The sequence below is a fragment of the Leptodactylus fuscus genome, chromosome 9, assembly GCF_031893055.1.
Source record: "Leptodactylus fuscus isolate aLepFus1 chromosome 9, aLepFus1.hap2, whole genome shotgun sequence".
Classification (NCBI taxonomy): domain Eukaryota; kingdom Metazoa; phylum Chordata; class Amphibia; order Anura; family Leptodactylidae; genus Leptodactylus; species Leptodactylus fuscus.
In genome coordinates, this window is record NC_134273.1 from 4,541,524 (window position 1) to 4,685,702 (window position 144,179).

The 144,179-nt window shown below is 45.0% G+C and overlaps 6 protein-coding genes across 9 annotated transcripts; 2 read left to right on the forward strand and 4 right to left on the reverse strand.

Moving 5' to 3' along the window:
• Window positions 1-6,590: 6,590 nt before the first annotated feature.
• MPL (MPL proto-oncogene, thrombopoietin receptor) lies at window positions 6,591-20,122 on the reverse strand. Its single transcript, XM_075286445.1, has 12 exons — window positions 20,038-20,122; window positions 17,657-17,814; window positions 16,703-16,889; window positions 14,245-14,390; window positions 14,008-14,164; window positions 12,271-12,370; window positions 11,753-11,907; window positions 10,915-11,057; window positions 10,277-10,433; window positions 9,626-9,713; window positions 7,749-7,836; window positions 6,591-7,043 (listed from the first exon to the last, which is right to left on the reverse strand). Exons 1-12 carry the CDS (start codon window positions 20,120-20,122, stop codon window positions 6,780-6,782), a joined length of 1,728 nt encoding a protein of 575 aa, XP_075142546.1. The 3' UTR covers window positions 6,591-6,779.
• C9H1orf210 (chromosome 9 C1orf210 homolog) lies at window positions 17,747-74,865 on the forward strand. 2 transcript variants are annotated; one of them, XM_075286449.1, is made up of 6 exons: window positions 61,221-61,315; window positions 69,855-69,980; window positions 70,472-70,554; window positions 71,222-71,690; window positions 72,665-72,811; window positions 74,216-74,865. In XM_075286449.1, the coding sequence occupies exons 3-6, from the start codon at window positions 70,483-70,485 to the stop codon at window positions 74,536-74,538; spliced, it is 1,011 nt and encodes a 336-aa protein (XP_075142550.1). In that variant the 5' UTR covers window positions 61,221-61,315; window positions 69,855-69,980; window positions 70,472-70,482; the 3' UTR covers window positions 74,539-74,865. The 2 variants fall into 2 exon arrangements, with proteins under 2 accessions (XP_075142549.1, XP_075142550.1); XM_075286448.1 differs by lacking the exons at window positions 61,221-61,315; window positions 69,855-69,980 and adding an exon at window positions 17,747-17,871.
• On the reverse strand, window positions 21,255-49,129 carry TIE1 (tyrosine kinase with immunoglobulin like and EGF like domains 1). Its single transcript, XM_075287617.1, has 24 exons — window positions 48,925-49,129; window positions 48,685-48,830; window positions 46,609-46,896; window positions 41,683-41,793; window positions 40,581-40,736; window positions 40,363-40,494; window positions 39,868-40,008; window positions 39,282-39,410; window positions 35,651-35,796; window positions 35,378-35,522; window positions 34,893-35,051; window positions 33,993-34,130; window positions 33,594-33,884; window positions 32,976-33,266; window positions 31,409-31,602; window positions 30,821-31,031; window positions 29,976-30,086; window positions 27,276-27,466; window positions 27,020-27,133; window positions 23,932-24,002; window positions 23,754-23,794; window positions 23,262-23,358; window positions 23,076-23,175; window positions 21,255-21,904 (listed from the first exon to the last, which is right to left on the reverse strand). The coding sequence occupies exons 2-24, from the start codon at window positions 48,743-48,745 to the stop codon at window positions 21,833-21,835; spliced, it is 3,390 nt and encodes a 1,129-aa protein (XP_075143718.1). The 5' UTR covers window positions 48,746-48,830; window positions 48,925-49,129; the 3' UTR covers window positions 21,255-21,832.
• A 1,115-nt stretch (window positions 74,866-75,980) lies between the features above and the next one.
• TMEM125 (transmembrane protein 125) lies at window positions 75,981-89,265 on the reverse strand. Of its 2 annotated transcripts, none has more exons than XM_075286596.1 (2): window positions 89,154-89,265; window positions 75,981-79,947 (listed from the first exon to the last, which is right to left on the reverse strand). In XM_075286596.1, the coding sequence occupies exon 2, from the start codon at window positions 79,581-79,583 to the stop codon at window positions 78,927-78,929; it is 657 nt and encodes a 218-aa protein (XP_075142697.1). In that variant the 5' UTR covers window positions 79,584-79,947; window positions 89,154-89,265; the 3' UTR covers window positions 75,981-78,926. The 2 variants fall into 2 exon arrangements, with proteins under 2 accessions (XP_075142697.1, XP_075142699.1); XM_075286598.1 differs by lacking the exon at window positions 89,154-89,265 and adding an exon at window positions 88,840-88,866.
• Window positions 89,266-95,533: 6,268 nt separating this feature from the next.
• Window positions 95,534-118,627, reverse strand: CFAP57 (cilia and flagella associated protein 57). Its single transcript, XM_075287756.1, has 22 exons — window positions 118,471-118,627; window positions 117,773-118,089; window positions 116,795-117,081; window positions 116,276-116,432; window positions 116,045-116,197; window positions 115,587-115,726; window positions 115,166-115,331; window positions 114,279-114,392; window positions 113,737-113,949; window positions 113,419-113,592; window positions 112,625-112,786; window positions 112,350-112,505; window positions 112,178-112,271; window positions 110,199-110,389; window positions 109,618-109,791; window positions 109,077-109,235; window positions 108,711-108,854; window positions 106,741-106,857; window positions 105,960-106,094; window positions 101,495-101,638; window positions 96,112-96,247; window positions 95,534-95,744 (listed from the first exon to the last, which is right to left on the reverse strand). The coding sequence occupies exons 1-22, from the start codon at window positions 118,625-118,627 to the stop codon at window positions 95,560-95,562; spliced, it is 3,675 nt and encodes a 1,224-aa protein (XP_075143857.1). The 3' UTR covers window positions 95,534-95,559.
• Window positions 118,628-138,421: 19,794 nt separating this feature from the next.
• EBNA1BP2 (EBNA1 binding protein 2) lies at window positions 138,422-144,021 on the forward strand. 2 transcript variants are annotated; one of them, XM_075287367.1, is made up of 10 exons: window positions 138,422-138,491; window positions 139,253-139,332; window positions 139,932-140,015; window positions 140,192-140,355; window positions 140,796-140,919; window positions 141,346-141,435; window positions 141,538-141,613; window positions 142,964-143,042; window positions 143,262-143,433; window positions 143,640-144,021. In XM_075287367.1, exons 2-10 carry the CDS (start codon window positions 139,258-139,260, stop codon window positions 143,688-143,690), a joined length of 915 nt encoding a protein of 304 aa, XP_075143468.1. In that variant the 5' UTR covers window positions 138,422-138,491; window positions 139,253-139,257; the 3' UTR covers window positions 143,691-144,021. The 2 variants fall into 2 exon arrangements, with proteins under 2 accessions (XP_075143468.1, XP_075143467.1); XM_075287366.1 differs by having other exon boundaries at window positions 138,473-138,549; window positions 139,245-139,332.
• Window positions 144,022-144,179: the final 158 nt, after the last annotated feature.

Sequence of the window (144,179 nt, forward strand, 5' to 3'; positions counted from 1 at the left end):
TAATCCTTGCGCTAGTTGTAGAGGTGTGCACTATAGTCCTTGTGATGGTTCTAGAGGTGTACACTACAGTCCTTGCACTAGTTCTAGAGGTGTGCACTATAGTCCTTGTGATGGTTCTAGAGGTGTACACTACAGTCCTTGCACTAGTTGTAGAGGTGTGCACTATAGTCCTTGCACTAGTTGTAGAAGTGTGTACTGTAATCCTTGCGCTAGTTGTAGAGGTGTGCACTATAGTCCTTGCACTAGTTCTAGAGGTGTGCACTATAGTCCTTGCACTAGTTGTAGAGGTGTGTACTGTAATCCTTGCGCTAGTTCTAGAGGTGTGCACTATAGTCCTTGCACTAGTTGTAGAGGTGTGTACTGTAATCCTTGCGCTAGTTCTAGAGGTGTGCACTATAGTCCTTGCACTAGTTGTAGAGGTGTGTACTGTAATCCTTGCGCTAGTTGTAGAGGTGTGCACTATAGTCCTTGTGATGGTTCTAGAGGTGTACACTACAGTCCTTGCACTAGTTCTAGAGGTGTGCACTATAGTCCTTGTGATGGTTCTAGAGGTGTACACTACAGTCCTTGCACTAGTTGTAGAGGTGTGCACTATAGTCCTTGCACTAGTTGTAGAGGTGTGTACTGTAATCCTTGCGCTAGTTCTAGAGGTGTGCACTATAGTCCTTGCACTAGTTGTAGAGGTGTGTACTGTAATCCTTGCGCTAGTTGTAGAGGTGTGCACTATAGTCCTTGTGATGGTTCTAGAGGTGTACACTACAGTCCTTGCACTAGTTCTAGAGGTGTGCACTATAGTCCTTGTGATGGTTCTAGAGGTGTACACTACAGTCCTTGCACTAGTTGTAGAGGTGTGCACTGTAGTCCTTGCACTAGTTGTAGAAGTGTGTACTGTAATCCTTGCGCTAGTTGTAGAGGTGTGCACTATAGTCCTTGCACTAGTTCTAGAGGTGTGTACTGTAATCCTTGCGCTAGTTCTAGAGGTGTGCACTATAGTCCTTGCACTAGTTGTAGAGGTGTGTACTGTAATCCTTGCGCTAGTTCTAGAGGTGTGCACTATAGTCCTTGCACTAGTTGTAGAGGTGTGTACTGTAATCCTTGCGCTAGTTCTAGAGGTGTGCACTATAGTCCTTGCACTAGTTGTAGAGGTGTGTACTGTAATCCTTGCACTAGTTCTAGAGGTGTTCACTATAGTCCTTGCACTAGTTCTAGAGGTGTGCACTATAGTCCTTGAAAAAAGTGAAAAAATGTGAGCAGCTACAATACCGTCAGATATAAAGTACTGGTATAAAGGAAATAAAAAATAAAACTTAGGGAATCAGAATCAGCCAGCGTATCCTCCATGTGAAGGGGCCCTTACAATTCTGAGGTCCCGTGTTTTTGTGAAGAAATCTTGTAGTGGAAATACCTGATGTGTGAATCAGATCCAAGTCATAGGGTGCACGGATAATCCCTTCCGGCTTGGGAGGAACAATGAGTAGAAAAAATATGAACAAATCCAGCGCCCAGGCATCCAATATGGTTTAAAAATAAAACGTAGGTTTTATTACATGAGAGACATGCTCCAAGTAAAAATAAGCAGTAAGTCCAGCATGCAGGATGGTACTATCACATTGCCTATGCGTTTCGGAGCGTAAAAAGCCCCTTAGTCATGGCATAAGAACGGAACATACATATCATGCTTATATATATAAAAACAAGTTGAACAGATAAAGACCCCTCCCGTATGTACTTAGGATGGAAGGCCTACCTAACTGCAAATTATACACCACCTGTCTAGGAACTTTCACATGCACTGTGTATGGCAAAGGATTCTTTCATTTGAGAGAACGAATATATATATACATGCACATGCAAAAAAAGAGAAGCGATACATTGTAACTAAGTGTGAAGCATGTGTCAGATGTTATAACAATACAAACATGTATCAGGACTCTTTTATATTGAAACACCATTATCTGTATGATCCGGGAAGAAAAAGAACCTTGTAATGGAAACAGTCAAGTTTATGAGGATCTATACGTGTCATGATTATAGTTGTGAGGTTGTACCGATGAATGAGACAACATAATTAAAAAGGTAAATCAGGGAAACCCTGCGGTGCTGCCCTTATGGTTAATGCGGATTCCTGAGCAGGAATACAGAGCAGTTAGAACCGGATATATACGTGCAAACCAGGCAGGAATACAGAGCAGCTAGTTCTTGCTATATATGTGCAAACCAGCTTTTCAGGCTGTGTAACCCCAAAACAGGGATACAGAGCAATTAGGTCCAGCTATGTACGCTCAATCCAGATATCCAGTGTGTGTACCCCCAAAACCTGAAGCTAATGCCTATCTAGCCCTCAGCAGATATGTTTCTCTCCCTATCTCTGACCGCAAATCTGGCGAATATGGCGGCGGCCGTTCTTATAAATGAGAGGTCACATGTTTTCGGCAGCCAATTTTTTCCACTGCCTCCGTTGTCGTAGTTCCCGTCCCACCTGCCCTGCACAGTTATTGGTGCGAAAAACGCGCCAGAGAAGGTGGGAGGGAATATGATTTTTTACTGCGTATGCGGCCTTGTATTCGATTGGGAACGAATACACCAAACGGCCTGATGTTCGATCGAATACCTATTCGATCGAACGGTGTTTGCTCATCTCTAGTCCCTACCTATTAATTGTCATTTCTAACAGTTCTGGGCCCGGGTATGATGACCATTCACTAAATACCTTCATTCCCCTTAGCAAGACCTATTCTGGAGATCCCGGTTAGGTAACAGAGAGGCCAGAAAGCTCTTTATTACCTGAACATGTTCAGAAGTGTTATACTGATGGCTGCACTCACCTAAAGCTATGAGCATTCACTGTTAGGGTGCATGCACACTACGTAACGCCGGGCGTGTATGAGAGCCGTACACGCCGGCATTACAGCAGACTGCCGAACACTTCCCATTCACTTCAATGGGAGCGCTCGTAAACGCCGCTGTTACGAGCGCTCCCATTGAAGTGAATGGGAAGTGTTCGGCAGCCCTGCTGTAACGCCGGCGTGTACGGCTCTCATACACGCCCGGCGTTACGTAGTGTGCATGCACCCTTATATTGTCAAAATCTTTTGATTGGATTTCATATATCTGTGTGAAGAGAAGATGTAAAATCACATAAATATACAAAGTTGCAGCTCTTACGTCCAGTGCATAGACCTTACTCTTATAAGGAAATGTCTCTGTTTCATTGGTCACCATCATCATCCAGAAATGTTTATCAAATCTTGGGCTGGACAAATGGCATGGGTTCAGTAGATAATTCATCTATACTGTTCTACCCAGGGGGCAGTTACTTCGTTAAAACTGCTCTTCTGCCCCCAGGGTCGGACTGGCCCAGTGGGGGATTCACCCGAGCCCCGACTATAAGTACAAGTACTACTACTACTACTACTATTCCTATTACTACTGCTATTCCTATTACTACTACTACAACTACTATTACTACTACTACTATTCCTATTACTACTACTACTCCTACTACTATTCCTATTCCTACTACTGCTATTACTACTACTATTACTACTACTACTATTATTACTACTACTATTCCTACTACTATTCCTACTACTACTATTCCTATTACTACTACTGCTATTACTACTATTCCTACTACTACTATTATTACTACTACTACTACTACTACTATTCCTATTACTACTACTACTATTACTACTACTACTATTCCTATTACTACTACTATTACTACTACTATTACTACTACTACTATTATTACTACTACTATTCCTACTACTATTACTACTACTACTATTCCTACTACTACTATTCCTATTACTACTACTGCTATTACTACTATTCCTACTACTACTACTATTACTACTATTACTACTACTACTATTCCTATTACTACTACTACAACTACTATTACTACTACTACTATTCCTATTACTACTACTATTCCTACTACTACTACTACTACTATTCCTATTACTACTATTCCTATTACTACTATTCCTATTACTACTACTATACTACTACTACTATTCCTATTACTACTACTACTATTACTACTACTACTATTCCTACTACTATTACTACTACTACTACTCCTATTACTACTACTACTATTCCTATTACTACTACTACTATTACTAATACTACTACTATTCCTATTACTACTACTTCTACTATTACTACTACTACTATTCCTATTATTACTACTATTACTACTACTACTATTACTACTACTACTACTATTCCTATTACTACTACTACTATTACTAATACTACTACTATTCCTACTACTGCTATTACTACTACTACTATTCCTATTACTACTACTTCTACTACTACTACTATTCCTATTATTACTACTATTACTATTACTACTACTACTACTATTCCTATTACTACTACTATTACTACTACTACTATTCCTATTATTATTATTACTACTTCTACTACTACTACTACTATTCCTATTACTACTTCTACTATTACTACTACTACTATTCCTATTACTACTACTACTATTCCTATTACTACTACTACTACTAATGATAGTAATAATATACTACTAATCATAGTAATAATAATATGCTGCTGCTACTAATAGTAATAAATGTTACTAATAATAATAATTATGAATTATAAGAATATATAATATTACAGGACAGAGATCTTTCATTCTGATATGTTTTTCAGCTCACAGAGCATTGTCTTTGCTGATACATTGTAACAAGTTGTAGAACTTTTATTTACATAAAACTAGAAAACCCCCTGATAATAAACCGGCTCTGCTACATCTCCATAGATTTATTTCTATGCTCAGGACATTCAGGACATGTCACTCCTATAAATATGTCACCTTAATAAGATATTAATTCAGAAGATGATGTTGAAGACAAGTCACTTCCTTAATATCATCTTAATACTTGGAGGGGGGAGGGGTCAGTGCAGAATTGGTTCCTCCGTCCTAATTACCCAGAGATCTATCTGATCCTGGGTCAGACATGTTGCCACCTCTTTCTGTTTAGGATTCTTAGATTTTTTTTTTTTTTTTTTTGCTATTTGTTGGCCAGTAAAGTTTATATTCTATTTTATTATTGCTTGTCAGTAGGTAACAGATCTGGATTTCCATAGTATCCAGATGGGGGGGGGGGGGGGGCTGTAATTGTCCAATAGAAGGAAGTCACACCCTTGGGACCCGCTGCAAGCCAAGTATTTCAGGAATGTCCCAGATGGGAATATTCTGTCACATGGGTGACGCTGTTTTGTGAAAAAAGGAACCATCCTAATCCTGGACAAAATCTCCAACGGCTGAGGAACAAACTCATCTCTCCTCTGCGAGTATCTGTCTATTGTCTTATAACAGGTCACAATTCTATGAGAATAAGATGTGAGATGTCAGTGCCCTGAATGTAAGAGATGACAAGTAAGAATGGGATGTAATAAAAGGATAGAACTAAGTCCTCGCTGCCGCCTGCTGGACACTCACAGGTATGACAGGCAGCTGGCTGAGCCCTCATTACACCCCAACTGACCTCACTACTTGTAGTATGGGGACACTCGTCCACATTAGGGAGAGCGTGTGCCTACATAGGCAGTACGGAGACTTACAAGTCATTCCTGCTCCACTAGGGATTATGGGTAAAAAATATGCAAATCTATTCTCCTGGATGGAATTAGGACTGAGTAGTTCATGATGTTAAGGATGCTGCCCTCTATAGGGTGGTGTACAGAGTGCACTCTGTTCTCCTAATTCCATCCAGGAGAATAGTTTTGCATATTTTTTACTCACTACTTGTAGTAATGATTAATGGCTTCCATTTCCTCCTCCTCACCGGACTCGATTTTCTTCCACTTCACTGCCCCATATACCTTCTGACTCCCCGGCCGCAGCCTCATAAACTTGTCAGTCGTGTTTAGATTTTGGCATCAGTTTGGATATTCACATGAGTGTAAGTATCAACCTCAGCTCTGGATGCGGAGATCTGCCAGAAATCGTGATAGGGAGGGGGATGACACAGGACTGTCAGTCGCCCTTAGTAGTGACACACCACAGGGATTGAGCATTTATAGACCTATCCGTGTGCAGGATCTACAAGCTTGGCTGTAACATCTATGAGCGAATGAGCTGCAGGACCCCTACAGGACCTGTATACCTCCACACCCAGCTAGATCTCATCTTATGTCCAGGCTAGTGGAGCCGGTGCCCTATTGTACAGTTGTGGCCAATAATTCTCCTTTGGCTGTAGTCATCACTTGCATAGATCTTCATTACAGTCACATCCAGAAAGCTGGACTCGGGGACCCTTAAAGTCTCTGTCCAGGGTGGACAACCCTCAGCGGAGATAGAAATACAGATAGAAAAGAGGAAGGCACAAAATAATTAGAATAGAAAAAATATTTAATGTATTCATATTTGTTACATTCACGCCCTTTGTCTTGGGTATTGCTGGGTTCACATACTTTTTTTGCCCTGTGTTATAGACTCCTAGTGAGTAATACTTTATAACAATTACATCCTCAATATATATATATATATATATATTATATTACAACGTTACATCCCTGCTTGCTGTAGTGACCTCTGACACGGAGAACCACATATTTATCTGCTATAGAGTAAAATAGCAGTGATGGAAACATACAGACTGTCAGGACGTTTCCCATCTCCTGCCGGAACTTGATGGACATTTCTCTTTATTCATCCATACTATGTAACTAAGTAACGTGTTACATTTCTATACAATGTTTCCAGGTGGGCCCTTTCTTCTCATCATGCCAGTGTATTTTCAGCCCTGGTTCCAGACACTGGGCACGTAGGTCTGATTAGTCAGGACACGGGGCAGCTGATTATTGGCACTGCAGTTGGAGTTCAGCTCCAGAGGCTCCAGATCCGGCCAGTATTCCTCATTCTGGTAGCTTGGTGGGGCGAGCTGAACATAATCCCGCAATACTTGTTGACTTTCATTGGTTGGGGTCAGTTCATAGACGATTTCTAAGCAGGAGGGCTGCACGGCTTCCTCCAGGGGCTTCTCATACACGGTAGAGTCGGGCTGCAAGAAGAGACAACGCAACAGTCACTCAAGGAACTGGACAGAGGATTTCCTAAAGTGAACCCACAGCCTCCTCTTTGTAAGCTCAGAGGTTTGTCCTCCAACCTTCAGTCACTATTGTCAGCCATTTTAGCTCTCATGGTGATCATTTCTTAGTGACCGGGTCACCTGGTGCTACCATTCACTTTGCTAACATTGCAGGACCTTTGGAGACAAAACTTGGTGCAGGACCTCACCCCGAGGCAATAATAATCAGCTAAAGACCCCTCCATCCCCCTCCCCACCACACACAAGCTGTTTGGGCTGCTATTAGGAATATGAGCGCTTATCCTCCCCTAACACTTCCTGGCAATCAACATCATTACAAGGTTACTTTTATAACTAGCTGGCCTACAAGGAATGCTGGGATGTGTAGTGCAATAGTAACCTAAGGGAGGGATGATGGCAGAAGTACTTATAGTAAAAAAAACAATATGGCTGCGGCCTGGACAAAACTGTAGAATAGAGACAATACATATTCCGTATTGGCAGTAATGGCGGCCAAATCACTCAGTAGTAGAAACTGCTAGATGGGATTTAACCCAACTTTTCAGAAGGTAATGACTATTTACTATTGTTCGGGGTGCGGGACGTGGGAAAATACAGACCTTGACTCTAGATTTTGTTTTGTATTCATTGTAATGGGATCTTGTTATTTGGAGTTACCTGATAATGTTTCTGGATCTCAGTCAGAAATGTGTCCAGGACTCTATGTAGGTTCGGTAATGGAGGCCACAACTTGTCTTTTAGTTTCCTAAATCCAAAATATCATACAGGTGTGAGACATGTGTAAGGACACGTATACAAATAATCATATAACTATATATATTTATGTATTGTTTTGCCTGCAGTTTGGATAGGCTTCATTTCACCCCTGGTAAAGGTTTCACTAGCTCATAGGGAACACTCACTAAGCTGTTAGGCTGCAGCCCCAGAGGAAAACCCATCAAACTCTGGAATAGCAGCTCCAGAGGAAACAACCACTGAACTAGGAACCTGCAACTCCAGAAGGAACACCCACTGAGCTCTGAACTAGCAGCTGCAGAAGGAACAACCTCTGATCTCTGAACTAGCAGCTGCAGAGGAAACAACCACTGAACTAGGAACCTGCAACTCAAGAAGAAACACCCTCTGAGCTCTGAACTAGCAGCTACAGAAAGAGCAACCTCTGAGCTTTGAACTAGCAGCTGCAGAGGAAACAACCACTGAACTAGGAACCTGCAACTCCAGAAGGAACACCCACTGAGCTCTGAACTAGCAGCTGCAGAGGAAACAACCACTGAACTAGGAACCTGCAACTCCAGAAGGAACACCCACTGAGCTCTGAACTAGCAGCTGCAGAAGGAGCAACCTCTGAGCTCTGAACTAGCAGCTGCAGAAGGAACAACCTCTGAGCTCTGAACTAGCAGCTGCAGAGGAAACAACCTCTGAGCTCTGAACTAGCAGCTGCAGAGGAAACAACCACTGAACTAGGAACCTGCAACTCCAGAAGGAACACCCACTGAGCTCTGAACTAGCAGCTGCAGAAGGAGCAACCTCTGAGCTCTGAACTAGCAGCTGCAAAGGAAACAACCACTGAACTAGGAACCTGCAACTCAAGAAGAAACACCCACTGAGCTCTGAACTAGCAGCTGCAGAAGGAGCAACCTCTGAGCTCTGAACTAGCAGCTGCAGAAGGAACAACCTCTGAGCTCTGAATTAGCAGCTGCAGAGGAAACAACCACTGAACTAGATACCTGCAACTCCAGAGGGAACACCCACTGAGCTCTGAATTAGCAGCTGCAGAGGAAACAACCACTGAACTCGGAACCTGCAACTCCAGAAGGAACACCCACTGAGCTCTGAACTAGCAGCTGCAGAAGGAGCAACCTCTGAGCTCTGAACTAGCAGCTGCAGAAGGAACAACCTCTGAGCTCTGAACTAGCAGCTGCAGAGGAAACAACCTCTGAGCTCTGAACTAGCAGCTGCAGAGGAAACAACCACTGAACTAGGAACCTGCAACTCCAGAAGGAACACCCACTGAGCTCTGAACTAGCAGCTGCAGAAGGAGCAACCTCTGAGCTCTGAACTAGCAGCTGCAAAGGAAACAACCACTGAACTAGGAACCTGCAACTCAAGAAGAAACACCCACTGAGCTCTGAACTAGCAGCTGCAGAGGAAACAACCTCTGAGCTCTGAACTGGCAGCTGCAGAAGGAACAACCTCTGAGCTCTGAACTAGCAGCTACAGAAAGAGCAACCTCTGAGCTCTGAACTAGCAGCTGCAGAAGGAACACCCACTGACCTAGATACCTGCAACTCCAGAGGGAACACCCACTGAGCTCTGAATTAGCAGCTGCAGAGGAAACAACCACTGAACTAGGAACCTGCAACTCCAGAAGGAACACCCACTGAGCTCTGAACTAGCAGCTGCAGAAGGAACAACCTCTGAGCTCTGTATGTGCAGACCCACAGATAGCACCTGGTACAGGTACACAGACACAGGATATCTTGAGGACTGACAAGGATATAACCTGAATTTTAGTTGTGTGACATTTCACTTGCCTGTAAAATGAGGGGAAGATACAAGGCAGCGATAGTCCAGCCGCCAAGACAAGCAGAACTGACATGATGATCACCGGGGTCACCCAGGCTGCAAAACAATAACACAGAGCATCCATTACTACTTTCATAGGGGGGGATGCCAAGTTTGCCTCAAGTCCAGAGCACCATTTGCTTAGTTATGGAATCCTTAATGCTGTGCAAAACTACTTCTGTTTAACCTTCAGAAGTATTGGAAAGCGGAGTATTATACCCTTGGAAACCTGTAATGGTGGCCTTATTGATCAATACCCAACTTTTCTAAGTACAGATAAAAAATAAGAATAACATATCTTAGAGGTGCTATTGAGCGATCTCCCGGGGTCAGTGCAGGTCACGCCACCTTTACGTGGCCTCAGCACAGATCTGTCACCATCACGGAACATAACGGGACAGGCTTTTCATTTTTTAATAATCTGAGTCTGTCTGTTTCCCATCATGGCCGATACACAGACGGCTTAGTTTGGATGAAATCTTTGATCTTAGTGGTTGTCCTTGTTCCTATATCTACCATTCACTTCAATGCCACCATCTAAGCAGTCCTGAACCCACTTAGTATTACACAAGTTGTGTGTTCTTGTACAGAAGCGATAACTATATTGTAGTATTCCTCACCAACGCTGGCGGATTTGGCAGTGACTCTTGCAGACCATTCGCTCCAGGACCCCAGAATTTCCTCTTGGCTAGGACTTGCTCTGATTTGCAGGCTATAGCTTTTATCATAGACCGTGGAGATCACCTTGCTGTGTACACCAGGCGGGACCTGCAGAGTCTGATATAATACACAATATGAGGACATGGTCACACTGCATCTCAACAGCCAGACGTATAACCTGAAGTTCTTGGGCCGCAGTGCAAAGTCTGTAACTGGGCCCCATCTATTATGTGTTATATAGAACTATGATGTAAGCGGGAGAAGGGAGCACTGCTTCCCCTGCACCCCTCTAGTGATACTCCTTCCCTACAACTCCCTACAGTCTCATCGATGGGAAATGATGAGCAGAATACTAGTGAACATCATGCCAGGCATTTTCATCCTTATTGATGTCAATGGTGATAATATAGTACCCCTCCCCATTCCTATATGACTTATGTAATAGTAATGTATACATCCCATGTCTATGAGAGCTCCTGGACTGTTTGCCACCATAAAATAAGTGTTATGTGACCTTACGGATCCCCCTGAGTCTTGCCTTCCCTATGGATCCCTTACACTGCCCACCTCACTCTCGGCCCCATTGTTTATACGTTACCGTCCAGGATTTCTCGTTGTCTATTGAGAAGCGGATTTGATACATCAGATGTTTTCCCAGATCTGGGATTGGACTTGACCATTCGAGGGCCAGCTTGTTTGCAGACTGCTGCCGGATGTGTAGATTTGGGGTTGGTGGGAGCACTGTATCCAGGGAGAGAGGCGTTAGGGCTCACACTGAAATATGTAGAGTTTACAAACATTAAAGAAACACTACACCTACAAGGATCCCAACACGGGTGCGCCCTGTTCTATTTGTGCCCCTCCCATTAGTTGCTTCATGGGCAGGACAAGCTCTAATGTGATGTTCCCTCATGGAGAGGGTCTGCTCTCTCAGGGACATTCCTGGGGATCCCCTCATGGATGGGACATGTTCCTGCTAGGGATCTCCTCATAGGCAGGCCATGTTCTCTTACTGCTCCTCCTGTTGGAACGTGTCCTCTTGGTGTTCCTACCAGAGAATATTCTATCTGTACCCCTCCTATGGATTGTCTCATCTCTTTGTGCCCCTCCCAGGTGCAGCCAGGACACGCTCACTTGGTGCTCCTCATGGACATCCCTTTGTGGACAGGGACTGCTCCCTTGTACTCCTCCTGGGAGGGCCCTTATAGGATACCATCTCTTGGTGCTCCTCCTGGGAGGGCCCTTATAGGACACAATCTCTTGGTGTTCCTCCTGGGAGGGCCCTTATAGGACCGATCTCTTGGTGCTCCTCCTGGGTAGGCCTTCTGAGCTGGTACAAGTTCTCAGGATACTCCAGACAGGCGCCCCTCAGTCCCTGATCCACATTTAGGAGTAAGTGGTGAATTTTTGGATTGAAATGTGTCATTGTCCCTTACCTACATGGTTGATCCAGAAGGGTTTATTATAATACAGACTTATCTTCCCATCCTCAGATGTCGCATTCAGTTTTACAGTCATGGTGCTGTTGTTTCTTGCTGGGAACATACACTGACAATCACTGGGATGTGTGCAGGGCCGCCATATGGATTTGCTGCGTACAGGAAGAGATAAGACCAGGTATAGATAATACTGGGCATCTGTGCTACGTATAGACCAGGCCTGGTGGAGGATTGTGGGTAAACATGGTGATATAAAACAATACCACTGCCGTTATGTATAAGACATCCAAAGCCCCAAAGGCGTCCCATTGCCAAGCAGAACATTAGAATCCTGTCCCAAGATATCCCAAGGTGCTCCTGCCCCAAACCGGACTACAACCCCCAACAGCTTCATAGATTTTTCATCCTGACTTCCAGGGAAAGCCATTGGGTATCTTTAGTTTTCTGTCTTTGGTTTTGTTGGTCTTACTGTCATTGTTGTGTTGTGGGGTCTCTCAGGCCCACCTTGTACTTACCCATATCTATAGTGCACGGAGGCGTCCAGGATCACTTTGTTATCCCATGCACAGCAGACCTGGAGCAGGTCAGAGGTGGAGCACTGCATACTGATGGTTTCTAGGAAAAGTAAGATTGGTTTTACTGACCGAGGCACAGCATAGCATTCCTAAAACACATCATCTACTTTTTAAATGCTTTATAACAATTCACTATGACAAGCGAAGCTGCAGTGTAAAGCAACAACCTGTCCAACATGGATTCAGCTGATATAGAATCTCCAGATGGGAGAGTCTCCAGGAATTTCCACATGTCCAACCCTGGATACTTGGACACTGTTTTGCACCAGTCCCTTGCACATGACTGATGGTTATCTCTAGCGACTGTACTTGTGCAAGACATGATGAATAAAAGCCTAACTGCCCCCAAACCCTGGACATGTAGGTGTGACTGTATTAAATACTAATAAACCTCCTAGGGAGCCTGGGGACGGAGATATGGGGAGCTGTTTGTAGAGCGTGAAATGACTTGGGAGTGAGACCCTGGAAATAGATGTAACCCCTGCTAGGGGTAAAGTAACAGGAGTAGACAACACTGTACAGACACCCTGAATTACCTATCCCAGCCCCACCTGCTTCTCTGTGCCCCTGCCAACTAGAGGAGGAGCTGCAGAAGATTGGGGGAGAAGGGGATTGTGGGTCAAGGAAGAGCAGGAAAGAGATGAGGGGACCGCATGGTTGGGAGAGCGAAGAGTCCAGCACCTGCAGACACAGGGCAGAGCTCCAGGGACCGTCCTGCCCGCACAGCAGCTAAGACCAGGAGAGGAGGTCACCCTGCAGCTAGACAGCTCTGGAGAGACCCCTTGTCTCATCACACAGGCGGACCCTGCCCCCACTCCACCAGGACCTGAGTGCTGCAAAGCCAAGCAAAATGCTGGAAGTGGATGCACCTATGTGTCTGGGAGTTGGGAGTAGCCACTGCTGAACTGTGTTATAGAGTAGTTATGGGAACTATTTCTGAGGACTGTAATCCTAAGTGCACCAACGGTTCCAGCAAGCGCGCCAACACCTGCGGCAACAGGGCCCCAACTGACGGACTGAGTTATTTATGTTGTTGCCGTTTTATTAGGTGAGATTTGGTACAAGCAACTAGCTATGTGGAGTGTGTGAGAGAATTAGGTACTATGTGGGGTCATTGTACATGAACCCTGTGTATTAGGGGATCCATATATACCAGGGGTAGGGAACCTTCGGCTCTCCAGCTGCTGCAAAACTACAACTCCCAGCATGCTCCATTCAATTCCATGGGATTTCCAAGAACAGCAAAGCAAGTATGCATGATGGGAGTTGTAGTTTTGCAACAGCTGGAAAGCCGTACGTTCCCTACCCATGATATATACCATTATATCTGCCAGGCCTGGCATGCATTTATAGCTCGTGGTTACAAAGTAGCAATGTTATATGATATCTTACCTTTCTACTTTTGCAATTTGCTCTCCTGAGCACATTCCTATTTACTTCTATCCCAATAAATATTCCCCGGGTGTTTTACCCCTATTTCCGTGCGAGTGTACTGAGCTTAGGCAGGGGTTTCCCGAGTCAACCCCTGGCAGAAGAGGACAACCCTTCTGCCTTCCCACAGAGCTCCCAGAAAGATTCGGGTGGAGGCACTGTGCCATAGTGAATTTAAAGATACACACACCCTTCCTATAGAGTGGGGTCTGAAGGGGTGTTACATATAGACACCTGCCTACCTACCTGCGGACTTTATAGTATAGAATGGGATGGTTTTGGACCAGGGTCCCCATAGAGATGACTTTTCCATGTTCCATGATGTGCGGATACGCATGTGGTAGTGAAAGCCGGGCCTAAGCTTTGGGAGCAGAGCCTTGTTCAGATGATCGATTGTCAAAGACTGTCCAGAAACACAAAATACTGAAGTTAGTTATAGAGAATAGGGAGAGGGGTCGCTGCAGGAGGAGGAGGGTCACCCACCTGGCACTCTTCCTCCACAAACCAAAACTGGACCTCATATTTGAAGCTGAAATTTATATCCATTTTTGGAGGAGACCATGTGACCAAGAATCGTTCTAAATCTTCTTCCCACTCCACATGTATGTTATATGGAGGGTCTATGATCACTGCAAGAGAAAAGCCAGAATCCTAATTACTCTCCCGGGTCCACCCTGGCTGCCAGGAAGAGCAGAAAGAGGGTTGGGGTGCTTGTATGTGACCGAGGAACCAGTGCGTTGCAACTTTTCATACAACGTGCACCTTCAATAGTCACAAGTGGTATTTTTACTCTGCTCTTGACACTTTTCTAAAAGAGGGCGACGTTTGGGCGACTGCATTGGTTGCATTAGATTCGCTATTACTTATACCACGTTAATGAGACAAATGATGGCAGAAATCTCCACCAGCAAGGAGCCGATGTAGAGGTTAGCTAATGCTCCCAGAAGGCATAGCTCCTATGAAGTGGGGACCATGAGAAGGGAGTAATATAGTGCGGAGGCCATAAGACTGAGCAATATAATGCAATGGTGACAAGAAGGGAGAAATATAATGAGGAGGCCACAAGTAGGGGCAATACAGTGTAGGGGCATTACAGTGTAGGGGCATTATAGTGTAGGGGCATTATAGTGTAGGGGCATTATAGTGTAGGGGCTGTATAGTGTAGGGACATTATAGTGTAGGGGCAGTATAGTGTAGGGGCATTATAGTGTAGGGACATTATAGTGTAGGGACAGTATAGTGTAGGGACATTATAGTGTAGGGGCATTATAGTGTAGGGGCAATACAGTGTAGGGGCATTACAGTGTAGGGGCATTACAGTGTAGGGGCATTATAGTGTAGGGGCATTATAGTGTAGGGGCTGTATAGTGTAGGGACATTATAGTGTAGGGGCAGTATAGTGTAGGGGCATTATAGTGTAGGGACATTATAGTGTAGGGACAGTATAGTGTAGGGACAGTATAGTGTAGGGGCATTATAGTGTAGGGGCAGTATAGTGTAGGGGCAGTATAGTGTAGGGACATTATAGTGTAGGGGCAGTATAGTGTAGGGGCAGTATAGTGTAGGGGCATTATAGTGTAGGGGGCAGTATAGTGTAGGGGCATTATAGTGTAGGGGCAGTATAGTGTAGGGGCAGTATAGTGTAGGGACATTATAGTGTAGGGGCAGTATAGTGTAGGGGCAGTATAGTGTAGGGGCATTATAGTGTAGGGACATTATAGTGTAGGGACATTATAGTGTAGGGACAGTATAGTGTAGGGGCATTATAGTGTAGGGGCAGTATAGTGTAGGGGCATTATAGTGTAGGGACATTATAGTGTAGGGGCAGTATAGTGTAGGGGCAGTATAGTGTAGGGGCATTATAGTGTAGGGGCATTATAGTGTAGGGGGCAGTATAGTGTAGGGGCAGTATAGTGTAGGGGCATTATAGTGTAGGGGCAGTATAGTGTAGGGGCATTATAGTGTAGGGGGCAGTATAGTGTAGGGGCAGTATAGTGTAGGGGCATTATAGTGTAGGGGCAGTATAGTGTAGGGGCATTATAGTGTAGGGGCATTATAGTGTAGGGGCAGTATAGTGTAGGGGCATTATAGTGTAGGGACATTATAGTGTAGGGGCAGTATAGTGTAGGGACATTATAGTGTAGGGGCAGTATAGTGTAGGGACATTATAGTGTAGGGGCAGTATAGTGTAGGGGCATTATAGTGTAGGGGCATTATAGTGTAGGGACATTACAGTGTAGGGGCAGTATAGTGTAGGGGCATTACAGTGTAGGGACAGTATAGTGTAGGGGCATTATAGTGTATGGGGCAGTATAGTGTAGGGACATTATAGTGTAGGGGCAGTATAGTGTAGGGACATTATAGTGTAGGGGCAGTATAGTGTAGGGACATTATAGTGTAGGGGCAGTATAGTGTAGGGACATTATAGTGTAGGGACATTATAGTGTAGGGGCATTATAGTGTAGGGACATTATAGTGTAGGGACATTATAGTGTAGGGACATTATAGTGTAGGGGCAGTATAGTGTAGGGACATTATAGTGTAGGGGCAGTATAGTGTAGGGACATTATAGTGTAGGGGCAGTATAGTGTAGGGACATTATAGTGTAGGGACATTATAGTGTAGGGGCATTATAGTGTAGGGACATTATAGTGTAGGGACATTATAGTGTAGGGACATTATAGTGTAGGGGCAGTATAGTGTAGGGACATTATAGTGTAGGGGCAGTATAGTGTAGGGGCATTATAGTGTAGGGGCATTATAGTGTAGGGGCATTATAGTGTAGGGGCATTATAGTGTAGGGGCATTATAGTGTAGGGGCAGTATAGTGTAGGGACATTATAGTGTAGGGGCATAGGAATTACTCTAATACAAAATTAGCAGTTTTAACGTCCCCCTCCCCCCCCCCCCCATACCTGCAGGAATATTCTCGCCCACTTACCGATCAGCTCTAGCTCAAACGTGCGGCTGCTCAGGGTCCGGTTCGTCTTTTTGTCTCTGACAAATACAGTAAGGTCGTTGAAGAGGATGACCTCATCGTGCTCACAGACATAGAGGGTGCGGCGGCCGGTCTGTACGGAGAGCTCACACTCCACCTCCTCGTCCCTGTTGGGGATCAGAGGACAATCCTATTGTAGTCATGTTATGGGGGCAGAGCCCTGCCGGACTCTTTCTGGGCTTCTAATGTCAATAAATGTATAAACTATATGATAAAGTCTATACGTGTGTGACCATCCCACGCGGCTAGCCGCTGTGCATCTCATTATGGCATCCCACTTCTAATTAGGCCTGAACTAATGGACCTAATAGGGAGGGAGTCTTGAGCCGCGGTTGACTCGATTGACTCCGCCATGGAACAGACAGGAGTATAGGACATGTCGCTTCTTTTTCTCGCTAGCTGATAAAATTGCTAGTGGGAAAAAAAAGCGAAGGGACTCCCATTGAAATGAATAGGAGGCCTTTCTAAAGGCGGATTTTGAGGCGGATTCCACGTCCAAATCCGCCTGCAAAAATCTCCGTGTGAACATACCCTTATAAAATGAATCCCATCTACAAAGGCCAAAGACCTAATACTTCTCATTGCTGAGAATTTGTTACAATTGTATCTAGTCTAAGTAACCGTCTGCGAGATAAATACGTCAGCAGTCCTCATCACATTGTTGCTCTGATAGTTTGTTACAAGTTGATAGTTGTGTCTGGGCTGCGTTTGGTGTTCAATCCCCGAACGGCATACCGTGGTGAGCAATGAAAGCACATGGACCCCATAAACTGCACTAGGGTCTGTGTGTTTTCCGTGAGGTGTCCACACAAGTTATGCAGAGAGAAAAGTGCTGCTTGCCAGAAAAGGACAAAGTAATCTACCGGTGTCTCATAGTGATCTTTCCTTCTCAGGTACATACTGGTCATAGACGTAATAAAAGCCATAAGACACGTCCTCGCCTCCTTCAATGTCCTCTGTCCGCAGCTCCTCAGCCTCCCAGTAACAGATGACCGTCTCCAGTCTTCTACAAAAACAATGAGGAACCTCGCTGTCTCTAGATAAGAGGATGAGGTCTGCAAGACAAGAAATGTGTCCCCAGGATAAGCCAGGATGTCCTGCACCCAGGATGGGTATGTACAATGTGAGGACATAGACAGCAGAATAATGAGCGCAGCTCTGAAGTATAATACAGGATGTAACTCAGGATCAGTACAGGATAAGTAATGTATGTACACAGTGACTGTACCAGCAGTTTTATTCTGTATCAATGTACTTGATGTATGAAATTTGATCTAATCAGGTGAGGACAATTTATGGATATTTCTGATTTGACGTGATTCTTTATATACAGTGTTGGCCTAAAGTCTTGTCCCCCCTGCAGTTCTGTCAGATAATCCTCGCTGTCCCCCAGATAATGATTACACAGCACAAACTCTTTGGTAATATCTTCATTTATTTTGCTTGCAATGAAAAAACACAAAAGAGAATGAAAAAAAAAGTCACATCATTGATCATTTTACACAAAACTCCAGAACTGGTGCGGACAGAAGTATTGGCGCCCTCAGCCTAATACTTGGTAGCACGACCTTTAGACACAATAACTGCGCACAACCGCTTCCGCTAACCAGCAATGAGTTTCTTACAAGGCTCTGCTGGAATCTTAGACCCTTCTTCTTTGGCAAACTGCTCGCGGTCCCCCCTGAGATGTGAAGCGGGCCTTCTCCAAACTGCCACCAAGAGATCTCTCCCCCTCCCCCACAGGTGTTCTATGGGATTCAGGGCTGGACTCATTGCTACCACTTTACAAGTCTCCAGGGCTTTCTCTCACCACCATGTTCTAGTGCTGACCTGAAGTGTGTTTTGGGTCCTTGTCCTGCTGGAAGAGCCCTGACCTCTGAGGGAGACCCGGCTTTCTCACACTGGGCCCTACATGATGCTGCACAATGTGTTGGTCGTCTTCAGACTTCATAATGCCATGCACACGGTCAAGCAGTCCAGTGCCAGAGGCAGCAAAGCAACCCCAAACCATCAGGGACCTCCGCCATGTCTGACTGTAGGGGGCGTCTTCTTCTCTTTTTCCCTGTAATCTCTATGTTGAGGCCTTCTCCTACTTTTGTCTCCTCTGACCAGAGAACATTCCTCCAGAACGGTTTTGGCTTTCTCAGGTAAACTCCAGCCTGGCTTCTGTCTGTGGGTAAGAAGTGGGGTCTTCCTGGGTCTCCTACCATACAGTCCCTTCTCATTCAGACGCTGACGCTGGATAGTACGGGGTGACACTGTTGTACCCTCGGACTGCAGGACAGCTTGGACTTGTTTGGATGTTAGTCGAGGTTCTTTATCCGCCATCCGCACAATCTTGCGGTGAAATCTCTGGTCAATGTTTCTTTTGCGTCCACATCTAGGGAGGTTAGCCACAGGGCCATGGGCTTTACACTTCTTACTGACACTGCGCACGGTAGACACAGGAACATTCAGGTCTTTGGAGATGGACTTGTAGCCTTGAGATTGCTCATGCTTCATCACAATTTTGCTTCTCAAGTCCTCAGACAGTTCTTTGGTCTTCTTTCTTTTCTCCATGCTCAATGTGGTCACACAAGGACACAGGACAGAGGTGGAGTCAACTTTAATCCATTTCACCTGGCTGCAAGTGTGATTTAGTTATTGCCACCACCTGTTAGGTGCCTCAGGTAAGTAACAGGTGCTGTTAATTACACAAACTAGAGACGCATCACATGATTTTTCAAACAGTGCCAATACTTTTGTCCACCCCCTTTTTTATGTTTGCTGTGGAATTATATCCAATTTGGCTTTTTGACAATTCTTTTTGTGGGTTTCCATTGAAGACAAATTAAATGAAGAAAATACCAAAGAATTTGTGATTGCAATCATTATCTGGAAGAAGCAGAGTATTATCTGACAGAATTGCACGGGTGCCAATACTTTTGGCCAACACTGTAGATAGTATGTACCTAGAAGAGGATGGCGATAAGATAGGGCAGGAATATAATCACAGTGATACAGTTATATTGTAGGGGCAATGAAATGAATGAGCTTCTCTCACCTCTACCTGACCTTCTCTAGTCCTGCTCACACAGCTGATTGGCCTGTCACAGTGTATTTGTGCTGCGGCTGTGTGTAGCTCACTGAGGATTGCTTGGTCTTGTTGCGACACTTCCGCTTATTCAGCCCAGACTTTACATTTAAGCAAGGACTATTTCATTTAATAGAAAACAAGCTGAGATATGGAGAGTGAGACCAGTATTGAGAACCAGAAGAAATTCAGCTCTGAAACTCACCTTCTTCTGTCACTTTGGGTTCCACAGCAGAGCAGAGGATGTTGAGGATCATGCAGAAGGTGACAGGTAGACGTCTTCTCCTCATGTCTCCAGACTTGTTTAGGTCTCAGAAGCTGCTGCTTATACTACTCTGTATACACTTATCTTATGTGATATCCTGCAGCTTCAGGAAAACCCCAGTGTTGAGGGGTAAGGCGGGGGCCCTGTGTGGTGAGCAGTGTGACAGTGACATGGCCGGGGCCCTCCATGCATCCTGTTGGCGGCCACTACAGGAGGGTAAAGACTGGCAGCAGGAACCAGAGAAGGAAACAGGGCAGAAGATAAGAGATATTCCAAAAAGAACTCAAGGCGCTTTACACTGGGGACAAGTGTGGAGGACTGAAATCTACTAGTAGTTGTCGTGCTGGGAGTTATAGTTCTCCACAGGTTGGAGACCACTACATCAGGCGGTGTTCACACTGTTGTAATGGTTTGCAGGACAGATATGACAGGGTGTAGTAAAGTTATCTAGTGAAGACAACCCTGCGCCGGACTCCAGACTGATACATTTCACCTGCACTGATACATTGTAACAAACAATGAGACAGACATGAGATCTGCACTACTGCTGTATTTCATGCACAGAGGGATTATCTGGACCGGATACAATTGTAACAGATCATCACCTGTGTATAGTGATTGTCTCCATTCACTGGCATATAGAGGTGTATATGTATATGTACTATATATATATATATATATATATATATAGTGTAGTATGTTATGTAATATTCTGGTGAATGGGGATCTGTTTATAAAATGTAGACTTTGAGGATTTTCTTCACCAGCCCTAGATATGCCATAAAGTGAGTAGTGGGGCCCCCATTGACCCTCAGTATGTGGTGCCCGGTCCTAGTGTCCTCACACTCCAGTTCATGGTCACCCTCCATTAATAAGGACCTGTCTGCTTTCCTGATATGTCTGCCATGGTGACTTCCAGCATCTTTACTTACAACTCGACATGGTGTTGTTCCTTGGTTATTCCTCCAGGAAAGATTGAAACTATAGACAACTGAGAGTTACCATTCTCCATACCTACAGAGTATAACCCTGCACATGGTGACTCCGTCCAATCAGAAACATCCTAATGACAAGGGGAACGGTTAATTATTCAATTTATAGATTTCCAGGAGGGATAATAGAGGAATGCAAAGTTCTGAAAAACACACAAAGTGATGACATTATGTATAGTATATACAGTATATGCTACAACCGAGAGAAGAACCTAACATAAGCAAACAATCTATTTTGGGTCCCAGAGGTTGCAGACGTGTCCAGTCTATAAGCCATGAAAGTCGTCCATTGTAAGGCCCTGTTGTGTAGACATTCGGATAACTCCGTAGTCATATGACAAAGTTACAATGAAGGAGAAGTAAGAAAAGTTACAAACAGTAATGAGGTTTATTGTGACTGTATACAGCGGGCGACTGTACAGGGGGCTCCGGGGCCCGTCACATACAGGTTGTGGCAGTGTAGAGCTGTAGGGGGAGGGGAACCTCTTATCACGCTCCTCCAGCCGCCCTCATTGACATCTCCATGTTACCCACTCCTGTGGTTTGTGGACACGGCCGAAGATGATTGACACAACTGAAGCCTGGGATCTGGCCATGGGCTTTGCTGCTCTCTGCAGTCCACCTCTCCGAGGGGATGACAAGAACCGGGTCCTTATATACTGATCCCTATACATTGAGGCCTTATACATTGAGTCCGTATCTCCATGAAGAGAGAGTCCATGAAATTCCCTTCCGTCTTCTTCTTATGCCTCTTCAGCGGTCGCATCGATTCCAGCGTAAGTAAAGTTCTCAAACAACGCCATGTTGACATAGGCCTGGAAGACACAAGTACGAGATGTGAGATTGTGCCCAGGCTCCTCCTCTATTCACCACCCATAACATATAGGGCGCCATATACACTGAGACCAAGAGGGTATTGGGCCATGTCCAGCAATCCTTCACATTACTCAGCCTATGAGAGACTCTTCCGTTTAATGTTATACCTTTGCACAAGTCTTTGCACCTCCTGTTCTTTATTGAGCTAATTTCTCTACCGCCTGCAGATCAGGATACATGAGAACATTGGATACAAAATATCCAGAGATGAAGCAGCCATAGTCGCCACGCTTATTTATTTAGAAGGCCCATAATGTTGCCGTCTTTCACCCATATGACAAAAAAGTGGGGATGTGTCACACGAAACAAGTGCACAAACCCCAACCCTCCGAGCCAAAAGGAAGGGTCAGGGCACCAGTGGTCTCTCTGCCGAAACAAGGGAGACCTCTTACTCTTGGGCTCCATATGGGCTCCCGCCCCAGTACTACAACTTACCCACCTCCATAGAAGCAGAGGCGGGCCGGGTATCGGGAGGAGGGAACCTAAAGGCCCCACAACTCCTTCTCCTATACTTAGGGAGGGTCCCAAAAGGGTTCTGCAACACTACAGTCCAGTGACATAGGGGCCCCTCTTATGATGCACAGCAGAATAGAGCTCCATCACTAAGCCTCAATATCCCAGGCCCAAGTCTACCTCAGGGAGAGGGGTGCCATATATATTTGATATAATGAGAGTTACAATGGTCGGCCCTGCCCTGTCTGACACTTGTACACATTGTACAGCATATGGCAGACTGTTGCTAGTCTTTGCACCCTTATTCTATAAACTAATTTCTATCCCTGCTCTAAATCATGAGGTGCTGTATACTGAGTATATCCACCAGCCGTAGCGTCATGGTGCACATTAGTAGGGAGGTCCCAAACGAAACCTCAGCTCTCTGGTCCAAAGCCTGTATGAGAGATGGGAGTGTTATAGTTCCCCCTAGATCTGCAGTAAAGTGGAGCTTTTATCTATCTGCTGCCCCTCGATCCCGTCCAGAGTCATAGGGGCCGCCGACCATTCTTCTCCACCCCATTATAGGAAGCCTTGGTCTGATTTCTATGTCGGGGATTGATGTTACTGCTCCCAGCCCTTCCTCTATAATCACCCCATATAATGCAGAATCCATACCTTCCTGGCCTCCAGCATACGAATGAGCTGCAAGGAGATCTGCGTGAAAGGAGGCCGCTCATAGGGACGATCCCTCCAGCACTGCCGCATCAGCTCATACCTACAACAAACAGAGACCATCAGATAGTACCCTGAGCCAGGACAAGAGCCGCGCGTCTGCGGGGGGTCTGCGGGGTCCGCACTTACACCTCATCATCACAGTTCCGGGGTTTTTCCATCCTGTAACCCTGCGGTAATTTTTCATAAAGCTCCGCACAGGTCATTCCACAATATGGCGTCCCACCTGACAACAGACATGATGGAGCTGGTTAGGACAGCAATGGTTCCTATAGTAGTAGGCATAGTGAGGGGTCCATTACAGAAGCTAGAACCCCCCCCCCCCCCCCCTATGATCACTCATATTAGACAGAATCCACCATCACTTTATTAACTAGACAAAGTGCTTTATGAGATGACTCTGCTCATTCTGTCCCAGTCTACAAACCAAAGCTGACAAGTGCAGAAAGTACAAAATGTCAGTCTATTGTGCCCTCTAGTGGTCAGTGCGACAAGTGCAACATTTCTGAAATCAGAACAATTGGAATATGATAAGATACCATCGCATTTCTGATGATACTTTCCCTTAAGATACAAGTCAGTCCAAAATAAAAAAAAAACTAAAAACATTTCTTCACTTACCTAAACTGACAATCTCCCAGAGGAGGACCCCGAAGGACCAGCTGCAAACGGAAAGCCACAAAGAGTTAAATATATTATAACCCTGGTCTCCAGCTGCCCCTCCACCCCCAAGGACTGCCCTCTATGACCCTGCCACCCCTTCTACCTGGATAGTAATGTTACTATTGGAGGGACTTACACATCACTCTTTGTAGTGTAGACGCTGTAATTGAGGGACTCGATGGCCATCCAGCGCACCGGGAGACGACCCTGAGAGACGGAAACCATCAGCAATACAGGCGACAGATTCAAGAACCAAAATTAGGAGCCTAGTTGTCACATTAATGTGTATAGTGACCAAGAGGGCGGAGTCTGACTCCTATTTACTATAATAGATGCTATAATGTAGAAAACACATCGTAACAATGGAGATAAACATGTCTGTAAGAGAAGAAAACCACAGAGGAGCCTGTAGTAATGTCATGTATGTACACAGTGACTACCAGCAGAATAGTGAGCGCAGCTCTGGAGTATAATACAGGAGAAGTAATGTCATGTGTGTACACAGTGATTGTACCAGCAGAATAGTGAGCGCAGCTCTGGAGTATAATACAGGATAAGTAATGTATGTACACAGTGACTGCACCAGCAGAATAGTGAGCGCAGCTCTGGAGTATAATACAGGATAAGTAATGTAATGTATGTACACAGTGACTGTACCAGCAGAATAGTGAGCGCAGCTCTGGAGTATAATACAGGATAAGTAATGTATGTACACAGTGACTGCACCAGCAGAATAGTGAGCGCAGCTCTGGAGTATAATACAGGATAAGTAATGTAATGTATGTACACAGTGACTGCACCAGCAGAATAGTGAGCGCAGCTCTGGAGTATAATACAGGATAAGTAATGTAATGTATGTACACAGTGACTGTACCAGCAGAATAGTGAGCGCAGCTCTGGAGTATAATACAGGATAAGTAATGTAATGTATGTACACAGTGACTGTACCAGCAGAATAGTGAGCGCAGCTCTGGAGTATAATACAGGATAAGTAATGTAATGTATGTACACAGTGACTGCACCAGCAGAATAGTGAGCGCAGCTCTGGAGTATAATACAGGATAAGTAATGTAATGTATGTACACAGTGACTGCACTAGCAGAATAGTGAGCGCAGCTCTGGAGTATAATACAGGATAAGTAATGTAATGTATGTACACAGTGACTGTACCAGCAGAATAGTGAGCGCAGCTCTGGAGTATAATACAGGATATGTAATGTAATGTATGTACACACACAGTGACTGTACCAGCAGAATAGTGAGCGCAGCTCTGGAGTATAATACAGGATAAGTAATGTAATGTATGTACACAGTGACTGTACCAGCAGAATAGTGAGCGCAGCTCTGGAGTATAATACAGGATAAGTAATGTAATGTATGTACACAGTGACTGTACCAGCAGAATAGTGAGCGCAGCTCTGGAGTATAATACAGGATAAGTAATGTAATGTATGTACACAGTGACTGCACCAGCAGAATAGTGAGCGCAGCTCTGGAGTATAATACAGGATAAGTAATGTAATGTATGTACACAGTGACTGCACCAGCAGAATAGTGAGCGCAGCTCTGGAGTATAATACAGGATAAGTAATGTAATGTATGTACACAGTGACTGCACCAGCAGAATAGTGAGCGCAGCTCTGGAGTATAATACAGGATAAGTAATGTAATGTATGTACACAGTGACTGCACCAGCAGAATAGTGAGCGCAGCTCTGGAGTATAATACAGGATAAGTAATGTAATGTATGTACACAGTGACTGCACCAGCAGAATAGTGAGCGCAGCTCTGGAGTATAATACAGGATAAGTAATGTAATGTATGTACACAGTGACTGCACCAGCAGAATAGTGAGCGCAGCTCTGGAGTATAATACAGGATAAGTAATGTAATGTATGTACACAGTGACTGTACCAGCAGAATAGTGAGCGCAGCTCTGGAGTATAATACAGGATAAGTAATGTAATGTATGTACACAGTGACTGCACCAGCAGAATAGTGAGCGCAGCTCTGGAGTATAATACAGGATAAGTAATGTAATGTATGTACACAGTGACTGCACCAGCAGAATAGTGAGCGCAGCTCTGGAGTATAATACAGGATAAGTAATGTAATGTATGTACACAGTGACTGCACCAGCAGAATAGTGAGCGCAGCTCTGGAGTATAATACAGGATAAGTAATGTAATGTACGTACACAGTGACTGTACCAGCAGAATAGTGAGCGCAGCTCTGGAGTATAATACAGGATAAGTAATGTAATGTACGTACACAGTGACTGTACCAGCAGAATAGTGAGCGCAGCTCTGGAGTATAATACAGGATAAGTAATGTAATGTATGTACACAGTGACTGCACCAGCAGAATAGTGAGCGCAGCTCTGGAGTATAATACAGGATAAGTAATGTAATGTATGTACACAGTGACTGTACCAGCAGAATAGTGAGCGCAGCTCTGGAGTATAATACAGGATAAGTAATGTAATGTATGTACACAGTGACTGTACCAGCAGAATAGTGAGCGCAGCTCTGGAGTATAATACAGGATAAGTAATGTAATGTATGTACACAGTGACTGTACCAGCAGAATAGTGAGCGCAGCTCTGGAGTATAATATAGGATAAGTAATGTAATGTATGTACACAGTGACTGTACCAGCAGAATAGTGAGCGCAGCTCTGGTGTATAATACAGGATAAGTAATGTAATGTATGTACACAGTGACTGCACCAGCAGAATAGTGAGCGCAGCTCTGGAGTATAATACAGGATAAGTAATGTAATGTATGTACACAATGACTGCACCAGCAGAATAGTGAGTGCAGCTCTGGGGTATAATACAGGATAAGTAATGTATGAACACAGTGACTGCACCAGCAGAATAGTGAGCGCAGCTCTGGAGTATAATACAGGATAAGTAATGTAATGTATGTACACAGTGACTGTACCAGCAGAATAGTGAGTGCAGCTCTGGAGTATAATACAGGATAAGTAATGTAATGTATGTACACAGTGACTGCACCAGCAGAATAGTGAGCGCAGCTCTGGAGTATAATACAGGATAAGTAATGTAATGTATGTACACAGTGACTGCACCAGCAGAATAGTGAGCGCAGCTCTGGAGTATCATATGGAATAATGTAATGTATTCACTATATTTATCATGTTGCAGTAGCTCACAGTCTTTCCATACACTTGTATATCGGTACATCATACTCATCACTTACCATCGTCTTTTTCACATAAACTTCTTCTCCTCTTGAAAGACCAAAATCTGCAATTTTAGCTGCCAAATTTTCCCCAACAAGAACGTTTCGGGCAGCGAGATCTCTGTGAATAAACTAAGAAAACATCAAGGATGAAATGCCATAGAGAAGGAGGAGGGGATGTTACTGAAGAGCACAGCATAGTTGTTTATTGCTCAAGGTCTGTAGAAAGCTGGGTGACGTGCCCTATGGAGGACAGTAATCCGCACCATCTCACCTGCTTCTCGCTGAGGTACTGCATGCCTTTTGCTACATCTGAGGCAAACTGTAGGAGCTGCTGTGAGGTCAGGGTGGACGCCGTCCCGTGCTCCTTGGCGAAGGCCGGATCTGTCTCCAGGACTCGGCTTTTTCGTAGGAAGTCCAGTAGGTTCCCATAAGGGGCGTATTCAATGGCGATATAGAGATATCCTGCAAGAAGGATGAAGCTTTAGATGTAACATAAAGGCCGTTTAGAAAGTCTCTTCTTGTTCTTCTTTTTGTAAGGGAAAGCGGATAATGGTGGTAAAATCCCGAGCTGAATAGCAAACCTGTATTATCACAGACACTCCCGGGTATAGGTGACCTCTATTATCACAGGCACTCCCGGGTATAGGTGACCTCTATTATCACAGGCACTCCTGGGTATAGGTGACCTCTATTATCACAGGCACTCCCGGGTATAGGTGACCTCTATTATCACAGGCACTCCCGGGTATAGGTGACCTCTATTATCTCAGGCACTCCTGGATATAGGTGACCTCTATTATCACAGGCACTCCTGGGTATAGGTGACCTCTATTATCTCAGGCACTCCCGGGTATAGGTGACCTCTATTATCTCAGGCACTCCCGGGTATAGGTGACCTCTATTATCTCAGGCACTCCCGGGTATAGGTGACCTCTATTATCTCAGGCACTCCCGGGTATAGGTGACCTCTATTATCACAGGCACTCCCGGGTATAGGTGACCTCTATTATCTCAGGCACTCCCGGGTATAGGTGACCTCTATTATCACAGACACTCCCGGGTATAGGTGACCTCTATTATCTCAGGCACTCCTGGGTATAGGTGACCTCTATTATCACAGACACTCCCGGGTATAGGTGACCTCTATTATCACAGACACTCCCGGGTATAGGTGACCTCTATTATCTCAGGCACTCCCGGGTATAGGTGACCTCTATTATCACAGGCACTCCTGGGTATAGGTGACCTCTATTATCTCAGGCACTCCCGGGTATAGGTGACCTCTATTATCTCAGGCACTCCCGGGTATAGGTGACCTCTATTATCACAGGCACTCCCGGGTATAGGTGACCTCTATTATCACAGGCACTCCTGGGTATAGGTGACCTCTATTATCTCAGGCACTCCCGGGTATAGGTGACCTCTATTATCACAGACACTCCCGGGTATAGGTGACCTCTATTATCTCAGGCACTCCCGGGTATAGGTGACCTCTATTATCACAGACACTCCCGGGTATAGGTGACCTCTATTATCTCAGGCACTCCCGGGTATAGGTGACCTCTATTATCTCAGGCACTCCCGGGTATAGGTGACCTCTATTATCACAGGCACTCCTGGGTATAGGTGACCTCTATTATCACAGGCACTCCCGGGTATAGGTGACCTCTATTATCTCAGGCACTCCCGGGTATAGGTGACCTCTATTATCACAGACACTCCCGGGTATAGGTGACCTCTATTATCACAGGCACTCCCGGGTATAGGTGACCTCTATTATCTCAGGCACTCCTGGGTATAGGTGACCTCTATTATCACAGACACTCCCGGGTATAGGTGACCTCTATTATCTCAGGCACTCCCGGGTATAGGTGACCTCTATTATCTCAGGCACTCCTGGATATAGGTGACCTCTATTATCACAGGCACTCCCGGGTATAGGTGACCTCTATTATCACAGGCACTCCCGGGTATAGGTGACCTCTATTATCACAGACACTCCCGGGTATAGGTGACCTCTATTATCACAGGCACTCCCAGGTATAGGTGACCTCTATTATCACAGGCACTCCTGGGTATAGGTGACCTCTATTATCTCAGGCACTCCCGGGTATAGGTGACCTCTATTATCACAGGCACTCCTGGGTATAGGTGACCTCTATTATCACAGGCACTCCCGGGTATAGGTGACCTCTATTATCACAGGCACTCCTGGGTATAGGTGACCTCTATTATCACAGGCACTCCTGGGTATAGGTGACCTCTATTATCACAGACACTCCTGGGTATAGGTGACCTCTATTATCTCAGGCACTCCCGGGTATAGGTGACCTCTATTATCACAGGCACTCCCGGGTATAGGTGACCTCTATTATCTCAGGCACTCCCGGGTATAGGTGACCTCTATTATCACAGACACTCCCGGGTATAGGTGACCTCTATTATCTCAGGCACTCCCGGGTATAGGTGACCTCTATTATCACAGGCACTCCCGGGTATAGGTGACCTCTATTATCTCAGGCACTCCTGGGTATAGGTGACCTCTATTATCACAGGCACTCCCGGGTATAGGTGACCTCTATTATCTCAGGCACTCCTGGGTATAGGTGACCTCTATTATCTCAGGCACTCCTGGGTATAGGTGACCTCTATTATCACAGGCACTCCTGGATATAGGTGACCTCTATTATCTCAGGCACTCCTGGGTATAGGTGACCTCTATTATCTCAGGCACTCCTGGGTATAGGTGACCTCTATTATCTCAGGCACTCCTGGGTATAGGTGACCTCTATTATCTCAGGCACTCCCGGGTATAGGTGACCTCTATTATCTCAGGCACTCCCGGGTATAGGTGACCTCTATTATCTCAGGCACTCCCGGGTATAGGTGACCTCTATTATCACATGCGCCCAGATACATTGTATATGACACATGCCCTGGACTGAATGCTGCGCCCCAGATTATAGGTTACCTCTGTTCTCACAGGCGCCCAGCAGATTGATGATATTGGGGTGATGCCCCAGTTTACACAGGACCTCCAGCTCTCCAGCGAAGTCTCGGTGATCGTTCTCTGAAGCAAATTCTGGAAACAGATCATAGTAGGATTTAATTCAAGAAGTATTAAAGGGCCAGTCTAGACTTTTGCATTTTCTTTCCCCTGTGACTTATAAGAGGAAAAACAAGGAAAAATGCAGAGAAGGAAGAGGAAAGAAGTAAGGCAGTGGAAAGAAACAAAATGTCACCTTTATTCTATGTGTTTAAAACGGCACTATCATTGGGCGGCGCTATCATTGGGCGGCGCTATCAGTGGGCGGCGCTATAATTGGGCGGCGCTATCAGTGGGCGGCGCTATCAGTGGGCGGCGCTATCAGTGGGCGGCGCTATCAGTGGGCGGCGCTATCATTGTGATTAATGCATAAAACATAATGTAACAGCAGAATACTAAATACAGCTCTGGATGTGACTAGAGTAAGACTTTTACTTAGAAGACATGTAGTTCCTGAACATTACATGTTAGTGAATTGTTGTTAGAGTGAAATATACAAAGGTTTTCTTGCATACATGGGGGGTCAGGAACCTTCGGCTCTCCAGCTGCTGTGACACTACAACTCCCAGCATGCTCCATTCACTTCTATGGGAGTTCCAAGAACAGCAGATGAGCTATGCATGCTGGGAGTTGTAGTTTTACAACAGCTGGCGTGCTGAAGGTTGCCTACCCTACCTCTGGCATACACCATGTGAGTATAGCGCCCCCTCCTGTCATACAGACACACTGCAGGGCTATGGGGCTGCCATTTTGAATAATCACATACTCACCTTTTAGCATCTTGATGGCGGCGTTCATCCGCACCCCGTCTTTTTTGATCATGGCCTTAATAACCTGACCAAAGTTTCCTTCTCCTATCACATCCTCAAACTTGATGTCTGCCCATTCCAGGATCGGGTACGAGAAGGGCTCAGTCTGGGGTCTCGGCCGCCGGGTGAGGGTCAGTGTCCCCGAACTAAACTGCAGGATGGTTTCTTCTCCCTTAAAAGTTAATGAATGAATTAATATCATCAAAAATATCAAAATGTCCATCCCCCTCCTCTATACTGTGATCCAGCCAGGTAAGCCCACTAGACTGCAGCAACCTTCTGTGTCATATACTGCCCCCTGCTGGAAAGGACAGAGTTTAGGAATCAGGGTTGAGATTCTCCCCTTACTAGAAGGAAAACTTGAAGCTCTTGGGGCCTCAGTGTGAAATCTGTACCAGACCCCCCCTTTGTCACTGATAACACTGGGATCTACTTATGTGGCACCGCAACCTTCAGGGCCCAGGTATGTTCTCTCCCTGCCACCTATAGATACCCCCTACCCCCTTAGTGATACAGTGTATGATATGATCTCACCCTGGGGTCACTTACTGATCCGGATTGATAGGTAAACATTCTTCGGCGATGGAATAAATTCTTTTTAATACAAAAAAGAGCAAGAAGTGCGACAATGATGGTGAAACAGGTGACGGAGACCGAGCCGATGATCGCCAGGATGAGCTGCTGCTGCCCCGAACTGGACGGCTTAATGCTTTGAGCCTGATCACTGAGGGGCCTGGATGGCTCTATGGAGAGAAGCGGCAATTACTACAATGTATAGAACAATAGGGAAGAAAGAGAGCGGTGATAGACGGCTCTATGGAGAGAAGCGGCAATTACTACAATGTATAGAACAATAGGGAAGAAAGAGAGCGGTGATAGACGGCTCTATGGAGAGAAGCGGCAATTATTACAATCTACAGACCAACCAGAAAGAAACATTGTGTCAGAGAGGACAGGGCGGTGTGATACATAGTAGCGTATTACTGGGCAGATAATAGGAGATGGTCATTATAGGGTTATGTTATATTATATTATTCACAGAAAAAGAATAATAAAACACAGCTTTTAATAAATACTATTACAATCCACTGGTCTGCCCCCTGTGACGTCGCCAGGTTCTGTTTCATTGCTATGTATATGGTTGGGCAGACCTCGGTATTTTCTGTGAATAATATACTTTATACTACAATACTAATACCGTTATAGGTTAGCAGTGAGTTCTTATGCTAGATTATTATGTTATAATATCTGTAACTTCTATGAGATTTTGGTTACAATAACCCATAATACAATATAAGTATTACTAGCAGTATCATCCAGGTACAAGGATTATTACCGTCAGTTATTATTAATAAATATTATTATGTGGTAGAAATAATATCAGGATTAGAAATAGTCGTATTCATATAGGGATTAGTATTGTCGTTTTGTAAAATAAGCAGAAACATTAATATTAGTAACTTTATATAATAAAAATATAATTCATGGGAGTGTTAATATTAATACCACAAAATAATGATAATAATAATAATAATAATAATAATAATAATAATTCATTGCAGTATTAACATCAGTAGTATATACTATTAGTAATAGCTGTAGGATCAGTAGTATATACTATTAGCTGTAGGATCAGTAGTATATACTATTAGCTGTAGGATCAGTAGTATATACTATTAGCTGTAGGATCAGTAGTATATACTATTAGCTGTAGGATCAGTAGTATATACCATTAGCTGTAGGATCAGTAGTATATACCATTAGCTGTAGGATCAGTAGTATATACCATTAGCTGTAGGATCAGTAGTATATACTATTAGCTGTAGGATCAGTAGTATATACTATTAGCTGTAGGATCAGTAGTATATACCATTAGCTGTAGGATCAGTAGTATATACTATTAGCTGTAGGATCAGTAGTATATACTATTAGCTGTAGGATCAGTAGTATATACTATTAGCTGTAGGATCAGTAGTATATACTATTAGCTGTAGGATCAGTAGTATATACTATTAGCTGTAGGATCAGTAGTATATACTATTAGCTGTAGGATCAGTAGTATATACTATTAGCTGTAGGATCAGTAGTATATACTATTCCCAGGGTTGACACTTACCGTCACTGTAGGTCACTGCGGTCACACTGTGGCTCCATTCCCCGGGGACTTTGGAGTTTGCCCGGACTCTGAACTGGTACTCTGTGCTGGTGTTTAGGCCGCTGATGATGTACCAGGTCTGATTGTGTCCCTCTGTGTCTGCCCATTGCTGTTCCCCCGGGGCCCCCAGCCTCCAGCTCTCCACCGTATATTTAATGATTCCTCCATTGGGATCCTCAGGCGGAGACCAGATCAGCTTCACACTCTCTCTGGACACGCGGTCAGCGCGCACATCCTTGGGAGGTGATGGACCTGTAGGCACAGAGGATATGACAAAGTATATGAGGCTGGAGGAGGTGAACGTGGTGTGAAGACAGTGACCTTCAGTGTCTATAAAATGTAACATCACACTGGTGAAGATTTGTTACAGTGTACCAGCAAAGATAAGAGCCAGCTCCCTGGAGTCCAGGACAGGTTCTTATACTGCCAATGTGTTTAGCTCATAGAAGATTGTCTAAGATTGTAACAAATCCTCAGCATTGTGAGCAGGACCAGGTCAAGGAAGACCTGCATATAATACATGTTTCCATTCACTGTCTGATACATTCTAAATCCTATGAGGGATAGGGCTGATCTCACCTTTGGAATTGAGTACAATGGTATATGGGTCAGATGGGGGCCCCAGACTTGTGCAGTGATAGATCAGGACCCTGAAGGTATACTTTGTCTTGGAGCTGAGGCCATAAATGCGGGCAGACAGGACTTTGATGGAGGTTATGTTCTCCTGCCGGTAAAGATGGTTAGAGGGGTGATAAATCCTGACCAGGAAGCCATTCCCTGGGGTTTTATAGGAGGGGAGTTGCCAGTTTATGGATATCGAGTTGCGGTCCACTATGAAGTGGTCCTTGATCTCTGGCCTCACTGTGGGTTCTGTAGGGGAGACAATTATATCACAGCCATTACTATGTCCTGAAGACGAGTGAACTGTATCGGAACAATATTCTCAGTCCTGAACAAGAAATGTGTGAGTATATATACCTGTACAGTCTGTATACAGCACAGCCTCCGGGCCCAGAGGTCCTACTCCCCCATCTCCAGGACGTTTCAGCTGAAACTGCACCCGGTAAGCAGTGACAGGTTTCAGGTTTGGAAGAGTTATGTTGTCTTTTCGATCCACTGAAAAGAATCCAATATTAATTTATGATTAATCCAATCTACAGTATCTGTTGATCATATGTATAAGCATGTTCACATGGGCCAGATCCCAGCAGATTCCTATGTATCTTCAGGCATTACATTACTTATCCTGTATTATACTCCAGAGCTGCGCTCACTATTCTGCTGGTGCAGTCACTGTGTACATACATTACATTACTTATCCTGTATTATACTCCAGAGCTGCGCTCACTATTCTGCTGGTACAGTCACTGTGTACATACATTACATTACTTATCCTGTATTATACTCCAGAGCTGTGCTCACTATTCTGCTGGTACAGTCACTGTGTACATACATTACATTACTTATTCTGTATTATACTCCAGAGCTGCGCTCACTATTCTGCTGGTACAGTCACTGTGTACATACATTACATTACTTATCCTGTATTATACTCCAGAGCTGCGCTCACTATTCTGCTTGTTACATTGTGAACAGTTGGTATACTTATGGACAGCTATACAGTTTAGCTGAGCGACTATCGTCCGGGGGTCTTTGTACATTAGGTGACTATATAGACATGTTGATATGTGATCAGTAAATATTTTCTGCACACGCTGAGCAGTCAGAGAGTGTTGGGAGATTTCAGCTCAGAATCCTGCAGAATTGTGAGATAAGCTCCGCAGGGTTAACCAGGAGGACACTGGTAGGAGAGAACCCTCTGCAGGTATTGCTATCTGTCAGGTCTTATGACTGTAGATTATTGGATTGGTTCCTCACCTACAATGTTGGACCACTGGTTTTTATCTTCCTCGGGTTGGTACAGCAGCTTAATGGATGAGATCGGTCCATCTCCAGTAAAATTACGTAGTGGAGCGAGGATCAGATATTTGCTCCCCCGAGCAAGCAAACGCGGAGGCTCCAGAGGTTTAGGGGGCACTGCAGACAGGACAGAAAGACAATCACAGTGTCAGTGAGGCTCAAAGGTCTGATTTGGGATGGAGGGGGGATGTATACTGGGGGACAAACCCTGGAGGATTGTCCAAAGCACTGTTTTGTTCTAATCATGCAATACCAGCTATGACCACTGGGTGTCCAGTGAGCCAGACTATTGCACTTTACTGCATGTTGTAATTTGTGCTCCGTTACTGTCAAGTAACTTGATCCACATTTAATCAATTCACATTCACTGACAGCAAGCAGAGATATTTCATCAGATCAGATGAGCAGAGAGATTGCTATATATTCCAGATCAGATACTTTACCTCTGACCAGCACTTCAAATTTCCGACTGTCCTGCCCCCCACTGGTGGAGACACGACATTCCCAGAATCCGTGGTCAGACAGAGTCAGCTTAGTTACGTTGAACGTACATGTGCTCCGTTCTGGATCCATCACAGCCTGATTGGCCTGAGGGGAGAAGACAAAGGTACAACATGGACCGACAATGGCGGCACCTGCCCCTGCATCTAATGATATGGAACTACAAGTCTCAGCAAAACCTGATGGATAGGGCAGTGACCCATCCTGGGACTTACACTGAGGACAGAGCCGTCCGGGCGACGCAGCACAATACTCTCCAGCACCGGCTGAGGCTTCCCAGATGCGGCGCAGCTCAGGGTCGCTGACGAATTCAGATTAAACTCAATCGGGGTCACAAGATCAATAATCTGAGGAAGATGATCTGAGGGAGGAAAAATGGAGCAGTCCTGTAACTCACCAGCAGGTAACCTCCAGATGTAGTTCTGATTACTCTGTGCTGCTGTGGCATTCTGCTCTATCCATTACTGTATGTAATTGTCAGTCTACAGCCATCCACAAGATCAGCAAACACTTCTGTCCTGAAATACTCTGTACTGCTGGGGATCCTGCTGCTTCTACTATGTATCTCTCATTCTATAATCTCCTATAAGGTAAGCATACTTATCATCTGAAATACTCTGTGCTGCTGGGGACCCTGATCCTCCCACTATGTAACTCTCACCCTGTGACCTCCTCTATAAGATCAGCACACTACTCTCCTGAAATACTCTGTGCTGCTGTGGACACTGCGCCTTCCACTATGTAACTCTCACCCTATAACTTCAGCACTCTCCTCTCCTGAAATACTTTGTGCTGCTGGGGACCCTGCTCCTTCCACTATGTAACTCTCACCCTATAACTTATTATTATTATTATTATTATTATTATTTATTTATATAGCACCATTAATTCCAGGGTGCTTTACATTTGGGGGTTACATACAATACACAGAATATACAGGTAGATATAATACTAACAGTGACTGACTGGCACAGTGGGGTAGAGGGCCCTGCCCGCGAGGGCTTACAATCTATGAGGGAAGGGGGGTAGAGACAGAAGGAGAGGGGGAGACTGTACAGATGGGGGTGTGGTGATAGTGTTATTGGGGGGTGTAGGCCTTCCTGAATAGGGGAGTCTTCAGGGCCTTCTTGAAGCCTGTGATTGTGGGGGTCAGTCTTATGTGTCGTGGTAGGGAGTTCCAGAGTATGGGGGATGCACGGGAGAAGTCTTGGAGACGGTTGTGTGAGGAGCGGATGAGGGCAGAGCGGAGTAGGAGGTCATTGGAGGATCTGAGGTTACGTGTGGGCAGGTAGCGGGAGATGAGGTCAGAGATATATGGAGGGGACAGGTGAGGATGAGGTCAGAGATATATGGAGGGGACAGGTGAGGTCAGAGATATATGGAGGGGACAGGTTGTGGATGAGGTCAGAGATATATGGAGGGGACAGGTGAGGATGAGGTCAGAGATATATGGAGGGGACAGGTGAGGTCAGAGATATATGGAGGGGACAGGTTGTGGATGAGGTCAGAGATATATGGAGGGGACAGGTGAGGATGAGGTCAGAGATATATGGAGGGGACAGTTGAGGTCAGAGATATATGGAGGGGACAGGTGAGGATGAGGTCAGAGATATATGGAGGGGACAGTTGAGGTCAGAGATATATGGAGGGGACAGGTTGTGGATGAGGTCAGAGATATATGGAGGGGACAGGTGAGGATGAGGTCAGAGATATATCGAGGGGACAGGTGAGGATGAGGTCAGAGATATATGGAGGGGACAGGTGAGGATGAGGTCAGAGATATATGGAGGGGACAGGTTGTGGATGAGGTCAGATATATATGGAGAGGACAGGTGAGGATGAGGTCAGAGATATATGGAGGGGACAGGTTGTGGATGAGGTCAGAGATATATGGAGGGGACAGGTGAGGATGAGGTCAGAGATATATGGAGAGGACAGGTGAGGATGAGGTCAGAGATATATGGAGGGGACAGGTGAGGATGAGGTCAGAGATATATGGAGGGGACAGGTGAGGATGAGGTCAGATATATGGAGGGGACAGGTGAGGATGAGGTCAGAGATATATGGAGGGGACAGGTGTGGATGAGGTCAGAGATATATGGAGGGGACAGGTGAGGATGAGGTCAGAGATATATGGAGGGGACAGGTGAGGATGAGGTCAGAGATATATGGAGGGGACAGGTTGTGGATGAGGTCAGAGATATATGGAGGGGACAGGTGAGGATGAGGTCAGAGATATATGGAGGGGACAGGTGAGGATGAGGTCAGAGATATATGGAGGGGACAGGTGAGGATGAGGTCAGAGATATATGGAGGGGACAGGTGAGGATGAGGTCAGAGATATATGAAGGGGACAGGTGAGGATGAGGTCAGAGATATATGGAGGGGACAGGTGAGGTCAGAGATATATGGAGGGGACAGGTTGTGGATGAGGTCAGAGATATATGGTGGGGACAGGTGAGGATGAGGTCAGAGATATATGGAGGGGACAGGTGAGGATGAGGTCAGAGATATATGAAGGGGACAGGTGAGGTCAGAGAGATATGTAGGGGACAGGTGAGGATGAGGTCAGAGATATATGGAGGGGACAGGGTGTGGATGGCTTTGTATGTTAGCGTTAGTAGCTTGACCTCTATTCGCTGGGCTATGGGTAACCAGTGGAGGGACTGGCAGAGGGGAGCAGCCGATGAAGATCGGGGGGTGAGGTGGATTAAGCGAGCAGCACAGTTTAAGGTGGACTGGAAGGGGGTGAGGGTGTTTGCCGGGAGTCCATGCAGAAGGGTGTTGCAGTAGTCTAAGCGGGAGATTATGAGGGCATGGACGAGCATCTTGGTAGTTTCTGGGGTGAGGAAGGAGCGGATTCGGTGGATGTTCTTGAGCTGGAGGCGACAAGAGGTGTTGAGGGTTTGAATATGTGGTTTGAAGGATAAGTCGGAGTCCAGGGTTACCCCAAGTCATCGGGCCTGTGGGACAGGGGTAAGTGGGGTTCCATTAACTTTGATAGATGGGTCAGGTGGAGGGTCCATACGGGGTTGGGTGAAGATGATAAACTCTGTTTTTTCCATGTTGAGTTTGAGAAAGCGGGAGGAGAGGAAGGAGGCTACAGCCGCTAAACAATCTGGAACTCTGGCCAACAGGGAGGTAATGTCTGGTCCAGAGATGTAGATTTGGGTGTCGTCAGCATAGCAATGGTACTGAAAGCCATGAGATTCTATGAGTTGGCCCAGGCCAAGGGTGTAGATGGAGAACAGGAGGGGTCCTAGGACGGAGCCTTGGGGGACACCTACAGAGAGAGGGCGAGGTGAGGAGGTGGTGTGCGAGTGGGAGACGCTGAATGTGCGGTCGGTGAGGTATGAGGAGATCCAGGAATGGGCCAGGTCTGAGATACCAAGGGATAAGCACTTGGTATCACTTGATAAAAACTTGATAAAAACTTCAGCCCTCTCCTCTCCTGAAATACTCTGTGCTGCTGGGGACCCTGCTCCTTCCACTATGTAACTCTCACCCTGTGACCTCCCACAAGGTCAGCACACTCATCTCCTGAAATACTCTGTACTGCTTTGACCCTGATCCTCCACTATGTAACTCTCATCCTGTGACCTCCTCTATAAGATCAGCACACTGCTCTCCTGAAATACTCTGTGCTGCTGGGGACTCTATTCCTTCCACTATGTAACTCTCACCCTATAACAACAGCACACTCCTCTCCTGAAATACTCTGTGCTGCTGTGGACCCTGCTCCTTCCACTATGTAACTCTCACCCTGTGACCTCCTCTATAACATCAGCCCACTCCTCTCCTGAAATACTCTGTGCTGTTCGGATGGATTCCCCTGAGCATCCTTACCTGACTTCTCGCAGTGCTGCCCGTGCCAGCCGTTGCGGCATTCGCAGCCGCTGAACCTGTTGCAGGAGCCGCCATTATTGCACTGGCACTTCAGGGCACAGTTTGCTCCGTACGTTCCTGGAGGACACTCTATAAAGGGTAGAAATACAAAGCAAGAGGTTGGTTGTAAATAAGACGGGTGTGAAGTGCCAGAGCGATGCCAGCGCAACCCCAGGGCAGGGAAATAACTCACTCCATAGTCACCGGAGCCTGGTCACACTGTCAGGAGCACACACCTATCATAGCAGATCTTTGGGTAACGCTCATTACTCCTATCATACCCCTCCAATGTCATGTGAAACACAAAGGCAGTGGGAGGGGCTGCGACAACCTCTTCATTTTTCTTATGGTGTGGATGGATTGTCAAGGTGAACAGAATGCCAGGATTGTAGTGAAGACTGACACACGGCTACCAACAATGTCATTGCTGGGCCTCACTAGTCATCTTGGTGCCCATAGACCCAGGAGATCTTCACCCTCTGGCCAATCCCACCCTAGGCCCAGATGACACAACATACAGACGAGATAAGATAAGGCGATTTGCTACCTGTTTGGCAATCGGGCCCAGTCCAGCCACTTCCACAGGAACATCCATAGGGATCGGGGAGACAGAAGGTGAGGCCCTTGCAGCCATGTTCTTTCTTATACGTCCCCTGACAGTTTCTGCCAAAGTTTCCTTCTCTACAAGCTGCAGGACCCAATGGAGAAGAATGCTGGAGTTAGTCTATGGGAGGTTTACACTTACTGTAGCTGATGCTGAAAGGTTCTCCACCATGTTGGACCATCGGCCCTATCACCCAGTTATTCCATTGTTTTGGGGTATTCTGGTGAAATGATCCTTAAAAGGACAAGGTTTCTGCAAATGTGACCCAGAGGGGAGATTCCTGGACCTTGTGTTGGCTTTTTATGGCAGATCTGGGGGGGGAGGGATTAGCAATTGTTTGAACCCAAACACAAGAGGAAACATTCTGGAGGAAGATTGTCCTGGATGGTCAACAAATCACAAGAATGTCATCACAACGAGCACAAGGACTTCACTTACCCTTTTCACATTGGGTCCCCATGAAGCCCGGGGCGCAGATACATTCCCCACTACTGTCATGGCACACGCCACCATTTAGACAGTCCAGACAATCCTTCTGACATGATGGACCCCACTTGTTGGCTGGACACCCTGTAGAAGACGACACATGGGACCATTACAATAGCAGTCCTACAGTTCTGGGACTGATTGTATCTGAGACTGGACGTAAGTCTGACCTCGTACGATGAGCCTGAAGAAGGCATTGACCAGAGGACTCGCCCCCATGAAGCCGGCGCTGTAAATGCCTGCGTGACTGAGCTGCACCGAAGTGAAATTGTACTGGGCAATCCCATTACTGACATCATTCTTATATGTTGTCTTCAAGAAGGTTCCTGAAATATAAGAGTTAATGTGTAAGAAATTAAAACCAATAAATAGGCAAGAGAACAACAACTCCCACAGAATGAGCCAGTATGTAAATGAAAGGCAATGAATGACAGAAGAATAGCAAAAATATTAATGATTGCAGTGAAGGGGTTAATGCAGGCATCTGTGAAAGAATAGGGTCGTAATGACATTGACAATAACATCCCTGGTGGTCTAGGGTAGTAATGGTATTAGTAACAGCCCTGGTGGTCTAGGGTAGTAATGGTATTAGTAACAGCCTTGGTGGTCTAGGGTAGTAATGAGATTACTGATAGCATCTCTGGTGGTCTAGGGTAGTAATGGTATTAGTAACAGCCCTGGTGGTCTAGGGTAGTAATGGTATTAGTAACAGCCCTGGTGGTCTAGGGTAGCAATGACACTAACAATAACATTCCTGGTGGTCTAGGGTAGCAATGACATTACTGATAGTATCTCTGGTGGTCTAGGGTAGTAATGGTATTAGTAACATCCCTGGTGGTCTAGGGTAGTAATGGTATTAGTAACATCCCTGGTGGTCTAGGGTAGTAATGGTATTAGTAACATCCCTGGTGCTCTAGGGTAGTAATGGTATTAGTAACAGCCCTGGTGGTCTAGGGTAGTAATGGTATTAGTAACATCCCTGGTGCTCTAGGGTAGTAATGGTATTAGTAAGAGCCCTGGTGGTCTAGGGTAGTAATGGTATTAGTAACATCCCTGGTGCTCTAGGGTAGTAATGGTATTAGTAACAGCCCTGGTGGTCTAGGGTAGTAATGGTATTAGTAACATCCCTGGTGCTCTAGGGTAGTAATGGTATTAGTAAGAGCCCTGGTGGTCTAGGGTAGTAATGGCATTAACAATAACATCCCTTGGAGGGGATCCCACCATAACTGGATCATTTGAAACCTTTGAAGTAATAGCAGACCCCATACCCACCATTGTACTTCCACAAGATGTCGGGGTGTCCAGACCTTATGACTTTGGCTTGTAGCTCAGCATGATCGTTCACACTGACGGTCACTGTCACTTTAACTGGAATCAGATCGGCTGAAAGTAAAAAAACAGAAGTTATCAGCTGGAGCCGTATTAAAGGGGAGCTCCATGTGTCCTTACTTATCATCTGAGCCAATGCAGAGGAGCTCCACCGTAACATATCATCAGACCCAGAGGAACGCCAACCTCCTGGGTATTTAGGCTAAGGCCCTACGTAGCAATAAAACGCAATGGAAAAAAAACACAGGTAACCCATTGCGTTCTTTTCCATATTGGTTTTCATCGTGATTTTGTAGAGTTTTCCTCTGCGGACTTTCTGCCTCTATTATACCAATATGGAGCACGCCGTCCACTCTGCGGGTTCTGTATAATGCAGCACCTTCACAACCTGAGACTTCAGCTTTAAGGAGATTCCATCTTTAGGCTAAACCCCCATGTAGTGGGCCGCAGCAAAAAAGCGCTATGGGAAAAACCGCAGTTGCAATATATCGCAGTTCTTACCGCAACGCTTTTCACAGAAAGTCCACAGAGGTTTCCTCTACAGCCTTTCTGTTTCAGTTAGACCTATAGAGAAACCGCCAGCGTTTCCGCCCTGGTCACGTAGAATTGACATGCTGTGATTTCTAAAACCACGACAGTTTTGGAAATTGTATTTTTTCGCAAGGATTTCATCCTTCTTACATGGGAAGAATATGCAAATCTGTCTCCCAAGATGTTAATATAGGGAGAAGGTCGGGCATGATGTTAAAGGGAGCTCCCCCTAGTGGGCTGCATGACTGAGGCACTGTCTCCCTATATTAACATCATGGGAGACAGATTTGCATATTCTTCCCATGATCCCTCACAGGGGAGCGCAAATGGCTTAATAAGTCTCCACACACCTACATGGTGGTCTCTCCCTAAGAAGTGATGATATCCCCTTATCCTCCTTAGGGTGAATTCACACTGAGTAAACGCTAGCTTATTCTGAACGTAAAACATGTTCAGAATAAGCGGCGTCTAAAGCAGCTCCATTCATTTCTATGGGAGCGGGGATACGAGCGCTCCCCATAGAAATGAATGGGCTGCTTCTTTCACTCCGTGCAGTCCCATTGAAGTGAATGGGGAGTGCCGGCGTATACGGCAAGCTCTGCTCATGCCGGAGCGTACACGCCGGCACTCCCCATTCACTTCAATGGGACTGCACGGAGTGAAAGAAGCAGCCCATTCATTTCTATGGGGAGCGCTCGTATCCCCGCTCCCATAGAAATGAATGGAGCTGCTTTAGACGCCGCTTATTCTGAACGTGTTTTACGTTCAGAATAAGCTAGCGTTTACTCAGTGTGAATGCACCCTTACAGTCACATTTATTTCCACTGCGTTTCCGCCTCATCGGGCCTAAGGCCTCACATTGTGGAAGTACAACCTTCTTGGCTGCTGCAGAAACATGTTTTACGATGGAATGAGATTTTCTTTAATCCCATTCACACATTGCAGAAAAAAAAAATTGCGGAAACGCTGCATTTCCAAAAACTAACACAAACCAGCAACTTTCCTAATAGATTTAAGAGGGGAAGAAAAAAATACAGAATGTTTCTGCAGCGCGTTTCTGCTGTGTTTCACTACATGAGGCCTCAGATTGTGAGACACTGAGGGGCTTCCTGGGACTACAGACTCCATGGCCTAATCTTCAGATTGGTGGTAGAAATAAGTGAACTAGTTGGTAATACATTTTGCCAAAAATTGTGACAGCTGAGCCTCAATCAAATGTGGAGACAAAATGTTTCCCTTTAAACGTCTCCATTACGTTTATATCCAAGCAGATCTGAGATCGCAGATGTCCCGGACACTTCCCAAGATCTTATCCTTCTGTCTCTTTCCTGCTTTTAAGAACTATCACAGAATTTCTCGTGCGAAGTGAAAGTTTCTTCCTTGTAAATTTGTCACCCTCAAATCAATGTTTCACTTATTTTTTTCCTCCTTGTGAACTCTGAGAGTTCAGTTATTTACTGACTTTATCAGAGCGATGATAAGATCAGCGCCAAGGTACAGAGAGCGGGAGGAAGGAAACACAATCAGGGAGAGCAGGATTACAGCTCTGGAGGACTAGAAGAGGCCCTCAACGAAGGAAACACAGCACAAGACACAAGAGCTCGAAGCAAGATACAACAAAGACAGAGCAAGACGCAACAAGATACAACAAAGACATAGCAAGACGCAACAAGATACAACAAAGACAGAGCAAGACGCAACAAGATACAACAAAGACATAGCAAGACGCAACAAGATACAACAAAGACAGAGCAAGACGCAACAAGATACAACAAAGACATAGCAAGACGCAACAAGATACAACAAAGACTATAAAAGATACAAAATGATACAACAATTGTAACAAACTATCTGGAGAAGAAAGCCATTTGTGCCTCTGATTTGTTTTGCTCACACATTGATGCCAGCTCTCTTGAATTTGTCACAAATTTCTGGACACAGTCCCTTCCAATTTAGTTATAACTAGTTTTATTGTAAATCCACACCCCAAAGTGCCCGGCCCACCCACTATAGAGGCATTTTTTGGGCATCCCTGGGGCAGGAATAAAATAGCCTCATTTTACCAACATATATCTTAATGACTGTCCAGACTGGATACAATTGTAACAAACTCTCTCCTACCAGAGTTTGTATCAAATTCATGAGGAGGTGCCGATCTTGTATAAAGTTAGGTATATTCTCCAGGGTCTGTGCACATTAACCGAATTCTGCAGCAGTTCCTCGCTGGGTTTCTGGTCTAATTTACACCAGAAAACTGGAAAAACTGGTAAATCTGATGGCTCTGACCCTTCCCATGACTACTGTGAGGTGTGTGGGGTGCAAAACTTAGAAAGTCACAATTTACAACATTCTGACTTGTAAAAGAGAATTGTGACTTTCTTCATGGCGTTTACGCCAGTTTTCTGTTAGAAGATAAGATAAGATAATCCTTTAATATTCCCACCATGATGATACTCTGTGTGTTACAGATAATACAGTAATATATTGCAGGACAGACACAGACAAGCTCAGAGCAGATAGAAGATCCCGGGAGTCAGAGCAACTAAGAAGAGAAGACTCCGGACCATTTAGTTCTGTGTGCGGAGTGTCTGCGCTCGGCCTGATGTAGATTATACAGCCTGACCGCGGGTGGGGGAAGGATCTCCGATACACTTGGGGTGAAGCAGTCGGTCACTGACAGTACTGCCCAGTGCTATCACGTCTCATACTTAGGGTGGGAGTTGTTCTTCAGCATGGAGCTCACCACGGACAGTCTCTTTCTGTCACCCCCCCCCCCCCACCTGTACTGGGTCCAGGGGGCTCCCCAGGACAGAGCTGGTACTTCTAACCTGCCTGTCAAGTCTATTCCTATCCCTGGCTGGTATACAGCGCCCCCAGCAGGCCTTTCTGAAGAAGATGGAAAAGGCCCTCAGAAGTGGCCCCTGGACCCCAAAGGCCCTAAGAAGTGGCCCCTGGACCCTAAAGGCCCTCAGCCTCCTGAGCAGGTAGAGTCTGCTGTGACCCATTCTGTGCAGCGCATCCAGGTGATAGGCCCAGTCCAGCATATTATTGGGGAGCGCACCCCGGTACTTATAGGTCCTGACTATCTCACTGCCCGTCCCCTGGATCTCCACCAGATTCGGGGCCCTCCTCCTCTTACTAAAGTCCTCCACCATCTCCTTGGTCTTCTCAGCATTAATCCTGAGCTGGTTTCCGCTGACGCCAGTATATACTGAATAAATATCATTGAGGAGAGTTCGGCCATTTTCCAGATATTTATACTGTTTAGTATCAGATTTGGAGGCTGGCGTTTCTGTAAGTCCCCGATTGTTACTAGATGTTATGAAGATGCTCCGGTCGTCCGACAGAAATAAAATCTGCAGCATTCAGGAGCTGACGCAGAATTCAGGTGTAATTCACACCCGCTTATCCAATCTCTTTCAAGTCACTTCTGACTTTGGCTAAAAGAAATTGCAGCAAAACCTGCAACAAAATACTCTGCAATTCTGCAACATAAGGTCTTAGGCTAAACCCCATGTAGTGGCTGCAGCAAGAAAAAGATCTTCACAGAAAGTCCTATGGCGTTTACGGAATGGTTTTGGAAATCACTGCGTGTCCGTATTTTTGCTCAGCGTGTGGATGGGATTCGCTTGTCCACTTTGCTTTTGCAAGGACTGTGTTTTCTCTGCAACGTTTCCGTGCAGTCAAACTGCGGCATTTGCAGCACGTGGGGCCCCGGCCTTACAAGGGTTAGTCAGCTTTCCCCAATGTGTCTCTCTTCATAGTTACAATTCTGCCACTTGCCCTTAGACAACAGTTTATGTTATTCCACTCGCACTCCAGATGTTCTCTAACTAGATAGCGGCCATCTTGTTCCGTCAATGCTCTTCTCACATCAATGCTAAACATTCTACAGAGGTTTATAGGAATTGGCTAGAATCAAATAAACATGGCTGCCTTTTCTCCGCAAACAGCGCCACTCCTGTCTACAGGTTGTACGTGGTATTCCAGCTCAGCATTTTTGTTTTAATGGTACTGAGCTGCAATGCCAAACAGATGACCAGGTGTGGCGCTATTTCTGGAAGACAGAAGTAATGTCTTTGCTAGTACTATCTAGCACTGAGCAGTTCCTACCAATGATATTAATGAGCACATGGCGATGGAGGATGGAGCTCCCCCCATGGTGAAGAGGTCATGATATATGTGCTCAGTCCGGAGCCATGATGGGAGTGATGGTCCGGGTAAATAAAATAGCTAAGAGTAATACTCCCTGTATACAAGGACGTCACCCTGTAAATGAGGACTGATTCCTGCACCGTTACAGTTATGGCCGAAGATGCCCTTTCGTTCCTTTCTTACCGTATGGGCTGTTATATGGGAAAAGTATTTTGGTCTCCTCAGACGGCCCCTTGGCAGTGCAGAAGAAGACCCCAACTAGTTCCTGACCGGAGATTCCACTGGCTTTCACCTCCTTGTCCAGAGATTTGGTCTTGATTGGTCGCTTACTAGGGATGAGCACAATCTTATTATCACGTTCAATGTGCAGATCCGAGCTCACCATATCCCGCTCCCCGGTGACACATGATAGCGTTAAATCTTTACGATGCTCAGGGATGAATGACACCAATGTGACGTCTAATACAGCTCCTGCAAGGTACAAGACACAGGGTCACACCAGGCCAATATCAGCTATAAACCCCAATATAAAAAGTGGAGAAGTACAATTACATCCTGTATTATACTCCAGAGCTGCGCTCACTATTCTGCTGGTGTAGTCACTGTGTACATACATTACATTACTTATCCTGTATTATACTCCAGAGCTGCGCTCACTATTCTGCTGGTGCAGTCACTGTGTACATACATTACATTACTTATCCTGTATTATACTCCAGAGCTGCGCTCACTATTCTGCTGGTGCAGTCACTGTGTACATACATTACATTACTTATCCTGTATTATACTCCAGAGCTGTGCTCACTATTCTGCTGGTACAGTCACTGTGTACATACATTACATTACTTATCCTGTATTATACTCCAGAGCTGCGCTCACTATTCTGCTGGTGCAGTCACTGTGTACATACATTACATTACTTATCCTGTATTATACTCCAGAGCTGCGCTCACTATTCTGCTGGTGCAGTCACTGTGTACATACATTACATTACTTATCCTGTATTATACTCCAGAGCTGCACTCACTATTCTGCTGCTACAGTCACTGTGTACATACATTACATTACTTACCCTGTATTATACTCCAGAGCTGCGCTCACTGTTCTGCTGGTGCAGTCACTGTGTACATACATTACATTACTTATCCTGTATTATACTCCAGAGCTGCGCTCACTATTCTGCTGGTGCAGTCACTGTGTACATACATTACATTACTTATCCTGTATTATACTCCAGAGCTGCGCTCACTATTCTGCTGGTACAGTCACTGTGTACATACATTACATTACTTATCCTGTATTATACTCCAGAGCTGCGCTCACTATTCTGCTGGTACAGTCACTGTGTACATACATTACATTACTTATCCTGTATTATACTCCAGAGCTGCGCTCACTATTCTGCTGGTGCAGTCACTGTGTACATACATTACATTACTTATCCTGTATTATACTCCAGAGCTGCGCTCACTATTCTGCTGGTACAGTCACTGTGTACATACATTACATTACTTATCCTATATTATACTCCAGAGCTGCGCTCACTATTCTGCTGGTGCAGTCACTGTGTACATACATTACATTACTTATCCTATATTATACTCCAGAGCTGCGCTCACTATTCTGCTGGTACAGTCACTGTGTACATACATTACTTATCCTGTATTATACTCCAGAGCTGCGCTCACTATTCTGCTGGTACAGTCACTGTGTACATACATTACATTACTTATCCTGTATTATACTCCAGAGCTGCGCTCACTATTCTGCTGGTACAGTCACTGTGTACATACATTACATTACTTATCCTGTATTATACTCCAGAGCTGCGCTCACTATTCTGCTGGTGCAGTCACTGTGTACATGCATTACATTACTTATCCTGTATTATACTCCAGAGCTGCGCTCACTATTCTGCTGGTGCAGTCACTGTGTACATACATTACATTACTTATCCTGTATTATACTCCAGAGCTGCGCTCACTATTCTGCTGGTGCAGTCACTGTGTACATACATTACATTACTTATCCTGTATTATACTCCAGAGCTGCGCTCACTATTCTGCTGGTGCAGTCACTGTGTACATACATTACATTACTTATCCTGTATTATACTCCAGAGCTGCGCTCACTATTCTGCATCTCCACCATGCCTTTTGTACTGTGTTACTACCCTGGTGATGTCCTAGTCATCAAGTCTAACAAGAGCCCCCTGAGGTCACATGACAGCTGACGGTCCTAAATGGATTTTCTTCTCACCTGTTTTTGTAGAAAGTAAAAATCCGATCACAAGAATCAGGGGATGGAGCAACCTCAGCATTGTCCTTAATCCGATCCAGAGGTGAGAATGTTCTGTTGCGCTCCACGTGTCCAGGAATCACTGCCACAACCACGTCATGTCCTCTCTCCAGATAAGAAAGATGACAACAGATCCACAAAAATATTCCAAAGAATTAATGTAGAAATTCCATCCAAAGTAAGAAAATCGGTAACAATGACCTTTGTACGACCCCGATGAGACCACGCCAATACTGAGTTAGCGGTTACAATGTGTCCGGCTAATGGTCGCCCTTCTCACATGATTGCCCCCCATGCCATCGATGGACCCAAATGTCGAAGCAGGAATGTCGTCCAGTCGAGCCGTCCACTTTGCTCCCTGTGACTTTCTCACGTCGCCCACCTCTGACTTCCACAGATTTCTGGGATTTGGACATGGAAAGAGGAAAAGGCGGTGCAGAGGAGCGAAGCACAGGAAACGCTGGAGCTCAACACTCAGCAAAGGCCTCGCAGTTTAGGAAATCACAATGTATGTGAGTAAGTCTGGGAAAAGAAGATGACAATGGACCCCCCACCCCCACCTCCCTAAGAATGAAGCATATTGTTATATTTTACATCACAGGCCAGGATAGCCCTCGTGTATCTCATACGGCACCAGCCGCAGATGGATAGCCCCCCCCTCTAATAGAGGAGTATCAGATATTGATCATATAGTATGTATATGACAGTAGGCGGCGGCGGCGGCCATGACGGTCACTCCTTATCACACATCGGCTTCCTGCACATTCCTGCCCTCGGCCTCCCGTATTGTTCAGCAAACCACAGTCTTGTGTTCACTGGAGGGAATTAGTCAGATCTTATAGAGAGACGTATAGAAGCCGTTATACATTACATTGTAACCACCGGGGTCAGAGGTGCAGAAGCTTCTATGGGGCCCCACAACCTAGTGGTGACTTTACATTGAGGCCTCATTCACACGTCCCCATCTGCACACCTGTGACGTCCACGGGAGCTGCTGTCCATCTTCAGATCAGCTTGTTTTATCTCCCGTATTTTGTATAGCTACTTTGACTGTGAATAACGGAGGACGCGTGGAAGGGACCCGTTTATTTTGCACAGACGTTCACTGGTGTGATGGATCAACATGAATGGAAAAAATGTCCACAATAAAATACAGACGTCTGAAAAAACACATTGGAATTAATGGGTCCATATAGAGTTAGCGAAAAATGTGGACGTCACGCGTATGTGATATGTGGATGTGTGAATAAGGCCTAAGGCCTGAGAGACAGACAATGATGTCTATGGAGAGGTGTAAAAACGGAAAACCCTGAATTCTAGGAGTTACTGTGGAGTTCGTTGGTTATAACAGTGATATATATACTGTATCCTATTAATATTATAAATGTGAAAGTTTGTGGGTTTGTGTGTTTGGATGTTTGTTCCTCAATCACGGAAAAACCGCTCGACCGATTTGGCTGAAAGTTTCCACAAACATAGTCAATACACCCGATTTCGCAATAGGCTACTTTTCGTCACAATAGCGCACATACGTTTTTCCCAGGACCCCCACAAAACCCAAACTCACACCACCATCTCTGCAATCTCACACACTTTGGACCATAGCAAGCCACAAAATTCATATTGCCCTCTACAGCCTCGCCCCTAACCCCACACAATCTCATATACATAGACTTTACCACTTTGCCCCTCACCTTAACGATACTCCAGGAGGCGCTCTATAACGCCACGGAGCAGCCATGTTTGCCCCCACCACTCTGACAATCCGCGACACCGCCCACCCATGTCAATACCCCTAGGCGGTCTAATAAATGCAAAAAAAAAAAGTTTAAAAAAGTAAAAAAAATATAAAAAAAATAAATAAAAAGGATTAAAAATTCAAATCACCCCCCTTTCCCTAGAACACATATAAAAGTAGTTAAAAACTGTGAAACACATACATATTATGTATCCCCGCATCCGAAATCGCCGGCTCTACAAAGCTATACAAATATTTTTCCTGTTTGGTAAACGCTGTAGCGGGAAAAATGGTCAAAAGTGCCAAACCGCCATTTTTTCACTGTTTTGATTCTGATAAAAATTTGAATAAAAAGTGATCAAAGCAATAACATTTCCCGAAAATGGTAGAACTAAAAAGTACACCCGGTCCCGGAAAAAAAGACGCCCTATACATCCCCGTACACGCACGTATAAAAAAGTTACGGCTGTCGGAATATGGCGACTTTTCAAAAAAATAATATTTTAACACAGTTTGGGATTTTTTTACGGGGTCAAAATGTAAATAAAACCATATAAATTTGGTATCCCCGGAATCGTAATGAAACACAGAATACAGGGGACATGTCATTTTGGTTGCACAGTGAACGCCGTAAAACCAAAGCCCGTAAGAAAATAGCAGAAATGCATTTTTTCTTCAAATCCACCCCATTCTGAATTTTTTCCCTGCTTCCCAGTACATTATATAGAATAAATAATGGTGGCATCATGAAGAAAAATTTGTCCCAGGAAAAATTAAGACCTCATATGGCTCTGGGAGCGGAGAAATAAAAAAGTTATGGGGTTTAGAAGGAGGGGAGTCAAAAACGAAAATCAAAAAATGCCATCGGCGGGAAAGGGTTAACTTCAAATCCTTCTGTCCCAAAGTCACTATGTAAAGTTTCTCACAACACCGTATATATAGCGGCTCTAATACAAAGTAACTTCAACACAAAAGTCTCACGTATTCTCTGAATTACAGAAAAAACAAGATACAAAGTTACATTTCATATCCCATACCTTATACACAGTACGGAAACCTTACCCACGCCTGTATATACCCACTGCTACAATCACCGCAGACGAAGTCGCGGGTAACAGCTAGTATATATATATATATCTCTTCTCTGCATTGTTAGTTTGGTGACATCATCTGTGCGTTCAACCTGCATGTGACATCATTGTGTGTTTCTGGCCCATACTGTGACATCATCAGTACATTATTCCTGCATGTGACATGATGATATGGTTTTGGCCTACACCAGACTTCCCAACGTTTAAGGACAAAAAGAGAGACAGGATTTGCAGCGCATATAGCTTAGCTCCACCCACTTCTGCAATGACTCCACCCATTCCCATCCGTTTCTCTTTGTGCCCCCACACAGTATAATGCGCCTACAGTCACCCGTACATTATATGCCCCCACATTATAATGTTCCTCTCCAATTGCCCCACAGTATAAAGTCCATCTCTTGGTGCTCCAGTTTATACGGGGGAGAAATAGTGGGGGTCATTAAAATGGGGCAGCCGGAGGGTGACATTAACCCTTAAGTACTATCATGGTGTCTGTCATACACCACTATCGTGTGCATATCATTAGGATAGACACTATGATAGTACTTAAGGGTTAAACTGGAGCTAGAATTGGATGCTCTGATACATGACTGCACTCGTATGATGGTATATTAGTTGTATGGATACAATGGGCAGTCTGTAGCAGTCTGTTGCTCTCATCCGCACAGGACAGGCTGCAGACAGATCACTGTACTATGTATCCAGGGCCGCTTTAACTATAGAGCCAACGGTGCACTTGCATCGGGCCCTATGGTAGCGGGGGCCCCTTTGGACAGCAGGACATTCCTATATTTGCTGTCCAGGACAGTGAGTCCAAGCTGCCCCACCTGGCCGCTGTCTATGCTCCCGAGATATATCAGTATAAATATTGCTGCACACACAAGGCATCTTGTAATGAAACGCCGCTATACCCTTACTGCAAGTGGAGAGATCGAGCTGGAGGAAATGTTACAAAGTTTTGATGTAGAGCTCCTCTCTACCTTATACTACCTAGCATGGCGTTGCTTTAAACTAGATGTCCTATCATGGATTTCTGTACAAAAATGACGCTATGGGGACAACCTGGGGGGTGCGAGGACTTCATACTGTGGGCGCAACGTGGGTGAGGACATGATACTGTGGGAGAAACGTGAAGGGGGCATGACAAGGTGGGGGCAACTTGTGGGGTGGGGGACATGAATCTGTGCGGGCAACCAGGAGGGGGACATTATAAGGAGCATATTGTATGGGGCCACTAGGGAGCCGTTATACTGCGAGAGCCACTAAGGGGCGATATACGATGTGGGGGCCATAATCATTTGTGCAGGTCAGGTAATTCTAGGGGGTGGTGATGGGGTCCCCCCACTTCTGAAATCTTTGCATTGGGCTCACCAATGTGTTAAAATGGCCCTGTCTATATCCTATACACAGCCTTGTCAGATCTTTGGCTTCTTGGATCTTTCCATACAATCGGATGGTTCTGGTGTCCTAGACATGGCGGCCGAGGAGCCTTCAGGAACAATGTCTGGCCTGCAGAGATGGTGCAGGAGATTTTACAAAGCAGTTTCCTCCTTAGTCACACACAAATCTTGGCACACAATGGACGGTTTACTATACGAAGACTTCACAATGTTTGTTTTCTGTGACGACCCCGCGTGGAACTCGGCGGATTCTGGATTTCCCAGCGTATAATAAGCCATAAACAGTCGCCTGTAGACCTGAGCACGCTCTCTGACATCAATATATCCTTGTGGTTGTGAATGGGTTAATCCCAATGCTGTAGGATGTGCCATAACGTTACGACTGGTGGGGCCTGGTCTTTGGGTCCCACCACTATTCCTCGGACAGTTCTGTGTCCCGTCACTGTTTCCCCTGATCGCCTTGTTATACAGAGAACTGCAGCCGAACCCAGGCCCCCTTATTTTTTTAGAATCTTGTCTTTGGAATTTTTTTTTGTATTGCAATTCATCAAAATGTATTTACAAAAGAATGAGCTGCAGTACCAGACAAAGCCTACGGACAAGGGTGGTGCTGTTTCTGACCGACCCTTTTATTCAGACAAGCCCTTTCGCTAAACATTTTTGAGTTGCCTCCGAAATTATTCCGTTTCAGCTCGTACCGCGGTCACTTTAGATAAGAAATAACTTTTTACAAATATTGTTAGGGCTGTTTTGATGATTTTTGATATATTTTTGGAGGGGGTTTCTCTTGTTTGGAGATTCCGTCCAGGTTTGTAGAATTGGATATTATAGTTTCCTTTCTATTTTTAGGACAATATTTCAGTCTTGTTTACTCGCTTAAACCTCTGAGATGTTTCGGGAGCTCACAAGGGTCACTTCAAGCTCCGGAGCCCAGATACTAGAACAATAGGGAGGAAGTCTGGGCAATGTCTCCCGGCCACGGCTGTCTTAAGTCCGGGGGTTCTAGAGGACTGGGGGGGGAGGGGTTTCTGGACTCGGTGAAGTCTCCTGTCTTAATAGTTGTTTTCTTTCCTGGAATTCATCTGCAGTTGGCACCGAACCAGGACGCCCTGTACCCGGGCCCGGCCGCTCTACTGGACAGCGCGACAGGGCGTCTAATAAATTATGGGAGGGAAGAGAGAATTTTTTAAATTTACTTTTTTTTTTTTTAGAAATTGCAGCATGAAAATTATTATTATTTATTTTGCTTTTATACTGCAAATTTATTTTTACCCCCACCTTATTGACAGTATCCAATCATTGCTATCGTATTGAGAAGTAGAATGGTAACGCCCAGTTGTCTATTAGTGTTGGGCTACATGGCATATAAGGAGTTACTGTCAGGTCAGGTGACATATCCTCAGTGTCTCACAGGCGACGTCTCCACTGTCTGGAGTCATTGGCTTTTTTCTTCTAGATCTGCTCCAGACCAGCGTGATAACTTCACCTAATATCTGCAGGCTTAGAGTCTGAGGCATCTCTCGCCCCCTCTCTTCTGCAGCCATCACCAGCCTGTATAACAACACCAATACATGCAGACCCCAGACCAGACCCTCTAAGCAAAAAAACAGACCCCGTAAATAGATACACACCATAGATCCTCTAACATTTACAGTGATGGCCCCCCTTAAACACAGATACAAGAACATTCCAAGACCTGAAGACTCAAGAATAATTATAGACCCCCCCTAAACTATTACAATCCCCACATTAGCCCCCACTACATAAATATAGACCCCAAACCAGAATCCCTGCTGAGTCCACACCATCTATGTGCAAAACCAGAGCCTCTAAATAAATTCAGACCTCCTGAATAGGAACCCTAGATCAAACCCCCTATAGAGAGACCCCCAACCCCATTGCAGAACGTCAAACTGTACCTAGGCAGTAAACACCGTCTTACATATGGCAGCCTGCACCCCCTCCTCTGTATTCTTGCTGCTGTGCCCTCTGTCTTCAGGACCTCTACAGACATGGTCATGTGACATTGTATGTGCAGGTCCTTTTGCAGGTCTTACTGCACAAATCAGTGTTGTCCCCTTGTGATAAAGCCGCCATGTGCATCAAAATTGTATCGCACTGCCATGTGCATCAAATCTGTATCAATCCGCCATGTGCAACAAATCTGTATGAAACCGCCATGTGCAACAAATTCGTATCAAACTGCCATGTGCAAAAAAACAGCAAAAAACACAATACAATAAAAATGTACAATTGTGGCCCTGGGTGTTGGGCTGTTCCTCCTGCCAGGTTTGCACCATCACCCTTTCACAATATAAGGGCCACAGGGAAACAATATATTTAAAGGGACATACACAGAATTGTAAATAAAAGGGGAATCTAGACAAGAATCATAACATAAAGCAAACACCGTCCACCAGTCTTCAATTTTTTTCTAACCAAATCTGCCCTCCCCCAAGTTAAAGCCTATCATAGACCCCCTACAGGGGTTCTGGTTTATCCTCTATTCACCAATTGGGGAGGGGTCAGCAGTGTTTTTAGATTGGGGATGTTTTGGTGATTTATAACTGTCCCCGCCCCTCAGGGGGTTAAGTTCTTGGCATCTTCTTCTGCCATTGCCTTTGTCTCGAGATGTTTTCCTGTTATTGTTTGAGGACAGTAATGGAGTTTGTCTCCACATCCGTTGGCGCTGTGAGCCGCGAGCAGATGGCGATTCTCAGGCTACAGGGACCCCCTGTTATTGAGGATGTCACCACTTTGTCTTCACGATTCTTACACAGTTAATGGCGCACCCTCGGCTTCCTCGGCCATATCATAGAGTGGTAATACAGAGGAGATGATGAGGGTGAGGGTCAGCACTGGTCACTCCGCTCATCTCAGAACCCCACTAATTCCCTTTCCTGTCCTGCTCATGTGTTACAATGTATCAGTGCAGGTAACAACTGCCAGCTGCTACATTACATAGAAGATCAGACTAGATTCATTGTAGCAGAACCTCAGCTGTGACGAGTACAAACAAGAACGTCACATTCACTGACAGCAAGCAGAGAAAATGGGGACAAACCGAAATCCAATGGGCTAGATTTACTAATTTACAGTTCAATTTGCATAAAAAACTGACTTACATGTCTTACCCCAAATGTATTGGTTTAGATAATTTTAGTGCCTTGTCTGACAAGGGGGTGTGGTTTGTTGCAAAGAGGTGTGGCTTACATGGGGTATCACTGGTGCTCAATCTCAGTCTTGATCCTCTACTTGTTACCCAAACCTGCTGCACAGGGATACGCCAAGGTCTGCCCCACCATCAGTGAGCCCCAGGCAGCTACCTATATGGTACATCATACATGTCAGTTATAGACTGGCCTTGTATGTTGTATGTAGATGACAGGTGGAGGCCGGGTCTCCCTATAGCCCCCTCTACACACCCAGGGATAATGCAATGTGTATTTGGCTGTATCTGCTCTGTATTCTGGGGTCAGATACAGCGGAGAGGTCTCCAGGCAGCAGAGGAGAGATAAAACTAAAGGAAATGGGAGGTGAAGTAGACAGATAATAGACACTCCGACCCCACCTAGGGGGAAACCGCTCAAAATAGCAAATCCATGAAGCCAAGAGATAAAGACGTTCCATTCTCGCCAGCTGCTGCCGCATTTCCAGGGATTCTTCTTCTATGGGGATAACTATATACATGACATAGGAGCGGGCACCTGAGGAGGGCAGGGAGGGGCACAGTATGGCGAGGACCAATACACCAAGTCCCATATACCATGTATATACCACCTGGCCCGCAGTGACTTCTATGGCTTGGATCACACGCCCATACTGCAGTAGTATGTATATAGATATATAGATATTTTATGTAGATTGTGGGCCCCATAATGGACTCACAATGTACATTTTTTTCCCCCATCAGTATGTTTTTGGAATATGGGATGGAAATCCACATAAACACAGGGAAAACAAACTCCTTGCAGATGTTTTTTTGCCCTTGGCAGGATTCAAACTGAGGACTCCACCGCTGCGGTGCTAACCACTGAGCCACCGTGTGGCCCCTGTAGTATATATATTAACCCTCCTCTTAGTCCCGCTCTCACAGCTGATGGTTGGTTACATGTTGTAGACTTGTTGCGAAATGCCTTGGGCAAAAAAGCTGCATTTTACTGACCTGCAAAGTGAATGAGATTCTGGCTAATCCCATCCACACATTGCAGGAAACAATCTGCAGCAGAAAAGCTGCGTTTTCAAAAACACTTTTCTGGGATTCGATTATATCTCAGTTTTGTGCTGACAGACTTCCCATAAATGGCTATTTGTCGAATTTTGTGGGATTCACCTGAAGCAGCGCTAGGGAGGCTCTTGGGAGCAAGTTATACTGTGTGGAGGCCACTGTGGAGCATATTATACTGTGTGGAGGCCACTATGGAGCATATTATACTGTGTGGAGGCCACTATGGAGCATATTATACTGTGTGGAGGCAGCTATGGAGCATGTTATACTGTGTGAGGGCTACTTTGTGGCATATTATACTATGTGGGGGCCACTGTGCTGCATATTATACTGTGTGGGGCCCCTTAAAGGGATTCTATTATTAAGAGTTATTTTTTTCTGGGTACCACGTAGGAATACCCTTAAGAAAGGCTATTTGTCTCCTACCTTTCGTCGTCTTCTCCGCGCCCCCGTTTGCCTACAATCCCAGTTCTTGTCGGTATGCAAATGAGTTCTCTTGCAGCATTGGGGGCGGCCCCAATGCTGCAGAGAACTTGCTCCAGCGCGGCTTCCATCTTCGTCAGGAACGTCGTCTTCACCGTCTTCTTCTGGCTGGTTCAAAGTGAAACGCTCCTGTAGGTCTCTGGAACAGCGTACTGCGCATGCATGCACGCATATGCAGCCGGCCACCAAAAAAATGGCCGCCCGCATGTGAAGTTGACTCTGCTTGCGTGCCGCTGGCAGAGCCGACTTGCGCATGCGTTTCACTTTGAACCAGCCGGAAGAAGACAGTGAAGACGACGTTCCTGACGAAGATGGAGGCAGTGCTGGAGCGAGTTCTCTTGCAGCATTGGGGCCGCCCCCAATGTTGTCTGAGCATGGAAGACCGCCCCCAATGCTGCAAGAGAACTCATTTGCATACCGACAAGAACCGGGATTGTAGGCGAACGGGGGCACGGAGAAAATGACGAAAGGTAGGAGACGAATAGCCTTTCTTAAAGCTGTTCTTACGTGGTACCCAGAAAAAAATGACTTTTAATGATAGGATCCCTTTAATTGTTACATCTGTTTTATAGCAGCTGTGCACTACTATTACAGGCTGTAATAACATTGCATGGTGATTATAAAACAGATCTGTGCAATGCAATAGTGAAGGGGTCACGAGACTTGCAGAAGCACCACAGTATCTTCAAACAGCTGATCAGCAGCCCTGGGTGTAGGAGCTTCCACTGATCTCATACATCTGTTAGGACCCTGCAGATCAGCTGTTTGCCACAGCACGCAGCTCCAAGTATTATTTACATGCAGGGCACCATATTCTTCATACTTTAGGTGTTAAAGTTGAATCCCTTTCAAGTATCTGCAGCATTTGTAACCATCACGATCAAGAATTCGCTGTAGGAAAGGGGTAGGGGGCCCTGAACAATAGTTTGCATTGGGGCCCTCGAGGCTTTAGTTACGCTACTAACCCGATCCAAACCAATAAACATCAAACGTGTAATACATTGAACTTATATTATGAGACACAAGTGATACAATGTAACAGAGGCTGGAATTAATGGAACACTAGACACAAGCTGCACTAGCTCCACCTGGTGGTCAGTCCCGGCAGCTTCAGCTTCTGCCCATGTAATTCAGTCCTGATGATAATAAACAGGAAGGTGAGGACTATACTCAGAAATCCCCAAACTTCTTACTGCAGGGCGCCCCTGGTGCTGCTCCAGCCTCCTGGTGCCCGCTGTGGGGGATGAAACTTCTACAATTCTTGCCTCACATTATCGTCTGGCTCAGACACCTTTACATCATTTTGCCTTTAACAGTGTGGGGTCTCGTTGCTGTGTATTGTACCCTATGCCCATATCACATAAAATAAGTGCCCAATAAATGCAGTCGCTTTCCACCGGGCCCAGGAGATAGGCCCACACTTCCAGGACCCCCAGAGTTCTCCCCTTTTCTCGGGAGCCTCCTGTATGTTCCTGTTATACTGAATATATGTCCAGCCAAAAGGGGAGCTCTGCTGCCCGGAGGACCTGCCAATCTGGTTATATGGCTGCAGGTCCTACACATAACACAGCCGTTCTATACAAAATAGCTATGCAGTTTGTCCACTAGGTGGCAGCAAAGCTCTGACCATATACACACCTATAGGTACACATAGGGAGCAGTCACATATTAAAGGGGTATTCCTACCTCACATACTCAGCAGTCTTCACTCTTGTAAAATCTTCTTTCTTCCTGGTTTCTTGCATCATTTGGTGGGCGGGGTTTCACAGGCAACCTGTCGTTTAGCTCCGCCCCCAAATTAGCGTGTAGCTCCGCCCACCCACATTGGACTATGAAGTACAGGCAGCAGCAACTCCATTCTGTGTTACATACAGAGACTGCCTGTCTCTGCCATAATGAGCACAATTGTATTAGCTAGCCTGATAACTGGGAGAACAGAAGAAATGAAAGCAGCTCCTCTATCTGAGTGCAGGACCTAGGTCACGTGGTGTAGACACAGGAATAGCTAGATACACAGGCTCGCTCCCTGCACTTAGCCCCTCCCCCCTGAGAGCAGCAGATACATCACTTGACTCAGGAGCAGATAAGTCAGGGCTGTGGCCACAAAGAATTGAATAAAGTAAGATAAGGACAAACAAAGCAGTTTTGCTGAAGCAATGTATTTAGGAAAAGTCTTACATTCACATTAACAAGCAGTATAGATAGGATCCTTGTGATGGGACAACCCCTTTAAGTGTATTATTGGGGCACAGTCAGTTATTGAAGCTTTAGTTAAGGGGCATCTTGTAGATGGTTATAAGTCATGGGGGGCACTTATTTTCTATCTCCTATTAGATGGGGTTATGGCGCAGTAGACCCATTCCCTATCTAGTAATGTTACAGGGGGTGAGCCTATCTATTTAGTCTGAGCTCGGCCCCCTCCTCCATGCAGCTGAATCCCTTCACCCTTTATTCTGCCGTCAGTAAGCAGTGAGTCAGGAGTCTGTCATTGTCATTAGCCCCCAGTGGGGTATTTAGCAGCGACTTCCCCCTGCCAGGTGCAGGACCACCATGATGTCAGCGTCTGCTGCTGGACCCCTGCCAGATATAAGAGCGGAGGGTATGTACATTGTGTGATTATTTCCTAATAGTCGATCCATTCCTGACCTGTGCAGACTCTTTACAGATCAGATCCTCATGACTGACACTTCAGTAACACTGACCACAGGGGGCGCTATTGGGGAAATGGCGGTGCCATACAAGAATATGACTGCGAAGGACGGATCCATAACACAGCATCACTCCATAGTTACCGGACTAACCCTGGGACCACCCCCCATATTACCAGTTTTGTGTATATTTTCCTTAAACCCCTCCCCCTATTCAGAGCACTGTTTACGCAATACAAGGCCAATGAATTCTTGGCATGTGACTAGTATGTACCTGCTATATACCTCTGTGACCCCCATGTGGCTACTACTTATATACCCCTATAGATTTCCCCGGTCTAGACTGCGCTGCTGACTATGGTGGTGACATACACGGCTGCGCATGCTCAGGATTTCTTTTCAGCTGTAAACTTCTAAAAACAGGAAACGTTATTGAAGACGATGGTGTCAAATGTAGGGACGGCCGAGAGAGAACATGAAAGCACAAGGGGAGGGGGCTGAACAGAATATAGTGCAATGCAGGCCAGGCTGGAAGAATCCGATAAAAGCCCTAATGCGTCTCACAGCTGAGGGTTTGTTACAATGGTAGCCAGTCCAAACAATTCCCTAAACAACCAATATAATTGCGACAACTCCCTGAATGTTCAATCCAATGTCTACAGTCACTGACAGCAAGCAGAGATACTGAGGAGGTGAGATACCAAGTCTGCTAGAAAGCTGCAGGGCTTGTGATTGTTCAGACCCTGGCCATGGCCTTGGCATTGCACCATGTTATATAGACTGTGCCAGGTTGTATGTCTGTGCTGACAACTCTCTCCTGCCCCCTCCCCCATGGTGTCTTTCTTCATACAGGGGGAGGTTATACTTTAACCAGCCCTGCCACCTTTGGACCTCACCCTCCTTCCAGTCCACACCCCTCACCTTCAGGACGAGGACAGGTAGTAGACTCCGTGGATGGAAGGTGGTACCGGGCCATGCTGCACACCTGAGAACTTCACACGAAGGTGAGGGTGCAGGGAGGGGGCGCCGGAGAGGGGGGCAGGCTCAGGTTACCTGTCCACAGGTGCCGAGGTGAGACAGGAGAATGTACCATAGATACAATGTATATCACATCTTATATATACATTCCTTTATCTACACACTATCTTATATACTATACTGTGTATATCTGTCCGTCACTTATAGAATGGTTATAGGGGGATACATACTGCCTGCAATACAACGTATAATAATACACAGTGATATATAGTAACCTAATAATACACAGTATATACCATAACATATAATAATACACAGTATATACAATAACATATAATAATACACAGTATATACAGTAACATATAATAATACATAGTATATACAATAACCTATAATAATACACAGTATATACAGTAACATATAATAATACACAGTGATATATAGTAACCTAATAATACACAGTATATACCATAACATATAATAATACACAGTATATACAGTAACCTAATAATACACAGTATATACCATAACATATAATAATACACAGTATATACAGTAACATATAATAATACACAGTATATACAGTAACATATAATAATACACAGTATATACAGTAACCTAATAATACACAGTATATACCATAACATATAATAATACACAGTATATACAGTAACATATAATAATACACAGTATATACAGTAACATATAATAATACACAGTATATACAGTAACATATAATAATACACAGTATATACAGTAACATATAATAATACACAGTATATACAGTAACATATAATAATACACAGTATATACAGTAACATATAATAATACACAGTATATACAGTAACATATAATAATACACAGTATATACAGTAACATATAATAATACACAGTATATACAATAACATATAATAATACACAGTATATACAATAACATATAATAATACACAGTATATACAGTAACATATAATAATACACAGTATATACAATAACATATAATAATACACAGTATATACAGTAACATATAATAATACACAGTATATACAGTAACATATAATAATACACAGTATATACAGTAACATATAATAATACACAGTATATACAATAACATATAATACTCAAGGACACAGATAACATGAATGTTATTAATATTATTGTTTTTTATATAACACCATTAATCCCATAGTGCTATACATTATTATATGTACTCTATATACAGTATATATAGTATTATCTCTGTACTGTGACATCACTGTGTGTATTATCCTGTACTGTGACATCACTGTGTGTATTATCCTGTACTGTGACATCACTGTGTGTATTATCCTGTACTGTGACATCACTGTGTGTATTATCCTGTACTGTGACATCACTGTGTGTATTATCCTGTACTGTGACATCACTGTGTGTATTATCCTGTACTGTGACATCACTGTGTGTATTATCCTGTACTGTGACATCACTGTGAGTATTATCTCTGTACTGTGACATCACTGTGTGTATTATCCCTGTACTGTGACATCACTGTGTGTATTATCTCTGTACTGTGACATCACTGTGTGTATTATCCTGTACTGTGACATCACTGTGTGTATTATCCTGTACTGTGACATCACTGTGTGTATTATCTCTGTACTGTGACATCACTGTGTGTATTATCCTGTACTGTGACATCACTGTGTGTATTATCCTGTACTGTGACATCACTGTGTGTATTATCCTGTACTGTGACATCACTGTGTGTATTATCCTGTACTGTGACATCACTGTGTGTATTATCCCTGTACTGTGACATCACTGTGTGTATTATCTCTGTACTGTGACATCACTGTGTGTATTATCCCTGTACTGTGACATCACTGTGTGTATTATCTCTGTACTGTGACATCACTGTGTGTATTATCCTGTACTGTGACATCACTGTGTGTATTATCCTGTACTGTGACATCACTGTGTGTATTATCTCTGTACTGTGACATCACTGTGTGTATTATCCTGTACTGTGACATCACTGTGTGTATTATCTGTGTACTGTGGCATCACTGTGTGTATTATCCCTGTACTGTGACATCACTGTGTGTATTATCCTGTACTGTGACATCACTGTGTGTATTATCTCTGTACTGTGACATCACTGTGTGTATTATCCTGTACTGTGACATCACTGTGTGTATTATCTGTGTACTGTGGCATCACTGTGTGTATTATCCTGTACTGTGACATCACTGTGTGTATTATCTCTGTACTGTGACATCACTGTGTGTATTATCTCTGTACTGTGACATCACTGTGTGTATTATCTCTGTACTGTGACATCACTGTGTGTATTATCCTGTACTGTGACATCACTGTGTGTATTATCCTGTACTGTGACATCACTGTGTGTATTATCCCTGTACTGTGACATCACTGTGTGTATTATCCTGTACTGTGACATCACTGTGTGTATTATCTCTGTACTGTGACATCACTGTGTGTATTATCTCTGTACTGTGACATCACTGTGTGTATTATCCTGTACTGTGACATCACTGTGTGTATTATCCTGTACTGTGACATCACTGTGTGTATTATCCCTGTACTGTGACATCACTGTGTGTATTATCCTGTACTGTGACATCACTGTGTGTATTATCCTGTACTGTGACATCACTGTGTGTATTATCTCTGTACTGTGACATCACTGTGTGTATTATCCTGTACTGTGACATCACTGTGTGTATTATCTGTGTACTGTGGCATCACTGTGTGTATTATCCTGTACTGTGACATCACTGTGTGTATTATCTCTGTACTGTGACATCACTGTGTGTATTATCTCTGTACTGTGACATCACTGTGTGTATTATCCTGTACTGTGACATCACTGTGTGTATTATCCTGTACTGTGACATCACTGTGTGTATTATCTCTGTACTGTGACATCACTGTGTGTATTATCCTGTACTGTGACATCACTGTGTGTATTATCCTGTACTGTGACATCACTGTGTGTATTATCCCTGTACTGTGACATCACTGTGTGTATTATCTCTGTACTGTGACATCACTGTGTGTATTATCCTGTACTGTGACATCGCTGTGTGTATTATCCTGTACTGTGACATCACTGTGTGTATTATCCTGTACTGTGACATCACTGTGTGTATTATCCTGTACTGTGACATCACTGTGTGTATTATCTCTGTACTGTGACATCACTGTGTGTATTATCTCTGTACTGTGACATCACTGTGTGTATTATCTCTGTACTGTGACATCACTGTGTGTATTATCCTGTACTGTGACATCACTGTGTGTATTATCTCTGTACTGTGACATCACTGTGTGTATTATCTCTGTACTGTGACATCACTGTGTGTATTATCTCTGTACTGTGACATCACTGTGTGTATTATCCTGTACTGTGACATCACTGTGTGTATTATCTCTGTACTGTGACATCACTGTGTGTATTATCTCTGTACTGTGACATCACTGTGTGTATTATCCTGTACTGTGACATCACTGTGTGTATTATCCTGTACTGTGACATCACTGTGTGTATTATCTCTGTACTGTGACATCACTGTGTGTATTATCCTGTACTGTGACATCACTGTGTGTATTATCTGTGTACTGTGGCATCACTGTGTGTATTATCCTGTACTGTGACATCACTGTGTGTATTATCTCTGTACTGTGACATCACTGTGTGCATTATCTCTGTACTGTGACATCACTGTGTGTATTATCCTGTACTGTGACATCACTGTGTGTATTATCCTGTACTGTGACATCACTGTGTGTATTATCCCTGTACTGTGACATCACTGTGTGTATTATCCTGTACTGTGACATCACTGTGTGTATTATCCTGTACTGTGACATCACTGTGTGTATTATCTCTGTACTGTGACATCACTGTGTGTATTATCCTGTACTGTGACATCACTGTGTGTATTATCTCTGTACTGTGACATCACTGTGTGTATTATCTCTGTACTGTGACATCACTGTGTGTATTATCCTGTACTGTGACATCACTGTGTGTATTATCCTGTACTGTGACATCACTGTGTGTATTATCTCTGTACTGTGACATCACTGTGTGTATTATCTCTGTACTGTGACATCACTGTGTGTATTATCTCTGTACTGTGACATCACTGTGTGTATTATCCTGTACTGTGACATCACTGTGTGTATTATCCTGTACTGTGACATCACTGTGTGTATTATCCCTGTACTGTGACATCACTGTGTGTATTATCTCTGTACTGTGACATCACTGTGTGTATTATCTCTGTACTGTGACATCACTGTGTGTATTATCTCTGTACTGTGACATCACTGTGTGTATTATCTCTGTACTGTGACATCACTGTGTGTATTATCCTGTACTGTGACATCACTGTGTGTATTATCTCTGTACTGTGACATCACTGTGTGTATTATCTCTGTACTGTGACATCACTGTGTGTATTATCTCTGTACTGTGACATCACTGTGTGTATTATCTCTGTACTGTGACATCACTGTGTGTATTATCTCTGTACTGTGACATCACTGTGTGTATTATCTCTGTACTGTGACATCACTGTGTGTATTATCTCTGTACTGTGACATCACTGTGTGTATTATCTCTGTACTGTGACATCACTGTGTGTATTATCCTGTACTGTGACATCACTGTGTGTATTATCCTGTACTGTGACATCACTGTGTGTATTATCTCTGTACTGTGACATCACTGTGTGTATTATCCTGTACTGTGACATCACTGTGTGTATTATCTCTGTACTGTGACATCACTGTGTGTATTATCCTGTACTGTGACATCACTGTGTGTATTATCTCTGTACTGTGACATCACTGTGTGTATTATCCCTGTACTGTGACATCACTGTGTGTATTATCCTGTACTGTGACATCACTGTGTGTATTATCCTGTACTGTGACATCACTGTGTGTATTATCCTGTACTGTGACATCACTGTGTGTATTATCTCTGTACTGTGACATCACTGTGTGTATTATCTCTGTACTGTGACATCACTGTGTGTATTATCCCTGTACTGTGACATCACTGTGTGTATTATCCTGTACTGTGACATCACTGTGTGTATTATCCTGTACTGTGACATCACTGTGTGTATTACCCCTGTACTGTGACATCACTGTGTGTATTATCTCTGTACTGTGACATCACTGTGTGTATTATCCCTGTACTGTGACATCACTGTGTGTATTATCTCTGTACTGTGACATCACTGTGTGTATTATCTCTGTACTGTGACATCACTGTGTGTATTATCCTGTACTGTGACATCACTGTGTGTATTATCCTGTACTGTGACATCACTGTGTGTATTATCTCTGTACTGTGACATCACTGTGTGTATTATCTCTGTACTGTGACATCACTGTGTGTATTATCTGTGTACTGTGACATCACTGTGTGTATTATCTCTGTACTGTGACATCACTGTGTGTATTATCTCTGTACTGTGACATCACTGTGTGTATTATCCTGTACTGTGACATCACTGTGTGTATTATCTCTGTACTGTGACATCACTGTGTGTATTATCCTGTACTGTGACATCACTGTGTGTATTATCTGTGTACTGTGACATCACTGTGTGTATTATCTGTGTACTGTGACATAGCATATATAATTATATACACAGTATTACACAGGATAATATAGTAATTATAAGCCATATACAAGGATACACAGTAACACTATAGGTATACATGTCTCCTTCTTCATTGTTGCAGCTGCTTCAGGTGACAGGTGTAGCATCTTAGACGTCAGTATTACTTACAGCAGCTTCTCTACTTCAGGACATGCAGAGGTCGGAGGTCATTCTCGTGGTGTAATTTCCTCCCCTTCCCCCCAATCATACATCTAGTCTTATAGAAAAGAACTCAGGAAACACTTTTCTTGTTAAAGGTTTTTTTTTTTGGTTTTTTTTTAAATCTAAGCCAAGAACGGCTACATAAGGAAAGGGAAATCTGTAGGAAGTTCTGAGATTTCTTAGACTTCTGTCTTCTGCTCACTCCACTTCTGGCCTTGGTTCAAAAAATCTGCACCAAAAAAATCTGTGTTTCCACAACTTGAGGCCTTAAGACGTCCTTGTTGTCTGATGAGGATAATTCACATTGTATAAAGATAATCACATTCAGTTCTGAACCTTCATCTCGTGTCCTCGTGTGCTTGGGTCAGCGCCCAGCCCTGCTTGTAGGACAGACTGCTGCATACCTCCCAACTTTTGAAGAACCGAAAGAGGGACAACGCGCGCCGCGGCAAATTTAGCCCCACCCACTTTTGTGTTGACTCCGCCCACTCGTTAATTTTTCATGTGCCCGCACACAGTATAATCCTCCTACAGTCACCCGTAAATTATATGTCCCCCCTCTATCTCTCCCCCAGTTTCATATACACCCTTCATCTGCCCCCAGTTTCATGTCCCTCTTCCATCTCTGCCCCCAGATTCATGTCCCTCCATCTCTGCCCCCAGATTCATGTCCCCTCCATCTCTGCCCCCAGATTCATGTCCCCTCCATCTCTTCCCCAGATTCATGTCCCCTCCATCTCTGCCCCCAGATTCATGTCCCACATCTCTGCCCCCAGATTCATGTCCCTCCATCTCTGTCCCCAGATTCATGTCCCACATCTCTGCCCCCAGATTCATGTCCCTCCATCTCTGCCCCCAGATTCATGTCCCACATCTCTGCCCCCAGATTCATGTCCCTCCATCTCTGCCCCCAGATTCATGTCCCCTCCATCTCTGCCCCCAGATTCATGTCCCTCCATCTCTGCCCCCAGATTCATGTCCCTCCATCTCTGCCCCCAGATTCATGTCCCTCCATCTCTGCCCCCAGATTCATGTCCCTCCATCTCTGCCCCCAGATTCATGTCCCTCCATCTCTGCCCCCAGATTCATGTCCCACATCTCTGCCCCCAGATTCATGTCCCCCATCTCTGCCCCCAGATTCATGTCCCTCCATCTCTGCCCCCAGATTCATGTCCCACATCTCTGCCCCCAGATTCATGTCCCTCCATCTCTGCCCCCAGATTCATGTCCCTCCATCTCTGCCCTCAGATTCATGTCCCACATCTCTGCCCCCAGATTCCTGTCCCTCCATCTCTGCCCCCAGATTCATGTCCCCCATCTCTGCCCCCAGATTCATGTCCCTCCATCTCTGCCCCCAGATTCATGTCCTCTCCATCTCTGCCCCCAGATTCATGTCCCCCATCTCTGCCCCCAGATTCATGTCCCTCCATCTCTGCCCCCAGATTCATGTCCCCTCCATCTCTGCCCCCAGATTCATGTCCCTCCATCTCTGCCCCCAGATTCATGTCTCCTCCATCTCTGCCCCCAGATTCATGTCCCTCCATCTCTGCCCCCAGATTCATGTCCCTCCATCTCTGCCCCCAGATTCATGTCTCCTCCATCTCTGCCCCCAGATTCATGTCCCCCATCTCTGCCCCCAGATTCATGTCCCTCCATCTCTGCCCCCAGATTCATGTCCCACATCTCTGCCCCCAGATTCATGTCCCTCCATCTCTGCCCCCAGATTCATGTCCCTCCATCTCTGCCCCCAGATTCATGTCCCACATCTCTGCCCCCAGATTCATGTCCCTCCATCTCTGCCCCCAGATTCATGTCCCTCCATCTCTGCCCCCAGATTCATGTCTCCTCCATCTCTGCCCCCAGATTCATGTCCCCCATCTCTGCCCCCAGATTCATGTCCCTCCATCTCTGCCCCCAGATTCATGTCCCACATCTCTGCCCCCAGATTCCTGTCCCTCCATCTCTGCCCCCAGATTCATGTCCCCCATCTCTGCCCCCAGATTCATGTCCCTCCATCTCTGCCCCCAGATTCATGTCCTCTCCATCTCTGCCCCCAGATTCATGTCCCACATCTTCAGCTGCATGTGTCAGCGAGAGAGAGACGCAGCGGCGAAGCGAGCACGCGAGCAGCTTCAGCCGCGTGTGTCAGGGAGAGAGGCGGGCAGCGGCGAAGCGAGGAGCTGACCTGTGTCAGCTCCTTCCTTCAGCCGCATGTGTGTTCAACTCAGATCTGCGTCCTCTGGACGCAGATCTGAGTTGAAATCGGGACATACCTCCCTCCAACCGGGACCGCGGGACATGTCACCCAAATCGGGACTGTCCCGCGGAAATCGGGACAGTTGGGAAGTATGCTGCTGTGACCAGAGCACAAGGGGTTAATTGGTGACCGATTATTCTCGCACAATTGTCACAAGCTTTACAGTAAAGGTGATGCAGCGTGTGCAGATAAAGATGCTGGAGTGTGTAATGTTAATATATTGGGCGTCTTTGTCTAGACCAGGGCTCAGCAATCTTCGGCTCTCCAGCTGCTGCAAAACTCCAACTCCCAGCATGCTCCACTCACATCCATGAGAGTTCCAAGAACAACAGAGCAAGTATGCATGCTGGGAGTTGTAGTCTTACAGCAGCTGGCGTGCGGCAGGTTACTGACCCCTGGTGCACCAGGATCTATAACACCTTCATTCTGGGGCACCACGTGTAATTCTCCACCTTTGTCTTTCAGATTCTCCCCATTACAAAACCTCTGCTTGCTGTCAGCGATCGGGAAGAACATTGTTCACACCGGTGAATGAAGATGTAAAGCGTCTCTGAGAGTTTGTTACAGCGGTATCGGGGCTAGAGAATCCAGGTAAATATCCTGTGATACTTGTTACCTGCACTGACACATTGTGACACAATAGGAGAGAAATTGTGAATCCTCACAGTGATGGAGACTTGTCAGCATTACTTGTCCAGTCCGTCTTGCAATGGTCTCACCTGGCCGCGGGGAGTTGCTGGGCTATTGGGTCACTCTCCTGTGGGTGCTGTGTTGCAGCAGTGGTTGCTTTGCAGCGCCGCACCCAGTAGAGTTCGGGCCCATCATATAGTGGTCGCCATGCAGTGGCTAGTGGGCTTATACACCATGATCAATATGTAAACCAAGAACCTGGCATGCAGTTTTATAGATCTTGTTGAAAAGCCGAGATCAGTGTGCAAGAATGGGACGTGCGGGATGAGGCTTTTGAGAACGTAACCTGTTAACTCCATGGTTGCCAAATCCCCAAGAATCCCTTCAAATACTCTTGATATCTGCGAGGTCTCTCTTTCTCCTTCAGGCTCTCACTGATCTTCTCATTGCAGCTGGTATTAGGATGCGGCTCGTGCTGTTCCTCGCTCCCCTCCTCCTGGCCGTGTCTGCTCACCCCTGTACCCTGCGCACTCAGGTAAGACACCGCACATCATAGACAATGGGGATGCATGAACGTCACTAAACACTTTAGATTGGGTGACAGCTATTCCTCGGAGCTCCGCCATAAATCTGCAGTCTCAAACAGAAGGAAATCTGTAACTCTAGCGCCACCTGTTGGAAAGTAGCCATTCAATAAATCAATGTCCAGCCGTATAACATAACTCGGATGTCCCCGGGCCAGAGGTCCGTCTGCAGACACTTGTTTCAGGTACTTGGCCCTGACTTCGGTTTTCCTCCTAGTCATGTTTCAAGGTCTGTTTGGAAGTTATAGGATTGTTATTTCCAATAGGAGGCGCTAGAGGCACTTTCTGATTTTAGAAAGAGAAGTAATTTGCATATCTTATTTCCCTGAGGCCTATAATACTGACCCCTATATGTGAGTCAGTAACCCCAGATGTACATCCAGTGGTAAGAAGCAGATATACCAGCCACAGCCCGGTCCGCTATATGTGTATGGTGCACGCTGCAGATCCCGGACAAGACCCATTAGAGGGCTATTCTCATACCACTAGGATCTAACATCACTTACTGACCCCTAAGACCCCACCTCATCCTGAGCGTGAAGGAGCCAGAGACTGTAGGGGCACAAAACCAGTATAATATTAGGTATCCTAACCTCTTCTGTGGTGACCATTATACAGGGCCATGTGGACTGCAGTGGAAAAGGACTGACTAATGTCCCCCTCACCCTCCCCCATAATCTCCAGTACCTGGACCTCTCCGCCAATTCCATCCATCACCTTCCACCATTTCCTAGAAAATATTCAGAACTTCTTTCCCTTAATCTCTCTGGGAACCCCTTACACACCCTCCCAGCAGGAGCGTTCAAGACCTTGTCCCATCTCCGGACCCTGGACCTGAGCAGCTGTGACATCTCCAGACTACACTCCAATGCTTTTCAAGGGCTGCTCCATCTCCAGACACTGATCTTAAGGAATAACATGTTACAAGACCTTGATCTGCAGAACCTTAGAGCACTTACCAGACTGGATGTGAGGGGAACCTCCCTGATATCAGCACCCAGGACGGGGGTCTTGATGGACACGTTGGCCCAAAAAAGATTTTGTGACTGCTCGTTACGAAGACAACTTCCTAAATTCCATCATCAAGGTATTGGGGGAGGGATTGGTGGGACGGGGTTGGTGATGACTATGGGAGCTGGTTGGTGGGTGGTTATGGAAGGCACTTGGTTGTTGGCCATGGTAAATTGTTGGTGGATGAACGTTGAAGGTGGTTGGTGGAAGATCACTATGGCAGGTGGTTGGTGGATTATCAGGGTGATCTTTGCAAAATATTTGTGATCTCTCAAGTATACAAAAGTAGCCAAGGGCCACAACTTGTTAACACTAAGACTCCCCCATCTGCCACATTGATGTCTCCTGCCTCATCCCTACAACAGCCCTGCCAATAGAGGGCACCAGTCTGGCGCCCTTATGGGGCTATGCACACCCACTCCCGAGTTTGGTACCTTGGGGGGCTGTTGGTGGATACAGTTCACTCCCAATTTGTAGCCCTACAATATACCCTGACAGCCGGCCTGATGGGAGTTGCAGCTTTGAGTTGCAGGTCAGAGAACGCGGCTCTTATATAAAAAGCACGGGTTCTCTTTAAATGTTACTTGCCGCCATGTTTACATTAAATGTGTCCTCTGACCTGGGGCCATTCAGTGATCCAGAAATATAGAAAAAATGTCGCTCTGGCTCTTTACTGTGTTGACAAGTCTATAATAAGCAACGTGACGTCTCTCTATAAAGAAGGTGAAGGTCACAGTGAAAATGTCACATCCTAGAGACGTAATACCAGGGCGAGCGTTACTAGGTGTGGTGCAATGCTACATATGCCCTGTGGGGGTGCTGCAGGGAAAGTGAGCACTGACTTCCAGATTCCACCACTCAGCACATCTTATTAGTGGGGGCCCTGTCCAACCTTAGTAGCTTGGTCTAGAGGGAAGATGCTCCCACTGGGGGCCCCAACACCAACTCCGCGGCGGGGCCCCACCTCCCATGTGCCATGTATAACATACCAGTTACTAACTACTACTTTAATGACAATCTCTCACGTGACCTGCTGCTTTTCTCCTCCAGTATCCGGCGACTTCTGCTCCTGCGCCGCCCTGGCAGAAAAGGGAGAACCTGATGTACACAGACGGGACAAGGCCGACGGCGAGGTCATCAAACGTTACGTCCGTGATGTCAGTGACAGCTCTAACAGCAACCTGACCTCTAACCTCAGTGAGTCATGTCATGGCCTCCAGGTGGCGCCTTATTGCATCACATATCACATTTACACATCAAAAGTGGATTGTTCTCTACAAATTATCAGACGTTCTAGAACTTTCTATAGACTTTGTGGGGATTCCTCACTCCCTTATACCAGTTTTATGGCTCAGAGGGGGGATGATATTTTGGCGCACATTTAGTGTATACAACCCCTGCTCCGCGCCTCGCTATCCGCATTGTGTGAGTTATATTGGATATTTATGGCGGTTTCTAGCTGCTGTAAATCTCCATTCTGGTGCTGAAACCTCCTCGTAAATCTTTTGTTCCTGCACCAGCGAGTTCTTGTACAATACGCCAGTCCTAATAAATCTGCCCCTTTCTGCTATATACCTGCAGGGTCTTGTGCCCGGCAGCAGGGGGCGGCGTCACACTTCTAATCTAATAGCAGTTGTATATGTGAGCTCCTACGTGACTAGTTCTCTGCAGGCTCCTCCTCCTTATTGAGGCTCCTCCCCTCTGCCTGGTTATTTCCCTTTCCTTGGTTGTTACTTAGTTTCTAACCTTCTGTCCTGTTAAAAATCATCTCTCCATCTGACAAAGTTGTGCTGCAGTGTAAAGCAAAGGGGCAAATTTGGAAGATTTGTCCACCTTATTGATATTATTGGTTGTCACACAACTTTCCCAGAAACTGAATGTGCTGGGGGAGAAGGGGGGGATGGTCCCTTAAATTTTGCATGTTGCTGATTCTTCCTCCCCCAGATCTTTTCCTGCCCCTCTCCCCGGGAGGAGGAAGTGACCATTTCCTGCAGGTGCGGAGCTCGTAATGGCGGCAGTCAGACTGTGGGTGTGATGGGGGCGCTCTGTGGTTAGTCGGCAGCCGCGGGCTTTGTGTACGCTGCCGTCACCGTTCCTGCCTTCTCAGCTTCTTCCTTATTTGTACAAGGTTGTTAATAGTAGTGCACACAAAGCTGACTGTTCACGTCCTCCACCCGCTCGTGTTTACTGAGCAGCCATTGTCTCCCACTGCCTGGCTACACAAGAACTCAACCAGAACAGGTGTGGAACTACAAGTCTCAGCATGCACTCACATTCACTAATCACTTGGTGTGAAGATAAAGCACTAGGTGCCATAGAGGTCGCTATGGATCCATAGGGACTGGAGCTCTAGCTTAGGTCGGCCACATTCCTGTTCCTCAGGGGTGGAGCTAAAATGAGGCAGAGCTCCGCCCAGTATCTATAGTGGTCACAGTTATGACAAACAAGGTTCATCGTGTCTTATCTTCTCCGAGGGTTCAGGTTATAGGCAAGGATTTATCTGGGATCAGAGGCGATGGGCTAAGGAGATGTATTTTGCCTTTCTCTTTGGGTTGTCAGGATCTGAATATCTACATTGATGATTTTGTTTGTGCTCCACAGCTACCCCCTTACCCACCACAGCGTCCTCTCAGGGTAGATCCTGGCCGTACCTGGTGGGGTTTGTGCTGATCGCAGGCACCGTGTCGCTTCTCATCGCTGTTGTCGCCAAGTGCAATCTCTTCCATCGCTATTTCCGCAGTTATCGTCATCGCCCTCTGCCCGAGAACGAATGGATTACAGAGTCTCAGAGTGACCTGCCCGGCGCCCCGCTACCGCCACAAGACGATGAGGACGGGTTTATAGAGGACAATTATATCCAACCAGAGGACCACCGAGAAGAGCTGGATGAGGACGACGCTCATATACCCCATGGGGAGCTGTAAGACTTGTGCAGACAGGGCCCTCAAGAGTCTGGTCATATTTGGTTCTGTAGAGGAAGATCACAGATAAGTCCCTGGATTGGCCAAGTCTGGAGGTCCCGCCCATGAGGAGCAAGCCCCATAAGGAATGCACTGAGCCAAGATGGCTGCAGCAGTATTTGTGATGTTATAGATCAGATCTGAAGATTGTGTCACCTGTGAAGGTCAATCAGTGGTCAACACTCCAAATACTCCAATCACACCCACACTCCATTCACAACCAAATCTCTAATCCCCTTTATTCTCGGAGTCATTTCATTTCATGTATTAATAAAAGATCATCTAAATGTTTTCACTTGTTATTTAGAGACTTGTAATGTATAATCCTTTGCTGTAATAATAATCATCTCTCCGTGCACCGACTCTCTGCGGCCAGTCTAAGCAAGCAGAGCTGCAGTATAAAGTATGGAGCGACAGCAACCTAAAGGTATGTTCAGACATGAGACAATGCTGGAGTCCCAGATCACAGTCAGACTACCTGAGACGCAGACAGACAATGTAGGAAAGGCGCAGAGTCCCAGATCATCACAGAGTCCCCACCAGCGGGCGCTCACACAATACAGATCTGTACAGCTGCCATGATCCTCAGTAGGTGAGCTCCCCTAGTGGTGGCTGCAGGTAAACACAATTGTATCTGTGCAGGGGATTTGGAGCTGTGTATCAGTATAGTGGAGCTGATATGGAACAGAAGAAGGGAATGGATCAGTGCAAGAAACACAATGACAACATCCGGAATCATAGCGGCGGTTTATTATCGTGTCATATAGATAAACTGTATATATATATATATATATTAGCCTCTCATTAAATTACTATCATTTATATGTAAAAATAGATTCTGTCTGTACCACAAGTACCAGCATCACAGATGCAATAGGATAGAAAGCTCAGGACAGATCCTGTGATAGGAAGGACCTGCAGGGGGCCCCTACACAGGACCAGGGGCCACCACAGTCATATGAGGTCTCGCTGCAGCTTGTGGAGTGATCTGTGGCTGATCCTGCCAGCGACGATCACTTCTATTAATGTACAATATATCGCTATCTATCTATTAAAATATAAACCTGATATGAATCTAGATACAACGTTGCAAATCCTTTGTGCTAATGTATTATATTATACTCCAGTTACATCCTGAGCTGCATTCTCAGGTCTGCTGAAACCTCATGTTTTACACTCTATTCACACCCAGAGCTGCAGTCAGAGTTCTGCTGACACATCCGGAGCTGCATTCACCATTCTGCTTGTGTCAGTCGCTGCGCTGTCTATTGTGGCTGTCAGGTCTATCAGGATGGATTTTATCTGTACAACCTTCCTTAGTCCCCTGGAAATAAGTGGTGCATGTGGTGTCCGGCGGCCGCTTATCACCCCTCCCCCCATAGATAGAACATGAACCCCAGCCCCGCTATCATGTCTGATCTCAATGTAACTCATCCTGTATGTGCCTGCTGTGAACACTACATCTCCCACAATACATCACAGCACAACATGTGATACCCCAATTACTAAACTAAACCAGCAGGGGGCAGTGGAAGGATACAGCTCTGGATGTGACTAGAGTGTAAGACATGATACAATTCAAGTTAAGTACAAGACAAGCAAAGTATATAGAAAGTTACTGAACAGATGATATGTGGATGTGTCTTGGGGGAGGGGGTGCCGTTAGAATATTCCCCCTCAGCTGCTCCTATATGTGACACCAGGAGACAGGGAGTCAGCAGACAGTGTCAGCGGTGTGGGGGAGGGGCGCTGACCATGGGGCTGGATAGCTTGTTCTGCTGACATACAAGTTACACTAGGCTCACACTAGCCTATGGCCGTCCTCCTGGGGACCCAAAAAATGGAAACCTAATCTGCTTATAAAGCGGTTACCATGGACCTCATAGACTATAATGGGGTCCGCCAGGTTTCCGCCTGACAAAATACCTGCAGGACTTTCTTTACAACGGAGACCGAGCGTTAATGTGAACCTGGCCCTGCAAGATCTGGGACCCCAAACCAAAATGTATACAGGACCCCCGACCATCATTTAACCATTTCTAACACTGTTGTCCTCTGAGGCTGCGTTCACACAGTACAGTTACTGCTTCGTATAAAAAACAGCCGTGTGCAGGATTTCTGTGTAGGATTTTGGTGCATCGTCCATGCGTGTTATTGTGTAGGCACTGCATGATGCTTCGTTTCTCCTGTGGGGAAATCTAACACTCACTCTGTGGTTGCCTTATAGATTATCGCTGCGGCATCAGGTCTACAAAAAGGGGCTGCAAAAACTGCTCACAAAAGTGGTAAATTGTATCTGAATCCTGCTCCTGTTACATTGTATGTCTATGCTGTTTCTGTACGCTGTTTCTGTTATCATGTATCTGTCATGTTGTATGTGTTCATTATTTCTGTTATGTTGCATCTGTATACTGTATCTGTCATGTTTGTATGTGTACACTGTTACTGTTAAATTGTATCTGTACATTGTCATTGCTACATTGTATCTGTACACTGTTTCTGTTACATTGTATCTGTACACTGTTTCTATTACATTGTATCTGTATACTGTATCTGTCACATTGCATGTATACACAGTTTCTGTTACATTGTGTCTGTATACTGTATCTGTCACGTATGTGTACACTGCTTCTATTACATTGTATCTGTACACTGTATCTGTCACATTGCATGTATACACGGTTTCTGTTACATTGTGTCTGTACACTGTATCTGTCACATATATGTACACTGTTTCTGTTACATTGTATCTGTACACTGTTTCTATTACATTGTATCTGTACACTGTATCTGTCACGTATATGTACACTGTTTCTGTTACATTGTATCTGTACACTGTTTCTATTACATTGTATCTGTACACTGTATCTGTCACGTTGTATGTGTACACTGTTTCTGTTACATTGTATCTGTACACTGTATCTGTCATGTTGTATGTGTACACTGTTTCTGTTACATTGTATCTGTACACTGTTTCTATTACATTGTATCTGTACACTGTCTCGGTTACCTTGTATCTGTTGTTTATGATGGTTTCCCAGCATGCATTTTTCTCATACATTACATTTGTCTTTCTCTACTTTCAGTGTTTGCCCTCATTGTCACTTAATGTGATTGGCGCAGTGGAGAAGCCGGGTCAAGGACACCACAACTCCCAGCAATAACAGTAGGAGACTCATGGACATCACAAGGACACTTGTAACCAGAGTATATTGTGTCATGTTTATGTCATTTACCAAAATGTTGAGTAAATCTGTATATACTTTGCTTTGCTAATCTTGATTATAGTATGTGTTATACTCCAGTCACATCCAGAGCTGCCTAGAAAATTGTGCTTTCATGTTACCAGAAAGCAGAGCATTGTGAGAGCTCAGATGACCCTTCGGCTAAGGCCCCACGGCGGGAGCTTTCTGGCGATATAATATCGTCGGCCCCACTGGCGATATAATTGACATGCTGCAATTTCCAAAACCGCGCCGGCAAATCGCTGCATTTCCGTCCCGTGTTGCCCCGGCCTGACATGGTTACTCTTTCACTATTAGATCACATCACTGTAAGTAGTAACCAACACAATGTTCGATGTCACTTTGGATGTGACTGGAGGACACAATCTGCTCCCACTTACGATCAGGATTTCAAATTTTGGTATTTGAGTTTCAAATTTCTAATATTTTTTTCATTCTCCTTCAAATCTCCTTTTCTATTTGATGAATCACTTGAGAATTTGTGGAGCGTATATCTCGTGTGTGCACATTCCTTGTGGGCATCTCACGTGGAGATACAGGAGGACCTTCTACAGGTGTCACAAGAACTTCTGTGTTTTTCTTGCTGTTAATGGAAAATGAAGGGGTTAAAGATTAAGAATCTCCCAAGAACTTGAGAATTGTTCAGTATATTGTGTCTAAAATCAGGTGCAAAGTCGGTGAGGAGCAGCGGCCAACTTCAAGTAAATGTGATTGGATCAAGAATGGATTTCAGGATGGACGTCATTGACTCCTACTATGTCCTCATGACATCATCAAGTCTCATCGTAACTTCAATATGACATCACCAAGACCCCAAAATGATATCAAAGTTACCCTGTCATGTCCTTATCATGACATCAGCATGACATAACCAAGACTCCTTGATGACATCATCAAGAACCCAATATGACATCATCATGGCCCCATGACATTACCAGGACCCTAACATGTCATCACCATGATCCTATGATGTCCTCCATATCATAATCTCCTCGTGACATCATCATGACCTTATATCCTAGCCATGACAATTTTGGCTCAGATTCGCAGATGTTGGTAAAATTCCGCAGGGCTCTACCTCATTCGCCTCTCTGGCCTAGGATGGGCTCAGATGAGGTTGGCCAAACTTGAGGTGGTGTTCTGCCGTTGATGTAATTGTCCAGAGATGGAGAACACCCCAATATTACGGGGATGAAACCGGCTAGAAACGCAAGATCTGCAAAACATCAATATAGTGAATATAAGGACAGCGGTGAGGATAACGGAGCCCACAACGACCAGTGACACCCCCACAGAGTGCATGGTGACCAGGACAGGAGGGAAGCCTGGACTCTCTCCCGAAACAGAAAGCAGAAGTAGGACAATGCCACAAATGAGGATGATGATGGAGCTTATGAGGAAAACCAGCGTGTCCGCCAAACCTCCGCTCTTCAGCATGTTGATGTGTTCACGGCGGGTCAAACATTGCATGTCCTGGATAGCCGAGCTTAGAAGTTGCTTCAGTAAAACCAACAAGGCGAGTATACAAAGAGTTGCCCCAACGGCCAATCTCCACTCTCCAGATCGACTAGTGGTGGTGGAGAGGAGCACAATCCCCCCAACGCCGCAGGCCAAGATCAGGAGCACAGAGAGACAGTAGCAGATGATGGACTTGACCGGCTCTCTAGACCACCACAGCTCTGTGTGCTCCTCAAGAGCTTCACTCTGGATCTGTTCTTGGTTGGGTGGAGCCCTCGGTGGTGGCAGCTCATCAATGGACGACATGGCGAGAGCACAGAAACAAACAGAGAGTTCCTAAAGTATCAGCAGAATGTCAAGGATTGTTCTCTAGGGTTACAGCCATGATGGACAATGGGACGGAGAGGAGACTATGGAGCACAGTTCACGGACACCGGAGCTGCTGGACATGTCATGGTGGAAGGCTCCAGAAGACTCAACCTATAATGGAGACCCAGCTGAGGGACACAATCACAGGAAGACATAGGACGGCAGGACGCCCCGCTAATGGACATCTGGTAGTCAGCGTCATATGGGACAGAAGTTCCTTCCTGTTGGTTCAAAGCTCAACGTGGTCTTCTTTGATGATTATGACGGAGGTCTCCACTTAGTCTTCAGGGTGACGCGTCACCTAAAAGATGAAAGGATCAATAGATTAGTGTTTGATTAAACATCCTGGAAAGGGAGGACAAACATGGAGGCCTAAGTCAACTATGAGAAGGACCATACAGGGCAGTCATGACTAATCAATCACACTGGATATGGATATATATACATGTAATGATAGAGAAGAGCAGACATGATTAATTTATCCCACAGGTTATATATAACAATGACACAGAAACGGTATACACAAATAGAAGGACTGTACAGGCCAGACATGACTAATCGATCCTATATAGTGATATACAAACAAGGACTGTACAGGCCAGACATGACTAATCGATCCTATATAGTGATATTCAAACAAATAGAAGGACTGTACAGGCTAGACATGACTAATCAATCCTATATAGTGATATACAAACAAATAGAAGGACTGTACAGGCCAGACATGACTAATCGATCCTATATAGTGATATACAAACAAATAGAAGGACTGTACAGGCCAGACATGACTAATCGATCCTATATAGTGATATACAAACAAATAGAAGGACTGTACAGGCCAGACATGACTAATCGATCCTATATAGTGATATACAAACAAATAGAAGGACTGTACAGGCCAGACATGACTAATCGATCCTATATAGTGATATACAAACAAATAGAAGGACTGTACAGGCCAGACATGACTAATCGATCCTATATAGTGATATACAAACAAACAAGGACTGTACAGGCCAGACATGACTAATCGATCCTATATAGTGATATACAAACAAACAAGGACTGTACAGGCCAGACATGACTAATCGATCCTATATAGTGATATACAATCAAATAGAAGGACTGTACAGGCCAGACATGACTAATCAATCCTATATAGTGATATACAAACAATTAGAAGGACTGTACAGGCCAGACATGACTAATCGATCCTAATGGAATTAAATATAAATATATTAAATTGGTAAAATAGATTTGTTTAGGTGTGACCTCTGTAGGGCTCCGGGGACACCCCCCCAACACCAGGTAGGATCGCCCACTTTTGGGCAGAGTTTCATGGATTATTTCCAGATATTCTGGTCACTCGGCCGTCCTGTCCATTACAACCTGCTCTGTGTCTGATGATTCCGTCAGGTTTTTAGTTTCTTCCTGGATACAATATTACAGAATGTTCCATTGTCCGAATCGCCAAGAAACCTGATGACAAATATTTCCATCTCTCCAGTACAATCTCATCCACCATAAGGACGGGCCCCATTGTCAATCTAGGCAGATTATCGGGAGCCATCGTCACCCTCATATTATGGATACGGCAGGTTTGTGGCTTTGTTTATAAGTAGTGTGAACAGACCCCAATACACTTAACACTTGCCTGGTTGTACTTGAGAAGGAAACACTTGTCCTTTATCCCTCCTGGCGCTGACACTTCTCCCTCTCCCCAGGCTCCCCCTGTACTTACCTCCTGTGCTGTAGAGTAGGAGGCACGAGGCTGCGGGTGTCTCAGTCCACTGTGAGTGTCTGGGGGGCAGGCCGGGTGCACCGCTGGCATCATGTCCCCTCTCATTGTGACTCTTGGCACTAACTGCTCTCCCTGTCACCAAGTTACTCTGCCCGCAGCCTGACAGAGGAGGAGCCGCCTGTAACCCTTCACATCCTACCACCTCTGATATCAGCACAAGGGGCAGGGAGACAATTGTTTCCTCCATGGGAAGTTACTGACTCCCTCACATGTCCTCCCTCTATTACAAGCTCTCCTTAAAAAAGAAGTTTCTTTCACCCAACTTTCCCACATTCCAAACAATGAGTGACCACCCCAGTAAGGAATCTATATGGGGCTGGGAGTGGAACAACCTCTGCCCAACCTCAACTGGCTGATAACTGTGAGCAATAGCTTATGACAGAAATAAAGCAAAGTTCTTCTGAGGTCACTGGACATTCTCTGCTCCTCCATCTTTCCTTTACTGTATATCTGCTGTTTCAGTTTCTCACCATTTCTAAGATCTCCGATTGCTGTCGGTGTAAAGGGATTTTCTTACATCCAGAAGCTTAAAGCCCTCTGGACCTGACGCTTCTCACGGCTGAGGGTTTGTGACAATTGTTGGACTCCAAACTGATACATTAGAACTTCACTGATACATTGTAACAGATTATCAGGACCGCAGGGAGATTTGTGCTTCTGATGTATGTTCACACACTGGAGAATTATCTGCGTACTTACACTATAGGCATTATATGGGAACGTAGGAGCGGTATTGTAGTAGTTATATTCTTATATATAGGAGTAGTATTATAGTAGTTATATTCTTGTACATAGGGGTAGTATTATAGTAGTTATATTCTTGTACATAGGAGTAGTATTATAGTAGTTATATTCTTGTACATAGGAGGTAGTATTATAGTAGTTATATTCTTGTACATAGGAGGCAGTATTATAGTAGTTATATTCTTGTACATAGGAGTAGTATTATAGTAGTTATATTCTTGTACATAGGAGTAGTATTATAGTAGTTATATTCTTGTACATAGGAGGTAGTAGTATAGTAGTTATATTCTTGTACATAGGAGTAGTAGTATAGTAGTTATATTCTTGTACATAGGAGCAGTATTATAGTAGTTATATTCTTGTACATAGGAGTAGTATTATAGTAGTTATATTCTTGTACATAGGAGTAGTATTATAGTAGTTATATTCTTGTACATAGGAGGTAGTATTATAGTAGTTATATTCTTGTACATAGGAGTAGTATTATAGTAGTTATATTCTTGTACATAGGAGGCAGTATTATAGTAGTTATATTCTTGTACATAGGAGTAGTATTATAGTAGTTATATTCATGTACATAGGAGTAGTATTATAGTAGTTATATTCTTGTACATAGGTGTAGTATTATAGTAGTTATATTCTTGTACATAGGAGTAGTATTATAGTAGTTATATTCTTGTACATAGGAGCAGTATTATAGTAGTTATATTCTTGTACATAGGAGGTAGTATTATAGTAGTTATATTCTTGTACATAGGAGTAGTATTATAGTAGTTATATTCTTGTACATAGGAGTAGTAATATAGTAGTTATATTCTTGTACATAGGAGTAGTATTATAGTAGTTATATTCTTGTACATAGGAGTAGTATTATAGTAGTTATATTCTTGTACATAGGAATAGTATTATAGTAGTTATATTCTTGTACATAGGAGCAGTATTATAGTAGTTATATTCTTGTACATAGGAGTAGTATTATAGTAGTTATATTCTTGTACATAGGAGCAGTATTATAGTAGTTATATTCTTGTACATAGGGGGCAGTATTATAGTAGTTATATTCTTGTACATAGGAGGTAGTATTATAGTAGTTATATTCTTGTACATAGGAGTAGTATTATAGTAGTTATATTCTTGTACATAGGAGTAGTATTATAGTAGTTATATTCTTGTACATAGGAGCAGTATTATAGTAGTTATATTCTTGTACATAGGGGGCAGTATTATAGTAGTTATATTCTTGTACATAGGAGGTAGTATTATAGTAGTTATATTCTTGTACATAGGAGTAGTATTATAGTAGTTATATTCTTGTATATAGGAGGTAATATTATAGTAGTTATATTCTTGTACATAGGAGTAGTATTATAGTAGTTATATTCTTGTACATAGGAGGTAGTATTATAGTAGTTATATTCTTGTACATAGGGGGCAGTATTATAGTAGTTATATTCTTGTACATAGGAGGTAGTATTATAGTAGTTATATTCTTGTACATAGGAGTAGTATTATAGTAGTTATATTCTTGTACATAGGAGTAGTATTATAGTAGTTATATTCTTGTACATAGGAGTAGTATTATAGTAGTTATATTCTTGTATATAGGAGTAGTATTATAGTAGTTATATTCTTGTACACAGGTGTAGTATTATAGTAGTTATATTCTTGTACATAGGAGTAGTATTATAGTCGTTATATTCTTGTACACAGGTGTAGTATTATAGTAGTTATATTCTTGTACATAGGAGTAGTATTATAGTAGTTATATTCTTGTACATAGGAGCAGTATTATAGTAGTTATATTCTTGTACATAGGAGTAGTATTATAGTAGTTATATTCTTGTATATAGGAGTAGTATTATAGTAGTTATATTCTTGTACATAGGAGCAGTATTATAGTAGTTATATTCTTGTACATAGGAGGTAGTATTATAGTAGTTATATTCTTGTACATAGGGGGCAGTATTATAGTAGTTATATTCTTGTACATAGGAGTAGTATTATAGTAGTTATATTCTTGTACATAGGAGTAGTATTATAGTAGTTATATTGTACATAGGAGTAGTATTATAGTAGTTATATTCTTGTATATAGGAGTAGTATTATAGTAGTTATATTCTTGTACATAGGAGTAATATTATAGTAGTTACAGTCCTATGAAAAAGTTTGGGCACCCCTCTTAATCATTTTTAGTTCTAAATATTTTGGTGTTTGCAGCAGCCATTTCAGTTTGATATATCTAATAACTGATGGACACAGTAATATTTCAGGATTGAAATGAGGTTTATTGTACTAACAGAAAATGCGCAATATGCATTAAACCAAAATTTGACCAGTGCAAAAGTATGGGCACCTCAACAGAAAAGTGACATTAATATTTAGTAGATCCTCCTTTTGCAAAGATAACAGCCTCTAGTCGCTTCCTGTAGCTTTTAATCAGTTCCTGGATCCTGGATGAAGGGATTTTGGACAAACAATTCAAGTTCAGTTAAGTTAGATGGTCGCCGAGCATGGACAGCCCGCTTCCAATCATCCCACAGAAGTTCAATGATATTCAGGTCTGGGGACTGGGATGGCCATTCCAGAACATTGTAATTGTTCCTCTGCATGAATGCCTGAGTCGATTTGGAGCGGTGTTTGGACATTGTATTGCTGAAATCTCCATCCCCGGCGTAACTTCAACTTCGTCACTGATTCTTGAACATTATTCTCAAGAATCTGCTGATACTGAGTGGAATCCATGCGACCCTCAACTTTAACAAGATTCCCGGTGCCGGCATTGGCCACACAGCCCCAAAGCATGATGGAACCTCCACCAAATTTTACAGTGGGTAGCATGTGTTTTTCTTGGAATGCTGTTTCTTTTTGGACGCCATGCATAACGCCTTTTTTTATAACCAAACAACTCAATCTTTGTTTCCAAAATGAAGTTGGCTTCTCCAAATGTGCTTTTTCATACCTCAGGCAACTCTATTTGTGGCGTACGTGCAGAAACGGCTTCTTTCTCATCACTCTCCCATACAGCTTCTATTTGTGCAAAGTGCGCTGTATTGCTGACCGATGCACAGTGACACCATCTGCAGCAAGATGATGCTGCAGCTCTTTGGAGGTGGTCTGTGGATTGTCCTTGACTCTTCTCACCATTCTTCTTCTCTGCCTTTCTGATATTTTTCTTGGCCTGCCACTTCTGGGCTTAACAAGAACTGTCCCTGTGGTCTTCCATTTACTTACTATGTTCCTCACAGTGGAAACTGACAGGTTAAATCTCTGAGACAACTTTTTGTATCCTTCCCCTGAACAACTATGTTGAACAATCTTTGTTTTCAGATCATTTGAGAGTTGTTTTGAGTAGCCCATGATGCCACTCTTCAGAGGAGATTCAAATAGTAGAACAACTTGCAATTGGCCACCTTAAATACCTTTTTTCAAGATTGGATACTCCTGGCTATGAAGTTCAAAGCTCACTGAGGTTACAAAACCAATTTTGTGCTTCAGTAAGTCAGTAAAAAGTAGTTAGGGGAATTCAAATCAATAAAATGATAAGGGTGCCCATACTTTTGCACTGGTCAAATTTTGGTTTAATGCATATTGCGCATTTTCTGTTAGTACAATAAACCTCATTTCAATCCTGAAATATTACTGTGTCCATCAGTTATTAGATATATCAAACTGAAATGGCTGTTGCAAACACCAAAATTTTTAGAACTAAAAATGATTAAGAGGGGTGCCCAAACTTTTTCATAGGACTGTATATTCTTGTATATAGGAGTAGTATTATAGTAGTTATATTCTTGTACATAGCAGTAGTATTATAGTAGTTATATTCTTGTACATAGGAGCAGTATTATAGTAGTTATATTCTTGTACATAGGAGTAGTATTATAGTAGTTATATTCTTGTACATAGGGGGTAGTATTATAGTAGTTATATTCTTGTACATAGGAGGTAGTATTATAGTAGTTATATTCTTGTACATAGGAGGTAGTATTATAGTAGTTATATTCTTGTACATAGGAGTAGTATTATAGTAGTTATATTCTTGTACATAGGAGCAGTATTATAGTAGTTATATTCTTGTACATAGGAGTAGTATTATAGTAGTTATATTCTTGTATATAGGAGGTAGTATTATAGTAGTTATATTCTTGTACATAGGAGTAGTAGGAGCAGTATTATAGTAGTTATATTCTTGTATATAGGAGTAGTATTATAGTAGTTATATTCTTGTACATAGGAGTAGTATTATAGTAGTTATATTCTTGTACATAGGAGCAGTATTATAGTAGTTATATTCTTGTACATAGGAGTAGTATTATAGTAGTTATATTCTTGTACATAGGAGCAGTATTATAGTAGTTATATTCTTGTACATAGGAGGTAGTATTATAGTAGTTATATTCTTGTACATAGGAGCAGTATTATAGTAGTTATATTCTTGTATATAGGAGCAGTATTATAGTAGTTATATTCTTGTACATAGGAGGTAGTATTATAGTAGTTATATTCTTGTACATAGGAGGTAGTATTATAGTAGTTATATTCTTGTACATAGGAGCAGTATTATAGTAGTTATATTCTTGTATATAGGAGCAGTATTATAGTAGTTATATTCTTGTACATAGGAGGTAGTATTATAGTAGTTATATTCTTGTACATAGGAGTAGTATTATAGTAATTATATTCTTGTATATAGGAGCAGTATTATAGTAGTTATATTCTTGTACATAGGAGGTAGTATTATAGTAGTTATATTCTTGTACATAGGAGCAGTATTATAGTAGTTATATTCTTGTACATAGGAGCAGTATTATAGTAGTTATATTCTTGTACATAGGAGTAGTATTATAGTAGTTATATTCTTGTATATAGGAGGTAGTATTATAGTAGTTATATTCTTGTACATAGGAGTAGTATTATAGTAGTTATATTCTTGTACATAGGAGCAGTATTATAGTAGTTATATTCTTGTACATAGGAGGTAGTATTATAGTAGTTATATTCTTGTACATAGGAGCAGTATTATAGTAGTTATATTCTTGTACATAGGAGTAGTATTATAGTAGTTATATTCTTGTACATAGGAGGTAGTATTATACTAGTTATATTCTTGTACATAGGAGTAGTATTATAGTAGTTATATTCTTGTACATAGGAGGTAGTATTATAGTAGTTATATTCTTGTACATAGGAGGTAGTATTATAGTAGTTATATTCTTGTACATAGGAGTAGTATTATAGTAGTTATATTCTTGTACATAGGAGTAGTATTATAGTAGTTATATTCTTGTACATAGGAGTAGTATTATAGTAGTTATATTCTTGTACATAGGAGTAGTATTATAGTAGTTATATTCTTGTACATAGGAGTAGTATTATAGTAGTTATATTCTTGTACATAGGAGTAGTATTATAGTAGTTATATTCTTGTACATAGGAGGTAGTATTATAGTAGTTATATTCTTGTACATAGGAGCAGTATTATAGTAGTTATATTCTTGTACATAGGAGTAGTATTATAGTAGTTATATTCTTGTACATAGGAGCAGTATTATAGTAGTTATATTCTTGTACATAGGGGGTAGTATTATAGTAGTTATATTCTTGTACATAGGAGGTAGTATTATAGTAGTTATATTCTTGTACATAGGAGGTAGTATTATAGTAGTTATATTCTTGTACATAGGAGTAGTATTATAGTAGTTATATTCTTGTACATAGGAGCAGTATTATAGTAGTTATATTCTTGTACATAGGAGCAGTATTATAGTAGTTATATTCTTGTACATAGGGGGTAGTATTATAGTAGTTATATTCTTGTACATAGGAGGTAGTATTATAGTAGTTATATTCTTGTACATAGGAGGTAGTATTATAGTAGTTATATTCTTGTACATAGGAGTAGTATTATAGTAGTTATAGTCTTGTACATAGGAGGTAGTATTATAGTAGTTATATTCTTGTACATAAGAGTAGTATTATAGTAGTTATAGTCTTGTACATAGGAGGTAGTATTATAGTAGTTATATTCTTGTACATAGGAGTAGTATTATAGTAGTTATATTCCTGTACATAGGAGTAGTATTATAGTAGTTATATTCTTGTACATAGGAGGTAGTATTATAGTAGTTATATTCTTGTACATAGTTGGTAGTATAATAGTAGTTATATTGCACTGTTTTGTAGCTGTATGTATATACTTTATGTGCTGTTGTTTTGCTCCATTTATTTCAGCAGTATTATATACGTCACACAGTAGGTTGGGCCCTCTTATACCGGTGCCCAGGAGTTCTCGGATTTGCTCACTGCTTTACACTGCAGGGAATACTCTCATCATCCTGAGCAGTAGTATATAATGTAATGTATGATGAGAGTTATGCTTTCTGCTGGCAGGGGCAATTCATTATTTTTGTGCATGGGGCTTGGTTCAGAGATAAGATTAGCTGCTTTCTCCTCCAGAGCAGCAATCTTGGTCTGGACTTAGCTCCTTACTCCTTATTATCTTGAATGACTTGTACAGTGGATCCAGTGACGCATTTTACTCGCCGCTCCTTGGGATTTACAGCCGGAGTCTGCTGTACAGTAAACCATCTTAATCCCTTCCCAGCTTTCCCACATTCCTGAATTACAAGTCTCCATATGCAGGGATACCTTCTTTGTATCTTTATTAGTTGTCATTCCACTTTCCTGGACACAGATCACTATAGCATGGTTGTGCTCTGTCATGGCATAGCAGCCTCAGCCCCCTTACTTTGAGCTCGGCTGCCCATGCCCCTCACCTCCATGTTATCCCTTACGTTACAGGTGCGCCCCCTAGGACCACAGGTACAGGTGTGACCACAGGTCATAGAAACCAAACGTCATTGATTTTTATCTGCATCAGGCAAAGTCCTGAAGGAGTTAAACCTCTGCGGCTGCTGACACACACGGCATACATCATACATGTAAGAGACATGTGGACTTACCAATAGCAGTGTCCTCAGGTGCTGGCCATGTCTGGGGGGTGGCAGTCACCCCCTCCCCCTTCCTCTTCCTCCTCCTCGTCTTGTCCCTGTCTTACAGGATTCCTGCTCTTGTTTATTATTCACAGGTGGAAATTCTATCTCTTCCTCCTTGGCAGAGTCCAGTGTTGCGATTGGCTGGCGCTGCAGTGACAGGAAGGGCAGGAACATTCCAGGTGATGATTCTGCTCCACCTGCGGCTCTACCTGGCACCTCCTCCGCCGCTCGCTCTCGCCTTCCCCTCACTTTTATTTCACTGGTTTTTAATTCCATTTATTACTAGGAAAGTTGGGTGATAACTTACAGGGACTACGAATCCCTGGAGAATGAGGCAGTTTTTCCATTCAGGGGTCTGGAAAAGCTGAGTGAACTGTTCTTAAGGTGAATTAATAAGAGACGAGAGTCTAATCCTATGGCGCGACATTCTGCGACTTTCTTGTTTATTAGGTGACTCTTCTTATATATACGCGCCTGAGTCGTGTGTCAGACCTTTCTGGGTTACTTTAGATTCCTGGTGACAACTACTAATGATGACTTCCTTTCCCTACAGACCTGCCCTCCTGAGTGTCAGTCTTCACTCTATCTCTTGAATTCTGTTCATAAACTAGGAGGTTCCAGATGAAACCTGTAACAGACCCCAAACAGTGGAATCTGGGCAGTGACTCGCATTGTCATATTACAATAACAAGAAGTATACGGTATGGAGGGGACACTATGGCTGGTACTATACATGGGCACACTGTGACTGGTATTATATGGCGGCACAGCTATATGCACCTCAGCTGCTCTACAACCCTGTTTTGTAGAAGTTATTCATGTTATTATAGTCAGTGATGTCCTGATCTCTCTGGTAAAAAGATGTGCTGCAGCAGCTGTACCCCTTTGTAAAGCATCCCTATCTGCTACATACAGAGTGCACTGTGTAATCCTCCCTGTGACGCATCCTCCACCGGGGACTCCTGGCACCTGCTCTACAGACCGGCCATTGTTCTGGCTGACACACTGTCACATTGTTACGACTATGGCTGTGCACATACAGGGCATTGTCTATTACAGTGTGACATCCATTCTCATAGACAAGAGCCAGTGATGACATCATGACCAGAGCAGCCCTGGGGACCTGCGAATACCTGCAACATAGACAGCGGCGATGTATACAGAAGGCGACAGGGCGCTCCACCTGTGCTGACCATACATACAATATCCAGTCACTGCCATAAAGGGGCGCTCCACCTGTGCTGACCATACATACAATATCCAGTCACTGCCATAAAGGGGCGCTCCACCTGTGCTGACCATACATACAATATCCAGTCACTGCCATAAAGGGGCGCTCCACCTGTGCTGACCATACATACAGTACCCAGCCACTGCCTTAAAGGGGCGCTCCACCTGTGCTGACCATACATACAATATCCAGCCACTGCCTTAAAGGGGCGCCCTACCTGTGCTGACCATACATACAATATCCAGTCACTGCCATAAAGGGGCGCTCCATCTGTGCTGACCATACATACAATAGCCAGTCACTGCCTTAAAGGGGCGCTCCACCTGTGCTGACCATACATACAACACCCAGCCACTGCCTTAAAGGAGAGCTCCACCTGTGCTAACCATACATACAATACCCAACCACTGCCTTAAAGGGGCACCCTACCTGTGCACACAGTCTGCTAATCTTATATTTTGCTCTGATTTTTCTGGAAACCATCAACAAGCTGGAGCTGGCGGGTCTGCGACTCTTCTGATTAGTACTACTACAGTGTGCTGCTTTGCTCACTTCACGCACTGACACACTGTAACGACCCGTCAGACATGTGTTATCTAGCCTGGCAGCAGAAATAACTATAGTCTTGTATGTAAAGGTGTGACATGGCCGCAGGGGGAGGGGGGATAGAAGATCGAAGGTGTAATTAACACTAAATGTCCTGAGCTGTAATTATAGTAATTACCAGGAGCAAGAAATCAGGTCACCTGATATACAGCACCGTGTCTATTAAAGGGGCGACTAACTGTATACGGCAGCGGCGGTCGGGGTGAATGACCTGAATGGGATTTATGGAGACAAAAGGAAAACACTCAATGACCTCTCACATGGCTGAACTGCTGTGCTAGGAAAACCCCTTTAAGGCAGCGGGGAGCGCAGCTCTGAAGCCTCCATTGCTATAAAATGGTTAATTAAGGGTAAATAATTTCCAGGAGCTGATGGGAACCTAAAGGCAGGGAAATATCTCACAGCTACAAAAAGCTTTCCAGTGCCGAGTTTCCTGTAACTGTCCGATATCATCAGAGAACATCAAAGAGTATTGTCCTGGAAAGTTCCTGCTCTAAAACCACCAATTACTGTTATATTAGACTGACCTTAAAGTGAAACCCCGCCGCACATCATCAGGGGAGGCGCTGCTCTAAAATACGATATGGAATCATTTCATAACTTTGTTTCCTCATACAGAGTCAAAGAATTCAATAAGAAAACTCTGACTACCTGCAGCCACCAATAGGGGGAGTTTCGGGTCCTAGACATTCAGTGAGTTCCTCCTACTGATGGCATAATCTGTATGTAGTGAGCTCCTCCTAGTGGTGACTGTATAATCTGTATGTAGTGAGCTCCTCCTAGTGGTGACTGTATAATCTGTATGTAGTGAGCTCCTCCTAGTGGTGACTGTATAATCTGTATGTAGTGAGCTCTCCCTAGTGGTGACTGTATAATCTGTATGTAGTGAGCTCCTCCTAGTGGTGACTGTATAATCTGTATGTAGTGAGCTCCCCCTAGTGGTGACTGTATAATCTGTATGTAGTGAGCTCCCTCTAGTGGTGACTGTATAATCTGTATGTAGTGAGCTCCTCCTAGTGGTGACTGTATAATCTGTATGTAGTGAGCTCCCCCTAGTGGTGACTGTATAATCTGTATGTAGTGAGCTCCCTCTAGTGGTGACTGCATAATCTGTATGTAGTGAGCTCCTCCTAGTGGTGACTGTATAATCTGTATGTAGTGAGCTCCCTCTAGTGGTGACTGTATAATCTGTATGTAGTGAGCTCCCCCTAGTGGTGACTGTATAACCTGTATGTAGTGAGCTCCTCCTAGTGGTGACTGTATAATCTGTATGTAGTGAGCTCCCTCTAGTGGTGACTGTATAATCTGTATGTAGTGAGCTCCCCCTAGTGGTGACTGTATAACCTGTATGTAGTGAGCTCCCCCTAGTGGTGACTGTATAATCTGTATGTAGTGAGCTCCCTCTAGTGGTGACTGTATGATCTGTATGTAGTGAGCTCCCCCTAGTGGTGACTGTATAATCTGTATGTAGTGAGCTCCTCCTAGTGGTGACTGTATAATCTGTATGTAGTGAGCTCCTCCTAGTGGTGACTGTATAATCTGTATGTAGTGAGCTCCTCCTAGTGGTGACTGTATAACCTGTATGTAGTGAGCTCCCCCTAGTGGTGACTGTATAATCTGTATGTAGTGAGCTCCCCCTAGTGGTGACTGTATAATCTGTATGTAGTGAGCTCCTCCTAGTGGTGACTGTATAACCTGTATGTAGTGAGCTCCCTCTAGTGGTGACTGTATAATCTGTATGTAGTGAGCTCCCCCTAGTGGTGACTGTATAATCTGTATGTAGTGAGCTCCCTCTAGTGGTGACTGTATAATCTGTATGCAGTGAGCTCCCCCTAGTGGTGACTGTATAATCTGTATGCAGTGAGCTCCCCCTAGTGGTGACTGTATAATCTGTATGTAGTGAGCTCCTCCTAGTGGTGACTGTATATTCTTTATGTAGTGAGCTCCTCCTAGTGGTGACTGTATAATCTGTATGTAGTGAGCTCCTCCTAGAGGTGACTGTATAATCTGTATGTAGTGAGCTCCTCCTAGTGGTGACTATATAATCTGTATGTAGTGAGCTCCTACTAGTGGTGACTGTATAATCTGTATGTAGTGAGCTCCCTCTAGTGGTGACTGTATAATCTGTATGTAGTGAGCTCCCTCTAGTGGTGACTGTATATTCTGTATGTAGTGAGCTCCCCCTAGTGGTGACTGTATAATCTGTATGTAGTGAGCTCCCTCTAGTGGTGACTGTATATTCTGTATGTAGTGAGCTCCCCCTAGTGGTGACTGTATAATCTGTATGTAGTGAGCTCTTCCTAGTGGTGACTGTATAATCTGTATGTAGTGAGCTCCCTCTAGTGGTGACTGTATAATCTGTATGTAGTGAGCTCCCCCTAGTGGTGACTGTATAATCTGTATGTAGTGAGCTCCTCCTAGTGGTGACTGTATATTCTTTATGTAGTGAGCTCTTCCTAGTGGTGACTGTATAATCTGTATGTAGTGAGCTCCCCCTAGTGGTGACTGTATAATCTGTATGTAGTGAGCTCCCTCTAGTGGTGACTGTATAATCTGTATGTAGTGAGCTCCCTCTAGTGGTGACTGTATAATCTGTATGTACAGTCATGCCCAAAAGTTTTGAGAATGATACAAATAGTAATTGTTACAAAGTCTACTGCTTCAGTTTTCCTAATGACAATTTGCATCTACTCCAGAATGTTATACAGAGTGATCAGCTTAACAGCATTTACTTTCAAAGTCAATATTTGCCTAGAAAATGAACTTTATCCCCCAAAACACATTTCAACATCATTGCATCCCTGCCTTAAAAGGACCAGCTAACATCGTTTCAGTGATTGCTCCATTAACACAGGTGTGGGTGTTGATGAGGACAGGGCTGGAGATCAATCTGTCATGATTAAGTAAGAATGACACCACTGGACACTTTAAAAGGAGGCTGGTGCTTGGCATCATTGTTTCTCTTCTGTTAACCATGGTTATCTCTAAAGAAACACGTGCAGTCATCATTGCACTGCACAAAAATGGCCTGACAGGGAAGAGTATCGCAGCTAGAAAGATTGCACCTCAGTCACCAATCTATCGCATCATCAAGAACTTCAAGGAGAGAGGTTCCATTGTTGGCAAAAAGGCTCCAGGGCGCCCAAGAAAGACCAGCAAGCACCAGGACCGTCTCTTAAAAGTGTTTCAGCTGCAGGATCGGGCTACCAGCAGTGCAGAGCTTGCTCAGGAATGGCAGCAGGCAGGTGTGAGGGCATCTGCACGCACTGTGAGGTGGAGTCTCTTGGAGCAAGGCCTGGTCTCAAGGAGGGCAGCAAAGAAGCCACTTCTCTCCAGAAAAAAACATCAGGGACAGACTGATATTCTGCAAAAGGTCCAGGGAGTGGACTGCTGAGGACTGGGGGAAAGTCATTTTCTCTGATGAATCCCCTTTTTGACTGTTTGGGACATCTGGAAAACAGCTTATTGGGAGAAGACGAGGTGAGCGCTACTACCAGTCTTGTCTCATGCCAACTGTAAAGCATCCTGAAACCATTCATGTGTGGGGTGGCTTCTCAGCCAAGGGAATCGGCTCTCTCATAGTCTTGCCTAAAAACACAGCCATGAATAAAGAATGGGACCAGAATGTCCTCCAAGATCAACTTCTCCCAACCGTCCAAGAGCAGTTTGGCCATCAGCAATGCCTTTTCCAGCATGATGGAGCACCTTGCCATAAAGCAAAGGTGAGAACTAAATGGCTCAGGGAACAAAACAGAGAGATTTTGGGTCCATGGCCTGGAAACTCCCCAGATCTTAATCCCATTGAGAACTTGTGGTCAGTCATCAAGCGACGGGTGGACAAACAAAAACCTACAAATTCTGACAAAATGCAAGCATTGATTGTGCAAGAATGGACGGCTATCAGTCAGGATTTGGTCCAGAAGTTGATTGAGAGCTGCCGGGGAGAATTGCAGAGGTCCTGAAGAAGAAGAAGGGGCAACACTGCAAATATTACACCGCTGCACTAACTCCTTCTAACTGTCACTATAAGCTTTTATTACTCAGAATATGATGGCAATTCTATTTCTGTATGTGATAAAAACATCTGAGAAACACACAGAAACCAGAGGGAGCAGATCATGTGAAAATATAATATTTGTGTAATTCTCAAAACTTTTGGCCATGACTGTAATATAAAAAACACGAAAACTTGGTAATCTTCAGTAGTTGATACCTTTTTAATGGCTAACTCATAATGATGACAAATGGCTAACGTTTCGGAACGCTAGGCTCCTTTCTCAAAGTAAATTTAAAAACATTTTTGAAGGATGCATATATATATATATATATATATATATATATATATATATATATATATATACAGAGCAGGCACAAAAGGTGTTAGAGTTCAGGAGGAAGGGGTTGTTAGTAATTGGTACCAATTACTAACAACCCCCCCCCATTCCTGTGAATGGAATTTGTCTTATGAATGATGAATGATAGAGATGACTGACGAGATACTAATTGTTTATTGTGTGACATTAGGCGCTTGTGCGGTCAGGCGGTCAGTGACGGTAACCTCCCCACAGAGGGCGCTCTGATCCCCACTGTCACATCCTGTGATTGGAGCGTGTCACGTAACCGTTTGATCTCCAATTTCTGCATTTCAATGATCCTTGCAGTCTCTTCCTCGATGTTTAGCCGCAGTAGCCCCGAGGAATGGTGGTCAGCGATGGAAGAGCCTGCGACAGAGAATACAGCACCCGGAGTCTCCTTTAGTTTGTCATGTTATGCACTAGTCACATGCAGAGCTGCATTCACGTTTCACTTTTTACAATAAGCCCTTTACTCTACTCATATCCAGAGCAGCATTCATAGTTCTGCTGCTCCATGCCTTATACTACAGTCACATCCAAAGCAGCACTTACAGTTCTTTATACAGTTGTGTTGTTACATCATGTTATTCTCCAGTCACCCCTAGAGCTGTATTCCCAGGTCAGTTGTTACCCTGTGACTTATACTGTGCCCTCCATTGCTCCAGCCACCTCCTGCCTTATAACTGGACGTTAGCATGGAGTTGGCGCACTACTAGTCCCAGGCGACCGTTACCTTTGGAGTCTGCCAGGCTACTTTTGCGATTCTTCCTCTCTGCCCCTAGCGCCACCTCCAGGTCGTGGATCTTTGTTCGGCTGACCTTCAGTTCCCGGCGTAACTCATTTATCTCCTTAATCAACGTTACATTTTCCTGCACAAGACAGAGAAGCAAAATTAGAGAGTCGAAGATAAGTGGCAGACACCCCGGAGACAGTCAGCAGGAGGGATCTCACACCTATGTATGTGCTGGCCTGCAAACTGTACATTGATGGAGGATGATGAAGCTCAGTGGCTTATGTGAGGTATAGCGCCCCCCTGCTGTCTCCACTAGCACTACATATAGAGATGATATCGGCGCCCCCTGCTGTCTCCACTAGCACTACATATAGAGATGATATCGGCGCCCCCTGCTGTCTCCACTAGCACTACATATAGAGATGATATCGGCGCCCCCTGCTGTCTCCACTAGCACTACATATAGAGATGATATCGGCGCCCCCTGCTGTCTCCACTAGCACTACATATAGAGATGATATCGGCGCCCCCTGCTGTCTCCACTAGCACTACATATAGAGATGATATCGGCGCCCCCTGCTGTCTCCACTAGCACTACATATAGAGATGATATCGGCGCCCCCCTGCTGTCTCCTCTAGCACTACATATAGAGATGATATCGGCGCCCCCTGCTGTCTCCACTAGCACTACATATAGAGATGATATCGGCGCCCCCTGCTGTCTCCTCTAGCACTACATATAGAGATGATATCGGCGCCCCCTGCTGTCTCCACTAGCACTACATATAGAGATGATATCGGCGCCCCCTGCTGTCTCCTCTAGCACTACATATAGAGATGATATCGGCGCCCCCTGCTGTCTCCACTAGCACTACATATAGAGATGATATCGGCGCCCCCTGCTGTCTCCACTAGCACTACATATAGAGATGATATCGGCGCCCCCTGCTGTCTCCTCTAGCACTACATATACAGATGATATCGGTGCCCCCCTGCTGTCTCCACTAGCACTACATATAGAGATGATATCGGCGCCCCCTGCTGTCTCCACTAGCACTACATATAGAGATGATATCGGCGCCCCCTGCTGTCTCCTCTAGCACTACATATAGAGATGATATCGGCGCCCCCTGCTGTCTCCACTAGCACTACATATAGAGATGATATCGGCGCCCCCTGCTGTCTCCACTAGCACTACATATAGAGATGATATCGGCGCCCCCCTGCTGTCTCCTCTAGCACTACATATAGAGATGATATCGGCGCCCCCCTGCTGTCTCCACTAGCACTACATATACAGATGATATCGGCGCCCCCTGCTGTCTCCACTAGCACTACATATAGAGATGATATCGGCGCCCCCTGCTGTCTCCACTAGCACTACATATAGAGATGATATCGGCGCCCCCTGCTGTCTCCACTAGCACTACATATACAGATGATATCGGCGCCCCCTGCTGTCTCCACTAGCACTACATATACAGATGATATCGGCGCCCCCTGCTGTCTCCACTAGCACTACATATAGAGATGATATCGGCGCCCCCTGCTGTCTCCACTAGCACTACATATAGAGATGATATCGGCGCCCCCTGCTGTCTCCTCTAGCACTACATATAGAGATGATATCGGCGCCCCCTGCTGTCTCCACTAGCACTACATATAGAGATGATATCGGCGCCCCCCTGCTGTCTCCACTAGCACTACATATACAGATGATATCGGCGCCCCCTGCTGTCTCCACTAGCACTACATATAGAGATGATATCGGCGCCCCCTGCTGTCTCCACTAGCACTACATATAGAGATGATATCGGCGCCCCCCTGCTGTCTCCACTAGCACTACATATAGAGATGATATCGGCGCCCCCTGCTGTCTCCACTAGCACTACATATACAGATGATATCGGCGCCCCCTGCTGTCTCCACTAGCACTACATATAGAGATGATATCGGCGCCCCCTGCTGTCTCCACTAGCACTACATATAGAGATGATATCGGCGCCCCCTGCTGTCTCCTCTAGCACTACATATAGAGATGATATCGGCGCCCCCCTGCTGTCTCCACTAGCACTACATATACAGATGATATCGGCGCCCCCTGCTGTCTCCACTAGCACTACATATAGAGATGATATCGGCGCCCCCTGCTGTCTCCACTAGCACTACATATAGAGATGATATCGGCGCCCCCTGCTGTCTCCACTAGCACTACATATAGAGATGATATCGGCGCCCCCCTGCTGTCTCCTCTAGCACTACATATAGAGATGATATCGGCGCCCCCTGCTGTCTCCACTAGCACTACATATAGAGATGATATCGGCGCCCCCTGCTGTCTCCACTAGCACTACATATAGAGATGATATCGGCGCCCCCTGCTGTCTCCTCTAGCACTACATATACAGATGATATCGGCGCCCCCCTGCTGTCTCCACTAGCACTACATATAGAGATGATATCGGCGCCCCCTGCTGTCTCCACTAGCACTACATATAGAGATGATATCGGCGCCCCCTGCTGTCTCCTCTAGCACTACATATAGAGATGATATCGGCGCCCCCTGCTGTCTCCACTAGCACTACATATAGAGATGATATCGGCGCCCCCTGCTGTCTCCACTAGCACTACATATAGAGATGATATCGGCGCCCCCCTGCTGTCTCCTCTAGCACTACATATAGAGATGATATCGGCGCCCCCCTGCTGTCTCCACTAGCACTACATATACAGATGATATCGGCGCCCCCTGCTGTCTCCACTAGCACTACATATAGAGATGATATCGGCGCCCCCTGCTGTCTCCACTAGCACTACATATAGAGATGATATCGGCGCCCCCCTGCTGTCTCCACTAGCACTACATATAGAGATGATATCGGCGCCCCCTGCTGTCTCCACTAGCACTACATATACAGATGATATCGGCGCCCCCTGCTGTCTCCACTAGCACTACATATACAGATGATATCGGCGCCCCCTGCTGTCTCCACTAGCACTACATATAGAGATGATATCGGCGCCCCCTGCTGTCTCCACTAGCACTACATATAGAGATGATATCGGCGCCCCCTGCTGTCTCCTCTAGCACTACATATAGAGATGATATCGGCGCCCCCCTGCTGTCTCCACTAGCACTACATATACAGATGATATCGGCGCCCCCTGCTGTCTCCACTAGCACTACATATAGAGATGATATCGGCGCCCCCTGCTGTCTCCACTAGCACTACATATAGAGATGATATCGGCGCCCCCTGCTGTCTCCACTAGCACTACATATAGAGATGATATCGGCGCCCCCTGCTGTCTCCACTAGCACTACATATAGAGATGATATCGGCGCCCCCTGCTGTCTCCACTAGCACTACATATACAGATGATATCGGCGCCCCCTGCTGTCTCCACTAGCACTACATATACAGATGATATCGGCGCCCCCTGCTGTCTCCACTAGCACTACATATAGAGATGATATCGGCGCCCCCTGCTGTCTCCACTAGCACTACATATAGAGATGATATCGGCGCCCCCTGCTGTCTCCACTAGCACTACATATACAGATGATATCGGCGCCCCCTGCTGTCTCCACTAGCACTACATATACAGATGATATCGGCGCCCCCTGCTGTCTCCACTAGCACTACATATAGAGATGATATCGGCGCCCCCTGCTGTCTCCACTAGCACTACATATAGAGATGATATCGGCGCCCCCTGCTGTCTCCTCTAGCACTACATATAGAGATGATATCGGCGCCCCCCTGCTGTCTCCACTAGCACTACATATACAGATGATATCGGCGCCCCCTGCTGTCTCCACTAGCACTACATATAGAGATGATATCGGCGCCCCCTGCTGTCTCCACTAGCACTACATATAGAGATGATATCGGCGCCCCCTGCTGTCTCCACTAGCACTACATATAGAGATGATATCGGCGCCCCCCTGCTGTCTCCTCTAGCACTACATATAGAGATGATATCGGCGCCCCCTGCTGTCTCCACTAGCACTACATATAGAGATGATATCGGCGCCCCCTGCTGTCTCCACTAGCACTACATATAGAGATGATATCGGCGCCCCCTGCTGTCTCCTCTAGCACTACATATACAGATGATATCGGCGCCCCCCTGCTGTCTCCACTAGCACTACATATAGAGATGATATCGGCGCCCCCTGCTGTCTCCACTAGCACTACATATAGAGATGATATCGGCGCCCCCTGCTGTCTCCTCTAGCACTACATATAGAGATGATATCGGCGCCCCCTGCTGTCTCCACTAGCACTACATATAGAGATGATATCGGCGCCCCCTGCTGTCTCCACTAGCACTACATATAGAGATGATATCGGCGCCCCCCTGCTGTCTCCTCTAGCACTACATATAGAGATGATATCGGCGCCCCCCTGCTGTCTCCACTAGCACTACATATACAGATGATATCGGCGCCCCCTGCTGTCTCCACTAGCACTACATATAGAGATGATATCGGCGCCCCCTGCTGTCTCCACTAGCACTACATATAGAGATGATATCGGCGCCCCCCTGCTGTCTCCACTAGCACTACATATAGAGATGATATCGGCGCCCCCTGCTGTCTCCACTAGCACTACATATACAGATGATATCGGCGCCCCCTGCTGTCTCCACTAGCACTACATATACAGATGATATCGGCGCCCCCTGCTGTCTCCACTAGCACTACATATAGAGATGATATCGGCGCCCCCTGCTGTCTCCACTAGCACTACATATAGAGATGATATCGGCGCCCCCTGCTGTCTCCTCTAGCACTACATATAGAGATGATATCGGCGCCCCCCTGCTGTCTCCACTAGCACTACATATACAGATGATATCGGCGCCCCCTGCTGTCTCCACTAGCACTACATATAGAGATGATATCGGCGCCCCCTGCTGTCTCCACTAGCACTACATATAGAGATGATATCGGCGCCCCCTGCTGTCTCCACTAGCACTACATATAGAGATGATATCGGCGCCCCCTGCTGTCTCCACTAGCACTACATATAGAGATGATATCGGCGCCCCCTGCTGTCTCCACTAGCACTACATATACAGATGATATCGGCGCCCCCTGCTGTCTCCACTAGCACTACATATACAGATGATATAGGCGCCCCCTGCTGTCTCCACTAGCACTACATATAGAGATGATATCGGCGCCCCCTGCTGTCTCCACTAGCACTACATATAGAGATGATATCGGCGCCCCCTGCTGTCTCCACTAGCACTACATATACAGATGACATCGGCGCCCCCTGCTGTCTCCACTAGCACTACGTATACAGATGACATCGGCGCCCCCTGCTGTCTCCACTAGCACTACATATAGAGATGACATCGGCGCCCCCACCTGCATGACCCGCACGTTGTCAGCCCGGTGGATCTCGGTGTCCTTCAGTAGCTTCTTCTGTAGGGTGCTGAGGCTGCGCTCCAGGTGCTCCCGCTGCCGGCCGTACTCCCGCTGGATGTCGGCGTCTATGCCCACAATCTCTGCCTGAAAGGACAAAAACTGACAGTAAAGCCATAACAGGGGGCACAGTATATAGATGCCAGGCCCTGCCGTCCTATATACATGAGGAAAATACAGACCCCTATACATGAGGTATATACAGACCCCTATACATGAGGTATATACAGACCCCTATATATGAGGTATATACAGCCCCTATACATGAGGTATATACAGACCCCTATACATGAGGTATATACAGACCCCTATACATGAGGTATATACAGACCCCTATACATGAGGTATATACAGACCCCTATACATGAGGTATATACAGACCCCTATATATGAGGTATATACAGACCCCTATACATGAGATATATACAGACCCCTATACATGAGTGTCACGGAGCAAAGGTATACGTCTTCCTCCGGAAGGTCTTTTGAATCAACACGGACGCAAGAGGTCGGGAGACAACAGCAATTTATTGTAATCCACAAAGTTAGTAGCCGGCGGCGGTCACATCAACCGTAATAACAATAAGTCCACAGAAGTCACAATCCAATGATAACTTTGGTTCCTTGGTCCTGTAACTAAATTCTGGCTCTCTGCAGAGCTGTGCACAGGCCGGCTAACCCATACTAACTGCAGCTACATCTATATACTAAGACTGTTACTTCCTCTATCTGTGGGTGGGGAGGGCTGAGTCACAGATCCTTCCCCCCTCACCTATACCAAGGAGAGCAGACTCCCTGTCTCCTGTGGACAATGCACCGTCCAACATCTTCTTGGAGACACTGATCAGATTATCTCCACCCATTGTCCTCACTGGTCCTCACTAGTTAGAGGTATTTGCATACAATGTGCTAACACACTAGACCCCAATCAGCCAACTACACATTGATGTATACAACAGGTTAGAGAATACATTCCACATGAAATATATATTACACATTGCCTATAGTATAGACTCTAACCATCCCGTGACAACCCCTCCCCCTCTCAAAACATGTGCATGACACAATTGGCCTACACAGGTAAATTGGGGAATGCACATCAGTCTCTATAGCTCATATGTCCTCCTGCAGGGATAACCCATCTGCGTTCTGGTGTTGGTTCCCTCGGCGGTACTGAATGGTAAAGTTGTAGGGTTGAAGGGCTGGCATCTGTCAGAAAATCCGGTGGATCCATGTTGGCGTCTCTCTGAGCTTGGCTTCGGGTCACTGCTCCCACAAAGTGGCACTGTAGATTTCCAACATCGTTGCCTAACAGAACATCGGCCGGCAGCCCGCTCATCACACCAATTGTGCATCGTTTTGGTCCATAACCATAGTCGAGTTCCACGGTAGCTTTAGGAATACGTCTTTGAGTACCCCCTGCCAACTTGATAGAAATGCCAGGACCCTCCTCTAGGGCCTCGGGTCGCACAACTCGGGGGTCCGCTACCGTTAGGAAAGCTCCCGAGTCCCGGAATCCAACAACTGTTCGGCCATCCAGTAGGACCTCCTGCAAGTGCTTCCTCTGAAGGTTTGCGGGATGTGTGGCAGAAGGCTGAATCCCATAGACCCCTGGAGGTGGAACAGATGGGTCATTCATGGAGTCATCTGGAAATGGGGCCAAACTTTCTGTCCTAGGAGTGGTTCCCAGGTAGTGAATAGGCCGGGATGCCACGGTGGCCCGTGCCCCCATGTTAACAGGGCAACTAGCTTGCAAATGTCCAGGCCGCCCGCACCCAAAACATCTGCGCTCTAGCATTCTTCCAGTAGGTCGTTGTCTAGGGACAGGGTTGTTCATAGCTGGAGGCCGATGGGCTGGGGCAGGGGTAGAGGGGGAATTGTAATCCTGAGGCCGGGCACGAAAGGTGGGTGGCTGGATGAAGGGTGTCTGGCGGACTGTGGTAGTTTTCCGCTCCTCTGCAAACAACCTCTTCCACTGCGGCTTGATGGTCAGGCCCTCATCTGCAAGGGAAGCAGCTTGCTCCACTGTGGCTGGGTTCCGTTCCAGCACCCACTCACGGATCTCAGCGGGGCACTGGGAAAAGAACTGTTCCTTAAGTATGACTTGGAGGATCTTATCGACTGTGACAGCCTCCTCTCCTTCTAGCCAGCGCTTGCATGCTTGCTTCAACTTGTGGGCGAACATGTGGAAGGAGCTTCCCCCATTGTAAGACAAAGAGCGGAACTGAACTCGGTAGGTCTCTGGAGTGACTGCATAATACTTCTGCACCGCTCTTTTAATGGCCTCATAGTCCCGCTGATCACTAGGGTCCATGGCTCTGAGAGCTTCCGCAGCCCCATCTCGTAGGTGCCCCACCAGATACCGGACCCAATCCTTCTCTGGGACTTCCATCAGGTGGCACTGGTGTTCGAAGTCCTGAAAATATCCATCAACATCCCCAGCCGCTTCCTCAAAGGTCTTGAAGTGTTTATGGGAGACATATGGTGGTTCTCTCACTGTTGGGCTGGGGGTCGGAGTTTGATTATAATTCCGCGCAGTTATCTCAGCCATTCGCATTTCATGCGCCATTCTTTCCTTTTCATGCGCCATTCTCTGTTCCTCCTTCTCCGTTTCCTGAGCCCTCTGTAATGCTCTACTCCTTTGCTCTGCAGTTGCTCCTAGCCCCAGCACTGCCAATTCCTCCTCATACAAAACAACCCATCTGCTCTTTTGGGTCTGTACCTGCCACTCCTGTATCTCTACTGTCTCCTGGGGGCAGCCCTCCTCATGGTCGCTTTGCAGGGTCATCTCCTCCAGTGCCTCGATCAGTTGCTCTTTCGTTCTTCCCTGGTAACTCAGGTTTAGTTCCCGGGCCCTTACTTGTAGACTTGCCATAGTCCAGTTCCTGTATTCTGAGGTTGTGGCTCCATTAATCGCTGGGCTGCTGTAGTCCATCTCGCTATCCGCTGTTGATCCCACCGCTGCCACCAGTTGTCACGGAGCAAAGGTATACGTCTTCCTCCGGAAGGTCTTTTGAATCAACACGGACGCAAGAGGTCGGGAGACAACAGCAATTTATTGTAATCCACAAAGTTAGTAGCCGGCGGCGGTCACATCAACCGTAATAACAATAAGTCCACAGAAGTCACAATCCAATGATAACTTTGGTTCCTTGGTCCTGTAACTAAATTCTGGCTCTCTGCAGAGCTGTGCACAGGCCGGCTAACCCATACTAACTGCCAGCTACAACTATATACTAAGACTGTTACACCTATATCTGTGGGTGGGGAGGGCTGAGTCACAGATCCTTCCCCCCTCACCTATACCAAGGAGAGCAGACTCCCTGTCTCCTGTGGACAATGCACCGTCCAACATCTTCTTGGAGACACTGATCAGATTATCTCCACCCATTGTCCTCACTGGTCCTCACTAGTTAGAGGTATTTGCATACAATGTGCTAACACACTGGACCCCAATCAGCCAACTACACATTGATGTATACAACAGGTTAGAGAATACATTCCACATGAAATATATATTACACATTGCCTATAGTATAGACTCTAACCATCCCGTGACAATGAGGTATATACAGACCCCTATATATGAGGTATATACAGACCCCTATACATGAGGTATATACAGACCCCTATATATGAGGTATATACAGACTTATACACATGAGGTATATACAGACCCCTATATATGAGGTATATACAGACCCCTATATATGAAGTATATACAGACCCCTATACATGAGGTATATACAGACCCCTATACATGAGGTATATACAGACCCCTATACACATGAGATATATACAGGCTCCTATATATGAGGTATATACAGACCCCTATACATGAGGTATATACAGGCCTATACACATGAGGTATATACAGGCCTATACACATGAGATATATACAGACCCCTATACATGAGATATATACAGACCCCTATACACATGAGGTATACACAGACCCCTATACACATGAAATATATACAGACCCCTATATATAAGGTATATACAGAACCCTATACATGAGGTATATACAGGCCTATACACATGAGGTATATACAGACCCCTATACATGAGGTATATACAGACCTCTATACATATGAGGTATATACAGACCTATACACATGAGGTATATACAGACCCCTATACACATGAGGTATATACAGACCCCTATACACATGAGGTATATACAGACCCCTATACATGAGGTATATACAGACCCCTATACATGAGGTATATACAGACCCCTATACATGAGGTATATACAGACCCCTATACATGAGGTATATACAGACCCCTATACACATGAGGTATATACAGACCCCTATACACATGAGGTATATACAGTCCTATACGCATGAAGTATATACAGACCTCTATGTAGCAGATATATGCCCAGTATATATGCACTCACCGCATCGCTCTCTTGCACGTATTTCGCGTACAGCTCCCGGATATTGTCCTTCAGTTTCTTCGGCTCCTGGATGAAGCCCACACAGTTGTGCAGATCGGTCTTGAAGCGTTTCACCACGGCCTCCACATCCCGAACCTGCGGAGAGGACGCAAAATCTACATCACAGGGTAATACGAGATCCGAGGCTTATATACACATGTATATAGCGCTAGTTATAGGTCTTCAGGTGGGGGCGCACTGCTACTATCCTGCACTTCATACAGAGGAATTCCAGCTCTCCGCTTATCCTACATACAGAGTCGCATCACATATACCCCGTTACTCCAAAAATAAGCCCGAGTTACAGTCAGCGGCTCCAGCACTAGGTCATGTCACATGAAGTCATGGAGTAAGGAGAATAGGCGTGCCATAGCTCCCAAAATCACAAAATCTGGTCCCCCGCTCCAGAGTCCGCCTCCTGGGTCCAACTCCTGGCTGCTACTATGTTGTGGGACCAGACATCACGTGTCCCCACTGCCCCTCCACTACAGCAACCTTAGTGTAAAGGAGAGAGAGAGAGAGAGAGACCCCCCCCCAGCTCTTGCTCTGCAGCCCCCCCCATAGCTCCTACTCTGCTGGGTCCTCTTTCCCCAAGCCTTTGCTCTGCGGGTACTTCTTTCCCCCAGCTCTTGCTCTGCAGCCCCCCGTCCCCCCCAGCTCTTGCTCTGCCGGATCCTCTTCTCCCAGGTCCTGCTCTGCAGCCCCCCCCAGCTCTTGCTCTGCGGGGTCCCCACAGCCTCACCTTCTGCCTTTCCTTCTGCATCTCCCGCTCTGTAGCTTTCAGCTTCTGCTTCAGTTCTGTGATGTTCAGATCCAGTTGTGTATTTTGCTTATGGAACCGTTCCAGCTCAGCCTCCATCTAAGAGACAGACAGAAAGAAGAAAGAGACCAACACAGGCAATATAAAACCGCTATATCAAACTGCCAACACCATACACTGCACACATAATACCAACCCATAGTACATAAGTAATATGCAATATTTAGTAATAATGTTTGATAGTCCATATAATACTGCCATATTGTTCCTACATAATACTGCAATTCATTTCCCAAATAATACCGCTATACACCACTACATTATACCAAGTGCTTTATGTCTGTCCTTGTCTTCTGTCTGTGACAGTCCACTATTAAACAAGGAATCTGGCCAGCTGTTTAGTTTACCACTGGCCCAGTTTGCCACCAGCACATTATGATCTGTGGCCCAGTGTGCCCATCATGTGTGTGACTGGCTTGTGTGTGACCCCCTCACTGTGGGACCGGCCTGTGTGTGACCCCCACTGTGGGACCGGCCTGTGTGTGACCCCCACTGTGTGACCGGCCTGTGTGTGACCCCCCCACTGTGGGACCGGCCTGTGTGTGACCCCCACTGTGTGACCGGCCTGTGTGTGAGACCCCCCACTGTGTGACCGGCCTGTGTGTGACCCCCACTGTGGGACCGGCCTGTGTGTGACCCCCACTGTGTGACCGGCCTGTGTGTGACCCCCACTGTGTGACCGGCCTGTGTGTGACCCCCACTGTGTGACCGGCCTGTGTGTGACCCCCACTGTGTGACCGGCCTGTGTGTGACCCCCCCCCCCCACTGTGTGACCGGCCTGTGTGTGACCCCCCCCCCCCCACTGTGGGACCGGCCTGTGTGTGACCCCCACTGTGTGACCGGCCTGTGTGTGACACCCCCCACTGTGGGACCGGCCTGTGTGTGACCCCCACTGTGTGACCGGCCTGTGTGTGACACCCCCCCCCCCCCCACTGTGTGACCGACCTGTGTGTGACCCCCCCCCCCCCACTGTGGGACCGGCCTGTGTGTGACCCCCCCACTGTGTGACCGGCCTGTGTGTGACCCCCACTGTGTGACCGGCCTGTGTGTGACCCCCCCCCCCCCCCCCCCACTGTGTGACCGGCCTGTGTGTGACCCCCCCCCCCCCCACACTGTGGGACCGGCCTGTGTGTGACCCCCACTGTGTGACCGGCCTGTGTGTGACCCCCCCCCCCCCCCCACTGTGTGACCGGCCTGTGTGTGACCCCCCCCCCCCCCCACTGTGGGACCGGCCTGTGTGTGACCCCCCCACTGTGTGACCGGCCTGTGTGTGACCCCCCCCCCCCACTGTGTGACCGGCCTGTGTGTGACCCCCCACTGTGTGACTGGCCTGTGTGTGACCCCCACTGTGTGACCGGCCTGTGTGTGACCCCCACTGTGTGACCGGCCTGTGTGTGACCCCCACTGTGTGACCGGCCTGTGTGTGACCCCCACTGTGTGACCGGCCTGTGTGTGACCCCCCCACTGTGTGACCGGCCTGTGTGTGACCCCCCCCCCCCACTGTGTGACCGGCCTGTGTGTGACCCCCCCCCCCCCACTGTGTGACTGGCCTGTGTGTGACCCCCCACTGTGTGACTGGCCTGTGTGTGACCCCCACTGTGTGACCGGCCTGTGTGTGACCCCCACTGTGTGACCGGCCTGTGTGTGACCCCCACTGTGTGACTGGCCTGTGTGTGACCCCCCCACTGTGTGACCACTACGCCATTCACTTCTGTGGGACTGATGGAGAGAACACCATATAAATGAATGCACCACCGTTGCAGCCACACAGGGGACCCCCGCTCTTCTCATCACGGGGGGTCCCGGTAGTCAGATGCACCCAGTGATCTGATATCGCCCATCCTGCAGATGTGAACCCAGTGGTAGGGGCAGAGCCGTGGCAGACATGTCACCTCCTGGATCTGCTCCTTCATCTCCTTGATCTCGTTCTCCCGGGGCTCGATCTGCTTCTTCAGCTCCTTGATCTTATAATCCAGAACAAACTTGAACTTCTCCAGCTCCTGGTTCTTCTTCTTCAGATCATAGATCCTCTTCTCCTGGATCACAGATCAGACACCATGAAGTGAAGTCACGTGTACAAAATATGGAAGAACCTACCTAGAGCTCTGCTTGCTGTCAGTGAAGAGGATCCTTCTTATTCCCCATCCAGAGGTGCGTGAGCTCTAACACTGTGTAACAAGTCCTGCAGCTCCACCAGCAGGTTCCATTTACTGACAGCAAGCAGGATACTGACCCCAGCGGGGGTTGGCGGGGCTCACCTTGTCCTGTATGGTCTCGTCCCTCTCCTGGATCTCTCTCTTCAGCCCCTGGATGTCTTTGTCCAGAGACTTGATGACCCCCTGCAGCTTCTGCTCCTCCATCTTCATTCTGTCGATGTCGGCTGTGCGTTCTTCTATGTCCTTCTGCAGACTGCTGAACTATAGGGGGGGAAGCGGCAGAGGATCAGACACCGGCACAGCAGGTACTATAGGGTGACTCCGGGGTCAGAATACATGGCGCCCAGTCCGTCTAGGGCTGTCATTACACTTGGCGGATTTGTTTGAGAAATTTCTGTAATAATCTGAAGGGCTGGACCTGCAGCGAGAACGTGAAGTGTGCGAGCCGGCTCCGTGAAGAATGGGACAGTCACAGAAAATTCTGCAACAAATCTGCTGTGTGTGAATTCACCCCCATACATGAAAGTAATAAAAGAGAAATGTACGGCTGTATTCACACTATGTGTGACATATGCCGCTGTATGCAAATACACAGAGCCTTCAGATGGAATATTTGCTGCCATGCAGTGTGAATGCCGCCCACCTTCTTCCTCATGATTCCGCTCTCCCCCTTGAGCCGCAGCGAGACCTCCCGCTCCTCCCGCAGGCGACGCTCATATTTTATCTTCATGTCCTGGATCTCTCTGTCCGCGTCCTCCTCTATCTGCTTCTTGGTTTCTTCAAATTCTCGGAGTTGCTGACGCGCTTCATCCTGAGCCTGAGAACAAGGCGACACGTTAGAATGTCTTGTCACTGTCTGTCCTGAGACCATTAGTGAGAAGATCAATGTCCGGGTGTGAAGGGAACCCTACAGACGCGTATACGGAGGACACTGACAGACATAGTAATAGACTTAAGCTGCATCTGCAAATATCCCCGCACACCGGTAACCCACCTGCTCCCATCTGTACAGCCCTGTCATATAGGACTGGTAACGGCCTGGGCTGGGTGTCCTTTATTATGGAGCAGCTCTTCCTACAGGTCCCTTCATCTTAATAGGGAGCAGTCCCAGACATAGCGCCAGGCCATGAGTGGTACAACTGGGGAAGAAGGGGGTTCCTTTTGTACTAGAGGTGGTCCCAGCAGCCCCCTGTATCTCAGTAGCACAGTCTGCAGTGCCCCCACCTGCTGCAGTTGGGTCGACCTCTCGTGCACTTTGGCCTCGTAGTGTTCGGTCAGCTCCTCCAGGGCTTGGCTCTTGCTCTCCTCCAGCTCATGGAGCTGACGCTCGTCATCCTCCTGCATCCGCTGGGACTTCACCTGCAGCTCCTGGTACTTCTCATACTCCAGCAGCAGCTTCTGGTTATTTGCTGTCTCTGAAGGGAACATGTGAAGGATCCTGAAGTGAGGTCAGGTCACAGACACGAGATCGCTGCCGACAGAAGGACTGACAGCTGCAAGCCCTGACCTACTACTAACATCACAGGAGGGAGAGACGAGGGAGCAGACAGGGACAGTCACACCTATAGCATCCGTGTCACTCCTGGGATCCTCTCTGTGAGGTCAAACACAGTATTTAGAGATGAGCGAGTACTGTTCGGATCAGCCGATCCGAACAGCACGCACGCATTGAAATGAATAGAAGCACCTGGTACTTCCGCTTTGACGCCGCCCGGCCGCTTAACCCCCCGCGTGCCGGCTACGTCCATTCATTTCAATGCATGCGTGCTGTTCGGATCGGCTGATCCGAACAGTACTCGCTCATCTCTAACAGTATTCAATAGGTCCTCCTGAAATTGGCCAGATATAAAGGGGTACTCCATCACATAAAGTGCCTGATCTCTGGGACCCCCCAATCCTGAGAATGAGAGGGGTTGGTTCATTATTCCTTTGCCCTTCACAGTCTTGTCCCCGGCCCCTCACTGTGCAGACAGCCCTATGCACCTGAATGGAAGGATTGATGGGGCCCCTGAGGTCGGGTCCTGACTGCTCATAGTGATGACATATCTCAGTGACCTGCCGTCGCTTCCTCCGATGGGAATAACCCTTTCATGTCTATGGCTGTAATGGAATTCTCCAACTAAAAAAGTTCTCACCTGCCTATTGTATAATGAAAACTTCCAGAAGGTTCTAACGGACTTTGTATTTTAATACCTCACTATTTTTAAGCCAACAACCCGCAGATGAAGTTGTGGGCAGAGGCTAGTATACATATATATAGTGATATTTACACAGTATATATAGTGATAATACAGTATATGACTGATATACAGTATAGAGATATATATATTTGTCAGGCACCATATACTGTATAACTATCACTACATGTGTATATACTCTGCATATCACTGTCTATATGTGTATATACTATATAAATATCTCTATATATGTTGTGGTGGACGTGGTGTATATCTCGTCCTCAGCCAGGTGAGATAAAGGAACCCCAGAGTGATAATTTCTGCGCTAGCAAAACATAGTCTGCCAGAGCTCTTATGGTTTCCATATTTTGGGCTGGTTCTTCTGGACTGGTGGGCAGGTTGGTAGTGGGAGCCTTCCAGGACACAACTCGGGTTTTTTCCCTTTGTTCCAGGTGCGACTTCCTCATGGCCATTGCTGAGGAATGAAGCCTAGTAAGGGGGTGACAGTTTTTAGCAGGCAGAGTGAGACCGAGCACTACTAGGACGGTATGTACTGTTTGGGTCCCTGCATGGGATGTTATGTTTGACCTGCTACAGCAGGGGTAGGGAACCTTTGGCTCTCCAGCTGCTGTGAAACTACAACTCCCAGCATGCTCCATTCACTTCCATGGGAGTTCCAAGAACAGCAGAGACAGTATGCATGCTGGGAGTTGTAGTTCTGCAACAGCTGGAGAGCCGTACGTTCCCTACTCCTGTGCTATAGCATAGACAGCCATGATGATGTTTAGTTAGAGCCGGACAGGCTTAGGTTTTTGTTTTGTTGTTTGCTGACAGTGTTTTATACTAAAGCTACAAATAAAACACTCCGGATTGTTATCCCTACTGCCTGTTGGAATCGAGTCATTGCTGCGTCCCACCCGTGTGAGCTGGACCCCCTTACAATATATATAATGTATAACTATCACTATATGTATATATTATATAACTACCATATATATCTCTCTCTCTAGCTATGGTGTCCTGTACCTAGATCCTGTAGCTCCCGCGATTGCTTCTCGATCACTTCGGCTAACTCCTCCTGATGTTTCACTTCTTGTTTCTCGGCTTCGGCTTTCAATACCTGAATGATGGGGGTGATAGTTGAGTTTCCTGTGGCCACTGTCACATGATGAGGGTCATGAGGTCACATGTCTGGTACCTGGTTAGTTGTTTTCAGAACCTCCATCTCCTGGATGAATTTCTCGGTCAGCTCCTTCAGTTTCTCGTTGTAGTTCATGTCCTTCAGCCGCAGCTGGTACTCGCTCTCCATTTTCAGCTCTTCCACACGAGTCTTCAGCTCCAGCATTACCTGGTTCTGTGGTCAGTCACACAAATACAATAGAGCCCTTAGTAACATCTCCTATATCAGGACCACTGAAGGGAATATACTGCACTTGGGCAATCCCTACTCGTAGTCCTGAGCTCTGTCCTCACCTTCTCCTCCAGCTCGGACTTGGTGATCAGCACCTCCTCGGCATATGTCAGCTCTTTATCTCGCTTCAGGCCTCGGCTCTCCTTGTCAGATATCTTCCACACCATAAGACAGCCGTCCTCAGAGATGGACAGGAGATTCTGGTCGTCGTAGGTCACCACCAGCTGAAAGGAAGTGAAACAGGGACTGTAGGGTTATAGGATGGACTTTATAGACTGACGTCTTCATCCAATCTCATCTACTAGGTAACTATGTAAATGTGGTGGAGAAGGGGATTTATGGCGGAGACAGTAATAATGTGACCGTCATATGAGGACAAAGTAGAGCAGACCATACAGGACCGAGAGGGAGGAATAGAGATAATGATATTTGGGGAGAAAGACCGCAAGATCTAAAAACCAAAACAAAACTATAAAAATAAGTGAAAGACGATCAATATTATTCCTGCAGATTTAAAGACTTCACATAGTAAGGGTCTGATCACATCTCACTTTTACACTACACTGAGTGTACACCCTGGAAGGCTCCCGTATCCACATCTAACATAGCCATAGGCCCCATACACCCCCTGGAGGCCTCCGGGGGATGATATCTGTTGTATAGGACTGAGCGTTCCCCTACTATTTGCTGTTACCAGTACGAGCAATGGCTGACAGATCCTATTCTAGATGAGCAGGGTCATAGGATGGTCCAGGCCAGAGAATAACCGATGTGAACAGAGGCTGATAATGAAGATTTACAGTAATTTAGAGACAAGCAGACACTTGAGGGTGTATACCAAACAGGCAGCTCTTACCCTGGTGACGGGGCCGGCGTGGGCCTGGTACTCGTTGTATTCCCTATGAAGAGGTAGAGGATACTTCATGGCTCGCACAGTCCCCGTGGAAGTGCCAGTGAAGACCATGCGTCCAGAATGAGAGATGGCGACCGCCGTGTACGTCACATCGAAGGATGGCGCCTCCCGCAGTATCTGAGGAGGAAACAAATGACAGCACAAGGTGAATTCTCATTTGTTCTAAGGTTGTGCAGGCTGGGGGGGGCACAGTAAGTAAAGGGGGTGCAGATAATGGGTTCTGCTGATATCACCAAGGTACAGACATGACCAGAGCTTTACCTGTGACTCACTGATCTCCTTCAATGTCTGGTCAGACCCCACAGCAAAGATGGTCTTTGAGTCGGAGGACAGGGCCACGCAGCTGTAGTTACAGGATTTCAGGACGCACTCAGACTCTCTCTTTCCGGTCAGTGAGTTCCATTCATAGACGGCTCCATCCAGGCCGCAGGACACCAGTTTACTGTCATCGGCACTCCAGGCCACGGAGCGAACCTGAGGCCACAAGATACAGCATCACATACATGGCACGTCACTGCTGTTATCAGGGATGGACGGGGATGTAAAGAGCTCGTGGAGTGTAGACAACGTTCTGTTAGGGCTTACTGGGGTCACAGACTGAGGATCGATAATCAGCCTTGCTAGCGGTCACTGAAATCAATGGCTGCCATGTATTGGAAGGTTTCCCCTTACACTGACTGAGCTGACAGAACACGTCTTCATAGTGACCCCGCATGATGATAGCGACACGTGACCCCGCATGATGATAGCGACACCATAAGACAGTAGTGACGTTGTATACTAATCTGCAGAGACAGTCTTACCTTTCCATTGTGGCCTTTAAGGTTGACAATATTTTCAAAGGTGGTTGTGGAGTAAATATGGATGACGTTACCATTCACAGCAGCAAAGAGGTGTCCTCCATGACTAAAGACGCACTGATACAAGACAGAAAGGGATCCGGGTTTCAGAACATTGTACCGTAAAGACCACGACCCTCTACATGAAAAATGTAAATAACCTAGAATATATGGTGGAAAAAAATCTTAGAATCTTGTGCAGATCTGCGCTGTTCTGTTGTGTTACAGATTCTGCTGCGGATCACTGAAATGTTAAAGTGACCCGTCCTTAGGAGAGATCATTCACATGATACAGCTGTAGCTCAGCCCCATTCTAGTCAGTGAGGCTCAGCTGCAATACTAAGCACAGCCCCTAAAATACATCTAGTGCTGTGTGCGGTATTCACTGGTTGCAGACGTCACCCCAATGCTACGGCCTCTCCAACCAGCCGATCTCTGAGCAGTTTCTTCTTGATAACAGTCATTGAGTTGTCCAGAATTAGAAAATACTTTCTGCTAGAAACAGCGCCACATCTGTCTGCAGGATGTGTGTGGTATTTCAACTCAAATGCATTCATTTCAGCACAGGAGAGATGCAATGCCAGACCCAACCTGTAAGCAGGGTGGCACTGTTTCTTAAAGAAAGCAGGCATGACTTTCTATCCCTGGACAACCCCTTTAAATGGAAAGTCTGGAAATATTCTAGTCTATTACAAGCTGCCAAGAAATATGTCAAGCAATATGGCAGACAATTCAGTTGTTAGTAATGCAAAAATGGCCGACACGATTTAATACATAATTGATGTCTTGTAATCTGACTGCACCGCAATAATAAGCAGCGCTGCACATAAGTATACATGTATATACGTCACCTCTTTACATCCACGGACTGTGAATTCTTTGAACATCCGGATATCATCGATCAGCAGATTCATCAGACGCAGCTTGTCAGAGAATCCCACCAGTACGAATAATCCCGAGGGGTGCAGAGAGATACTGTACGCCTCCTCCTGGAACTCCTTGTACAGATCCAGAGAGCTGACAAAATACAGGACAGAACGAAACATCACCAAAACCTTCTACATGGCTGCAACTCAACTACAGGCCGAGAGAACAAGACAGTATAATACACGAGTGAGCAGAAACTCAACTGAGCCCAGAAATGACAGGACACGTGATCAGGGGGTGAAGCTACTATACTGTCCAGTGACTGAGAAGAAGGGCCGAAGCCTACAAGTGGCTGTGACTGAAGTATAAGCAGAGTCTATAGGGGTAGATAGAAAGCATCAGTACTTGTTCTCATAATTCCAGATGCGGACAGAGTGGTCCAGGGAGCAGGTGGCGATCAGTGGTTTGCGGATACAGACGCTCAGTCCAGTAATGGCGGAGGAATGCCAAGGCTCAGTCAGGAACTCAAAGTGAACGTCATCACCCTGCAAAGTGATAAACAAGAAGAAGGAGAATCACAGAGAGGGAGATGAGACAGAGAAGAGCAGCGGAGATACAGTGCGGTCCTAGACAGGGACCCTCAGCACATGACACAAGGTAGTCAGATGACTCTGATGCTTTCTTATGTCAGTGTAGATAGTGATTTACATCCACACCAGTTCTCCATGATAACACTGAATCACAATCCCTTTAAAGTATCTCAGTAGTGCAGCCTCAGGAAATGGGCTGCACTACTGACATGGCTCCTTTAACCACTTGGAGAGAATCAAAACTAGCCGACTTACTACACGGCATCGTCTTACCTTAGTGATGTCAACGGAGGACAAGGCGATGCTATAGAGCTGGCTCTTATCTGTACTGACTATGACCGTCTCCTCGGAGGGGCTCAGACACATGCACAGAACCTCCTGCGGCTCAGACAGACCCGAGTCACTGCTGCTCCTATCCTGTGAGATCTGGTCGACAAAGACAACATGGATATAACATATGTATCACATACGTGGCCCACCAGCCGACAAATTTCCCAGGCCTACCGTGATGTTGCGGCCTCTCTTGTAAAGTTCTCGATCCTCCACTTTCTCAAACATGCAGACACTGCCAGGGCCACCGGAGCACAGGAATCCTTTGGAATAGGGCAAGATGTAACTGATGCGCAACGAGGATGAGGTGCTCGCCAAAGCAGAGGGGGCGCTACAGATCAACAGAGAGGATCCATTACATGGAAATCTCCATTATACTCTATGTGAGACGACAGTTCATCATTTAATGGCGCGTCCTACAGTCTTGGCTAGAACACCCCTTTACCTTGGCTGCCCAATGTGACAAGCACTTCATTCACTGTCCCAGCAGCCCCCAGAATGAAGGCAGCACTGGTCACACATGGTGAACTGCCCTTCATTCCTATGGAGCATAGCGGGGAACTACTGGTGCACCCTTCTCCTGATCGTGGGATCCCAGTGCTCAGAGTCCCAGCGATGGATAGGAGATCAGTGTCTTTGTAACACAACGTTTTAAGGTTAGCCGCTCCAGCAATGAGACTGTCCTTAACTTACCGCCCATCTTCAGATGACACTCGCCGTTTCTCAGGATGCTGCACGTTGGCTCTTCCCCCAATATGGTGCTCCCAGCGCAGGTCTCCAGACTCCCACAGGCAGAGTTTCCCGGTGTCCGTCCCGCAGATGACTCGGTCTTCGGACAGCCAAGCGTGGCTCAGGAAGTTTTGCACTTCCACTTTTTGAAAGTTTGTCTGTTTTAAACTCCCGTCGACATAGCGGAAGGTTTTGAACACTCCGTGTCCCGTGACACAGATCTGGGCGTTGTCATGGGGGTTAAAGCTCATCTGCAATATAAAGGAACAGATATGATCGGCTCGCCAAAAATAAGAAAGAGGTAATGTTGGGGGAAACAAAGAATTATGCAATGAACTCCTTGTTATCCCAGACAGATCAGTGGGAGGGATGGCAGTGAGGCGTTTAGGGCAAACTGATTTCCTGCCCCAAACTGGCACTGTGAGAGGTTATGGCAGCTTACGCTAGGTTCACACTTGCATTCTGGTCTCCGTTCTGTGCTTTCTGTCTTCTGCATGCAAGAAGATGGAAAGCACAGACCGGGTCCGGCCGTGAGCGGCGGTGAGCGTTTTCTGCTCTCCGCCGCGGAACCGTTTTTTTTTTTAAATCCGGACACAGAGTACTGCATGTCTGACTCTGTGTCCGGATTAAAAAAAACGGTTTCGCGGCGGAGAGCATAAAACGCTCACCGCCGCTCACGGCCGGACATCTCTCTCACCCATTCAAATGAAAGACTCCTGCAGGTTTCCGTCTCCTGCTGTTTTATGCAGGAAACGGAAACCTGCAGTACGGAGAGGGCGACGCAGATGTGAACGAGACCTTACAGAAGTAATATATGTATACAGATCAGTCCAGCACCATCCTACATGCCATAGGAGGTCATGTGATACGAGGAGCGGTGGAGGTGCAAACCTGATCCTGAGACATACAGATAATTGGGGGAGGGGGGGGGGGGAAGGTTACCTGGTAGATGGGGCTATTCTGACTGTCCGCCCGCACTGTCGCCATCACTTTTTGTTTCTCCCACATCCAGAAGATGATCTGCCACTCCGGAGAGCCGGACAGCGCCACCAGGTACTTGGAGTCTGGAGAGAATGCCACGCTGACAAACTCATGTGCCGTGAAGTCAGGGGAACTCAGAACTTTGCGCTTCTTGAAGGGCATTGATGCCAAATCGTAGATGGTGATTGTGGCCTTGTCGGAGCCCTTCTCGGACATGGCGAGGTAGCGGCGATTGGGGCTAATAGATAACGCCTGCATGCCCTGACTCTTCTCCGAACCTGAAGACAAAAATGTCATATAAACTGTAATGTCATATATATACCGCCTAATAGAGACTGACTGGTTACTCGGGAAATGCCGCCTAATAGATACAGGCTGATTGCTATGAACATGCTGCCTAACCCCTCTTCACCACCCTGCTTGGACATAGGCAGACGCCCCCCCACCCCCCACCCCACCACCACCACTGTAAGTTGGACCCAGCACTTAGCCCTTTATTTTGGATCTGCTTTTCTGCACAAAGGTCCCCTGAAGATTGATTTTGACAGCCATGAAATGTCTCCGACACCCCCTTAATCCTATTGCCTCCATCTCGGTAGAGTGTTCCTTTAATACTCAGTCTCTGGCCTGTGCACGCTGCTGCCCCCAGAGGCTCCCACCTGGAATAAACTTCTGCCATTTCTGATCCACGTTATACTTTATACAGTTGTTGCCGGACGGGAATATCACGGTTTGTTCATCAAAGTAACAGACGTTATTGGCGACTTTTGGCTGGAGACCAAATATATAATGAGACTGAGCCACGATGACGGACATGATGGAGGAAGGCGGCGGCGGCGGCGACCTGAAAGAGAGAAAACACTGGAGAATTACTGTCATAGTGCGATGTCCTTCTCTGCCTGATAATGTCCACAAGCCAGACAGAACATGTAGCAATGGCGACCAGCCCGTCTGAGGAGCGCAGTCATGTGACCACTGGACAAGATGTCAACCACAATGGCGGTCATGGACAGCGCGGGCCTGAATACATATTCAGTGAAGAAATGTCACATGGTTAGGAATAATGAACATGGCGCCGTATCACTGCGGAGAACAACAACACCAATGTACATGCGCGAGAAAAAACCGCCACGGAGACGACGACTCACAGATCCGTGAAATACTGGCGTAAAGTCACAGACAATAGTCAGTGGTGACACGTCCGACACTATCTGGCGCCATTAACAACAAGACACAATGGAAAGTGTCTAGAACGTGCGCCATGACAGACTCGCCTGCGTATGAGGGTGCTGGCCGCAGAGCTGACACTTCTATATACAGAGAGATATACAGGGGTGGATATAACAGAAAGCCCTGTATATACCGCCAGGACATGACAGACACCTATATACACTTCTATATACAGAGAGATATACAGGGGGTGGATATAACAGAAAGCCCTGTATATACCGCAGGACATGACAGACACCTATATACACTTCTATATACAGATAGATATACAGGGGGTGGATATAACAGAGAGCCCTGTATATACCGCCAGGACATGACAGACACCTATATACACTTCTATATACAGAGAGATATACAGGGGGTGGATATAACAGAAAGCCCTGTATATACCGCCAGGACATGACAGACACCTATATACACTTCTATATACAGAGAGATATACAGGGGTGGATATAACAGAAAGCCCTGTATATACCGCCAGGACATGACAGACACCTATATACACTTCTATATACAGAGAGATATACAGGGGGTGGATATAACAGAAAGCCCTGTATACACCGCCAGGACATGACAGACACCTATATACACTTCTATATACAGAGAGATATACAGGGGGAGGATATAACAGAGAGCCCTGTATATACCGCAGGACATGACAGACACCTATATACACTTCTATATACAGATAGATATACAGGGGTGGATATAACAGAAAGCCCTGTATATACCGCAGGACATGACAGACACCTATATACACTTCTATATACAGAGAGATATACAGGGGTGGATATAACAGAAAGCCCTGTATATACCGCCAGGACATGACAGACACCTATATACACTTCTATATACAGAGAGATATACAGGGGTGGATATAACAGAAAGCCCTGTATATACCGCCAGGACATGACAGACACCTATATACACTTCTATATACAGAGAGATATACAGGGGTGGATATAACAGAAAGCCCTGTATATACCGCAGGACATGACAGACACCTATATACACTTCTATATACAGAGAGATATACAGGGGTGGATATAACAGAAAGCCCTGTATATACCGCAGGACATGACAGACACCTATATACACTTCTATATACAGAGAGATATACAGGGGGAGGATATAACAGAAAGCCCTGTATATACCGCAGGACATGACAGACACCTATATACACTTCTATATACAGATAGATATACAGGGGTGGATATAACAGAAAGCCCTGTATATACCACCAGGACATGACAGACACCTATAAACACTTCTATATACAGATAGATATACAGGGGGTGGATATAACAGAGAGCCCTGTATATACCGCAGGACATGCCAGACACCTATATACACTTCTATATACAGAGAGATATACAGGGGGTGGATATAACAGAAAGCCCTGTATATACCACCAGGACATGACAGACACCTATATACACTTCTATATACAGAGAGATATACAGGGGTGGATATAACAGAAAGCCCTGTATATACCGCAGGACATGACAGACACCTATATACACTTCTATATACAGATAGATATACAGGGGGTGGATATAACAGAGAGCCCTGTATATACCACCAGGACATGACAGACACCTATATACACTTCTATATACAGAGAGATATACAGGGGTGGATATAACAGAAAGCCCTGTATATACCACCAGGACATGACAGACACCTATATACACTTCTATATACAGAGAGATATACAGGGGTGGATATAACAGAAAGCCCTGTATATACCGCAGGACATGACAGACACCTATATACACTTCTATATACAGATAGATATACAGGGGGTGGATATAACAGAGAGCCCTGTATATACCGCAGGACATGACAGACACCTATATACACTTCTATATACAGAGAGATATACAGGGGGTGTATATAACAGAAAGCCCTGTATATACCACCAGGACATGACAGACACCTATATACACTTCTATATACAGAGAGATATACAGGGGTGGATATAACAGAAAGCCCTGTATATACCGCAGGACATGACAGACACCTATATACACTTCTATATACAGATAGATATACAGGGGTGGATATAACAGAAAGCCCTGTATATACCGCCAGGACATGACAGACACCTATATACACTTCTATATACAGAGAGATATACAGGGGTGGATATAACAGAAAGCCCTGTATATACCGCAGGACATGACAGACACCTATATACACTTCTATATACAGATAGATATACAGGGGTGGATATAACAGAAAGCCCTGTATATACCACCAGGACATGACAGACACCTATATACACTTCTATATACAGATAGATATACAGGGGGTGGATATAACAGAAAGCCCTGTATATACCACCAGGACATGACAGACACCTATATACACTTCTATATACAGAGAGATATACAGGGGGTGGATATAATAGAAAGCCCTGTATATACCGCAGGACATGACAGACACCTGTATACACTTCTATATACAGATAGATATACAGGGGGTGGATATAACAGAAAGCCCTGTATACACCGCAGGATATGACAGACACCTATATACACTTTTATATACAGAGAGATATACAGGGGTGGATATAACAGAAAGCCCTGTATATACCGCAGGACATGACAGACACCTATATACACTTCTATATACAGAGAGATATACAGGGGGAGGATATAACAGAAAGCCCTGTATACACCGCCAGGACATGACAGACACCTATATACACTTCTATATACAGAGAGATATACAGGGGTGGATATAACAGAAAGCCCTGTATATACCGCCAGGACATGACAGACACCTATATACACTTCTATATACAGAGAGATATACAGGGGTGGATATAACAGAAAGCCCTGTATATACCACCAGGACATGACAGACACCTATATACACTTCTATATACAGAGAGATATACAGGGGGAGGATATAACAGAAAGCCCTGTATACACCGTCAGGACATGACAGACACCTATATACACTTCTATATACAGAGAGATATACAGGGGTGGATATAACAGAAAGCCCTGTATACACCGCCAGGACATGACAGACACCTATATACACTTCTATATACAGAGAGATATACAGGGGTGGATATAACAGAAAGCCCTGTATATACCGCCAGGACATGACAGACACCTATATACACTTCTATATACAGAGAGATATACAGGGGTGGATATAACAGAAAGCCCTGTATATACCGCCAGGACATGACAGACACCTATATACACTTATATATACAGATAGATATACAGGGGTGGATATAACAGAAAGCCCTGTATATACCACCAGGACATGACAGACACCTATATACACTTCTATATACAGATAGATATACAGGGGTGGATATAACAGAAAGCCCTGTATATACCACCAGGACATGACAGACACCTCTGACACTTCTATATACAGAGAGATATACAGGGGTGGATATAACAGAAATCCCTGTATATACCGCAGGACATGACAGACACCTATATACACTTCTATATACAGAGAGATATACAGGGGTGGATATAACAGAAAGCCCTGTATACACCGCCAGGACATGACAGACACCTATATACACTTCTATATACAGAGAGATATACAGGGGTGGATATAACAGAAAGCCCTGTATACACCGTCAGGACATGACAGACACCTATATACACTTCTATATACAGATAGATATACAGGGGAGGATATAACAGAAAGCCCTGTATACCGCCAGGACATGACAGACACCTATATACACTTCTATATACAGATAGATATACAGGGGAGGATATAACAGAAAGCCCTGTATATACCGCCAGGACATGACAGACACCTATATACACTTCTATATACAGATAGATATACAGGGGAGGATATAACAGAAAGCCCTGTATATACCGCCAGGACATGACAGACACCTATATACACTTCTATATACAGAGAGATATACAGGGGGAGGATATAAGAGAAAGCCCTGTATATACCGCCAGGACATGACAGACACCTATATACACTTCTATATACAGATAGATATACAGGGGGAGGATATAAGAGAAAGCCCTGTATATACCGCCAGGACATGACAGACACCTATATACACTTCTATATACAGAGAGATATACAGGGGTGGATATAACAGAAAGCCCTGTATATACTGTCAGGACATGACAGACACCTATATACACTTCTATATACAGATAGATATAAAGGGGTGGATATAACAGAAAGCCCTGTACATACCGCCAGGACATGACAGACACCTATATACACTTCTATATACAGATAGATATACAGGGGGAGGATATAACAGAAAGCCCTGTATATACCGCCAGGACATGACAGACACCTATATACACTTCTATATACAGATAGATATACAGGGGTGAATATAACAGAAAGCCCTGTATATACCGCCAGGACATGACAGACACCTATATACACATCTATATACAGAGAGATATACAGGGGTGGATATAACAGAAAGCCCTGTATATACCGCAGGACATGACAGACACCTATATACACTTCTATATACAGATAGATATACAGGGGGTGGATATAACAGAAAGCCCTGTATATACCGCCAGGACATGACAGACACCTATATACACTTCTATATACAGAGAGATATACAGGGGGTGGATATAACAGAAAGCCCTGTATATACCGCAGGACATGACAGACACCTATATACACTTCTATATACAGAGAGATATACAGGGGTGGATATAACAGAGAGCCCTGTATATACCGCCAGGACATGACAGACACCTATATACACTTCTATATACAGAGAGATATACAGGGGGTGGATATAACAGAAAGCCCTGTATATACCGCCAGGACATGACAGACACCTATATACACTTCTATATACAGAGAGATATATAGGGGGTGGATATAACAGAAAGCCCTGTATATACCGCCAGGACATGACAGACACCTATATACACTTCTATATACAGAGAGATATACAGGGGGTGGATATAACAGAAAGCCCTGTATATACCGCCAGGACATGACAGACACCTATATACACTTCTATATACAGAGAGATATACAGGGGGTGGATATAACAGAAAGCCCTGTATATACCGCCAGGACATGACAGACACCTATATACACTTCTATATACAGAGAGATATACAGGGGGTGGATATAACAGAGAGCCCTGTATATTCCGCCAGGACATGACAGACACCTATATACACTTCTATATACAGATAGATATACAGGGGGAGGATATAACAGAAAGCCCTGTATATACCGCAGGACATGACAGACACCTATATACACTTCTATATACAGAGAGATATACAGGGGTGGATATAACAGAAAGCCCTGTATATACCACCAGGACATGACAGACACCTATATACACTTCTATATACAGATAGATATACAGGGGGAGGATATAACAGAAAGCCCTGTATATACCGCCAGGACATGACAGACACCTATATACACTTCTATATACAGATAGATATACAGGGGGAGGATATAACAGAAAGCCCTGTATATACCGCCAGGACATGACAGACACCTATATACACTTCTATATACAGAGAGATATACAGGGGGTGGATATAACAGAAAGCCCTGTATATACCACCAGGACATGACAGACACCTATATACACTTCTATATACAGAGAGATATACAGGGGGTGGATATAACAGAAAGCCCTGTATATACCGCCAGGACATGACAGACACCTATATACACTTCTATATACAGAGAGATATACAGGGGGTGGATATAACAGAAAGCCCTGTATATACCGCAGGACATGACAGACACCTATATACACTTCTATATACAGAGAGATATACAGGGGGTGGATATAACAGAGAGCCCTGTATATACCGCCAGGACATGACAGACACCTATATACACTTCTATATACAGATAGATATACAGGGGGAGGATATAACAGAAAGCCCTGTATATACCGCAGGACATGACAGACACCTATATACACTTCTATATACAGAGAGATATACAGGGGTGGATATAACAGAAAGCCCTGTATATACCGCCAGGACATGACAGACACCTATATACACTTCTATATACAGAGAGATATACAGGGGTGGATATAACAGAAAGCCCTGTATATACCACCAGGACATGACAGACACCTATATACACTTCTATATACAGATAGATATACAGGGGGAGGATATAACAGAAAGCCCTGTATATACCGCCAGGACATGACAGACACCTATATACACTTCTATATACAGATAGATATACAGGGGGTGGATATAACAGAAAGCCCTGTATATACCACCAGGACATGACAGACACCTATATACACTTCTATATACAGAGAGATATACAGGGGGTGGATATAACAGAGAGCCCTGTATATACCGCCAGGACATGACAGACACCTATATACACTTCTATATACAGATAGATATACAGGGGGAGGATATAACAGAAAGCCCTGTATATACCGCCAGGACATGACAGACACCTATATACACTTCTATATACAGATAGATATACAGGGGGAGGATATAACAGAAAGCCCTGTATACACCGCCAGGACATGACAGACACCTATATACACTTCTATATACAGAGAGATATACAGGGGTGGATATAACAGAAAGCCCTGTATATACCGCCAGGACATGACAGACACCTATATACACTTCTATATACAGAGAGATATACAGGGGTGGATATAACAGAAAGCCCTGTATATACCGCCAGGACATGACAGACACCTATATACACTTCTATATACAGAGAGATATACAGGGGGTGGATATAACAGAAAGCCCTGTATATACCACCAGGACATGACAGACACCTATATACACTTCTATATACAGAGAGATATACAGGGGGAGGATATAACAGAAAGCCCTGTATATACCGCCAGGACATGACAGACACCTATATACACTTCTATATACAGAGAGATATACAGGGGGAGGATATAACAGAAAGCCCTGTATATACCGCCAGGACATGACAGACACCTATATACACTTCTATATACAGAGAGATATACAGGGGGTGGATATAACAGAAAGCCCTGTATATACCGCCAGGACATGACAGACACCTATATACACTTCTATATACAGAGAGATATACAGGGGGTGGATATAACAGAAAGCCCTGTATATACCACCAGGACATGACAGACACCTATATACACATCTATATACAGATATACAGGGGTGGATATAACAGAAAGCCCTGTATACACCGCAGGACATGACAGACACCTATATACACTTCTATATACAGATAGATATACAGGGGGTGGATATAACAGAAAGCCCTGTATATACCGCAGGACATGACAGACACCTATATACACTTCTATATACAGAGAGATATACAGGGGTGGATATAACAGAAAGCCCTGTATATACCGCAGGACATGACAGACACCTATATACACTTCTATATACAGAGAGATATACAGGGGGTGGATATAACAGAAAGCCCTGTATATACCGCCAGGACATGACAGACACCTATATACACTTCTATATACAGAGAGATATACAGGGGTGGATATAACAGAAAGCCCTGTATATACCGCCAGGACATGACAGACACCTATATACACTTCTATATACAGAGAGATATACAGGGGGTGGATATAACAGAAAGCCCTGTATATACTGCAGGACATGACAGACACCTATATACACTTCTATATACAGAGAGATATACAGGGGGTGGATATAACAGAAAGCCCTGTATATACCGCAGGACATGACAGACACCTATATACACTTCTATATACAGAGAGATATACAGGGGGTGGATATAACAGAAAGCCCTGTATATACCGCCAGGACATGACAGACACCTATATACACTTCTATATACAGAGAGATATACAGGGGGTGGATATAACAGAAAGCCCTGTATATACCACCAGGACATGACAGACACCTATATACACTTCTATATACAGATAGATATACAGGGGAGGATATAACAGAAAGCCCTGTATATACCGCCAGGACATGACAGACACCTATATACACTTCTATATACAGATAGATATACAGGGGTGGATATAACAGAAAGCCCTGTATATACCGCCAGGACATGACAGACACCTATATACACTTCTATATACAGATAGATATACAGGGGAGGATATAACAGAAAGCCCTGTATATACCGCCAGGACATGACAGACACCTATATACACTTCTATATACAGATAGATATACAGGGGGTGGATATAACAGAAAGCCCTGTATATACCGCAGGACATGACAGACACCTATATACACTTCTATATACAGAGAGATATACAGGGGTGGATATAACAGAAAGCCCTGTATATACCGCAGGACATGACAGACACCTATATACACTTCTATATACAGATAGATATACAGGGGTGGATATAACAGAAAGCCCTGTATATACCACCAGGACATGACAGACACCTATATACACTTCTATATACAGAGAGATATACAGGGGTGGATATAACAGAAAGCCCTGTATATACCACCAGGACATGACAGACACCTATATACACTTCTATATACAGAGAGATATACAGGGGTGGATATAACAGAAAGCCCTGTATATACCACCAGGACATGACAGACACCTGTATACACTTCTATATACAGATAGATATACAGGGGGAGGATATAACAGAAAGCCCTGTATATACCGCAGGACATGACAGACACCTATATACACTTCTATATACAGATAGATATACAGGGGTGGATATAACAGAAAGCCCTGTATATACCGCCAGGACATGACAGACACCTATATACACTTCTATATACAGAGAGATATACAGGGGGTGGATATAACAGAAAGCCCTGTATATACCGCAGGACATGACAGACACCTATATACACTTCTATATACAGAGAGATATACAGGGGTGGATATAACAGAAAGCCCTGTATATACCGCAGGACATGACAGACACCTATATACACTTCTATATACAGAGAGATATACAGGGGTGGATATAACAGAAAGCCCTGTATATACCACCAGGACATGACAGACACCTGTATACACTTCTATATACAGATAGATATACAGGGGTGGATATAACAGAAAGCCCTGTATATACCGCAGGATATGACAGACACCTGTATACACTTCTATATACAGATAGATATACAGGGGTGGATATAACAGAAAGCCCTGTATATACCGCAGGATATGACAGACACCTATATACACTTCTATATACAGAGAGATATACAGGGGGTGGATATAACAGAAAGCCCTGTATATACCGCAGGACATGACAGACACCTATATACACTTCTATATACAGAGAGATATACAGGGGTGGATATAACAGAAAGCCCTGTATATACCACCAGGACATGACAGACACCTGTATACACTTCTATATACAGATAGATATACAGGGGAGGATATAACAGAAAGCCCTGTATATACCACCAGGACATGACAGACACCTATATACACTTCTATATACAGATAGATATACAGGGGGTGGATATAACAGAAAGCCCTGTATATACCGCAGGACATGACAGACACCTATATACACTTCTATATACAGAGAGATATACAGGGGGTGGATATAATAGAAAGCCCTGTATATACCACCAGGACATGACAGACACCTGTATACACTTCTATATACAGAGAGATATACAGGGGTGGATATAACAGAAAGCCCTGTATATACCGCAGGATATGACAGACACCTGTATACACTTCTATATACAGAGAGATATACAGGGGGTGGATATAACAGAAAGCCCTGTATATACCGCAGGACATGACAGACACCTATATACACTTCTATATACAGATAGATATACAGGGGTGGATATAACAGAAAGCCCTGTATATACCGCAGGACATGACAGACACCTATATACACTTCTATATACAGATAGATATACAGGGGTGGATATAACAGAAAGCCCTGTATATACCGCAGGACATGACAGACACCTATATACACTTCTATATACAGATAGATATACAGGGGTGGATATAACAGAAAGCCCTGTATATACCGCAGGACATGACAGACACCTGTATACACTTCTATATACAGATAGATATACAGGGGTGGATATAACAGAGAGCCCTGTATATACCGCCAGGACATGACAGACACCTGTATACACTTCTATATACAGATAGATATACAGGGGAGGATATAACAGAAAGCCCTGTATATACCGCCAGGACATGACAGACACCTATATACACTTCTATATACAGATAGATATACAGGGGTGGATATAACAGAAAGCCCTGTATATACCGCAGGACATGACAGACACCTATATACACTTCTATATACAGATAGATATACAGGGGTGGATATAACAGAAAGCCCTGTATATACCGCAGGACATGACAGACACCTGTATACACTTCTATATACAGATAGATATACAGGGGTGGATATAACTGAGAGCCCTGTATATACCGCCAGGACATGACAGACACCTGTATACACTTCTATATACAGATAGATATACAGGGGAGGATATAACAGAAAGCCCTGTATATACCGCCAGGACATGACAGACACCTATATACACTTCTATATACAGAGAGATATACAGGGGTGGATATAACAGAAAGCCCTGTATATACCGCAGGACATGACAGACACCTATATACACTTCTATATACAGAGAGATATACAGGGGTGGATATAACAGAAAGCCCTGTATATACCGCCAGGACATGACAGACACCTATATACACTTCTATATACAGAGAGATATACAGGGGGTGGATATAACAGAAAGCCCTGTATATACCGCCAGGACATGACAGACACCTATATACACTTCTATATACAGAGAGATATACAGGGGTGGATATAACAGAAAGCCCTGTATATACCGCAGGACATGACAGACACCTATATACACTTCTATATACAGATAGATATACAGGGGAGGATATAACAGAGAGCCCTGTATATACCGCCAGGACATGACAGACACCTGTATACACTTCTATATACAGAGAGATATACAGGGGTGGATATAACAGAAAGCCCTGTATATACCGCAGGACATGACAGACACCTATATACACTTCTATATACAGAGAGATATACAGGGGTGGATATAACAGAAAGCCCTGTATACACCGCAGGACATGACAGACACCTATATACACTTCTATATACAGAGAGATATACAGGGGGAGGATATAACAGAAAGCCCTGTATATACCGCAGGACATGACAGACACCTATATACACTTCTATATACAGAGAGATATACAGGGGGTGGATATAACAGAAAGCCCTGTATATACCGCAGGATATGACAGACACCTATATACACTTCTATATACAGAGAGATATACAGGGGGTGGATATAACAGAAAGCCCTGTATATACCGCAGGATATGACAGACACCTATATACACTTCTATATACAGAGAGATATACAGGGGTGGATATAACAGAAAGCCCTGTATACACCGCAGGACATGACAGACACCTATATACACTTCTATATACAGAGAGATATACAGGGGGTGGATATAACAGAAAGCCCTGTATATACCGCAGGACATGACAGACACCTATATACACTTCTATATACAGATAGATATACAGGGGTGGATATAACAGAGAGCCCTGTATATACCGCCAGGACATGACAGACACCTATATACACTTCTATATACAGAGAGATATACAGGGGGTGGATATAACAGAAAGCCCTGTATATACCGCAGGATATGACAGACACCTATATACACTTCTATATACAGAGAGATATACAGGGGGTGGATATAACAGAAAGCCCTGTATATACCGCCAGGACATGACAGACACCTATATACACTTCTATATACAGAGAGATATACAGGGGGTGGATATAACAGAGAGCCCTGTATATACCGCAGGACATGACAGACACCTATATACACTTCTATATACAGATAGATATACAGGGGTGGATATAACAGAGAGCCCTGTATATACCGCAGGACATGACAGACACCTATATACACTTCTATATACAGATAGATATACAGGGGTGGATATAACAGAAAGCCCTGTATATACCGCCAGGACATGACAGACACCTATATACACTTCTATATACAGATAGATATACAGGGGGTGGATATAACAGAAAGCCCTGTATACACCGCCAGGACATGACAGACACCTATATACACTTCTATATACAGAGAGATATACAGGGGTGGATATAACAGAAAGCCCTGTATATACCGCAGGACATGACAGACACCTATATACACTTCTATATACAGATAGATATACAGGGGGTGGATATAACAGAGAGCCCTGTATATACCGCCAGGACATGACAGACACCTATATACACTTCTATATACAGAGAGATATACAGGGGTGGATATAACAGAAAGCCCTGTATACACCGCCAGGACATGACAGACACCTATATACACTTCTATATACAGAGAGATATACAGGGGGTGGATATAACAGAAAGCACTGTATATACCGCCAGGACATGACAGACACCTATATACACTTCTATATACAGAGAGATATACAGGGGGTGGATATAACAGAAAGCCCTGTATACACCGCAGGACATGACAGACACCTATATACACTTCTATATACAGATAGATATACAGGGGGAGGATATAACAGAAAGCCCTGTATATACCGCCAGGACATGACAGACACCTATATACACTTCTATATACAGATAGATATACAGGGGGTGGATATAACAGAAAGCCCTGTATATACCGCAGGACATGACAGACACCTATATACACTTCTATATACAGAGAGATATACAGGGGTGGATATAACAGAAAGCCCTGTATATACCGCAGGACATGACAGACACCTATATACACTTCTATATACAGATAGATATACAGGGGTGGATATAACAGAAAGCCCTGTATATACCACCAGGACATGACAGACACCTATATACACTTCTATATACAGAGAGATATACAGGGGTGGATATAACAGAAAGCCCTGTATATACCGCCAGGACATGACAGACACCTATATACACTTCTATATACAGAGAGATATACAGGGGGTGGATATAACAGAAAGCCCTGTATATACCGCAGGACATGACAGACACCTATATACACTTCTATATACAGATAGATATACAGGGGTGGATATAACAGAAAGCCCTGTATATACCGCCAGGACATGACAGACACCTATATACACTTCTATATACAGAGAGATATACAGGGGGTGGATATAACAGAAAGCCCTGTATATACCGCAGGACATGACAGACACCTATATACACTTCTATATACAGAGAGATATACAGGGGTGGATATAACAGAAAGCCCTGTATATACCGCAGGACATGACAGACACCTATATACACTTCTATATACAGAGAGATATACAGGGGTGGATATAACAGAAAGCCCTGTATATACCACCAGGACATGACAGACACCTGTATACACTTCTATATACAGATAGATATACAGGGGTGGATATAACAGAAAGCCCTGTATATACCGCAGGATATGACAGACACCTGTATACACTTCTATATACAGATAGATATACAGGGGTGGATATAACAGAAAGCCCTGTATATACCGCAGGACATGACAGACACCTATATACACTTCTATATACAGAGAGATATACAGGGGGTGGATATAACAGAAAGCCCTGTATATACCGCAGGACATGACAGACACCTATATACACTTCTATATACAGAGAGATATACAGGGGTGGATATAACAGAAAGCCCTGTATATACCGCAGGACATGACAGACACCTATATACACTTCTATATACAGAGAGATATACAGGGGTGGATATAACAGAAAGCCCTGTATATACCACCAGGACATGACAGACACCTGTATACACTTCTATATACAGATAGATATACAGGGGAGGATATAACAGAAAGCCCTGTATATACCACCAGGACATGACAGACACCTATATACACTTCTATATACAGATAGATATACAGGGGGTGGATATAACAGAAAGCCCTGTATATACCACCAGGACATGACAGACACCTGTATACACTTCTATATACAGAGAGATATACAGGGGTGGATATAACAGAAAGCCCTGTATATACCGCAGGATATGACAGACACCTGTATACACTTCTATATACAGAGAGATATACAGGGGGTGGATATAACAGAAAGCCCTGTATATACCGCAGGACATGACAGACACCTATATACACTTCTATATACAGATAGATATACAGGGGTGGATATAACAGAAAGCCCTGTATATACCGCAGGACATGACAGACTCCTATATACACTTCTATATACAGATAGATATACAGGGGTGGATATAACAGAAAGCCCTGTATATACCGCAGGACATGACAGACACCTATATACACTTCTATATACAGATAGATATACAGGGGTGGATATAACAGAAAGCCCTGTATATACCGCAGGACATGACAGACACCTGTATACACTTCTATATACAGATAGATATACAGGGGTGGATATAACAGAGAGCCCTGTATATACCGCCAGGACATGACAGACACCTGTATACACTTCTATATACAGATAGATATACAGGGGAGGATATAACAGAAAGCCCTGTATATACCGCCAGGACATGACAGACACCTATATACACTTCTATATACAGATAGATATACAGGGGTGGATATAACAGAAAGCCCTGTATATACCGCAGGACATGACAGACACCTATATACACTTCTATATACAGATAGATATACAGGGGTGGATATAACAGAAAGCCCTGTATATACCGCAGGACATGACAGACACCTGTATACACTTCTATATACAGATAGATATACAGGGGTGGATATAACAGAGAGCCCTGTATATACCGCCAGGACATGACAGACACCTGTATACACTTCTATATACAGATAGATATACAGGGGAGGATATAACAGAAAGCCCTGTATATACCGCCAGGACATGACAGACACCTATATACACTTCTATATACAGAGAGATATACAGGGGTGGATATAACAGAAAGCCCTGTATATACCGCAGGACATGACAGACACCTATATACACTTCTATATACAGATAGATATACAGGGGAGGATATAACAGAGAGCCCTGTATATACCGCCAGGACATGACAGACACCTGTATACACTTCTATATACAGAGAGATATACAGGGGTGGATATAACAGAAAGCCCTGTATATACCGCAGGACATGACAGACACCTATATACACTTCTATATACAGAGAGATATACAGGGGTGGATATAACAGAAAGCCCTGTATATACCGCAGGACATGACAGACACCTATATACACTTCTATATACAGAGAGATATACAGGGGGTGGATATAACAGAAAGCCCTGTATATACCACCAGGACATGACAGACACCTATATACACTTCTATATACAGAGAGATATACAGGGGGTGGATATAACAGAAAGCCCTGTATATACCGCCAGGACATGACAGACACCTATATACACTTCTATATACAGATAGATATACAGGGGTGGATATAACAGAAAGCCCTGTATATACCGCAGGACATGACAGACACCTATATACACTTCTATATACAGATAGATATACAGGGGGTGGATATAACAGAGAGCCCTGTATATACCGCCAGGACATGACAGACACCTGTATACACTTCTATATACAGATAGATATACAGGGGAGGATATAACAGAAAGCCCTGTATATACCGCCAGGACATGACAGACACCTATATACACTTCTATATACAGAGAGATATACAGGGGTGGATATAACAGAAAGCCCTGTATATACCGCAGGACATGACAGACACCTATATACACTTCTATATACAGATAGATATACAGGGGAGGATATAACAGAGAGCCCTGTATATACCGCCAGGACATGACAGACACCTGTATACACTTCTATATACAGAGAGATATACAGGGGTGGATATAACAGAAAGCCCTGTATATACCGCAGGACATGACAGACACCTATATACACTTCTATATACAGAGAGATATACAGGGGTGGATATAACAGAAAGCCCTGTATATACCGCAGGACATGACAGACACCTATATACACTTCTATATACAGAGAGATATACAGGGGGTGGATATAACAGAAAGCCCTGTATATACCACCAGGACATGACAGACACCTATATACACTTCTATATACAGAGAGATATACAGGGGGTGGATATAACAGAAAGCCCTGTATATACCGCAGGACATGACAGACTCCTATATACACTTCTATATACAGATAGATATACAGGGGTGGATATAACAGAAAGCCCTGTATATACCGCAGGACATGACAGACACCTATATACACTTCTATATACAGAGAGATATACAGGGGGTGGATATAACAGAAAGCCCTGTATATACCGCCAGGACATGACAGACACCTATATACACTTCTATATACAGATAGATATACAGGGGTGGATATAACAGAAAGCCCTGTATATACCGCAGGACATGACAGACACCTATATACACTTCTATATACAGATAGATATACAGGGGTGGATATAACAGAAAGCCCTGTATATACCGCAGGACATGACAGACACCTGTATACACTTCTATATACAGATAGATATACAGGGGTGGATATAACAGAGAGCCCTGTATATACCGCCAGGACATGACAGACACCTGTATACACTTCTATATACAGATAGATATACAGGGGAGGATATAACAGAAAGCCCTGTATATACCGCCAGGACATGACAGACACCTATATACACTTCTATATACAGAGAGATATACAGGGGTGGATATAACAGAAAGCCCTGTATATACCGCAGGACATGACAGACACCTATATACACTTCTATATACAGATAGATATACAGGGGAGGATATAACAGAGAGCCCTGTATATACCGCCAGGACATGACAGACACCTGTATACACTTCTATATACAGATAGATATACAGGGGAGGATATAACAGAAAGCCCTGTATATACCGCCAGGACATGACAGACACCTATATACACTTCTATATACAGATAGATATACAGGGGTGGATATAACAGAAAGCCCTGTATATACCGCAGGACATGACAGACACCTATATACACTTCTATATACAGATAGATATACAGGGGTGGATATAACAGAAAGCCCTGTATATACCGCAGGACATGACAGACACCTGTATACACTTCTATATACAGATAGATATACAGGGGTGGATATAACAGAGAGCCCTGTATATACCGCCAGGACATGACAGACACCTGTATACACTTCTATATACAGATAGATATACAGGGGAGGATATAACAGAAAGCCCTGTATATACCGCCAGGACATGACAGACACCTATATACACTTCTATATACAGAGAGATATACAGGGGTGGATATAACAGAAAGCCCTGTATATACCGCAGGACATGACAGACACCTATATACACTTCTATATACAGATAGATATACAGGGGAGGATATAACAGAGAGCCCTGTATATACCGCCAGGACATGACAGACACCTGTATACACTTCTATATACAGAGAGATATACAGGGGTGGATATAACAGAAAGCCCTGTATATACCGCAGGACATGACAGACACCTGTATACACTTCTATATACAGATAGATATACAGGGGAGGATATAACAGAAAGCCCTGTATATACCGCAGGACATGACAGACACCTGTATACACTTCTATATACAGATAGATATACAGGGGAGGATATAACAGAGAGCCCTGTATATACCGCCAGGACATGACAGACACCTATATACACTTCTATATACAGAGAGATATACAGGGGTGGATATAACAGAAAGCCCTGTATATACCGCAGGACATGACAGACACCTATATACACTTCTATATACAGAGAGATATACAGGGGGTGGATATAACAGAAAGCCCTGTATATACCGCAGGACATGACAGACACCTATATACACTTCTATATACAGATAGATATACAGGGGTGGATATAACAGAAAGCCCTGTATATACCGCAGGACATGACAGACACCTGTATACACTTCTATATACAGAGAGATATACAGGGGGTGGATATAACAGAAAGCCCTGTATACACCACCAGGACATGACAGACACCTATATACACTTCTATATACAGAGAGATATACAGGGGGTGGATATAACAGAAAGCCCTGTATACACCACCAGGACATGACAGACACCTATATACACTTCTATATACAGAGAGATATACAGGGGGTGGATATAACAGAAAGCCCTGTATACACCACCAGGACATGACAGACACCTATATACACTTCTATATACAGAGAGATATACAGGGGGTGGATATAACAGAAAGCCCTGTATATACCGCCAGGACATGACAGACACCTATATACACTTCTATATACAGAGAGATATACAGGGGGTGGATATAACAGAAAGCCCTGTATATACCGCAGGACATGACAGACACCTATATACACTTCTATATACAGAGAGATATACAGGGGGTGGATATAACAGAAAGCCCTGTATATACCGCAGGACATGACAGACACCTATATACACTTCTATATACAGAGAGATATACAGGGGTGGATATAACAGAAAGCCCTGTATATACCGCAGGACATGACAGACACCTATATACACTTCTATATACAGAGAGATATACAGGGGTGGATATAACAGAAAGCCCTGTATACACCGCAGGACATGACAGACACCTATATACACTTCTATATACAGATAGATATACAGGGGAGGATATAACAGAAAGCCCTGTATATACCGCCAGGACATGACAGACACCTATATACACTTCTATATACAGAGAGATATACAGGGGTGGATATAACAGAGAGCCCTGTATATACCGCCAGGACATGACAGACACCTATATACACTTCTATATACAGATAGATATACAGGGGAGGATATAACAGAAAGCCCTGTATATACCGCCAGGACATGACAGACACCTATATACACTTCTATATACAGAGAGATATACAGGGGGTGGATATAACAGAAAGCCCTGTATATACCGCAGGACATGACAGACACCTATATACACTTCTATATACAGAGAGATATACAGGGGTGGATATAACAGAAAGCCCTGTATATACCGCAGGACATGACAGACACCTATATACACTTCTATATACAGAGAGATATACAGGGGTGGATATAACAGAAAGCCCTGTATATACCGCAGGACATGACAGACACCTATATACACTTCTATATACAGAGAGATATACAGGGGTGGATATAACAGAAAGCCCTGTATATACCGCCAGGACATGACAGACACCTGTACACACCGACAGCTTACCCGGCTCTCCTCACTGTGTGTCCTACGTTACCATGGAGACAGGACGCCGGTCAGCCGCGGGGGGTGACGGGACTTGTAGTTCCGCGCGACTGTGACGTCAGCGGAAGTGAGGAGTAGGAGACTTCCGGCAGGACACACGTGTGGCTCTCTGAGGTGCAGGGTCCGGGGTCTGTGTGTGACGAGTAGAAGACGCGCTGTGTGTACAGGGTCTTGGCTCCACATCTGGTAATGTCTGGGGGCGGGGGGCTCAGGGACAGACGGTTACCATGGCTGCTGTGACTGATCGTTGGCCACACATGTGGACACTGTTATCATAATCTGCAGCAATATGGATGTGAATGGGAAGTCTATGTGTCTATTCTGCGCCAATCTGTGTTATGGTGGCGGGTCGGTCACGTAGTGGGCTGTAATGGCGCCTGATTGACCCCAGAGTGCGCCAATGTGTAGCGTCATCTGTAAGGGTGAGCGATGTGAGGAGGGGCTGTGATACTTCTGGTAGTCATATCATTGTAGTCTGATGGGGGCACTAGTAGCTGAAGTGATAGCTCCAGTATATGGCGAGGTCATTAGAGCGGTGTGGCGAGGTGATCAAGGGCTTTGGGGGGTGCAGAGAGGGATGAGGGGTCTGCCTTATGTTTATCCATGTGCCGGGGTCTCGGTGGGTTGAGTATACAGATAAGGGGTCTGCCTTATGTTTATCCATGTGCCGGGGTCTCGGTGGGTTGAGTATACAGATGAGGGGTCTGCCTTATGTTTATCCATGTGCCGGGGTCTCGGTGGGTTGAGTATACAGATGAGGGGTCTGCCTTATGTTTATCCATGCTCCGGGGTCCTAGGTGACGTTTCGCTCTGTGATGGGGTCTTTCACTTTCTCAGGTTTCACGGCCTCATTTCTATTTTTGATTCTGTTTTGCTCACAGGTTCCGAGCCGCCATGTTGCACCATGAAGAGGACAGCGTCTCAGAGTCAGACTCGGACTTCGATCCTACAGAACTGACAGATAAAGAGGTGAGGGGCAGCTGAGTCACTGGATGTTCAATGCGAAGTGTGAACAGTTACATGGATGGTGCTGATGGACCTGCAGGTGTTGTAGGCTATAAGGAGCGTCAGTGTGAGGTTATATAAGGAGATGTTCACACCTTCATCATTACAGTCCATTGCTGTTATAGGATGAGAGCAACGGAAAGTAACTGTAGCAGAGTAACGGATAGAGGTAGAGCCCCCTCCTGAGCCCCCGGTCTGCTCCCGCTCCCATTGACTACAATGTAAACAACATGTCGGACATTATATGGAGGGGGCTCCTTCTGTGTCTGTCATTTAATGTCAGTTTGTTCTCATCCTGTGACAGATGAGATCAACGGACATTAAGTAATGGTGGTGTACTGTTGTCCATCCATGGCATAGATGACTGGCGGCTCTGGGGACTGATACTTTGGCTGTTGCTCTTGCACCTGTGACAGTCAGTTCCTCTGCCCCCCCCCCTCCCCCCGGCTGCCATTTTTATCTCCTTGGAGGTAGTGACTTTTCTTCTTTGTAGGATCCCCTGTATACAGCACGTATAGGGTGTGTTCTATATACACATAGTAACTGCTCTGGTTCTGTTGTAGCTACAAGAAGCCTTTTCCCAGGGGAAGCTGAAACCCGGATTAAATGTGGTGCTGGATGAGAAGAAGAAGCTGGTCAATGATGTGGTAAGTGCGAATATGTGCCAGGTCCTCGCAGGGCTGGAGACGGACTGTGAGAGGATGGTATACAGTGTATAGGTGTATATAACATTTACCACATATATTGCACATCTCAGAGCTTCTGATTTGCTTTTTAAGCTGTTCGCTCTTATTACACGTAGTAACTCTTCTGTCTGATTCAGAATGGACTAAAGCAAAGTCTGAAGGATCTGAAGAAGGATCTGGCCTGGGTGGAGCGTCTGGATGTGACAACTGCCCCTCTAGCCGACCCAACGCTGCAGAACGGGAGTGAGACGAAGGCCGAGGATGTGGATGCTGAGGATGATTTCAAAAGGGAGATGTCCTTGTAAGTGATGGGGAGGTCTAGACTGTATCTAACTCCAGAGCGGGCGATCAGAATTCAGCTGAAACATCGGCAAGCTGTGGGCCAAATTGTGGGCTGTTTGTTGTTCATCATTAGTGTATGAGCCTGATGTTAAAGGGATGTATCAAGTAATGAAGCTTTCACCAATCAGTAGGATAGGGGATCATTTCATAGTGGGTGGGGGTCTGACAGCTGGGACTCCCACCGGCCTTAGAATGGGGCTCTGGTCCTGCAGCCTGATGGATCATCCGATTGAGCCTACACACTGCCATTCTCTATGGGAGCGGTGAAGACAGACAAATCCAGAACTCTGCTATGACTGGAGATCCCACTATCTTCCACCAGCAGAACAGAGAGTGCAGCTCTGGAGTATACGCTCCGTGTACAGTCGGTTGTCTCACACATCTTCTGTTCGTCCTCAGTTACCGCCAGGGACAGGCCTCCGTGCTCTTCGCTCTGCCGCGTCTTCAACAGCTGAAAATCTTTACAAAACGCCCTGATGATTATTTTGCGGAGATGGCCAAGACTGACCAGCACATGCAGAAGGTTAGTGGGTGCGGGGCGCTGCTCTTGTTCCTGGGGCACTCTGCTCCGTTTTCTGGCCATAAGGCTAGAGCTGCGCCGCCACTGTTGTCATGCAACCAAAGATCGCCGTGTGGAGCTGTGAGTCCTTTCCTCATGTTAGTGAATGGAGTCACATTGCGACCCCGAGGATGTCATGACTGTGACTTCTAGATGGTCAAAATGTGAGTTGGGGGTCTTAAGGTTGTTTTTTGTGCACTGAAATAATGACATGATGGATGCCAGGAACATTTAAAGGGATGTGAAGTCACAGATCTTGTATGTCATCTGTGGCTATCTGTTACCCTCTGTTATCAGCCACTGCTCCTGCACTGCTATAAGTTTAGGCGCCCCTTCAAGACTTGCGCTCACAATGGGATTTTATTCTGATTTCCTTTCTTGGGTTTCTAGGTCAGAAAGAAACTTCAGGCCAAACAAATCTCAATGGAGAAATCCGAAAAGGCCAAACAGCTGCGAGCCCTGAGGAAGTACGGGAAGAAGGTGAGTGTCTGCGCCAGATGTCTTACCAGGACTGACGCTCTCGGGCCGGCGTCCGCCTGCATCATGTCCGACCGCTCATTCTTATGTTGCTTTTGTCTTTAGGTACAAGTTGAAGTTTTACAGAAGAGACAGAAAGAAAAATCCAACATGATGAACCAGATCAAGAAGTATCAGAAAGGTAAAGAACAGCAGATGCCGGAGAAGCTCAGCCCTGTAATCTGTATCTGGTATACAGCTGGTTGTGGGGGGTGGGGCAGTCTGTAAGGCTATGGACCCACATGGCGTCCCGCAGCAAAAACGCACTGTGGCGGCAACGCATCACGGTTCTTTCCGCAGCGCTTTAGACAGAAAGTTTGCAGAGTTTCCTCTGTGGACTTTCTGTTTCAATGATACCTATGAGGAATCCGCTGGCATTTCCATAGGTATAATTGACTTGCTGTGATCTCCAAAACCGCGCCAGTTTTGGAAATCGTGGCATGTCCGCAGCATGATTTTTACCGCAAAGTGTGCATAGGATTCGCTAGAGTCCCATCAACTTTGCTCTGACTGTGAAATGCTACGATTTTTTTTCTGCAGCATTTCCTCCGCAGGCAAATCGTGGAGTTTGCATTACATGGGGCTATGGCCTAAAGGGGTTTTCTGGGACTAAGATTGATGACCTATCCTTGGGTTAGACCATCAATATTACATCGGTAGAGTCTTTACACCTGGGACCTCCACCGATCAGCTGTTTGATACCATGCAGTTGTTTGGTAGGCTCCGCTTCCTCTCCTTAAGCCAGTGACATCACATCCATCGGTCATGTGACTATTCTGCAGCTCAGTCCCACATATGTCCTACAGCTCTGAGGTTTGTTAGCAATGCAGAGGCTCCAGCGTGTTCCAGGTCTGGGACCACCACTAATCTGAGGACCAATGATCAATATCCGTCCTGGAGAACCCCTTTCATATTCATGGAGTCTGTCCTCCGCTATCTGAGGTGTATCCAATGTTCTGTGCAGATTATAGGCGTTCTCTAGGGGTCTTGTGAACAATTAGTAGCCAGTCCTAGGGGTTCTGTGGTCAGGGACAGGTCCCTGGGTCACTCGGCCTCCTCTCACCTCTTCTGCGTTTACTGCTTGTTACATGTACTATAGGGGCCGTCTGAACACATCATAATAGTATAGTCAGTCCCTATCGTACAGGTAAGTGGCAGCAAACAAGGAGTCAAACCTGGGTGTGGGGCCTAAAGACTCTGGAGGAAGTGACCAGACTCCCTGGAGAATTCCTATAGTGTCTCATTACAGTTGGAACCCTGCTGTCCTGATACAGAGCTCCAAAACCTCTGCTGAGATATAGATGTGTGGCTGCCATCTATAGGGGAAGCTGATGAGCTGCCTTCTGTGCTGTATATACCCTCATCTGTGTGATAACAGTATACAATAAGCTCTGTGGCTCCCCTTGTGGTGGCTGATGGAAATGTTAACGCCCCTTACTTATATGAACACTTTCACTTTCATTTGTGACATTTTTTCTTTTTCACCCCCAAGGTCTTTCCGATAAGCTGGATTTCCTAGAGGGGGATCAGCCCCAAAAGTCTGCTGGAGTAAACCCCAAATCTAAGAAAGGGTAAGTGTCCAGGAGGAGAGGAAAGAGTCTGCAGGTTGTAGTCGCTCTCATATGTGGAGACTGTAACCCCCAGCCTGACATAGTGGGAGCCCCTCTATGTCTGTCCTGATGTCACTTGTAGCTCCGTGCAGGGGACACCATGAATCCTCCATCATATTTATTACATGTAGATTAACCCACTTTTTATTTTCCTTCCTCTTTTTTTCTCTCCGTACAAAGACCAAACGCCAAGAGAAAATACAAAGATCAGAAATTTGGATTTGGAGGAAGGAAAAAGGGGTCAAAGATGAACACGAAGGAAAGTTTTAATGATGTGTCAGGTTTCCGAGCAAGTGTGGCACATGGAAGAGGAAAAGCTGGAGGGAAGAAGGGAGGCAACAAGAAAGGGAATGTAAGTAGGCAAAATTGTGTAAGGAAGTATGAGAGATCAATACAGTTATATCTACTGGTATACACCGCTGTGCACGTACAGAATATTACACCGAACTACAGCCTGCTCAATACTCCAGAGCTGTGCTCACTATTCTGCGCTCACTTATATTCTTATATTTATTTGCTGCAGACTTTTATGAATTTCTTTTATTCTGTGTTTTCCAGAAGCGGCCGGGTAAGACAGTGCGGCAGAAGATGAAGAACAAAAGAAGATAAGTGTTGTTTGTGCTGTGACTTTGGACACTGACATCCTGGTGGTCTCCTCTAGGGGGAGCTGTATATTGTCAGACTTTTCCTGTCCGTCACGTTTCTCGTGGCTGCCGGTCGGACGCTTCTGTTTTTTATAAGGAATAAGTTTTGTGGTTCTGATAAAATCAAGCCAAGTGGATGTCGAGCAGCTGGAACATCGAGGGCCCCGAATGACCTGAGGGCCCGCCCTGGAGCTGTGGGGCTTGTACATATAGCGGCTCCTGATCTGCGCTGTTGTCAGATATGAGATGGATCCTCCATGCTTTACATTGCAGCTTTGTCCTGTTTTCCTATTAAACCTAAGCCCGCTACCCAGGATTCTTTGCTTCTCTTTTAAGGGTCTCATTTGTTTCTAATATCTTTATCTGGTACCTGCATTGGTCGGTGTGCGGTGATATAGATACAGTGTATACACTCACAGCCTGCGGATCCTTACACCTGTTCACACACACACAT

What these genes read in the sequence shown, in the direction of transcription:
- C9H1orf210 (XM_075286448.1), top strand. Translation starts at nt 17,808, where the DNA reads ATGAGGTCTGCAAGACAAGAAATGTGTCCCCAGGATAAGCCAGGATGT. An exon ending in CCTGTACCCTGCGCACTCAG is followed by an intron (nt 70,555 to 71,221) that starts GTAAGACACCGC and finishes ACCATTATACAG; the next exon opens with GGCCATGTGGACTGCAGTGG. An exon ending in CAACCTGACCTCTAACCTCA is followed by an intron (nt 72,812 to 74,215) that starts GTGAGTCATGTC and finishes TGTGCTCCACAG; the next exon opens with CTACCCCCTTACCCACCACA.
- MPL (XM_075286445.1), bottom strand. Translation starts at nt 20,122, where the DNA reads ATGAGGAGAAGACGTCTACCTGTCACCTTCTGCATGATCCTCAACATC. An exon ending in ACAACGAGAAATCCTGGACG is followed by an intron (nt 10,434 to 10,914) that starts GTAACGTATAAA and finishes GTATTATATCAG; the next exon opens with ACTCTGCAGGTCCCGCCTGG. An exon ending in ATCTTCCCCTCATTTTACAG is followed by an intron (nt 7,837 to 9,625) that starts GCAAGTGAAATG and finishes TTTTGGATTTAG; the next exon opens with GAAACTAAAAGACAAGTTGT.
- TIE1 (XM_075287617.1), bottom strand. Translation starts at nt 48,745, where the DNA reads ATGCTGAGGTTGCTCCATCCCCTGATTCTTGTGATCGGATTTTTACTT. An exon ending in CCCATATAACAGCCCATACG is followed by an intron (nt 41,794 to 46,608) that starts GTAAGAAAGGAA and finishes TTTTACTTTCAG; the next exon opens with CCGATCTGATTCCAGTTAAA. An exon ending in CCAGTGGTCCAACATTGTAG is followed by an intron (nt 34,131 to 34,892) that starts GTGAGGAACCAA and finishes GATTCTTTTCAG; the next exon opens with TGGATCGAAAAGACAACATA.
- TMEM125 (XM_075286596.1), bottom strand. Translation starts at nt 79,583, where the DNA reads ATGTCGTCCATTGATGAGCTGCCACCACCGAGGGCTCCACCCAACCAA.
- CFAP57 (XM_075287756.1), bottom strand. Translation starts at nt 118,627, where the DNA reads ATGTCCGTCATCGTGGCTCAGTCTCATTATATATTTGGTCTCCAGCCA. An exon ending in CCTCCGTTGACATCACTAAG is followed by an intron (nt 115,727 to 116,044) that starts GTAAGACGATGC and finishes ATCACTTTGCAG; the next exon opens with GGTGATGACGTTCACTTTGA. An exon ending in TGAAGGAGCAGATCCAGGAG is followed by an intron (nt 106,858 to 108,710) that starts GTGACATGTCTG and finishes TCTGTCTCTTAG; the next exon opens with ATGGAGGCTGAGCTGGAACG.
- EBNA1BP2 (XM_075287367.1), top strand. Translation starts at nt 139,258, where the DNA reads ATGTTGCACCATGAAGAGGACAGCGTCTCAGAGTCAGACTCGGACTTC. An exon ending in AGAAGCTGGTCAATGATGTG is followed by an intron (nt 140,016 to 140,191) that starts GTAAGTGCGAAT and finishes TGTCTGATTCAG; the next exon opens with AATGGACTAAAGCAAAGTCT. An exon ending in CTGACCAGCACATGCAGAAG is followed by an intron (nt 140,920 to 141,345) that starts GTTAGTGGGTGC and finishes TTGGGTTTCTAG; the next exon opens with GTCAGAAAGAAACTTCAGGC.